At 43.1% G+C, this 144,179-nt stretch overlaps 1 protein-coding gene across 2 annotated transcripts; it reads left to right on the top strand.

Annotated features, from left to right (window-relative positions):
- The first annotated feature begins 37,324 nt into the window (after window positions 1–37,324).
- Window positions 37,325–130,036, top strand: CAB39 (calcium binding protein 39). 2 transcript variants are annotated; one of them, XM_065930370.1, is made up of 9 exons: window positions 37,325–37,677; window positions 76,253–76,408; window positions 101,026–101,190; window positions 105,191–105,309; window positions 111,182–111,350; window positions 118,956–119,015; window positions 122,728–122,793; window positions 126,252–126,395; window positions 127,444–130,036. In XM_065930370.1, the coding sequence occupies exons 2-9, from the start codon at window positions 76,295–76,297 to the stop codon at window positions 127,630–127,632; spliced, it is 1,026 nt and encodes a 341-aa protein (XP_065786442.1). In that variant the 5' UTR covers window positions 37,325–37,677; window positions 76,253–76,294; the 3' UTR covers window positions 127,633–130,036. The 2 variants fall into 2 exon arrangements, with proteins under 2 accessions (XP_065786442.1, XP_065786443.1); XM_065930371.1 differs by lacking the exon at window positions 76,253–76,408.
- The last annotated feature ends 14,143 nt before the right edge of the window (window positions 130,037–144,179 follow it).

Raw genomic sequence — 144,179 nt, 5'->3', positions numbered from 1 at the left:
CTGGGTAGAAAGAAGGGGAAACTAGACATGGGTAGGGGCCTAGAGCACATGTCTCAGTAGAGCTCAGTACAGGGAAGGTGGGTGACACATCAGACCCCTGGTGATGTCAGGGCTGTTGCCAAGAGCCTGGCCCAAGACCATGCCCACCAGCAGCACCACCAGGGCTGGCAGGAGAGTCCAGAATTGGTAGAGGTGGGGCCTAGGGCTATGGATCTAGAAGGGGTGAGTTTTGCTTCTCTAACCATGTACCCTCCTGTCTCATTCACACACATGGGGCCCCTGTGCCCCAGCATCCTGCAACTTCCATTTTTACCCCTCACCCTGGGGTCTCCGCCACACTGTGAGCATCATACCCATGGCAGCCAGGCCGGGGATAGTTGGAGATGGGGGCAGGGGTTGGCCACTGCTTCATGTCGCTACTTCTTGGAGGTTTTCTTCCCCTTCCAGTCTGCCAAAGAGGGAATGCGAAGCTGGGGAGTGGGGCTTGTGCACCAGTTATAATATTATTTCTAGGGAATCACAGACGATTTGCCATCTGCTAAAGTCTTCGGTGAACAGGCCATTCTAAGTGCCGTCATTTCCCGAGGCCAGGACGTACAAACACAGTGCTGTGCTGGGAAGGGGGTGCAGGAAGGCAGGTGGAGGGAGGAACCCCAAGGTAACATTTCAGTAAATTCTGCTGCCAGGCATGTGGGATGCTTAGCAGATCCAGGGGGACACGGCAGAGCTCCGACGACTGCCCAGAATGACTCTTATTGTAATGAGCTCAGGCCGAGTGACTTGTGACGGGGCTCGCAATCATCACACCTTCTCTGGAAGCCTTCCTGGGCCCTCCAGCCTGTGCTTGGTTCTCCAGAAGTTTCCAGCACAGCTGCAGACAAGGAGACCTCACACCCACAGGTGGCATTTGCAAATGAGAGTCATGTGAAAGCTGGAGTGGGTGACCCAGGAGAAAAGATGGGAAGAAGACACGGACACAGGGCACCAGGCAGGGCATTCTGGGGAGAGAGACTGCCGGTCCACCTGGGCCGCCGTGATAAGCATCGCAGACGAGGGGGCTTCCGCAACCAACATTTATCTTCTCACAGTCCTGAAGGGAGACGTTCGAGATGGAGTTGGCAGGGCTGGTTCCTTCCAAGGCCTCTCTCCTTGGCTTGTAGGTGGTGTCTTCTCCACGTGTCCTCATGTGGTCGTCTCTCTGTGTGTGTCCTGACTGCCTCTTCTTACAAGGACACTGGTCACACTGGATTGGGCTTCCTAGGTGACCTGGTGGTAAAGAACCCACCTGCCATCGCAAGAGATGCGGGTTTGATCCCTGTGTTAGGAAGATGCCCTGGAGTAGCAAACGGCAACCCACTCCAGACAGAGAAGCCTGGTGAGCTACGGTCCATGGGGTCCTAAAGCCTTGGACATGAGTGAGCGACAAAGCAAATCCACACACATTGGATTTGGGCCCAGCATTTGAACTGAATCACCTCTCTAAAGACTTTCTCTCTCAACATCACATTCTGAGGTACTGGGGGGGTGAGGGCTTCCACAGATGAACTGGGGTTGGGGTGGAGATGTAATATAAGAGGAAGCACATGGTGATGTCTGATGTGGGGGGTGGCCTTGTACAGGGCAAGGGGTAGAGGACACCAAAGAGGCTGCCCAGCTCCCCAGCGCCGCCTCTGCCGGCATCCCCAGTCTGGGCCGTCTCTTTCTCACCTCCCTACCCCACCTTCTTGCTACTCCTCACCCGCTCACACCCGGCTCCAAGGCCTTCTAAGGCAAGATTAGCTTCTCAGACAACTTCTAAGGCTTGATGACAGCACCCCGCTCTTTGCCCGACAGTGAGTAATGGAGGGAATTTCAGGCAAGGTCAGAGAGGAGACTGGCACAGGGGAGGTGTGTGTGGCGGGGAGCAGGGAGGCTTCTCGTCCCTCCTCCCCCAGCACCCCCGGAAGTTGTCTGCCCCAGGCCTCTGCCCCCGCCCGCGCTGGGGCCGGCCGGGCCCCTGGCTCTGGTTTGCAGGCGGGCCGTGCTGACCTGTCGCTGGCCCCACTCAGGCCCGCAGATCTGGACGGACGGAGCACGGGGACGCCAAAGAGGAAGTGGTGTCAAGACAGAGAGGGGAAGGTGGGGGGCAGGGGCTCCCCCTTCTCTCTCATCAGGTTCTTCAGGGCTTGGGGTTCTCCCGTGGGGGCCGCCACATCCCTGCCGGGGGCTGCCCACCCCCACCCCCTCCCGACTGCCCAGCCTGGCCCCGGCTACCCTGCTCTGCTTGCTGTGACCTGGGCAAAGCACGAGTGCTCCGGGCACATGTTCCTGCTCTCTGAAACCTGAGGAGGCGGCCAGGGCGGTAAGGGGGGAGTCGCACACCATCCGGACCCAGCTGGTCAGGCTAATTTTAGGTTTTTCCCAGCTTGACCGTGGCCCCCTCGTCTCCATTCGCCCAGAGAATGCGCACTGATCAGATGGTGCCTTCACTCACGGGGCCCGCAGCCCCCAAGAACGCACCTCCTTTTGTCTCACTTCAAGCCCTGGTTTACCTCCTCTGGCCCCACCCCTTCGAATAAATCTGCCCTGACCCACTACCTCCTCTCCCATCCCTCGGGGCAACTGCAGTGTGAAGGCACAGTTGGGGCCGTGTGTCCCCAGAGCTGGCACAGTGCGGGGAGGGGGGGCGTGGCCAAAATAAGCACTGGGTCAGTATGGGTGGAAGGAATGAATGAACACTTTATTCCCCAGGGTATCACGTGCTATGTGGAGGTTAGGTCTAAAGTTAGCAAATAAGGTCAAAAGAGCTCAGATTCTAAATCGCCCTTGAAGCGCCATCAGGAAGACATAAATCTCTCAATAAGCCCAGTGCAATGTATTTCCTCCATAAGACCTGCCCCCCACCTCTCCCTGCAGCTCCAACCTAAGGAGAGGATCTCGGTCCACTCCCCCTAACCCAACCCTAGCCCTTTGCCCAAGACTTGAAGCCGACAGGTGCTTGCTCAGGGATTCCTGAGGTTCACACAACCTGGTCCCTAAAAGAAGCCACATCTAGAAGTCTTCAAAGTAAGAGGCTCTCCGACCTCTCTCAGCCTCCTCCAGGGTCTGCTCCTCTGTTGCCATGGCAGCCAGGGCAGGGTCTGGCAAATCCTCAGAAAGACCAGCAGGCTGAGGATGGAGCCGGTAAGAGGCAGAGAGCAGAAATCAGAGGCCTGCGGGAACAGCCCAAGTTTTGAAGAACCCTGAAGTGTGAGCGAAACACTCCTGAACTCCAGGCATGAAAAGGGAAGTGCCCTAGGCTAGATCCTAAAACTACCAGCCATTCCTCTCATTTCATTTCCCCCTATAATTCAATGAGTTTTCTCTACCTTTTCATTTGACAATTTCCAAACATAGAGAAAAATGGAAGGAACAGGACAACGAACACTCATGAACCCTCCCATCTAGGTTCAACAATTGCTACTATTTCCCCCTGTTTTCTATCAGTCTATCTGTCTTTGAAACATTTGGGAGTGAGTTTACACCTAGTGGTACATCAGCCCAAAATGTTTTAGCTGCATCTCCGAAGACTGGTCCATTCTCCTATATAACCACAAAACCTGGGTATTTGGATTAAAAAAAAAAAAAAACCAACCTGTAACTAATATTTTTTTTCTAAATAAAGAAGCTTTGCATGACTAGAAAAATAAAGGAAGGCCAGGAATTACAGAGTAAAATCATACCGAACCAAGCCTAGGTTTGTTCTAAAAGACTTCTAAATTGGGTTCTCATCACAAAAAAATAAGTGAGCTTTTCAGTTCTGCCAAACATCTACCCAGGAAGTATCTAGGTATATATTTAACATCAAGTCTCCAAATCATGTATTTCCCAAAATAATGTTTTGTGAAACTAAAACTGTTCCATAAATGTATATTTATCACATTTTTGTTGTTGCTGTTGTTTAGTAGCTAAGTTGTGTCTGCCTCTTTTGTGACCCTATGGGCTATAGCCTGCCAGACTCTTCTGTCCATGGGATTCCCAGGCAAGAATATTGGAATGAATTGTCATTTCCTTCTCCAGGGGATCTTCCCAACCCAAGGATTGAACCCATATCTCCTACACTGGCAGGCAGATTCTATACCACTCAACCACCAAAGAAGCTTATTACATACTAGGTGCTTAATAAACCCAAGGGCAAACTGCCCTGGGGCAGTAGAAGTTTTTCAAAGCCCAACAGGTGGGCTGCACAGGGCTGACTCAGCCTGAATCTGCCCTGACTCAGCCTTGCAAGAATGATCTTCACTTAACCAAAGATTCTTCCAGCCCTCAAGGTGTTCATACCTATAACGGAATATTACTCAGTCATTAAAAAGAATGAAAGTACTGTTTGCAACCATATGGATGAACCTAGAGATTGTCATACTGAGTGAAATAAGTCAGACAGAGGAGAAATATCATATGATATCCCTTATATGTGAAATCTACAAAGAAATGATACAAATGAAATTATTTGCAAAACAGAAATAGACTCACAGACTTTGAGAATGAGTTTATGGTTGCCAGGAGGAAGGATGGGGGAAGGGATAATTGGGGAGTCTGAGATGGACAAGTACACACCGCTATATTTAAAATGGATTACCAACAAGGACCTACTGTATAGCCCAGGAAACTCTTCTGAATGTTATATGGCAGCCTGAATGGGAAGGGAGTTTGGGGGAGAATGGATACATGTATGTGTATGGCTGAGCCCTTTTGCGGTCCACCTGAAACTGTCACAACATTATTAATCAGCTATATGTGCTAAGTTGCTTCAGTCACGTCCAACTCTTTGTGACACTATGGACTGTAACCCGCCAGGCTCCTCTGTCCATGAGATTCTTGAGGCAGGAATACTGGAGTGGATTGCCATGCCCTTCTCCAGGGGATCTTCCCAACCCAGGGATCAAACCCATGTCTCTTGTGTCTCCTGCACTGGCAGGCGGGTTCTTCACTGCTAGTGCCACATGGAAAGACCCATTAATCAGCTATATCCCAATACAAAATAAAAAGTTAAAAAAAAAAAAGATTCCTCTGGTCCCATCAGTCAGCAGCTCTGCATGCTCTGAGACCTCCTTAACCATCCAAGTCATCCGTTATCTCATATAAATCTTAAACTGTTTGTGGCCTGCATCACAATTTAGCCCTTAATTTGCCCTCTATTTTCTCTCATGGACTGGTCTTATTTCCCCAACTAGAGGCACAGCCCCTCCTCTTCCTGCAGCAGCTCGGAGCTCCCAGGAGGAATTTGCAACAGGCTCCAGGCAGGGGATGAATCACAGTATCCCTGACTCCTGGCACGCCAAGTCCCAACACGATCTCATTTAATCTTCACAAAACCCTGTGATGGCAGTCCTAGTTTGATCCCTAATTTACAGATGGGGAATTGAGGCTCAGAGAGATCAGCAGAAGTCACACAACTAGTAAGTAGCAGGGACAGGAACTGAACTGGTTGCTCGGAAACCAAGACCCAGATTTTTAACCGCTGGGTACCAGAGATGGGATGTAGGGCAAAGGGGCTGTCAGGGTTCCCATGCAGACTAGGGTGGAGAGGGTGAGGAGAGGATGATTGAGGCTGCAGGGATGGGACTGCTGAGCTGGCGCTACTGTGGTTCTATTTCCAGGGTGAGCTTTGCAGCCTTCTACAGAAGGAGGCCCATGGACACAAGAGGGACACAATTGTCTCTTCCTTCCTAACCCTGGGGTGTCACACAACAGGTGCTCCCTAAATACTCTGTAACCCCAGGCAGGTATGAAGAAATGTGACTTATTTCTCCTTTATCACCACCCTCCCCCCAACCACCACTTCCTGAGCAAATGTCCAGACGGCAGAGTGCAAGGGGAGCCGTGACCTCCATTGGTGTCCCCTTGACAACTGCAAGTCACCCCCTCCGCTGGTCCCGTTGTGTCCTGACATCCTGCCATCGTCTCCTGGGGAACGGTTTCTCCACAACCAGAGACAGGGAGAGACCCCACATTCTTCTGAAATATGTAGGACAGCTGTGCGGGTGACAAGGGAGGCCAGAAATGGAGCCGGGATGGTGGGACTGGAGACACGAGAATAAAGGGCTGCCCCCAGCCCTTTATTCATCGTTTGACTCATTCATTATCCAGAAAATATGAAACAGAAAACAAAGGGCGGATCTCAGTTCTTTTCCTCAAGCAGCCAAACAAAACTTTTCAATTAATTTATTTGGGGGGGAGCAAGAACTTTGTATGTGATGAATGGATGAGTTGAAAAGTGTGCAATGGGTTTGAAAAATATTGGTGAGACTTTGAACCTCCACCTTCATCTGTGCTCTGTCTGCCTGGAGAAATATTAAGATTTGTTACCAAAGTTAAATTTAAAAAAAAATCTAGGTGCTATTCAATTTCCACAGAGAAAAGAAAATAGCCTTGCAAGTTAGATTATTGCCTTGATAAAGAATTCTAAGTTATTTAATAAAGTCCCACACTCTACCCTCTGAGCCTCTAAGTTAGTTTTTTAGCAAAATGTGTTTTCCCTATCTCATGTGGAAGCAAGGGAGGAGCCAGCTCAGGAAACAGAGAGGAGCTTAGCAGAGGGCAGACGTCAGGGGAGCAAAGCAATCCAGTGTGCACCCCAATCTGTGCGAGCCAGTTGGAGGGTAGAGGGGATCCTTCCTCTCCTGCCCCCACCTTCCCCCACTCCTACTCCCTGCTCAATCTCTGGGGAGAGGCTGCTGGTACCTGCCTGGGATGCGGCCGTCTCCATGCCAACCTGAGGGGGCATCTTGATTAGCCCAGGTCCTCTCCACATTTGAGCTTGGCCAGAGCCACTTTCAGACTGTTGTGTTGGAGAAGCCTCTTGAGAGTCCCTTGGACTGCAAGGAGATCAAACCAGTCAGTGCCAAAGGAAATCAACCCTGAATATTCATTGGAAGGACTGATGCTGAAGCTGAAGCTCCAACACTTTGGCCAGCTGATGCGAAGAGTTGACTCACTGGAAAAGACCCTGATGCTGGGAAAGATTGAAGGTGAGAGGAAAAGGGGATGACAGAAGATGAGATGGATGGATGGCATCACCGACTCAATGGACATGAGTTTGAACAAGCTCCAGGAAGATGGTGAAGGACAGGGAAGCCTGGTGTGCTGCAGTCCATGGGGTCACAAAGAGTTGGACATGACTTAGTGACTGAACAAGAGCCACCCCTGAATCCTGAGGTCATGGGCTGGACTTTGAAGGAGCTGTGGGTCTAGATGGGGCACTTTCTAGAGGGGCCATCACAACAGGGGAGTTACAGTGTAAGCGAACTGCTAACTCAGAACCAAGTACAGGCAGCAGGCTGACCTCAAAGGGGCCTCTTGCCCTAGTTGGAGCTGGGTGGGCCAACTCCGTGGTCTGACACGCCTGCGAGGGCTGCAGGCCACAGAATGGTTTCTGAGAATGTAACAGAGACAGCGTTCAGTGTCAATACCCTGTGCCCTTGTTCTGCAGAGCTGGCCTGGGGACAGCGGGCACGTTTGCACAGGGTCAAGGAGCCTCCCTGAACCAGAGTAACCCGGACCCTGGCCACAGGCTCGATTGACCTTCAGCGTTGTACAGAGCATCTCTGATGAACTGTGTGTGTGCTCAGTTGTGTCTGACTCTTTGTGACCCTTTGGAATATAGCCCGCTGGGATCCTCTCTGTCCATGGTGCCCTGAGGTGGTCCCCAGTGAGAAACTGGTGGCAGCAAGGGCCTGAGATGGGGAATTCACCATCAAGAGAGGGGGTGACCGATTCAGGACCCAGTTTCAACAGGAAGGCTTAGCATGTGGGGCTCAGCCTGTGGACTGGGACTAACCTCCAGAGACGCAAGCTGAGCACGAGGCTGTAAAGTGAACATCTGTACCTCAGAAGCTGAGGGCGGGGTGCCTCTGCCGTCTGGGCTAAAAGCGGAGCGAGGGCACTGTCCCAAATGAGAACAAGGAAGCCTTCTTCTGCAGGAAACGCTTCCCCAGCAGCATCTCTATGTGGCAGGAGCAGGGCAGCCCAGCCAAAATGAGAAGTCAGGCTGAAGTTGTCATCGTTCATTCACTGTCTCCCTGACATTCCTGGGGATGTGGAAGTGAATCCCAAGTCCCAGGAGTGCCCAGCTTAGAGGCTAACCTGGGGATGCTGTAGCTGGGAGGTGACATAGCAGTTTGGAGTTAGTGCCCCATGCAAAGACGAAGCCTCCCCAGCTGGCTAGGGGAGAGTTGCACAAGTGTGCAGAGGGGTGGGGGCTGCAGGAGAGAGAGAGACAGAGACAAAGAGACAGAGAGATGGAGAGGTAGAGAGAGGCTGGATCTGACGGGTTATGTTGCGTGCAGTGGTGGAGGGCATGCCCACAAAACCAACACGTGTCTCTGCCTGAAGATGCCAGACAGGCAAAGCTTCCTGGCAGAGAGGTGATACCTAAGGTGAGCACTGAGGATGAGTTAAGAATGAGGTGGAGAAGAAAGGAGTAGAAGGGATTTTCAAGCTGCATGTGTAAAAGCTCAAGAGATGTGAGCCATCATGATGTGTACCGGCATTCCAGGGAGTCTGCCGTGACTAGACAGGAAGTCAGGCTTGAACAAACAGCAGAAGCTGAGACCTCAGGGTGCACACCCCCAGGAACTTGGACTGGGTGGTCCGCCATCTTCATGGAGGAGCAATCCATAAATGACTGAAAAAAATGTTTAAGCCTTAGAGGCAGTATCAGGACTGACGATATATATCAGAGCATCGGCAGCATAGAAGTGATGGGGAGTTCTAAGATGAATGAGAAATGACAGAGGAGGAGAGGAAAGAGCACCATGCTGAACATAGAACTCCAAGGTACAAGACTAGGGTCTTAACCCCCTCAATCAAAGAGTCTTGGAGGGAGTGGTTGACTGAGCTGAAGGAACACCAGGTGAGAAACTATCTTGGAAGCCAAAGTGAGAAGTCTGAAAAATGAGAGTATGATCACCATGTCACATCAAAGCAGCTCCTGAAGATAAGGACTGAATTGACTCCAGTGGGCTGGATAATCGGGAAGTCTCTGGAGACTTCTGTAAGTAGTTACAGTAGACTGGTCGGGACAGGACCAGAGTCAGGAATGGGAAGCGATTGAGTGGCGAAGGATAGAATTACCCAATGATGATGGCTCTTTTACCAAGTTCAGGGCCAAAGGAAAGGAAAGAGGAAGTGCAAGGGGAGAGTACTAGGTCAAAGGGAGGTGTGTGCATGTGGGCGGGGGGTGAGTGTTGAGGGAAGCTTGAGCATATTTCCAGGTGAAAGGCAAGGAGGGAAAAGTTAAAATAGCAGAGAGAGATAGGAGTAGATGGAGCAAGTGCTAGATGTGCCACAGGGAATAGAACCGGGTGTGTTTGTGGGGTAGGGAGGACTTCTTCAACCTTGGAGACAGTAGAATGAGTGAGTGAGTGCTCAATCGCTTCAGTTGTGTCCAACTCTTTGTGGCCCCATAGACTGTAGCTCACCAGGCTCCTCTGTCCATGAGATTCTCCAGGCAAGAATACTGAAGTGGGTTGCCATGCCCTCCTCCGGGGGTCTTCCCAACCCAGGGAACCTGTGTCTAGGATTGAACCTGTGTCTAGGTACACCTCCTGCATTACAGGAGGAGAGAGAAGAAGGGGGGTGTCTACATGAAACACGAGGAAAAGCAGGATGCCAGAAGTTGCAGCAGTACTTAGCCCACGTGAACACTAGAAAGAAATCTGAATGAGGGCGTACATGTGGATCCTGACCCTTTCCAAATAGAGTCCAGAATAACTTTCCAATTCCAAAGGAGCAGCACTCTTTCACAGTCACCCCAGGAATAAGGAAGAATCAGTTTGGTTCAGAAAAGGAGCAGTTTGTACGAGATATTTCAGACACAGAGTGTGAATAGTTCTGGGGGTAAGAGGTTCCAGGATTTGGATGTGGTATGGTGCTGAAATGGAGCAGAGAGGTAAGAGTCATTGAGATTGCGGAAGTGGAAGAAATGTGAGGCTAAACTCTTGGATAGATGTATCAGGTAGGAATGACATTCAGTGAAAACAAGAGAAACATGCCTACAGTGGCTTAAATGAGTAAAGGGTATGCATAATAAGTCCACAAGTAGACAGCTGTTGGTGATGGTTTAATAGCCTTTAGATGACAGGGTGTCTGCTATCATTCACTGTCTCCTGGTTCACAGATGACTGCTCCTGTTTCAACCACCTCATCTGCAGTCAAAAAAGGAAGAAGAAAAGGTGGTATCAGCTGTTTGTTTCCCCTGTTATCAGGAAAGCAAAACCTTTTTCAAGAAACTATTCCCTCACTCCCAGCAGAGTCCCACATAGGTCTCTTTGAGAGAGCTGAGTCACACAGCCTTCCCTAACTGCAGGGGAACTGAGAGAACTGGGAATGAGACCCATGACAGATTTAAATGCTGAGCCTGGGCACACTGCTGCATGCAATTAAATTCCAGGAAGATGTAGGGACTGGATATTGGTTAGACAAAGATGAGATCTGCCTCAATGGGTCCCCTGTGTGGTGGATGCAATCTTGTCCTTCCCCGGATGGCTGGGATCATAGTCAGGTTCAGATGAGGACAGGATTGAGAGGGGAATAATGGAATGGTGGTCAGAGGCCAGAAATCCAGGGTCCTTGGGCTCCAGACCTCAGTTTACTTTGTGGTCAAAAGGGAGCTCTTTGCAGAGTTTTGAGCAGGTGTGTAACAGGTAGACCTACACTCAGGGAGACGGAGACACAGTGAGGCAAGAGAGGACCACAGCACCAGTGGGGTGGGACTGGTGGCTGCCCAGACTCTCACACCCCCTTTAGGCTGCTGGGTACCCTAGAAACATGAAGTGGGCAATCCAGGCTTCTGCATTACATAACACTCTATTCACAAGAGGAATGAGCAGCCCCAGAGCATACAATGAAAGCGTGGCTTAGATGAGATGGGCCTCCATGGGCCTCGGTGCTCCCCACTCCCACGCCTCTTCCCCAGTCACTGTGGTCCTCACCATGGCCTCTCATTTGATGCCAGTCCTCTTGCTCTGCAACCCTCAGTCTCCTCTCATCCAGGGATGCTGGATAAGAGCTTCCCAGGACCCCATCTCCCACCCTCCTCCCCATGGTCCTCTGTTCCCAAGAGTAGCACAGACAGGGAAACACAGAGGGGCAGACCGTGGCCTAGACGCTGTCCAGGTGCCCACTAACTGACTGTGAAGGGCCAAGAGAAAAGGTAAAGCTGACTCCTCATTTCAAGCCTGAGTGACCCATCCTGCAGCCCTTGGCAGTTCAGGGGACCCAGTGTGCATGTCTCAGATTAGCCAGATAGTAAGTAGATGAGCCCCTCAACAACACCCCTCTGTCCCTCCGCCCTTTGTCCATTTCATCAAATGAATCCTACCTCCTCTAATCACAGGGCCTTTGCACAGGTTGTCAGTATGTCTGAATGCTCCCTTCCCCACATTCTTCTCCATGTTAACTCCCACTCTTCCTCTGGACCCTGACCTAAGTGTCACTTTCCTAAGGATGCCTTTCCTGGCCCTTGGCCTGCTCAGGTGTCTCCCTGCTCTCCCTTATAAGAACTGTGATTCTGTCTTAGTTAAGGCAATTACCGCCAGCTACTGGGGGGGTTCCCAAGTGGCACTAGTGGTAAAGAACCTGCCAGCCAACGCAGGAGACATAAGAGATGCAGGTTTGATCCCTGAGTTAGAAGATCTGCTGGAGGAGGGCACTGCAACCCACTCCAATATTCTTGCCTGGAGAATCCCACGGACAGAGGAGCCTAGCAGGCTACAGTGCGTGGGGTCGCAAAAAGTCAGACACGACTAAAGTGACCTAGCATAGCACAGCACACCAGCTACTGAGTCGAACTGAGGTCTCAGTGAGCAAGCACAATAGGAGTTTAGTTCCCCTAAATGTAAAATTCAGTGTGGTTTGCACAGCAGTCCTTCATTCTGTAGCTGTAGCATCTACACAATCCTGAAAACAGAACAAAGAGAGTTGAAAGAGAGGCATCAGTTCTTAAAGTCCCTGGAGGGGACACACATCACATCCACTCGTGATCCTTGGCCAGAATTCACCTCTTGGCCCCAACTGAAACTGCAAGGCAGGTTGGGGAGGGGGGGGGGTGGTTGTTGGGAAATGCAGAGGAGGAGCACACACAATACTCTGGGAGCACTATCTCAGCTGCCGGTCTTCCTGAGAACCTTTTATCACAGTTGTCATTTTACAGTAATTTATAAGCTTCTTTGATGACAAGTGTCTCTCTCATTAGACTTCGAACCCCAAGAGGGCAGGAACTGTGTGTGCGCTGGCTTATCACTCATCTTCAGAGTACTATGAAGTTGATGCTCACTATGTATTTATTAGATCACCCAACAAACGGGCAGTGGGCTCAGCAGTTGGGGAGTTCATCTCCGGAGACACAGGACATCAATTCAGAAGGAAAAAAAACTTTGAAGTCTAAGGGGTGATGCTGAGTTCAGGATCAGCAGGGGGTCAGCACATTTTGCTGGGGAAGAGTGAGAAGATCTGATCAGGAGAGGCGTGGGTGGATTTGCCCTGCAGCTTCTAGCTTCCTAAATCAGCTTTTATTCATCCACTTGCAAAGGCTTTGGGTCCCCCCTCCCCTGCTGCCTCAGGGCAAGTGGAGAAGGGGGAAGGTAAGCAGAACCATCACCAACACCCACTCCTTCCCCTCCCTCCATCCCCCTGCCAAAAATAATGTAGGGGCAGCACAATGGGCAGTCTATAATTAGGCAGGGCCAAGAGGGGTTGCTGTCTCTGAAGGGTACTTGCTTTCCCTCTGTTAGTAAGTGGTTAACTAGTAACCAAATGGGGAAGCTCTTTTTTCCAGGACAGATGGCTTAGGAACTGCTTCTTGAAAACAGGCAGGCGAGGAAAAGGAAACCACGGGGGAGAAAAAGCCTTCCAACCTCTGGAGAGGCAGGGACTCTGGCACAATCTAAACCCAGCTCTGCCTCTGATGAGCTTTGTGGTTCTAGCCACATCACACAGCCTCTCTGAGCTTCAGCTTCCTCTGCAAAATTCACCATTGAGTCTAAGATGCACTTTTTTTTTCCTTCTCATTTTAACATCTCTGAAATTAGGCTACAATTTGCAATCAATGTCAGGTTATAATACAGTTGATAGGGTTTTTGTCTTGTTCTCTCCTTCATGTTACATCGAGTAGGGGGATTCCCTGGTGACCCAGGTGGTAAAGAGTCTGCCTGCAATGCGGGAAACCGGGGTTCGATCCCTGGGTGGGGGAAGATCCCCTGGAGAAGGAAATGGCAGCTCACTCCAGTAATCTTGCCTGGAGAATCCCATGGACAGAGCGGCCTGGCGGGCTACATTACAGTCCATGGGGTCGAAAAGAGTTGGACACGACTGAGCAGCTTCACCTACACTGAGTAGCATTAGATCTGATGAAATACTGCCTGTCCCTTTTTGTGTTAGGATCAGCAATCACTCTGGCACAGGACCTGCACGTTGTAGTTTGAAAAACTGTGGCTATTTTAATAAATTGCTTCAAGATATTAAAAACAGTCTTGGCACTTCCCCGGTGGTCCAGTAGTTAAGAATCTGCTGTCCAATGCAGGGGACTTAGGTTCAATCCCTGGTCTTGGAACTAAGATCCCACGTGTACAATTGTCATTGCAGGCCTTAGGAGGTACCCTTGCAAAGCTTCTTGTGGGAAGTGCTCTGATTTGTAGGTGGGACTGGAATACGGGGGCTTTCCTCGTGGCTCAGCAGTAAAGAACCCCCCTGCCAATTCAGGAGACATCAGTTCGATCCCTGGGTGAGGAATATCCCATGGAGAAGGGAATGGGAAAGAGCCCACTGATTGGAAAAGACCCTGATGCTGGGAAAGACTGAGGCACATAGAGAAGGGGGCAGCAGAGGATGAGATGGTTAGATAGTATCACTGACTCAATGGACATGAATTTGAGCAAACTCCCGGGAGATAGTGGAGGACAGAGGAGACTGGCATGCTGCAGCCCAAGGGGTCACAAAGAATTTGACACAACTTAGCAACTGAACAACAACAGCAACTAGAATACAAACTAGAACATGAGTGGGAGTGGGCGGGGGTAGAAAACAGATAGGGATTAACAGGAGGAAAAATTAAAGGTGAAGTAATCAGCGATCATCTTGTTGGAACTTTACAATGGCAATGGAAATGTGAGCCATGCTGGTTCCAAGCCTAGGAAAGACAAATGAGCTCAAATGAAGTGATCAAGCCTCACGGATGACTCAGCAAGGAGCAAAGAAGAACATCCAGGACAAATCTCCCTTAGCCTCAGAGAACCAGAGGCTAATCTCTGCCAGACCCGGAGGAGTTGAGAAGTCTGATTATTGTAAAGTTGAAAGGTGAAAATGTGACCTTTTCGTTCCTTTATTCTTTTTAATCAGAAGATAGAGACTGTTATTTGGCGAAAAGCTCCCTATTAATTTTTAAAGACATAAAGGAACACTTAGATGCTTGGGAGTAGATCTAGAAAGAATGTCTACATTTACCCCTGATTTAGAACCCAGTTCCTTCCCCCCTCCCCACACCCCACCCCCAAGTGGTTTGTTCAATTTGGATTGTATGGTTTTGTTAAATTTTTGTTAGTCTGTGAACATCTGGACATTTCTACTTGAATTTAATACTTGATTGTATAGTGTACTTTTGGAAATGCTTTTTATGAAAGGACTTCATTACTTAATGGAGCAGGGTAATGTTTAAAGTAAAATCAGGGTTTGATCTGTATCGATCCGGAGAAGTTCCACAGGATGTCAAATGTTTATGGTTTTACAAGTCCCAATTGTAAGAAATCAGGGAAAGATATTAAAACATCAAGATAAATAATGGTACAAAGAAATTTGTGTAAGGAGTGACTCAGGACATTCATTATTATAGGAGAAGAGAATTACTAATGAATTACTGTAATGGTAGAATTGCTAATTGCTATGTTACCTTTCAGAGAAGGCAATGGCACCCCACTCCAGTACTCTTGCCTGGAGAATCCCATGGACGGAGGAGCCTGGTAGGCTGCAGTCCATGGGGTCGCGAAGAGTTGGACATGACTGAGAGACTTCACTTTCACTTTTCACTTTTATGCATTGGAGAAGGAAATGGCAACCCACTCCAGTGTTTTTGCCTGGAGAATCCCAGGGATGGGGTCGCACAGGGTCGGACACGACTGAAGTGACTTAGCAGTAGCATGTTACCTTTATGGCTGAATAGAGCAAATATAAAAATTCTCAGTTTCGCTTATAACTTAGCATGTAATTGTGTGAGTGCCCAGTTCTGCTCAAAAAAAGTATAAAGTTGTAGAACAGATTTATGTTTAGAAAATATAGATTACACAAAAATGCAGAATTGAGTTTTTGATCATAAGATAGCTTGGCAAAAAGCATTATGGCAATTGAAATATGAGTGGTGCTTATAAATACTTTCTATGATGTAATTTATCCTTTAACTTGACCAACATGACATTTGAGATAATTTTTGTTAAAACAGTCAGTGATGAAACTTATATTTGAAATGGTGAGATAGAAATTGGGCTGTTTTCACATAATTTTCATTAGACACATTCCATAGTGTTTATTTGCTTGATAATTTTAATATAAGCATGCAATGATTATTGGTGAACTTGAAGGGATTTTATATTTTTTTAGTGGTATCTCCAACCCATAACCTGGCCTGCCCTCTTTGGCAGGTGGTTTGTGGAATAATCATCATAAAAGAGGCCTGGACCATCAACACTTGGGATCAACTCAGATCTACAAATAGATTACAAACACTTTCAATGATGATGTTACATTGTTGATACCTTATATATTTTGAAAATAATTTTTATCTCTTTTCATTTGAAACTTGTGTACTGTATGGTGGGTCTCTAGCCCTGGTCTGGTTTCCAGAAATTTACTTGTATGATCCTGGGAGTGGCTAGTAGGGTGTTCTGTGGAATTGGTATGGCTGGACGCACTGGGATTTGCAGAAGGCACAGCAGAGGCACACAGATCCTCAGCCTGGAAGAAACCAAGTTTCAGTCTGATGAATTTGCCCTGGACCATCTCCAGCACACTTTATGTACTTTATGTACTATTCCTCAGACACTGTGGCAATACAAATGACATCTTCTGTAGCCACCTAAAATAACTGGAGATATTGCAGCTCCTTCTGGGGGGCCCTGCTGGCAAGTGGAGGCCAGGTGCCAAGACCATCAGCAGCATCCTAGCTGCCCCAGCTGGGCCTGTGCCCTGGGGTGCCGTCACCCAGACCGTGCCTGGACTGGAGGGAGTCTTCTTTACCTTTCTAGGTCTGAACAATCCTTTCTGGAAGCAGTAGGACTAAACCACACTAGCTGGCGATTTCCCTGGGCTCTCTTCCACTGTAGCAGAATCTTGGGGCGGTTGGATCACAGCCCAGGCTACTGCTTCAATGAGGGCTTGGTGCCTGCCTTCCAGTCTCTGGAAGGCTCTGACCCCTGGATTCTTCTGGCAGAGGTCATCGGTTACCTTTCATTATGAGATCAGAGAAGAAAATGGCAACTCGCTCCATAGTTCTTGCCTAGAAAATCTCATGAACAGAGGAGCCTCGTAGGCTCCAGTCCATGGGGCCACAAAGAGTCAGACATGACTGAATGACTGAGCCCATGCCTATACTGAGACTTGTCCTACCTGCTAAACTCAACCCATTTTGGGGGGGGGGGGGCGTGGATGGGTAGGGAATTACCTGGATAGAAACAACAGGTTGATAGAACTCTACATCTTCTTGCCTTTCTGACCAGCCCAGCATGCGCTGCCTGGGGTAGGTCAGTGGGCTTCCTATGTAAGTGTTATAAGCCACCTCCTGCTATACCTCTCTGACATTTATACACAGTCATGTTCACACTCACCTAAACTCCCGCACCTGTATGCACTACACACACACACCAGCCACATGGATCCAAGGGAACCATGGAACTTTCCTCAGCTTAATAGATGCTCTTTTCCAGCTATCCCCTCTCAGCCCCCAAGAATGATGTCATTCACCAGGAATCAAGACCCAACTCTCCACCCTAAAACCCAGAACAGCCAGGATCCAGCTCCCCTTCACAGGGAACTATGATCTTTGTCATGACAAATTACAGGGTGTCAAAAAGCCTCCTGAACTCTGGTCCACATGGCACCGTGGACCACATGGCCCAGTATGGACACACAGCACAGGTGAGTCCCTACACTGGGGTGCCCCACGGCCTCTGAGACCATACCCACAAGCTGCGCAGCTGCTTGTGTAAGCCACGCTGAAGCCCCATAGCGCCTGGCCCCACCCAGGAGCAACTGGAATAGAATACAAGTGGTTAATTGAAGGACACCGTTGGTCTCAGATTCACCTGGGTACTTGGACATGGAGCTCCATTCAGTTCTTGCATCCAGCACTCTCCTAGGTGGGTGTCCTCCAACCAGATGATACCATAAACAGTTTAAACAGCAGTCCCCAACGTTTTTGGCACCAGGGACCAGTTTTGTGGAAGGTAATTTTTCCACAGACCGGGGTGGGGGATGGTTTCAGGATGATTCAAGTGCATTACATTTACTGTGCACTTTATTTCTATTATTATTGCATCAGTTCCACCTCAGGTCATCATGCATTAGGTCCTGGAGGTTGGAGATCCCTGGTTTCAAGGGTATATTCATCTTTTGAAGGTCAGGTCTTCCAACTAGGACAGTCTGGAAGAAACTTATCATGCTGCTGCTGCTGCTGCTAAGTCGCTTCAGTTGTGTCTGACACTGTGTGACCCCGTAGATGGCAGCCCACCAGGCTCCCCCATCCCTGGAATTCTCCAGGCAAGAACACTGGAGTGGGGTGCCATTTCCTTCTCCAGTGCATGAAAGTGAAAAGTGAAAGTAAGGTCACTCTGTCGTGTCCGACTCTCCGTGACCCCATGGACTATAGCCCACCAGACTCCTCTGTCCATGAGTAGTTAATAAATCCTTGACCACTCCTAGCAAGGACTTGATGTCTTTGTAAAAATTAAAAACTGGGAACTCTAGCTAAAACAGGACAACCCAGAGTCAGGGCTGGGGCCACCAAGACAGGGGACATCAGTCTGGAAGGGAAATTAGGATCTAACTTGGTTGCATATGCATACAAACCCCACATAAGTACTTTTAGCCATCAAATTCCTACCTCTCTTTTTTTTTCCTCACCAGGACCTCACATGGTATGATGGCCCTAATCAGGGCAGTCACAATAAAAGAATCACTTCCAATCATTTTCAATTCATAAAGTCAATTTGGAGGAGCCCGTCCATTCATAAAACTGGGCATTCTCTGGAGAGGGTGTGGAGTAAAGGGAACCCTATTACACTGTTGGTGGGAATGCAAACTAGTACAGCCACTCTGGAGAACAGTGTGGAAATTCCTTAAAAAACTGGAAATAGAACTGCCATATGACCCAGCAATACCACTCCTGGACATACACACCGAGGAAACCAGATCTGAAAGAGAAACTTGCACCCCAATGTTCATCGCAGCACTGTTTGTAATAGCCAGGACATGGAAACAGCCTAGATGCCCATCAGCAGATGAATGGATAAGGAAGCTATGGTACATATACACAATGGAATATTACTCAGCCATTAAAAAGAATTCATTTGAATCAGTTCTAATGAGATAGATGAAACTGGAGCCCATTATACAGAGTGAAGGAAGCCAGAAAGATAAAGACCAATACAGTATACTAATGCATATATATGGAATTTAAAAAGATGGTAACGATAATCCAATATGCAAAACAGAAAAAGAGACACAGATGTACAGAACAGACTTTTGGACTCAGTGGAAGAAGGCGAGGGTGGGATATTCAAAGAGAATAGCATTGAAACAAGTATACTATCAAGCGTGAAACAGCTTGATCCACCAGCCCAGGTTGGATGCATGAGACAAATGCTCAGGGCTGGTGCACTGGGAAGACCCAGAGGGATGGGATGGGGAGGGAGGCGGGAGGGGGGATCGGGATGGGGAACACATGTAAATCCACGGCTGATTCATGTCAATGTATATATTCACTATAATATTGTAAAGTAAATAGCCTCCAACTAATAAAAATAAATGAGAAAAAAAAAAACTGGGCATTCTGAGGATGAACAATTCAGAGGTGCACCTGTGAGCGAGCAGAGAAGACCTTCTGCATATGCTTGGACCAGACCCGGTACTTGGTGATACTCTGAGGCCTGAGCCACACCATGTGGATTCTGAGGACTCACATATGTGGTCCTCCAAGGTTCAAGGTCAGGAGCGAAGCCCTACATGAAAGGTGTTCTGATGTACAGTTATTTCCTGGACCTGGTCTTTAACACCACGTGTGGGCCAGTGTCCCCTCCCCCAATATGATTCAAAATATTTAAGGTTGAGTTGACCAGGTTTCTACATTCAAGTAGCCAAATCCTTATACACCAGAAATAATACTTCTCTGGTTACCATGTCTATCAAAAAACCCATTTTTCCATTGCATCTTGTCAACAGATCTCCTCAAAATAAAAGAAATATTCTCTGGACCCCAAAGTTAGCAAAGGCTCCTCCCAAAATCATAGACCTGATTTTTCCTGCCCTCATCCAAGCCCATCCTAACTCAGCCCACCCATGTCTGCCTGGCTTGGGAGCTTCCCAAACACGTACACAGGGCAGCCATGTTGCTAGGAAACTTTTGCTTTTGTGTCTGTTTTTCAAAGAATCTAATTCTGTGAGAAGTCAACTCCCAGGACACAGATAGCATTAAAAACGGCTTTAAGGCTTGACGAGATGAACTCAACAGAAACTTACATTGTGGGCCCCAAAGGCTAACCACTGTGGCTTGAAATAGCTCAAAGAGACAAGAAAACTCAGTCCTGGCCACTTGACTTTCAACGATTGGTGTTTTCAAATAGCTAGCCTAGGCAACCACACAGCTAAATCCTTATCAAATGAGCCTGAATAACAGGAGCCAGCTGAGGCCACCCTAATTCAAGGAAGATCCTCCATTCTAAATAAGTCATAGTTGAGCACTCCTAGGGGGCTTCCCAGGTAGCTCAGGGGTAAAGAATCTGCCTGCCAATGCAGGAGACGCAGGTTCAATCTCTGGATCGGGAAGATCCCTTCCTGGAGAAGGAAATGGCAATCCATTCCAGTCTTCTTGCCTGGAAAATCCCATGGCTAGAGGAGCCTGGCAGGCTACAATCCAGGGAGTTGCAGAGTTGGACACAACTGAGCTCACGTGCACGCACACGCGCACACACACACGTGCTCCTAGAGCCCCCAGCATGATCAGACACCAGCAATGGGCCAGTGTTGCATTCAGCAGTCCCTGGACAAGGTCCTTACCATTCTGTGGGGACTTCCAGGGTGCAGAGGACAGGAGAGGCTTGCTCTGCCATTATGACTCCTCCAGCATGTTCCCTGGGGAAGAGCCAGAAGACAGGTATGTACTGCTGCCAGGACGCCAACCCAGAAACATCCAGATGTCAGATTTCTGGCAGAACATGCTCAGGTCAAAGCAAGGCCCCAAAGACCCTGAAGTCTCCTTTATTTCGGATGCCAGAGGCCCCTGAAAACTGGACTCTATAATAGCTTTGGCCTCTTGGTTGCTGATGTTCTATATGAGGTCACCAAGACAACTCACGGGAACTTCTAGACCAGAGCCCCAGGTCCAGCCATCACAGCCTTAGTGGTCAAGGTTGGATTCTAATCCCCTAACTAACCAAGTGGCCTCAGTTTGCACCCCATTCTGGAAGCACAGTTCAAAGCCCCACTGAGTGCCCATCCACCCCTCTGTGACCTGATTTCATTAAAACATTAGGAGAGCCAGAGCCCAGAGAGATCCCACCATTGCTATACACAAAGATGATCTTTCAGCCAGAATCCATTCTGCTTTGTAGATAGACTTTATTTTTGGGGGCTCCAAAATCACTGCAGATGGTGATTGCAGCCATGAAATTAAAAGACGCTTACTCCTTGGAAGGAAAGTTATGACCAACCTAGATAGCATATTAAAAAGCAGAGACATTACTTTGCCAACAAAGGTCAGTCTAGTCAAGGCTATGGTTTTTCCAGTAGTCATATATGGATGTGAGAGTTGAACTATAAAGAAAGCTGAGCTCCGAAGAATTGACGCTTTTGAACGGTGGTGTTGGAGAAGACTCTTGAGAGTCCCTTGGACTGCAAGGAGATCCAAGCAGTCCATCCTAAAGGAGATCAGTCCTGGGTGTTCATTGGAAGGACTGATGCTGAAGCCGAAACTCCAATACTTTGGCCACCTCATGGGAAGAGTTGACTCACTGGAAAAGACCTTGATGCTGGGAGGGATTGAGGGCAGGAGGAGAAGGGGACGACAGAGGATGAGATGGCTGGATGGCATCACCGACTTGATGGACATGAGTTTGGGTAAACTCTGGGCATTGGTGATGGACAGGGAGGCCTGGCATGCTGCGATTCATGGGGTCGCAAAGAGTTGGACAAGACTGATTGAGTGACTGAACTGAACTGAAGTAGTTCTAGTTATTAAACATGCTTAATATGACTTCTGGCTACCTGTCATAGAATCAGCATGACACATTGCCTCATCCTGCCTCTAATGAGCTTTACAGCTTTGTCAACTATTTATTTTTGGCTCTGCTGGGTCTTCACTGCTGCGCAGGCTTTGACTAGTTGTGGTGAGCAGGGGCTACTCACTAGTTGCTGGGAACATGCTTCTCATTGCTATGGCTTCTCGTGGAGCACGGGCTCTAGGGCGTGTGGGCTTCAGTGGTTGCGGTTCCTAGGCTCTAGAGCAAGGTTCAGTAGTTGTGGTGCATAGGCCCAGTTGCTTCACGGCACGTGGGATCTTCCCGAACCACGGATCAAACCGGCACTCAATGGGTCTTTGAAATGTGCTTCCAGAATTGGGGTGCAAACTGAGGCCACTTGGTTAGTCAGTGGGTTAGAATCCAGCCTTGACCACTAAGCCTGTGATGGCTGGACCCGGGGCTCTGGTCTAGTAGGTCCTGTGAGTTGTCTTGGTGATCTCATACAGACCTCATCGTTTCAAACAATGTCTCCTACATCGGCAGGCAGATTCTTTGAAGCCCTGTCAAACTTTACCACCCAGGACACACTTTGTACGGTAAGAACAGATCCTCAAGCTTCATAAAGTGTCTCCTCAGTCCCAGGCACTGTGCTAGGCCTGGGGGCAGCACAGAGACACCCAAGGGCCCTGAGAATTCTCAGGGGCTCCCTGGCTATCCTTGGCCCCTGCACCCGGCCTCAGATACGCTTGCTTCAAATGGGAGAAATCATATCTGATATATTAAAAACAACAGAAAACCTACCACCGATGTCTAGATCCCTCAAGCTGCAAGAGAGACAACTTCAGGATGGAGTTCAGCCTTCTCAATCATGCCCTTTGAAATCTTGAAGGCCATTTTCTGATTCCTGTGCAGTTGCAGAGGTAGTGAATTCTGTCACCTGCTGCCATCAGAGAGCCCTGAGAATGCACACTCATCCCAGTGCAGCCTTCCCTGCCTGCCCTGCTCCCCACCCAGAAGAAGGATGAGATGGGGTCGTGCATACATGCATGCTCAGTCATTCAGTCGTGTGTGACTCTCTGCTATTTTGTAGACTGTAGCCCACCATGCTCCTCTGTTCATGGGATTTTTCAGGCAAGAACACTGGAGTGGGTTACCATTTCCTACTCCATGGGACCTTCAAACCCAGGGATCGAACCCATCTCCTGCATTAGCAGGCCAATTCTTTCTTTTTTATTTTTTTATCTTTTAATTGAATGATAATTGCTTTACAGAATTTTGTGGTTTTCTGTCATACATCAACAAGAATCAAACATAAGTACACCTATGTCCCCTCCCTCCCGGACCTCCCTCCCATTTCCCTTCCCATTCCACCCTTTGCCTGTCGCACAGCCCCTGTTTGAGTTCCCTGAGTCATAGAGCAAATTCCCATTGGCGATCTGTTTTACGTATGCTATTGTAAATTTCTAAGTACTCTCTTCATACACCTCCCCTTCTGCCTCCTCTCCTCCCACTGTGTCCATAGGTCTGTTCTCTATGTCTATTTCTCAGTTGCTGCCCTCAAAATAAATTCGTCAGTGACATCTCTTCAGATTCCGTATGTATGTATCAGTACACAATATTTATATTTCTTTCTGACTTACTTCACTCTGTATAATAGGCTCTAGCTTCATTCACCTCACTAGAACAGATTCAAAAATGCATTCTTTTTTCATGGCTGAGTAGTATTCCATTGCATATATGTACCACAGCTTCTTTATCCATTCATCTGTTGATGAATATCTAGGTTGCTTCCATGTTCTAGCTATTGTAAACAGTGCTTCAGTGAACATTGGGGTACATGTGTCTTTCAGTTTTGATTTCCTCAGGGTATATGCCTATGAGTGGGATTTCTAGGTCATACGGTGGTCTTATTCCTAGCTTTTTCAGGAGTCTGCATACCATCTTCCATAGTGGCTGTATCAATTTATATTCCCACCAGCAATGCAAGAGGGTTCCCTTTTCTCCTCACCCTCTTCAGCATTTATTGTTTGTAGACTTTTTGATGATGGCCATTCTGACCGGTGTAAGGTGGTATCTCATTGTAGTTTTGATTTGCATTTCTCTAATAATGAGTGATGTTGAGCATCTTCTCATGTGTTTGTTAGCCATCTGTATGTCTTCTTTGGAGAAATGTCTCTTCAGGTCCTTTTCCCACTTTTTGATTGGGTTGTTTGCTTTTCTGGTATTGAGTTGTATGAGCGGCTTGTACGTTTTGGAAATTAATTCTTTATCCGTTTTTTCCTTTGCTATTATTTTCTCCCATTCTGAGGATTGTCTTTTCACCCTGTTTGTAGCTTCCTTTGCTGTGCAAAAGCTTTTAGGTTTAATCAGGTCCCACTTGTTTATTTTTGTTTTTACTTCCATTTCTCTAGGAGGTGGGTCATAGAAGATCTTGCTTTGATTTATGCCATCGAGTGTTCTGCCTATGTTCTCCTCTAAGAGTTTAATAGTTTCTGGTCTTATACTTAGGTCTTTAATCCATTTTGAGTTTATCGTTGTGTATGGCGTTAGGTAGTGATCTAATTTCATTCTGCACGTAGCTCTCCAGTTTTCCCCGCACCATCTATTGAAGAGGCTGTCTTTGCCCCATTGTTTATTCCGGCAGGCAGATTCTTTACCACTGAGCCACCTGGGAACCCTCACAGGGTTGGTCAGAGACCTGTAGACCTCTTACTTTCTGACCAGTCTTTCCCTGGACTTTCCCTCTTGGGGCCTCCCTGCCCCCAGTTTTCAGGGAACGTTGCCCCCGGCATTTCTGACTTCCGGACTCACTCTTCCCTTCACGCTGGTCACTCCGACATCCCCAGTGAGCGGCACTTCCTGTGGCGCATTTCGGCCTCAGCCTGCACTCCGCCCCACGCCTGCTCGGCTCAGACCCCAGCTGCCTTGACACCCATCTCCTCTTTCCTTCGAAGGCAGTCCTGGGTGTGTTTCCCCCCGGTTCAGCTCAGAAGCATCTCAGACTGGTTCCTTACTATCCCGCTCGGCACAGGACGTGGGCATGCCCTTGCACAACTCCACCACCACCTGAGGGACCCAGCGCCGCGCTGTTGCTCTCTGTTTACACACGGCCTGAGTTGTCCAGGGGTGGTTGTCCACGGGGCCAAGTCACGGAAGGGGTAAAGAGAGGCTCAGGGCACAGATGGTTGTCATCCCAGGGGGACAGTCAGGGGCTGCCATCAAAGAGAGGTCCTCTCTGGAGCTATGACAAAATTCACCTGAGAATCAAGGAGATGATTTATTCAGGCTACTGTACCAAGGAGAACATTCATTAATGAGAAAAATCTCAAAGAAAAGGAAGGGAACCTGGGGTTTTATAGAGGCAGGTAAACAAGGGAGTCAGCTTGGAGTCTTGTGGGAGGAAGGATGGAGTTGAGACTTCCCTTGGAAACTCTGAGAGCAGCATGGTCCTTCGTGGTTAGCTGGTTTGTCATTTCTGAGGCACAGAGCGTAGGAGGAGTTTCTTAACCATCGCTGCTGAAGTGGCACAGGGCACAGATAAAGATCGATATTGTCAGTCCTGCCTCCCCTTTCAAGATGACTATCACTTATCACTGAACAACTCAGAGGCAAGCATAAACCTCCTGAGTGGCATGAGGCAGGGCCTGAGAAGGTATCTCTCTAGGATTCAGGCTGGTGGTGTTCTTATATAACTGGTGGCTCATCTGAGGTGGTGGGGCAGAGGTCAGTTGTTTTATGGTCCTGGAGATCAGATATCTTCAAAGAGGGATGCCTAAAACAGAGAAATAATACTTTAAAAGTTGTGTTAAAGAGCCAGGAGTTGAACCTTGAGAATTAACCAGTGGCTCCACAGAGTCAACCTTAGTTCCTTAAAAGTGTCAAGTCATTTCTGACTAAATGAACATCTTTCTCAATTATGGCATCCCAGGCAAAGCCTTGGGTTTATAACCAGTGTTTCCAATTATGCCTTGTTAATAAGGAAGACAGATTCTTATTGAAGTATGAAAATAATTATACTGCCATGAAATTAAGAATACTCACCAGAGTTTCTCAATTTTGGAACCATCGAGGAGGGAGAATATGGTATTTACACATGGTTTGTTTCTGGTTAGTGAAGTATAGTCTACTGAATTGTTAAACTTATACATCACTTTGGGGCTTCATAGGTGGCACTAGGGGTAAAGAACCTTCTGTCAATGCAGGAAGACGTAAGAGATGTGGGTTCGATCCCTGGGTTAGGAAGAGCCCCTAGAGAAGGAAATGGTGACCACTCCAGATTCTTGCCTGGAGAATCCCATGGACAGAGGAGCCTGACATGTTAATCATAGTCCATAAGGTTGCAAACAGCTGGACACGACTGAGGTGACTTGGCACACACATGCATGGCTTTAGAGAAAAGAGGATGGAGTTCCTTATATACCCAGAAATCAGAACGTTGAAACAACATCAACAATATTCTAAACAAAACCCACCATCACGCCTCACCCATTCATTCAGTCCTAGGTAACTAACTCATGTTCCACTGGATTTTGGTTTTGTTGTGTTGGTGGTTGTTGTTCAGTCGCCAAGTCACGTCCAGCTCTTTGTGACCCCATGGACTGCAGCACACCAGACTTCCCTGTCCCTCACCATCTCCCAGAGTTTGCCCAAGTTCATGTCCACAGAGTCAGTGATGCCATTCAACCATCTCATCCTCTGAATTCATTTGTGTCTCAGTTAAAAATCTAGAAATCCTGAATCATCCCACTAGTATGGTCTCAGAGTTGTCTAAATAAGGCCATCAGAAGACTGTACCCCAAGATGTCTAGCCCAGTCCTTTTCTGCAGGTCTTTAAGACAGCCCTTCTTTGTCGAAGACAAGCACTGTAGTCTGTAGCTGATTGCAAGTTCTTTCAGGGGAAGCATAAGAGAAATCCCCAAACTATCTTTAGATGACAAAACAAGATGGCTGTGGTTAACCTATTACTGACACACTTCAAAAGTGAAAGATCTGCTGGAATTTCCTAACAGGAATAGTACAGCTGACAAGGAAATTTAGTGATTTCTACGGCATGCAAACCAAAAAGACAAAGTCAATCCAGAAAACATTGTAGACAAGATATCTGTTAACATAATGAGCAACTCTATTTTCAAAGAAGAGTGAATATTATATCTAATTTATAAAAATGGAGTAACATAACCTTCAAAGGAAAAAATCTTCAGATATAACATATAGTAATCCTCACATGACAATATTCTGTGAATTTACTGAACACATAGCTATAATACACTAGAAATATATAAAGAATATCCAATAGACTCGGTAAATCTGGAATTGGTCCTAAACATCTGCATGTTAATATAACTCCATAGTTAAGTGATATGAGTTTCCAGCTGAAAACCACTACTCAAGTAGATGCTAGATTCAAATTAAAGCTATGACCAAGTTACCATTTTAAGAAATAGCCGGAATTATGACTAACAACACCTACTGTGGCAGTCAACACTCTGCTCTGTGTCCATGGAGTCTACATTTGTGGATTCCAACAACTGAAAATAGAAAATATTCTGGGAAAAAAATTCCAGAAAGTTCCATAAAGCAGAACTTGAACCCAATTGTTCAAATAGCATTTAGTTTGTGTTTGCATAACATTTACAATGTATGAGACAAAGTAATCTAAGGAATACGGTAGGAGGCACATAGTTTATATGCAAATACTTTGCCATTTTATGTGAAAGACGAGCATCCACAGATTTGTTATCTGTAGGAGATCCTAAAACCAGGTCCCTGTGAATACAGTCATCTCTGGGATGACTCTAAGCAGCACTGGGAAACAACAGGGCCAGTGAGAGCATTGACAGTGCTCTAGGAATTTTCCCTAGAGCATATAGTTCCTGAAATCCAAATTTAATTACATTCTACCATATGATTTACCTGGGGACATGCTAAGGACATCTCTTCTGATTTAACAACTCTTCCCATGCAATTCATCAACAGTAACCATCAAATAAACTCATTATTTCTGCCATTTCTCTTTTTACAATGAAAGATCAAATCATTTGTGTTTTCTCCTTTGGGAAATCTTAAAGACAGTCTAAGATGCAAAAGGAATCATTTAGGGTCAATTTGGGGAAAGGCAAAATATCAAAAGTTGTCAGGAAATTTGAACACCCGAATAAGGTAGGGCCATGAGTTCCTGAGAAAGAATGCTTGGCTACTCACTTGAAGTGACAAGAAAGGATTTTAAAAATAAACATAGGCAGTAACGTGATTGTAAAGAATCTTAGCTCTTTCCAAAGTAAAAAAACTTTGTTCTCTTAAATAACCAAGGACATAATAAAGTCAGCAGAAGCCATAGAAGGTTATTCTGGCAAAACAGAATCTGTTACCTTGGCAAACTACACAGAAGGTAAAGAATAACCTTTTACAACCTCATATTCATGTCCGATAACTGCTCTAACAAATTTAGGAGCTTGGAACAACATAGATATATTATCTTATAGTTCTAGAGATCGGAAGTCCAAAACCCAGTCTCACTGGGTTGAAGTTAAGGTGTCAGCAAAGCTACTTCCTTCTGGAGGCATTGAGAGAGCATCCATTTCCTTTTCCAGAAGCTACAGTCTCTTTTCATTCCTGACTCAGGGCCCCTTCCTCCATCTTCAAAGCCAGCAGCGAACTAGCTTTCTATCTCTTTCAGCTTCTGTTGTCGTGTCACCTTTTTCTTATTCTGAACTCCTTCCTCCCTCCTATAAAGACACTTTTGATTACATTGAGCCCACCAGATATCCAGAATAATCTCTCCATCACAAGTCCTGAACTCAAATATTCACAGGTTCCAGAGACTGGGCCATGGCCATGTTTAAGGGGTCATTAGTCTACCAAACCTCTCACTAAGGGAGACCAATCATTTTCTCATCTTAACAGAGAGAAAACCAAATTTTAACTTTATGTCAGTGTATCTGATACTAAACCTCTTTTTGAAAATCTTATAAGTAAATCCATCAAAACTTAGCCAGCTTTGATAAATAAAATTTCATTTTCTAGAACCTTCTATTACTTTCTATATTCATCAGGTTGTGACCTACTCTTTCCTCTTTCTCATTCTGGAACAACCAGTTCTTTTACCTTAGGACAAAACCACTCTTTTTTTTTTACTTAACAAAAGACATCCTGCATATCTCAGCTCCCAGAAACATTCTCCTGATTTCACAGAAGCAGGATCTTCATGGATCTCCATCCTCTTCTTTCTTTGCTCTTACAAAGACAGAAACTTCTTTCTCTTTTGCTCCCATGAAGCTTCCTCCATCCTTAGGGACCTCCAGACATCTGTGATGCCCTTCTCTTCCTTGTATCTTCAAATTGTTTAACCATTTCTTCCCACAAGCATTTAAACACGTCCAAGTCTCTGTTGTCTTCCAGAGCTCATCTTGACCAGGCCTTCCTCTCTACTTTCCTGTCTTGAAAGTACAAATGCTGCTTGTATTTTCCCTTTCCAGAGCTGCCATTCACAACTTCAACACACTGTCATACGATCACCTCCTCACCCATCACTCCACTGGTATGGCTCTCTCCAAGGTCACCCAAATCCTCCTGTTGCCCCAGCCAACCACAACTTCCAAACTTGTATCACTTGGTCTGACTGTAGCACTAGACTGCTGACTAATCTCTTCTGGCAGTCCCAGAGCCGGTTGGAAAAGAATTTCCAGAGACAGAGTATTTCAGAAAGGAGTGAGTTTATTAAGAACAAACAGCAGAGACGAGGTGGGAGCAGTGGGCACAGCGAGCTCATCTCCTGATAGACCAGGGAGAGCTGGCGGGATGGATGGGTTAGGACAGTGGGCCAGCTCAAGGGAGAGCTGACACTTTAGTAGCCAATGTTTATAGCCTCGAGGCAAAGAAAATTCCTGCAGGAAGGACAGCATAAGGTGACTGGTTAGGGCGCTATAGAGTAAGTATTTGGGTGGGCGTTTTTTGCCTAATTTGGAGTCAGGAAGCTCGCCAGTAATGATCAGGAAGGCTTTTGGCAATGGTCAGCTCTGGAGGTGAGCTTGGTTCTGGGTTCCACGTCTGTGGCCTTAGTACAAGGCCTCGCAACTGTGACCTTGGTGTGGAACTCCACATATTCTTTCTCTGGAAGTGTGTCTGCAGGATATATGCTTTCCTGTCATGTGATGGTTCCCAGATGGTGTCTGTCTAACTAGATAGCTCTATTACCCAATCAGTTGCCAGGTGTTCATCCTGTATTCTTGATTTTCTCCTACCATCTATATTCTTCAACTCACCAATTACTGCCTTCTAGCTACTTTTTTTCTAACTGATTCACTTTTCTCCATGCTGCCTAGACCAGGCCCCATTATCTCTTGCCAGAATGAGAATAACCTGGCCTTTTCCCCACCCACAGTACCAGCAGGCTCAGAGTGATGTCTGTAAACCTAAAGAACGATGTGAATTGGTCACTCCACAGCTTCAAGTTCCAATACTCCTTCTACCCAACCTACCCCCTTTGCCTTCACGCTGAAACCCCGTCTCCTGAACACAGATGATGTGGGTCTTCATTACTGGGACTTTGCTTATCCTCCAGTCTTACCTGGTACCAATTTCCCTCCACAAGTCCTGAACAACATGAGGGACCTTGAGGATATTCAGGTATTCTACTAAGTGAAATAAGTCAGACAGAGAAAGTCAGACAGAGAAAGACAAATGCTGTATGTTCTCATTTATATACACAGAATCTAAAAAAGATGAACTCACAGAAATAGATAGTAGAATGATGGCTGCTAGGGGCTGCAGCTAGGGAAAATGAAGAGATGTTCATACTATGTCTAAAGTAAATATAATATGTATAATGTGCATATACTATACATATGTCACATGTATAATGCACATAGAGATGTACATATCTAATGTACAGCATGGTGACTATAATTAGCAGTACTCTATTATAATGGAAGTTATTAAGAGAGTAGATCTTAAATGTTATCACTGCACAGTTCAGTTCAGTCACTAAGTCGTGTCCAACTCTTTGCAACCCCATGGGCTGCAGCACGCCAGGCTTCCCTGTCCATCACCAACTCCTGGAGTTTGCTCAAACTCATGTCCATCAAGTCAGTGGTGCCATCCAACCATCTCATCCTCTGTCATCCCCTTCTCCTCCTGCCTTCAATCTTTCCCAGCATCAGGGTCTTTTCCAACGAATCCACACAAAATCATATGAGGATTATGTGAGGGGATGAAGATTTGAACTAAACTTATTATGGTAATCCTTCTGCAATGCATATATGGACCTAATCATCATACTGCACACCAAAAACTTATGTTGCAAGTCAATAATATTTCAGTAAAGCTGGGGAAAAAAGAAATAGCAAATTAAAAAAAATTAAATTCCCCTCCCCAAGCACTAAGCTTTATATAGTGAATTACTGGCATGTACTTCCCCAAATTCATTGCTCTTTCCTGTGTTGGGAGCTATTCACATGATCTTCCTTGAGCATTCACCACCATTTTCAGCTGGCTAAATCTTATTCATGCCTCACTCTCTCTAATTGCTGTTTCTTTGTGTGCCTTTCCTGGACTGCAGGCTGGCTGAAAGCAGGGACCATGCATTGGCCCAGTGTCTCCTTCCTACTGTTTGTACCCAGTAATTATGTGTTCTCAATATGTATGTGTTGAATAAACAAAGTTTCAATGAGCTTCAGAGCAGGTTTGGTGGGTATGAGGGTGTGGGAAGGGTGAATGGGTGGGAGGAGCAGTTCAACAGGAGAGTTACAGAGTTCAAGCTTCAAAGGTAGACGCTTGGTAACTGCTGAGACCAGGGTGGGGCTAACCAAGAGGTTGCTGAGTGGGGTGGAAGTGAAGGTCACTGGGGCAGAGAACACGAGGGAATCATGACCTAATATGTTGGATGAGTGGCACTTATGTTGCCCTGGAGAAGTCAGGCACAGGGTGGGGCGGGCAGGGAAGCTGTGAGTCAGGCTTCAAAGTCCTTCACGAGTGGTGTGATTAAGGCAGGGAGGTGCCTTTATCCCACGGCCCAGCTTCAGCAGAGGAGAGGAGGGGAAATGAAAATGATGGAGGCATTACACAGGACCAACAGACTCCAGCAGAATGTGACCTTGCCGTATGACCCTGAGGTCTGTGGACATGGCTTGAGAGAGTGAGGGGGCCTCTGCTGAGACGGCCTCAACACGAAGAAGTCGAAGAATTTCCCAGAAAGAGATCATGCTTCATATATTATAATTATAGAATATATCATAAAATGCATATGTAATATATCAAAAGAAAAGGCTTGAAGTTCAGTAGAAGGATTGAGAAGGAATCTCCCCAAGTGCAAACTCAAGTGGTCAGATGGTCAACTGGTCAGATGCGACTGCTCCTTTCACTCTGGCTTCAGAATTTGTTATAAACCCCTTCTCCAGAAATTTTTGCCATCTTGCTGCTACAATGCTTGGCTGTAGTGGACTTATCCCACTTTAAGAGATTAATATGGAATCCTGCGCTGACCCTTAAATCAAAGGAATCAAAACCTTGCACGTGGGGTTATCCGCCCCCATGCATTCTTTTATTCTGTGGGAAATTGGGTCCCAATTTGTTTTTGTGGTATGTCAGCACAATAAAGGCCACCCTTTGGGGGACTAGAGTTAAAAAGAATTCTCTTCTTTAAAAAAAAAAAAAGCCGTGGGGGTAAAGACCTCATTGAACAAAGTTTCAAAATTAGATAAAACTTGCATTCTGCTCACTGCAGAGGGCCAGGCGCCTCCCATCCATGGCAACTGGAGAGAAGCAGAGACAGCTCCGGGCATCTGCTTGCTCAGGGCTTTTCATCAGCTGATTTCTCCCTGAGCCTAGACAGCTATAGTTTTTCTAATAGTTTCTGATATGTTTGAGATCAGTTGCCCTTGGTTGGAATGAACTTTACTTTTAGTGTGCTATTATTTTACTTGTATTCCATACTTTTTATTTAGGTTTTACATGGGTGCACGCTAAATCACTTCAGTTGTGTGTGACTCTCTGTGAATCTCTGAACTATGTAGCCCACTAGGCTCTCCTGTCCATGGGGCTCTCCAGGCAGGAACATTGAAGTGGGTATCAAACCCTAGTCTCTAATGTTTCCTGCATTGGCAGGCAGGTTCTTTACCACTAGCACCATCTGGGAAGCCACACACACACACACACACACACACACACACACACACACACACACACACACACACACTAGCAAGATTAGTCTGGTTTTCTTTGTGTGTGTTGCATTTACTAAGGTTTTGGTATCAAGACCATAACCAGAATAAGAAGAATCTTCCCCCACTCCAGGCACAACTGTTAGAAATGCAGAATCCCAGGCCCCACTCTAGACCAATGGAATCAATATCTCATTTCAACAAGACCCTCTGGTAACACACGTGGACGTGAGTGTGAGAAGCTGCCCCAGGCCTTGTCATTGACCAGAAACTGCTTCTTCCGTGGGGGCTTCCCAGGTGGCGAAGTGGTAAAGAATCTGCCTGCCAATGCAAGAGACCCAAGAGACACGGGTTCGATCCCTGGGTTGGGAAGATGCCCTGGAGGAGGAAATGGCAATCCATTCTAGTAGTCTTGCCTGGAGAATCCCATAGACAGAGGAGCCTGGCGGGCTACCGCCCAAAGGGTCGCCAAGAGCCGGACACGACTGAGCAACTGAGGACAGCCTGGCTTCTTCTGTACACTCAGTGTGAGCAGTCTGGCTCTCCGCTTTTCCAGCTCACCTGGCCTGCTGTGCTGACCACACCAGCCTTTCACTTATCACTCCTTAGGTCCTGCCACCACCTTCTCAGGGCCTCTGTCCTCGCATTGCCCCCACCTCTTCCCCCATTTCCTCCTTCCCTCCTATCCAGCTTGGAGGCAGCAGTTAGGCATTATTATTACTTCCTTGCACACACCCTTCCCTTTCTTGTCCCTTCTTCTCCTCACGGAGTCACGCAGCAAAAAAAAACAAAAACAAAAACAGAAAGTGAAAGTCAGTCAGTCGTGTCTGACTCTTTTGCGACCCCGTGGACTGTACAGTCCATGGAATTCTCCAGGCCAGAATACTGGAGTGGGTAGCCTTTCTTTTTCGAGGGGATCTTTCCATCCTTCCCAGGGATTGAACTCAGGTCTCCTGCATTGCAGGGGGATTCTTTACCTGCTGAGCCACAAGGGAAGCCCAGAATAACCCTGGTTGAATTCAGGTTCCCACCATCCTGTACTTGGACCTTTCTAGGAAATTGTGGCCCCCGAAAAACAGAATGATCCTATTGACCAGCCATTCTGTATACGGTCCCTTCTCCCCTCAAATGTCCAACTCCTCCTCCCCCTGCCTGCTCTGAGCTGATGACCTCGCTTCCTGTTGCCCTGAGAAAACAGAAACCCTCAAGGGAATGTCCAAGCATTCTGGCTCCTCTTCTCCCGGGCTGCCTACCCTCTGTTACTGTGAGTGAACTCTTGCTTTGCTGGTCTCCAAGGTCCGCCCGCTCCCCCCAGCTCCAACTGTGTGCTGTAACCTTCTCTTCTTGCTCACTCCAGGACAACTCTCCAGGAAATGCTGCCCCACCCCAGTCATCATCAAATTTTCCCTCGTTACTGAATCATTCCTATCATCACATAGCTGTCTCTAACAGTTCCTATTGTCAAAACAAAACAAAACGAAATAAAACAAATGAACAAAAAAATTTGTCTCGACTCCACATTCCCTTCTGGCTACCACCTCATTTTTCTGCCCTCCTTTAGAGCAAAGCTTCTTGAAAAAATTGTCTGCACCCGTGGGCTCTCGTCCTAGAGCCCAATTCTTTCTAGAGATCTTTCCAGGTCTCCTTCTTTCTAGAGAATGAGGCTTTCCCACCAACCTCTGCGGAAGCAGCTCTTCCCAAGGCCACTAGTTGCCCCTATGGCCCTGACACCAATGGCCAATCACCAGGACTAACTGTACTTGGCCGGCTAGCTACATTCGGAGGCATTCCTCCTCTATCCCAGCATGCAAAGCTCTCCTGGGCCTGGGCCTCCTCCTGCCATGCTGGCTCCTTTCAGCATCCTTTGCTGGTTCTTGACCTCCCAATGTTGGGGCCTCAACTCACCCTTGGCCTTGTCTTTTATTAGCACTCTCTGCTTAAATGATCTCATCGAACATTGAGATTTTACTTACTCTGTTAGTCACTCTGTCTTGTCCGACTCTTTGTGACCCCATGGACTGTAGCCCACCAGGCTCCTCTGTCCATGGACTTCTCCAGGCAAGAATACTGGAGTGGGTTGCCATTTCCTTCTCCATACTTACTCTGAGGACTCCCCAAATTCTATCTCCAGCCCAGACCTCTCCCCCAAACCCCCGACTTCTACATCGAACTTCCTGCTTGGGTGTCTAATTGACAGCTCAAACTCACTATGTTTTTGTTTTTTAGTCGCTCAGTCGTGTCTGACTTTTTGCAACCCCGTGGACTGCAGCACACCAGGCTCCCCTGTCCTTCACTACCTCCCGGAGTTTGCTCAAACTCATGTCCACTGAGTCGATGATGCCATCCAACCATCTCATCCTCAGTCGTCCCTTTCTCCTCCTGCCCTCAGTCTTTCCCAGCATCAGGGTCTTTCCCAATGAGTCGACTCTTTGCATCAGGTGGCCAAAGTATTGGAGCTTCAGCATGAGTCTTTCCAATGATTATTCAGGGTTGATTACCTTTAGGATTGACTGGTTTGATCTCCTTGCTGACCAAGAGACTCTCAATAGACTTCTTCAGCACCACAGTTCGAAAGCATCAATTTTTGGCACTTAGCCTTCTTTATGGTCTAAATGTATTTCTAAGTTACTCACCTTCATATCTGTTTCGGTTTAAGTCTTGTCCATTTCATCAAATTGTATCTTCCAGTTGCTTGAGAAAACAAAAAACAAACAAAACTTAGAAATCAGCAAAATCACGTCAGCTCCACCTTTTAAATGTGTCTAGAACAGGACCACTTCATTAGTCTTCCACTGGGCTAAGTCTATCTTCTTGTCACTGCAAAAGCTTTCCAACTGGCCTCTTGGGTGAAACTCTCAGGGCTTTCAGGCTAGTCTTCACACCACAACCAGAGTAATTCTTTTGAAATGTCAGACCATGTCCTCTCTCTACTCAAAACACTCCAAACAGCTCCCGTTCTCATTTAGTGTAAATACCAAAGTCCTCACTTTGGCCTATATGGCATCCTCCTCTTCTCAACTCTCCCCTCTTCGTTCAGGGCTCTTGCCTCGGTGGGCTCCAAGGCATCTCCCTCCTCAGGGCGTTAGTTTTTGCTGTTCCTTCTGCCATTCCATATACACAGCTCATAGCAGTCTCTTTCTTCAAATAGCTACCCTGGGCTTCCCAGGGGGCATCATGGTAAAGAATCTGCCTGCCAATGCAAGAGATGCAAGAGACCTGGGTTCTGATCCCTCGATTGGGAAGAGCCCCTGGAGTAGGAAATGGCAACCCACTTCAGTATTCTTGCCTGGAAAATTCCACGGACAGATGGAATTTCATGGACTACAGTCCATGGAGGTTGCAAAGAGTCAGACACAACTGAGCAGGCACGCATGCACCCTTTGTGGGAGCACTGTAAATAACAATACCCTGCACTCTCTCCCTTCCTTAGCCTGTGTGATTTTCTCCACAGCACTGAAAGCCATCTGAAGTAATATATTCAATAAATCAATCAACCACATGCAAACTTACAGGACACCCTATAACCTCTGTGGGTGATGGGTGGTTTAGTCACTAAGTCGTGTCCAAATCTTTGCCACCCCATGGACTGCAGTCTGCCAGGCTCCTCTGTCCATGGGATTTTCCAGGCAAGAATACTGGAGTGGGCTGCCTTTTCCTTCTACAAGGGATCTTCCCGACCCAGGGATCCAACCCGGGTCTCCTGCACTGCAGGCCGATTCTCTACCAACTGAGCTATCAGGGAGATTCGGAAGTCATATATATGTCAATTTATTTATTGTCTGTCTTCAGTCGCTCACTCGTGTCTGACTCTTTGCGACTGCAGCACGCCAGGCCTCCCTATCCATCACTAACTCCCGGAGTTTACTCAAACTCATGTCCACTGAGTCGGTGATGCCATCCAACCATCTCATCCTTTGTCCTCCCCTTCTCCTCCCACCTTCAATCTTTTGGAGCAGGGAATGTTTTGTTCACTGCCCCACCACCTAGCATAGTGTCTGCCACACAGTAGATGCCCAAAAATTCCTGCTCGATTACAAATTAAAAGAAAAGCAACAGAAAGGAATGAAGATACACACGTATGGCAACAGATACAGAGTCTGTTGTCGGAGCTTTGCAATGCATTATCCCGTTCATCCTCATTAGCCAATTATATATTATACTTTTGTGTGACTCTGTGAAGGAACGGAGGAATAAGGACAGGAAATAGCCCATAAGGACTAAACGGTGGAGTGGAGACTGAAATCCAGGCTGTTGCATCACTTTCTACGCTCTTTCTCGGAGGATGCTAAAAATGAGGGTTCTCTCTCCCTCGGAAGTATAAAGGAGTCTACACAAGTCGGCGCCCGACCTTTTAGCAGAAATAAAGCTGTTAAGAGTTCGGGAAGTGGTCGGAGAAAGTGGACGTAGGATTCCTCCAGGAAGAAGTGGTTGCACAGAAGAGATGGAGCTGAGCGCCAACGTTTAAGTGGCAGGTGAAGGGGGAGGAACCCTGGTTCTTGGCTTCCGCTTTTGTCTGCGTCCCTTCCCGCTTCGGCTCTGCGAGGACTCCTACGCGCCCCCGCCCTGAGTCCGCCCGTCCGCCTGGGGGCGCCCGAGGCCAAAGGCGTGGGGCGTGGGGCAGGGGGCGGGGCGTTACGGCGCCGCCCGACGTCGTGCCCTCCGCGGCTGCGCAGTTCGCACGTCAAAGCCGGGCTCGGGCCGGGAACGGGGGTTTCGGGGAGCGGCGCGGCCTGGGGAGCGTCTGAAGCTCCAGGAGCCGGGGGAAGGCGAAGGCAGCAGCGGGCCTCACCGCAAAGTCGCAGCTCGAACGAGTGAACGAAAGCAGCAGCAGCAGCAGCAGTGCGGCGGCCGCCGCGGGAGCATCTGGGCCGCCGTCCTCCCGCGCAGCCGCCGCCGCCGCCGCAGGATCCTGTCGCCGGGAGCAGGAGCGGGCGGAAGACAACGGAGGGGCCGAGCGCCCGAGCCGCGCCGCGGGGACCGAGCGAGCAGCCCGAGGCGGCGGCGGCCGCCGAAGACGGGGACGGCGACGACGCGGAGGCGGAGAGGGAGCCGCCCGGCCCAGCCCCGTGAGTGACCCGCCGGCCCGACCCCGCTCGCGGCGCGGACGCCAAGCCTGGCTTCCGCCTCCCTACGGCCCCGGCCCCGGCCCCGAGGCTGCCTCCATTTTCTCCGGTTGGCAGTGGCTGGTGCCCCCCCCCCCCCAACTCCGGCCCAGGAATCGGCGGGAGCGGCCTGGCCTGCCCGCTCTCCGCCCGGCCCGGGCCCCTCGCGGGAGCCTTCCCAATTCCCCGTCCCTCCTCCCAATCTCGTCCTATCCGGCGCGGCGCCCAGGGGCCTGCGGCCCGGGGCTCCGGGGGCCCCGTGTGCCCCTATCCGCCCTACGCCGTTCTCTGGCAGGGCTGTCGGCGCCCGGGGTTGGGGGGGAGGACGTCCGGGGCCCGGGCTGAGCCAACTGTCACTCCCACCGCACCAGGGCTCGGGGCCGCCGCGCTCCTCGCCCCCTGGTAAACTTCCCTGTGACTCGGAGGCGGGCGAGCATCTCTGCGATCTTCCTCTTGGGAACACCGCCTAACCGATTTCTGGTGCGGCCGGAGCGTTTCCCCGGGTTCGGTTGGACCAACCTGCGCGCTGACTCTGCTTGCAGGCGCCACCCCCGCCCTCCGGTCGGTCGGCGCCGGAGGGACTCTAAAGGTGAACCTGGGCCCCGGGCCCCCCGCCCCCCTTCCCACCCTACCCCCCGCCACCCTCAGGGGGGACCTTAGGCGCTCTTGGTGCTGGAGATAAGGCACGATACCGGGAAGGAGGCGATAAGTCCTGTGAAAGACCAACAAAATGCTAAGAAAGGTACCCGGGAAAGACCAGGACCGATCGATCACACCCTTCCGCCTAGTAGAAATCTGGAAGACTTCCTGGGCGAGGCGGTACACAGCCGATCTTGAAGGCCCTGTGGGGATTTGGGAGAGAGGAGGGTTTGCAGAAGAGAACAGTGTGTGGAGGGGCAGCAAAGCTAGAGAGGGACAAAGGTAAAAATGTACAGTCTAGGAATAGTAGATAATGCAATTGGTAGCGTAAGGCCACGATGAGGAGTGGCGTGGTGGGGGTGGGTCGCCACAGTCGTTTGGGGTCCACATCTTGGAATACTGTAGAGGAGCTGTTTGAGTGGCATTCTAAGGAAAACTTAAGAGCTCATTTCTGAGTTCTTCATGGGCCTAGAAATGGAAGCTGGGGAATATTAAAGGCGTTCCTGTGAAAGAAAGGAGAGAAGGAGGCCCAGTAAAGAGTTGACATTCTGTGCCTTGAATATAATGCACTTTGAGATAGATTTTGACAGCTTTCTGGATGTTCAGATAAATCCATGTCCAGGCTAGGTCAAAGTACCTTTTGCAAAAAAACTTCATTAGATATCAGACTTTTAAGTAGTAATGGAAAGGTGTGTATAAAATGAGATGTTTCTGTTGGTACGGTTCGCTAAAATGCATCAGAACTACTCGCACTGTGTATTAGATGCCTACATTTTGGGACTGCTGAGCTGAACATAACTCAGTTCTTTGAGATGGTGTTTGTGAAAGGCAATATAAATGGATATTTTAAAAAATCAGATTGTTACTAATAAAAAGTTGGACATAGAAACTTCTTGTAGAAAGGTAAACATTTCTTTATTAGTTTTTTAGTTATGAAAATATTTATAGGAGAACTAGAAGTGAAAGTCTTTGGCTTTATTTTGTTCCCTTTTTACAGATAACTAGCAAATAAAGCCCTTGTATTTGAAGTCTAAAAAGTCTGTGGAAGCAGCTTACAACCGGTGTTGGTTTTGTGAACACTTATTTGTTGTTTGCTTATATGACAAGTGAATGTCAATTTTTTCAGTTAAAAAGACAGACTTGTAAAATGCAGGAAGTATTGTAAAACTTTAAAAAATTATCTTCTGTAATCTTATCGCTTAGATTTTGTTCTTGTTAACATTTTTGCATATTTCCTTTTTATTTTTTCTATTTTTTCTTTACACAATGAAATAAACTATATAAATACAGATATATATATGTATGGTTTTTATTAGGCTTTTCCTTTTTGTCACCGAATATCTTCATATAAAAATATTTTTACCCAGATGTAAGGGAAATCTTCTTAAGTGTATTATTTTTTTTCTGTCAGGATTGACTTATTTACCTCAGATAAAATGCAGTGGTCAGGCTTAGTAATTATTGCTGAGGCAGAACTTTTTGTAAAGCCTTCTTGTTTGAAGACTGTTAACTTTTCTGTAAGATTTGGATCCTGTTGCTTATTGAATAAAGAAAGGTTTTATCATTTCGAATGTGTGCTGTCATCAGGTACAGAAGAGATCACATATTTCTGCTTTATGAGTGGATGTAATTTTAAAAAGGCACTATAAAAAGAGTAGTTTCATAGCTGGTTTAATATCTCCCATACACTGTGATGTACCTCCCCCACCCACCACATCCCACCTCCCCCTACCCCTGAAAATGTCTTTATACTAAGCCCATTCATCTAACCTTTTGATCATGACATCACAAAGATTCAGGCTATGTATTTGATTTTTCTGTTGGTATTTCTTTGTGAAATACAGAATTTGTCGTGAAATAATTTGCTGCTGTTAAAACTTTCATGGCAGATCACTGTAGTTCATTCTCAGGTTCTTATTTAAGCCCGTTTTCTCTTGTGCTTTACAGTCAGTGAGGTCTCTATTTCTGTTTCTCACGGCATTTAAAGTGGGATACTGAGTTAGAGTGTGTAAGTTTTCATAAGGTTAATATAAAACAATAGCTGAGAAAGCCCAGTTTAACTATGGGGCTTGGTTTTATAATATGGTTTCACTTGTTTTATGTATGTATTTATTTTTTGGCCACACTCTATGGCATGTGGGATCTTAGTTCCCAGGCCAGGGATCGAACTTGTGTCCCCTGGCAGAGTCTTAATCACTGGACTGTCACGGAAGTCCGAATGTGATTTTATTTGAATCTTTTATGTTGTAAATGTGTATACCACACGGCATCCTTTATTACTTTTGAATATTTATTAAAGTGTTTTTCTTTGGATAAACTTCTTTAGGTTATGTGTGTGTGTGTTAGTTGCTCAGTCATGCCCAACTCTTTGTGACCCCCATAGACTGCTGCCTACCAGTCTCCTCTGTCCATGGGATTCTCCAGGCAAGAATACTGGAGTGGGTTGCCATTTCCTTCTCCATCTTTTTGTTATAGGTTTCCGCAGTAACTGCCATACTATGCCAGGAGCCTTTTTTCCAGGAGAAGTTGATCCAATTCACAGTTGTACCATCTGCCATAAAAATATAGACACAAACCCAAATCCCCTCACTTTGGCAGGGAAAACTAAAATCCAGTATAGGGCAGGACTTCCTGTCAGGTAGTATCTTCTGGCTACCTTTCCAATGATCTTTTAAAAATCAGTTTCCCTCCTTTCCATGGCTCCTTTTACTTAGAACTTTGATTATATGGGTGTTGTTGGGTATTAATAGAAATAGGAATCCTGTAGGTGGATTAGTATAGATAATGGCAAAATGTTGGTAAAACTTTATGTGATGAAATTATGGAAAAGATCAAATCTTTGAACCTCTGGATTAGATTGCTCGTGATTTCTTTTGTTACTATTGAGGTTATAAAGATCTTGTATTTGTGTGAATGCATATCAAACCAAGTAGCCTAAATATTGCATAACAATTTAGTCATTGGTCTATATTTTTTATTGAAAAGAAGACTGGTTTTGGAGCCATCCTTAATTTAAAAAGGAATTGAGCTGTGTGAGTTCTTATTTTATGTGTCTTACCACTCAGATGACCATCCAGCTGGACCCTAATCACTACCTTTATCAGTCCGTAGTATGAGGGCAGAGCAAAGTGAGGCAAATGTCTGTACCACCGGTATTTATAGAGTAGATCCTTCTGGAAGTAAACGCTAAATGTTGTTTCTGTTTCTTGGGCCTCCCAAAGATTCTGAAAAGTTACTGTAAGACTGGGCAGCAGATGATAGATTCTGGTGATGAAGACAGCTTATTGCAGTCAGCATTTTTGGGAGGAGGGGGTGTGTGTGCGTACATATGTGCGTGTGTGTTGTCCTTCAATGTACCGTTTCTACTCTGTTGCGCTTCCTGGCCCTACTGTGCTTTTTAATTTTCTCTTGAGATCGGGATGAGGGGATGGCAGAATTGTGGTTTTTAGCAACTGTGATGTCAGGTTGGCAGAGGAAGGAAGAGCGGCATACAGAGAATTGCAGGAAATCAGTCAGGTGTGAAGTAGCTCCAAAGGGGAGAGGTCCAGCCTGCCCTGGTCATTTATGTTGGGCAGCGGCTGGCACATACCTGTTTTCATAACCCTTCATACACTGTGTCTAATTTGAGATTTCGATGCTCCGAATACAGCGTTTAAGTTGTAGGTTTGTGTGTGCTTCTGTGTATGTACATGTGCATTTTCCTGTGTGCAGTTACGAAGGCAGAAAAATCCGGTTAACCAATATTTAGTGGCAGTCTGGTTTTATACGATAATTATTCTTTAGGAGCATTATCCAGTAGATATATTTTTGATGACCAGGGAAGTATGATAATGTTAAAGCAGCATCCCAACACTTTGATTATTTTGATAAAATATTTGTCTGAGAAACAAAATACACATTTTGTAGCTTGATCTTAATCAAGTTGCTACTTTATTACTTTGTTTAATGATCTGTAGCTTGTTCTTTTACAGGGTACTGTTAACATGTTAGTCACTGTTCTCTCCCTCCACAGTAGATTATTTGTCAGCTGTATTTAGGCACAAGGAGGAAATAGCGTGAACAGATTTTCATTTACATCTCTACAGTTTAAGACCCTCTCTGGGATTTATAGGATTCTGAGAGCCGGTGTCACTAGTGGTTAAAAGCACCGATGCAGCCAGACTCCTGCATTGTTGAACCCTCACCCCCTCCTGTGGGCTGTGTAACTAGGTGAATTCCTTCACTTCTCTGTAGCTTAGAGTCCTTGGATAGGTATAGACCCGCAGGTCCTCAACCTCCAGGTCATGGACCAGTACTTCCTGTCAGATCAGGAGTGGCATTAGATTAGAAATAAAGTGCACAATAAATGTAATGTGTTTGAATCATCTCGAAACCAGCCCCCTGCTTCCCAGTCCCTGGAAAAATTGTCTTCCCCGAAACCAGTCCTGGTGCCAAAAAGGTTGGGACTGCTGCTGCTATAGAGCATCCGAGAAGACTGTAGGGGATTAAATGAGTTACTGTGTCTAGAGTGTTTAGAACAGGGCCCGGCACACACCAAGTTTTGAGCAAGTGTTTGAACCCAGATCCGTCTCACTTCAAAAAGTGGGCACCCGGAAACAGCATGACTCTCTCATGTGAAATAGTTTTGTTTCCCTCCTTAGGGTCTTGGCTTCTTTCTGACTGTTTTTGATTTAGTACTTTAGAATGAAGGTTTGTATGTGTACCCTAACGTGGTGATGGTGCTGATGCTGGACTGTTTCTAGTAGAAGAAACGTGAGAGCTTTGGGAACCCTGTGGTCGGAATGGTTCTTTCCACACCGTGGCTGGAGCAGCAGGTGGCTGCCTTGGAGCTGTAACTGGCAGAGCTTTCTCAAAGTAGAGTCACTTGCTCAGGGTTGTGCTGCTTATTAGTTGCAGGGCTGGTGTAGAACCTGATTCTCTCCTCTTTATCCAGTTTGCTTGAAAGTTAGTTTTATACTTTATGTAGTAGTCTATTTGAAATTTTTCACCAACATCTGCAAAGATTGTATTCATATGTTAAATGCTTTATGCACATAGTCCTTTTTTTTTTAAGGAGTTTAATATACTATTGTTTGTAATTATGATGTAGCTAGCAAGTTTTTTTTGTTAGGCGGAGCTAATTGTAAGAATATGAAGTTGAAATAGAATCAAGTAGTATTATATATTATATTCATTATAGACGGAAGCGAAAGTGAGGGCATGTCCAAGGGCACACAGACATTGCACAGTTGAGCAGGGATTTGAACCCCGATCTGCCTGATGCTAAGTGTGTGCTCGCCAAAACACGGCGTTTGCTGTTGTTAGGTCGCTAGGTCCTGTCCGCCTCTTTGCAACCCTCTTGTGGTCTGTAGCCTGCCAGGCTCCTCTGTCCATGAGACACACGATGACTCTCTCCTATGAAATAGTTTTATTTCCTTTCTTAGGGTCTTAGTTTCTTGCTGACTTATTTGGTTCAATAACTTTAGAATGAAAGTTTGTAAATAGACCCTAATGGGGGCATTAATCGGTTTCTAGGCAGCAACCACATATTGTAACAGAATGAGATGTTGTATTCTAAATGCTTTAGTTACATAGAGTCATAATTTGATGAGTGGTTTATAGGTTTATTTGGCCGGTAAGTAGTGTTTGTTTTCCATGTTAGTCTTACAGAGGAGATGAGAGACCTTGTGTTATAGTGGGCAGTGCAGAAGCCTGGTAGATTGAAAGGTTTCTGGGCTGGGTCCTGACTTGTTCGCTAATCTTGTCACTCTGGGTGAGTCTTTCCACCTCTCTAGGCTTCAGTTATCCCAGTATTATACTCAGGGGACCAGACTGAAAAGCCCTTTCAGTCTCTTTTGCTCTTTTTTTCAGTGATCCTATGTGTAAGCTTTCTGTAGGCTTTTTCCCCCTCTCCTGGACACCTCTCCTTTTACTTGTGGTCTTAAAGTCAACTTTCTTTACGTGAGCTCTGAGGCCATGCTCTTAACTTTTTTTTCTGCTGGTTGTGTCTGATGCTTCATATTATTTCACTACTACTGTATTGCTTCAGGTAATAGTATATCAAAATCTATTTTTCCCCCCAAATTTTCTTTTTTTATACTTATGAATAAATGATTGGGAACTAATATTTGTTACTAAGCTTAGTAAGTTAATGATAAACAAATCTTCAAGCCTCGTAACTAGTTTCATTTGTCAGCTTTTAAGCAGTATATGTTGTAAAGTTCTGTGAGCTGTTTTGGGGAAAGGGAAAATATTAACTGAAGGCAGTGTGAGTGGAAAAGAAAGGGCCCATAATGTAGAAACCAATTGGAAGATGTGAAGAACATGCCTAAGATATTAATAGTGTTCTTTGGTTGTATTGGTACTAATCCTCCACCTGTGAAGGGGTGGTAGGCTGGCCTAGATAGGATTGTTTCCAGCCCAGAGTTCTGTTACTGATAAGAGATGAGAGCAGTATTCACCATCCCTGAACATTTATAGCTCCTCAGACATCTGATGAATGTGTTTGTTCCGCAGGCAGTTTTTATTGCCTGTTATACTGGTCCTGTTCTGTATGCCAGTCTCAGAGTTTCCAGGTAAATAGCTCTTCCCCTCTTTGATGGCATGTTAAGAGCTAGTTTATGACTGTGGATTCTCCAACAGGGAGACAGCAACTCAGGTCACAGAAATGATCCTTGCAGATCACTTGTGTGCATGCTTGCCAAGTCACTTCAGTTGTATTGGACTCTTTGCAACCCTATGGACTGTAGCCCACCAGGCTCCTTTGTCCATGGGATTCTCCAGGCAAGAATACTGGAGTGGGTTGCCGTACTCTCCTCTAGAGGATCTTCCCATCCCAGGGACCAAACCCATGTCTCTTACATCCCCTGCACTGGCAGGCAGATTCTTTCCCACTAGTGCCACCTGGGAAGCCCTACAGATTGTTTGGCTGTTTCTTTGCAGTATGGTTTTTTTCTCTATTCTGTATGTGTTTGTGTGTGTGTGTGTGTGTGACACATTCCTCCTGAGTATGTAGGTTTTTGTATCAATAGATTTCCTATGTAAATTTTGTACAATAGATTGTAATATAGTTGAGTTGCTGGTTTTCTTTTAACCTTTTTGCATATCTCTTTTTCCCTCTTCCCCCATATCCTGTTTTCAGAGTATGATACATTGTTTCTGTAAGTATTTATTAAATGATTCAGTTGTATAGTATTCTGGTAAAACTACTCAACAGAGATGAAATACTTAACCAAAGCACAGTTTTCTGTATTTTATTTCTCTCTGCTATCTTTATACTTATTTGATTGAGGTTTCTTGCTGTAAAGCTGAAGCTTATTAGGGTCTCCTTTGTCCTGATAAGTTCACATAAAGCAGTATTTCCTTAATTGTGTTTTGCAGAACACTAGTCTTAGGAGAGATTGCTAGTTGGTGGGAGAGGTTCCAGAGAAATTTTAAGTTTAGGAAAGCACTGGATTAAAAACAGTTAATCAGTTTTTATTTTTTGATGATGGTTGTGTTACTGTGTTTCTGCAGAGCTTTTCAGAGTTTTAATAATGTGCATTATGACTGTCCAGGAGGGACTGCAATGTGCAGTATTTCACCATTTGTCAAGTGCACTTGGTCACAGAAACATCTTCTTTCCCCAGGAAATGACCACAGACACCTTGAAGGGAGGGGTCTATTAGAACATGATTTGGAAAACTCTCTTATTTTCATACTTATTAGTATGAATTCAAAACATTTGCTTTTTAATTGTAATGATTACTTACAAGTTGGAATTCAACTAAGATTGAATAATTTATTTTCAATTATGTTTGAAAGAATGAATATCTTAGATGAGTGACTTTTCAAGCCTTTTTTTTTTTTTTAACTTCAGCCCATAGTGAGAAATTACATTTTTGATCAATGACCCAGCACATATATTAACACACTGTCAAAACTGAAAAAGAAGTTTCATGAAATAATACTTAGGCCTTCCTATGTACAATGAGTGCATTCTGATACTTTTTATTCTGTTTTTAAATGTATGTTCAGTTCAGTTCAGTCACTCAGTCATGCCCGACCCTTTGCGACTCCATGAATTGCAGCATGCCAGGCCTCCCTGTCTATCATCAACTCTTGGAGTCTACCCAAACCCGTGTCCATTGAGTCGGTGATGCCATCCAGCCATCTCATCCTCTGTCGTCCCCTTCTCCTGCCCCCAATCCCTCCCAACATCAGGGTCTTTTCCAATGAGTCAGCTCTTCACATGAGGTGGCCAAAGTACTGGAGTTTCAGCTTCAGCATCAGTCCCTCCAATGAACACCCAGGACTGATCTCCTTTAGGATGGACTGGTTTGATCTCTTTGTAGTCCAAGGGACTCTCAAAGAGTCTTCTCCAACACCATTGTTCAAAAGCATCAATTTTTCGGCGCTCAGCTTTCCTCACAGTCCAACTCTCACATCCATACATGACCACTGGAAAAACCATAACCTTGACCAGATGGACCTTTGTTGGCAGAGTAATGTCTCTGCTTTTTAATATGCTGTCTAGGTTGGTCATAACTTTCCTTCCAAGGAGTAAGCAAGCGTCTTTTTAACTTCATGGCTGTTATTAGGTCCTAAAATAATTCCCTATTCAGTTTGAGAAACACTTTGAGATTACATGAATTTATAAACTCTTTAAGATGTTAGGGTGAGAAGATACTGTCAAGATTGTTTTGTGAGTGGGAAAACTAGAGCTTAGCCTGCAAGAGGAAAGGCTCTGGCCTTAGAATTCCTGGATTCAGATTCTGGTTGTTTGCTTGGGCAGGGTGTTCAGTGCCCATTCTGCCTCAGCTCTCTCATCAGTAAAATAACGAGAGTAGAACCTATGCATGCAGTAGTCCTGAGGACTCGGTAAGAAATACTTTGCATAACATGTCTGATAGACTCTTAAGTGCCCCAAACCTCATAGCTTTTATGATTACTGAAGTTCAAAAACTCCTTCCGCTGCACTGTACATACTTTCGAAACTATTTTAGGACTTTGAAAGTGTTAAAGTGGCCTTCAAGTGAACCTGAACTCTTTTTTGATACGTAGCTGGATATGTCATTTGTTCTGATGTTGCTGCCGCTGCTGCTAAGTCGCTTCAGCCGTGTCCGACTCTGTGCGACCCCATAGACGCCAGCCCACCAGGCTCTGCTGACCCTGGGACTCTCCAGGCACGAACACTGGAGTGGGTTGCCATTTCCTTCTGCAATGCATGAAAATGAAAAGGGAAAGTGAAGTCGCTCAGTCGTGTCCGACTCTTGGTGACCCCATGGACTGCAGCCCACCAGGCTCCTCCGTCCATGGGGTTTTCCAGGCACGAGTACTGGAATGGGGGGCCACTGCCCTCTCCGCTTCCGATGTTGGCCCTCTGGAATACTAAGCTTTAGAAGAGCCGCAGAGTGGAAGTTGCTTAGTTGTGCCCCAGCTCTCGGCCACCCGATGGACTGTAGCCCACCAGGCTCCTCTGTCCATGGGATTTTCCAGGCAAGAAAACTGGAGTGGGTAGCCATTCCCTTCTCCAGGGATCTTCCTGACCCAAGGATTGAACCAGGATCTCCTGCATCGCAGGTGGATTCTTTACCATCTGAGCCACCAGGGAAGCTATTCAGTTCAGTTCAGTTCAGTTCAGTTCAGTCCCTCAGTCATGACTCTTTGCGACCCCATGAATCGCAGCACACCTATTAGGACCCAGTTAAAGTTGATTTGCCTCATAATTGCTTCATGCCATATTCTTGTATTTTTTAAACTATTTGTAACAATATCTTAAGTTTAGAATAATCTTTCTTTATAGCATGTAGTTAAATACAAATAAGTACATACCTATATCAGTGATTAATTTAGTATTCTTACAGTTGTAGTTCACTGAAAGAAGGACAAGGTAAAGTTTGCTGTTTCCTGTTATATCTCTTTTTCTGCAGTTTTTTAAATCCCCCTCTCAATATTTTATAATGCTATTGGGGGTTTAATTTTTGTGTCCTAACCTAAGAAAAGGAATATTTAGAGGGTGTTAACAATGGCAGAGGCCAAATCAGTTTTTAGACTACTCTCCATCATTCTGAACTTAGCTGGCTACTGCAGACATTTTTGTCACTTACTGAGGCATTTTCATTGTCTATCCCTGATTATATTTTCTCTTTTTGTTTCTTTAATTGCCCATTTGTCCTCAGTTTGACCAGAAGTTGCTGAAATGAGAGTTTCTAATGAACATTATTGAGGCAGACCAATTCAGTATTAAAGAGGCATCTGTGCTTACGTAAGCAAAAGGAGTGAGGTGAAAAGAATAAATATACTAACATGGCACATGTGTGTTACCTGCTGGTATAAAGTTTAAGACCTCTTTATATATCTGCCTCATTTAATCCTGTAATCTATTTTCATTCCCTTGTTTTCAGTTGAGAAAGAGAAGCTCCGTAATTGACCTGAAGTCACACCCCTAAGAGGGGCCCTGGATGTGAAACCCTGGTCGCAGCGGGCACGCTCATGTCCCACCGTGCTGTTGTTTTCACCACAAGCTGTTGGAATGTCGGCTCATCCCAGAACATAGGGAATTTCTGTTACAGAAACAAATGACGTCAAGGTTTTTTGGTCAGCACATGTGATATCCTAGGATGCTGAGAGGACTTTCACATTGCCGAGTAACTGTTGGTGGTCTTTGAGGAGCTGTGAAGAGAGGGATCTGTGTAGGGAGAGGAGGGAAGCTCATGTACTGTACTTCCAAAAAAGGAAAAGGCGGAATCCACCACTCATAGGCACTGAACTCAGTGTTGATTGCTGGACAGGTTCCAGAAGGGGGGCGGCCTTAGCAAGGTGCTGATTTCCAGAGGCTACTGTCCATGTATTAACTCTTTCTTTTCCTCCTAGGATTCTGTTAAGTTCTTGGATAATGAGCATGTAGCCAAAGTACGGATCTGTAATGGTTCATAGTTTCATTCATATTTGAGATTGACTGAAAAAATGTTCAATCATACAATTTAAGTTGAAATATCTTTTAGGACTTAGAAATCATTTTGATGTCTTTACAAAATCATCTTACTTATATTATGTTCATTGTATTAGAATATAGCTTCATAGTAATATGCTTTTCCTAAGCTGCATCTGGCAAGTCAGTCTCAGAAACAGTAGCCCTGTGCCTTGCCTTCTCAAATAGGCGAGAAGGAACTAGATCTTGTCCCATCTTCCTGTATGTGCACACAGCAAAGTAAATATTAGTACTTCCTAGTTTTATGCTGTTAAAATCATTCATCCCTGTTCCCTGAGATTGGTTGTAACCATTTGTTTATTCAAGAGTTAGTTGTCTTGCTCCTGAAGACGGTCTAGTGAGTGACTGGAAGTGGGTTGATGGGAAGAGGACTGGACAATAGGAGCATGCACTCTGCCCTCTCGAAAGCTAAAAGCTTACCGAGAGGGAGCTGAGGGTGACAAATGTTAGCTTTTTTCTTGTTTATCTTATGAAAGTTCTCACACTACTGAGTGTCCTTATCCTAGGATATCATAGGTGTTAGAAAGGGCACAACTATCTTTTGCAGATGCTTTTTAAGAAGAGGAAGGAATAAGGAATAGGGAAGAGGAACAAGACATAGCAGTACATCCAGAAGGAAGTGACCAGAGAGAGTCAGTAGCTCTAAATTTGTATGTCATGTGCAACTTTGAAAGAGCTGATGATGAAAGCGGAACTGGTTGCTCTTGGGGATTGTTTTGAGCTGGAGCACTTGAATAGTGTGTTAATATGAAGTATAGTAAATGTATGTTAAAGGCCATGTCCTCCCCACCAAAAAAGGGAGGGGAGCTTCAGACCTCTATAATAGAGAAATGATAAGTTCTTTTAAAAATCTTGAAATACTTATCAATGATCTATCTTGATAATTTTAGATCTAGAAAAATACCAGAAGATGTAAAATTCATTTTTAAAAGGTAGCGTGAACTCTTAAAAACATAATAAAATAGAAGAATGACAACCTGATAAGACATCACAAAAGAAGAAAACTGTTTCAATTTCACATATCAAAATAACCATGAAAATTCTCAATAAAGCACCAGCAAATTTAATTAAGTAGGAAATTCTCTTAATTAAAGAAGACAAAGGACATGTAACACTTGGTATTTACTGTGTGCCCTTGTTCTAATATATTATCTCAGTTCACAGTCCTCAAAACTACCAATGACATTTTTCACCGAACTAGAAAACAATTTCACAAATCACATGGAAGCACAAAAGACCTCAAATAGCCAAATCGGTCTTGAGAAAGAAGAATGGAGCTGAAGGAATCAACCTTCCTGACTTCAGGTTATACTACAAAGCTGTAGTCATCAAGACAGTATGGCACTGGGACAAAAACAGAAATATAGACCAATGGAACAAGATAGAAAGCCCAGAAATAAACCTATGCACCTATGGGTACCTTATTTTTGACAAAGGAGGCAAGAATATACATTGGAGCAAAGACAGCCTCTTCAATAAATGGTGCTGGGAAAACTGGACAAGTAAGAGAATGAAATTAGAACACTTCCTAGCACCATACACAATGATAAACTCAAAATGGAATAAAGACCTAAATGTAAGACCAGAAACTATTAAACTCTTAGAGGAGAACATAGGCAGAACACTCAGTGACATAAGTCAAAGCAGGATCCTCTATGACCCACCTCCTAGAGTAATGGAAATAAAAATAAAAATAAACAAGTGGGACCTGATTTAACTTAAAAGCTTTTGCACAGCAAAGGAAGCTATAAGCAAGGTGAAAAGACAACCCTCAGAATGGGAGAAAATAATAGCAAATGAAAAAATGATAAAAGATTAATTTCCAAAATATACAGGCAGCTCATACAACTCAATACCAGAACAACAAACAACCCAATCAAAAAGTGGGGAAAAGACCTAAACAGACATTTCTCCAAAGAAGACATACAGATGGCTAACAAACACATGAAAAGATGTTCAACATCGCTCATTAGTAGAGAAATGCAAATCAAAACTACAATGAGATAACACCTCATACCAGTCAGAATGGCCGTCATCAAAAAGTCTACAAACAATAAATGCTGGAGAGGGTGTGGAGAAAAGGGAATGCTCTCGCACTGTTGGTGGGAATGTAAATTGATACAGCCACTATGGAAGACGGTATGGAGAGTCCTTAAAAAACTAGGAATAAAACTACCATATGACCCAGCAATTCCACTCCTAGGCATATACCCTGAGAAAACCAAAACTGAAAAAGACACATGTATCCCATTGTTCTTTGCAGCACTGTTTACAATAGCTAGAACAGGGAAGCAACCTAGATGTCCACAGATGAATGGATAAAGAAGTTGTGGTACATATACACAATGGAATATTACTCAGCCATAAAAAGGAACACATTTGAGTCAGTTCTAATGAGGTGGATGAACCTAGAGCCTATTATACAAAATGAAGTAAGTCAGAAAGAGAAAGATAAATATCATAGTCTAACACATACATACGGAATCTAGAAAAATGGTACTGAAGAATTTATTTACAGGGCAGCAGTGGAGAAACAGACATAGAGAATAGACTTATGGAGAGAGGGGAGGAAAGGGTGAGATATATGGAAAGAGTAACATGGAAACTACCAAAAAAAAAAAAAAGACAAAGGACATGTAACACTTGGTATTTACTATATGCCCTTGTTCTAATATATTGTCTCAGTTCACAATCCTCAGAACAACTCAGAAAGGAGGTTGTCAAAAAGGAGGTTGTTATTATTACCCTCGTTTTACGAGTGACAGAATTTAGGCCAAGAAGTTAAAATAATCTGCCCCTGGACAAATTGCCAGTGAGTCGCAGAGCCTGGTTTTTGAACCCTTGCAGTCTGGTACCAGCATACATTGAGCATGTTGTATCATGTTAATATAGCCAAGATAACAATGTTAATTCAACAGTTCTTGTTGCTTATGAACTCTTTAAAAGCTGGTAGGAGATAAAAGAATATCTTAAATCAACAGCAAGCAACCTACTAATTGGAAAACACTAGTAGAATTCCCCTTGAAATCAGAAAATGAAACAAGCCTGCCCTACAACTTTAGCATTATCCTGGCCAATGCAAGATACATCAAATAAAAAGTACAACTGTTTGAAAAAATGGTGCAGCTATATTTGGAGATGTTGCAGTGTTAAACCTAGGAAAACCAACAGAATCAATTGAAAGACTAAGAGTTCAATAAGGTAGCTGTATACCACATAAAAACACTTAAAAGTTGGTAGCATTTTTCTTGTTAGCAATATCCAGTTCTAAAAATACTGGGAGGACAATCTCATCATAGCAACCAAAAATCAAATTCGTAAGTTGAGGGGATTGCTAAGAAATGTTTGGGATCTCTGAAATAAACTCGTATAAATTTAACTGAATGAAAAAAAGACTTAAAGATGGAGAGTTACCATGTTCTTGAATGTGAATACTGAATGTTATGAAGAAAGAAAATCTCCCAAATTAAATTAGTGTATCTTGGCCAGAGAGTATAGCCAGATTTTTAAGAAGTCACCTTAGGGAGTTTAGTGAAAGATATAAATAAATGTACCTGCTACATAAGTGAAATCATACATCACTGGGAAGGAAGAAGGATTATTTAGCAAAAGAGTTTTAGATAATTGGTTATCTGTTCTTTGGGAAAATCAATTTTGATAACTAAGCTACCCTTTTATGAAAATAAACCTGATGGGAGAATGAATTTAAAAACATAAATTAGGAAGGACATTTATATGAGTATTTATCAGACCTTTGAATGAGAAGCAGGCTTATTTCCATTGCTATCAAGTGATCGAAAGGGGAAAAAAAAAAAACTAAGGTTAAATATGTGAAAAAACGTTGCATGATATAGAAGGTTAATCTTTACTTCAGTATAGTAAAAGCTCATGCATACTGATAACTGCCATTTATTAGTAAGCCCTCCCTATGTTTTAAATGCAACCCTGCGTGTTTTATTCATGTTAAAGCATTTGTAAATAAACAAGACTCAGAAGGTAAATGTTTTGCCCAAGAGTTTTTGTGTATACTTCTACTAAATGGTGGAACTTGGATTTGAACTTGGGTCTGATAAGAGCTTATGCTGTCAACTCTTAAAAGATGTTGTTTTTCAAACAGGTTGCTAGGCCTTGCTGTCAGTGGAGAGTGCTTTACCCTTGCTAGATCAGGGTAAATGTTGTCTGGTCATAGGGGAGGCAATTTAGTAGGGGTAACCAAGTATCCTGGTTTGCCAGGAGAAGTCCAGGTTTATGACTGTTGTCCTCACATAATTATTCATTGTGTCACCATTTATTCCCCGCAGCTTCCTGATTTAGATAATAAATTATGTCATCTAACATTCAGCAGCTACAAAACTAGCTGTTCTTTGACCACTACCCCCCTGTTTTTGACGCTTAAGGAGCAAGGTTGTCTCTCGAATCCCAAGGTGTCTCCTCCTAACGTAGCTTGATTGTGGAGTCATGGCAGCTGTCTAATCCTTCTTGTTTAACTGAAAGGGTTTTCTGTACGTTGGAACCAAAAGACTTTTTTGTCTGGGAACTATGATGTTCTAACTCTAAAATGTTCTGCTTTTCCTCAAGTCAGACACTTGAAAGGAGAGGTTCTAAATGTAAACATCTTATTTTTGCCCACATTCCCTCTTTCACTCCTTGTCCACTCACATATGCAGCTTCTCAGGAACTGTTGAAAGAAGTTGTGATGTTCCAGTTTTTAAATGGTTGTTGTTTGACGCCATGCAGCTCTGAAAGAGACTTAAAAAAAAAATTTTTTTTAGTTACAGTTGATTTACAGTGTAGTGTTAGTTTCTGATGTACAGTTAAGTGATTCCTTTTTCAGATTCTTTTCCCATATAGGTTATTACAGAATGTTGAGTAGAGTTTCTTGTGCTAAACAGTAGGTTTGTTTTGATTATCTGTTTTATATATAGAAGTGTGTATATATGAATCCCAAACTCCTAATTTATCCCCCTCCACCTTTCCTCTTTAGCAACGGTAAATTTGTTTTCTATGTCTGTGAGTCTGTTTCTGTTTCGTAAATAAGTTTATTTGTGTCATATTTTAGATTCCACATGGAAGTGATGTCATGATATTTGTCTTTCTCTTTCTGACTTACTTCACTTAGTATAATAATATCTGTAAAGCCTCATAGATAATAGGGGCTTGAAAAATATGTTGAATAAACTTTTGGAAGTATTTTTTAATTTATCTTTACTCAATGACTGGGACTGGACAGGAGTTGCATGCTGGAGTCAGGGCTTTTTGAGAGATAAAGGAGCTGTGACAACCATCTCTCACTTTAGAGAGGAGGCCTGGGCCACGGGTTATTCACAGAAATTATTTGACTCTAAAGAAAAATGATTAGTTCAGTGCAGTTGCTCAGTCATGTCCAACTCTCTGCGACCCCATGGACTGCAGCACGCCAGGCTTCCCTGTCCATCACCAACTCCCAGAGCTTGCTCAAACTCAATGTCCATCAAGTTGATGTTGCCATCCAAACATCCCATCCTCTGTCATCTCCTTCTCCTCCTGCCTTCAATCTTTCCCAGCATCAGGGTCTTGTCCAATGAGTAAGTTCTTTGTGTCAGATGGCCAAACTCTTGGAGTTTCAGCTTCAGCATTAGTCCTTCCCATGAATACTCAGGACTGATATTCTGAAAATCAAGAAAAATGATGGAAGCACTTTATTTCATTGTACACTGTGCATGTTAATTGCTTTGATAACAGTTTTCCTGTTTGACTTAATCTAGTCATCTCTCCCCAGATGGGATGTTCTCTCGACAGTGTTACCTGTTTCTACCTGAGCAAGAAAACTGACACACTAGACCTTGCTGTTTTTAACAAATTTATCATGGTGGTAAGGTTAAAAGCCACACCCTTATGTTAAAACTAGCTAGTTATTTTTTTTCTTGTTCCTTGCCTTCCATTTTAGGGAAATGAAAAAAAAAAAAAGTGTATTTCCTTCTCTTTTCTCCTTTCTGTCCCATTCTCTTGCTCACTCCAAAGAGTTAGATAAGCAAAAGAAAAATAAGGAAAGACAAAGTGATTCTTGGGGCAACCTTAGGACACAAATAAATGCATGTCTTTTACACTAGCTGGTTGGGGACCGCACATTTGGCTTTGAGTTTAGAAGCCAGAGCATAGAAGAAAAGATCAGTTGCAAGGCTGTGTTCATGAGATAAAAGGTAAACCGGCCGCTTAGGAGAAGTGTAATTTTTCCAGGAATTGAGACCCTGCGGATGCTTTCTTAATGCAGGCGCTGGGTCCTTGGGACGCTTCTCTCTGTTCTCTACAGTGTCTGTGAAAGCGCCCTGTTCGAGTTTAAGGCATCTTAGTACAAAACATAGGAGTAATGTTAGACTGGAGTGCAGTTTAATTAAACCACCACTTTTCTGATGCTCTCTAGCTATGGAAATGACCCTCTACAGTCACTCATGCCATTGAACTTTTCATGCAAATCGAGTGCCAGGGAGTCCAAGGTTATAGTTTTCTGCTTTAACAATGAGCTGAGGGGACCAACAGCACTAATCATCTGCCTTGGCAAATTGCAGACCTTAACCAGGACTTGATTTCAAATCTACTTGTTTAAGTTGACTTGAAAGCCAAGTGATTGTTTTCCTCAGAAAATAGTTATGTGTCCACCATACAGATATGTTTAATGAACATTGTTTTATGTCATGAATTAGTAGTTTTTTTAAAATTTGTCAAATTTCTGACACAGAAGCCCAACATTAAAAAAAAAAAAAACAACAACGATTAAGAGTGAGGTATTTGGGTTAGAGAGGAGATGGACCCTCACCTGCTCTAGACCGTAGGGCAAGGTTTAAAAGCCACTCTCAGATTTATGGTGAACGGCATTTTGGTTTGGAAAAACTTCAAAGCCTGGATCACCAGACTTCCACTTTTATGGAACAAACTCACCCAGTGTGCCACCTACCCCTAGAATACCTGTAAAAAGCCTGATTTTAACTTAACTCATTCACTTCCTGTTTAAACCACTATGATTCTGATAGGTTGACAATATGGTTACAATAACCCAGACATTTGGGAAATCAAGTTAAAAACCATGAAGGTAGATTTTTGAGGCCTTGTAATCATATTCACTTTAGTTGGTAGCATTGTTCTGCTGAGAGTCCCATGTTCAAAATTGTTGTAGAGGGAAGTAAGTTTTTAGTGTAAGTACATGTATCCATTGTAGCTTTTCCTGAATGTTTGAGGCTTCTACCTAAAATTCAACTTTCATACTTCCTTGGATATAAACTGTCTCTGTTGTACGTTTTCAGTACAGCTTTCTGATTAAAAAGCAAGTTTTCCATTGTGACTATACTGTGATATCAATACTCACCTGAAAAGAACCACTTCATAAAGTGTGGAATGTTCTTTGAGCAATAAAAGGAACCATGTGGTTATTCTGTAAATAGCACTTAAGTTTACAGTGAGTTCTGTAAACACACTGCCTTCTGCCTTCCTTTTCATTCGACACTTATTACCCCCCTAGAACTTGATGAAATTACAAAAAGTAATTTTTGTTTCCTTACTGGAGCTCAGATTGTTTCATGAAGCTCTCTGATCAATTGTAATACATTTTCTTTTATCCAAATTTATTGTGTCTACAAAATGCAGCTCAAGAAGCATCTCCTCTGTTGAGGTGTGAGACCTTCAGCACACAACACCCTATCTGTCCTCTGAGCTTGCCTCTCGTCTCCTCTGTTACTTGGGTTTTGCCATGCAGGGGCTGGTGGCATGAATTAGTCTTCCATAGAGTGCACTCTTCCTGTGTGTGCCTCGTCTCCCTAGCTGTATTCTAAGTCCTGAAAGAACTCCTAGTGAGTGTGTACCACCAGATGTGGCATGACCACATCTTTTGGTCCACGAGTTTTGGCTGTAGGATTGGGAACTTTTTCCCTCCAAAAACACAAGCAAGAATTTTTATATATGGTCATGCCAGTCAGTTGAGAAATGAATTCAGTCATTTCCTAAGAAATAAAGTGTTTTCAGCCTCATTATTTCACCTAGAGTTTTTCTTTCAATCTGGGATCAAACCTCCATATACCAGTTAGTGTGTTGATTTGGAAGGGTAGAAGAATTCTCAGAGAAATTACCTTTGGGTAATATGTTCTAAATGATCCTCTAAAGGGCCATGCAATTCTGTGACTAAATATTTTTGCTGGAAAAAGTCTTATTTACACTGAATACCACCATACGGTGGCCTTCGAGCCGTTTAAAAAGGAAACAAACTGAATCTCCAACTATGGTGCTTCAGCTCAGGCTGGTTTTGTGGCATGTTTGTGCTTTTTTGGGCATTTAGCCAGAACAGAAATAGCCGTGCTGGACCTTGAAAGAGAGTGATTTTCCAGGTTTACATCTGATCTTCTAGAAATAATTTTTAAGGTTATAAACTTTAAAAAGGATTTTTTTCCCCCAAATACAGTCCTTCATTGGAATAACTAAAAGGGGGGGGGGAAATCATTTCAACACTCTCAGGTGTAACATTTTAGAACCATAGTATTTGCTTACTTTTCCTATCTAAATTCTTGGCCAAAAAAAAATAATTTTCTATAAGGATTTTCTTTTTCATATTTGAATCTTGTTTCAAATTTTCCTCACTTATTTACTGTTTGAGTTTTGAAATACATATTCTTTCTAAGGAATTAACATCTTTTTAAAAGAATAGGATTGGCTGTTTCCTTTTCTTATTTACCAAGCATGGGCCAGACCGCTATGTTTGCTCATGATCATATGGACAATGCTTCCACAGCCTTGTGGCAAAGTGAGTAGTAAATCTAACCAGAGGAAAAATGGATTTATAATTTTATCCTTGAAGATTGATGGCTTCATACTTTTAAACATGGACACTGATTAACCTTTCATATTACTAAGTTCAGTGCTGGCTTGTCAAGAAATAGTTGAAGTTCGTGTATTCTGAAACTAATTCTTAAACTGATAATGTAACTTAATTCCTTAGAATATCTGTGAATTAATCAGTATTGTTTTACTGTTCAGTCGCTAAGTTGTGTCCCACTCTTTGAGACCCCATGATGAATTCAGCCTGTGAATACAATAGTTTCCATTAATAAGTGAACTACTAAGGTTTATTATAAATCTGTTTTACAAACTGCAGGTCCCATTCTATCAGTTGGTTATGAAATCAACTTAGTGGGCTATGACTAGCATTTTCAAAGAGAAGGAAGGGAGCAGGGGACTAGGATAGAATAAAATAGGATGGAGGTCACTGCAGTGTACACCGTGAGGGTAAGCGCTCTTCAGTGATACTGTGTGTGTGTGTGTGAGAGAGAGAGAGAGATGAAGTGAAGTGAAAGTCGCTCAGTTGTGTCCGACTCTTTATGACCCCATGGCCTAGACAGTCCATGGAATTCTCCAGGACAGAATACTGGAGTGGGTAGCCTTTCCCTTCTCCACCCAGGAGAAATTTTGCCGACCCAGGAATCGAACCGGGGTCTCCTGCATTGCAGGTGGATTCTCTACCAGCTGAGCTATCAAGGAAGCCCCATGTATGTGATACTTAGTTTTTATGTATGAGCACATGTTGTTGTGCAGTCGCTAAGTTGTGTCCGGCTCTTTGTGACCACACAGACTACAGCATGTCAGGCTCGCCTATCCTTCACTCTCTTGGAGTTTGCTCAGATTCATGTCCTTTGAGTTTTGGTGATGCTGTCTAACCATTTCATCCTCTGCCATCTCCTTCTCTTTTTGCCTTCAATCTTTCCCAGCAGCACGGTCTTTTCCAGTGAGTCAGCTCTTCGTATCAGATGGCCAGATTTTTGGAGCTTCAGCATCAGTCCTTCCAATGAATAATTCAGGGTTGATTTCTTTGTCTGAGGGACTGTTGAGTCTTCTTCAGCATCACAGTTCAAAAGCATCAATTCTTCAGTGCTCAGCCTTCGGCTATGGGCTTCCCTGGTGGCTCAGACAGTAAAGAATCTGCCTGCAATGCAGAAAACCCGGGTTGAGTCCCTGGGTTGGGAAGATCCGTTGGTGGAGGAAACGGCAACCCACTCTAGTATTCTTGCCTGGAGAATTCCATGGACAGAGGAGCCTGGCAGTCCACAGTCATGGTGTTGCAAAGAGTTGGACACAAGTGAGCGACTAACAGTTTCACTTTCAGTCTTTTTTATGGTCTACCTCTCACGTCCATACATGACTACTGGAAAAACCATGGCTTTGACTAGATGGACCTTTGTCAGCAAAGTGATGTCTCTGGTTTTTAATATACTGTCTAGGTTTGTCACAGCTTTCCTTCCAAGGAGCAAGCATCGTTTATTTTCATGGCTGTGGTCACCATCCACAGTTATTTTGGAGCCCAGGAATATAAAATCTGTCACTGCTTCCATTTTTTTCCCCTTCTGTTTGCCATGAAGTGATGGGCCTGGATGCCATGATCTTAGTGTCTTGATATCAGAGAAGTTTGTAAGCTATCACTACTAGGGGTCATGCACTTAGGTGGCCTGGTTCCGTGTGGTGTTTAAATGATGTACACACAATACAGACTGCTGGCCAGCTTTAATTGGGAAGTTCCAGTATTGGTGCTTTTAGGAGGGAATAAAGGAAGAACTGTGCTGGTCAGGTTTGTAGTTGACGGGAATTCAGTAAGGAAAGCTAGTACTACTCTGGATAACAAACTCAGGAAAAATCTTGAAATGTCAGAAGTATATTGGATCTAAATCAGAAGCAATTTGATAGGAATAATTATTCAGCCCAGCAGGAATGTCCCAAAAGGCAAGCAGTAAACAAGAGAGGAGGATGTGGTTCACTGCAGAACAGACAGGTCAGTTAAGTCGCTCAGTGGAGAGGACTGCCGTGTAAGGTATGAAAACTGTGAGTGGAGTTTAAGACTGCACTATGAAATCTGTGGATAGGTGGTCTTGCCTGGTTAGATCACACGTGGAGCATAGGGTCTGGTTTGAAATTCCACACTTTTTTTAAAAAGGGATAAGACAAGCTGGAGTTATTCTCCTGGAGAATAACTGAGGGGAGTCTTCTGATTGAGTCAACTCCCCCAAGTTTTATCTTCTTTGTAACAAAAGCACAACTGGATACTTCTGACAGGAATTTTGTTACCAACAATGCTAAAGGTAATGCAGACTGAAAGTGAATATTATGGCCCTTTTTTTTTTTTTTTTGATTGGGCTAATAAGTGGCTTTATTAGAGAGAGCCAAGATTACAGAGGATTTAAGAGTTGGCATTGGGGTCTTTCTTCTCACCAAAGGTGGGTTTGACATTGATTAAGCGCCGGTTGTACAGCATACGCCTCTTGGCTCAGTCTTTTTTTTCTCGTTTGGCCACCTTGGAAGTCTGACCACTTACTTTCCCAGCATGGGCCAGGGAACAGTTCACAGGCTAGTATGGTGATGATAATTTATATATTGTTAATAATATGTCCGATTAGACTTTTCAAAGTACTTTGAGTTCCTCTTTCTACATGACGTCTGAAAATGTTCTCAAGTTACGGAACTATACTTTTGAAAATATATCATATTTAAATGTTTATTTAACGTCATCTTTATTTAACATGGGCTTCCCAGGTGGCTCTGTGGTAAAGAATCTGCCTGCCAAGCAGGAGACCTGGGTTGGGGAGATAACCTGGAGAAGGGACCGACTAGCCACTCCAGTATTCTTGCCTGGAAAATCCCATCGATGGAGGAGCCTGGCAGGCTACAATCCATGGGGTCGCAAAGAGTTGGAAGCAACTCAGCAGCTTCACCTACACAAGTATCCTTTAAATCAGGAAGAAAAAGACTTCAAACCCAGTGTAATAATAAGCATTAGAGGTGTACAGTTTTGCTAAGGAAGTCCAGATGAATAATAGATATGAAAATGTGTTTATTGTCATCAGTGATCAGGAATTCAAATCAAAGGAGTCAAATTGATGTTTAGGTGGGTCAAGAAAATAGTGTTTTTATTCTGATAGATTGGCAAAAATCACAAGGATTAGTAGGGCTGGTGTTGGTTGGCTGGTGAGGAAATCACTGCCTTCATGCACTGTTGATGACAGTGTAAACTGGCATAAGCTTTTGGTACAGGTTATAATCTTTGTGTTTTGACCCCCCAGGCACTCAGAATCTCCTTGGCTTCTTTTATTCTGGTATCTGGTATACAGAACATTGTGTGGTCTTTCTGTGGCCAGAACAGCCCTTTACTTGATCATTCTTTATAGAAAATTGCTTCCTAAGGTGGGAAGGTCAGGAGTCATTTCTTTTGTTTTTATAAAGCTGAACTGACGCATATGCAGTGACCCTCCTGAGTGAGATAGATCTGGCTAGCAGAGAGAAAGACAGGAGTTTCTTTACTCTCACTCATTTTATATGACTTGCAGGAAAGAAATAAAGCTGGGCACTCAGGTTGGGCACAGAAGAGAAATACAGTAACACATTAGAAATGAGACCCAAAGCCTATGACCTAGTACTTTTGCTGAAATAGTTACAAAACAGCCTGTCCTTTGGAGAAATGCTGCAGTGACCCCTGCTGACTCAGAAGAGAGCTGTGTTGGTCTAACAGTTTCAGCTATGAAGAAAGTATATGTTTACTTTTATAATGAATTTAGAAGACATTGTTAAAGGTATATTTTGTGTGGAATTATTGATATAAAATATTATAAGCTTTGCGAAGCTGTGCTCATACAGAAATTTGAAAATATAAGAACGTGGATCAAACATGTAAATGCGGTCTCATTCATGGCCCTTATTTTAGTGAGCAAACTACCTTTCATTTAACAACAAAAGATGTCTGAAAACTGTTATCAGGCCAGTATTCAACTGAAGCAAAAAGCAGATATATAAAGAGCAAACTTTTCTGCAGAAGAAAGATTCAACTTAGGTGTGTATGCATGTGTGTGTATTTTTAATGTAATTTAAAGTTACAAGAAAGAAGTCATAGAGCTCTGAAACATGATACGGTCTTAGCTCTTGAGAATTATTTAGCTAATTACAGTTTGGCTAAATACTTCCAACCATATGTTTAAGTGAATTCTAGAACTGTTTAAGTGATTGTTCATCCATGCCCCACCTTATTCCAGAGAGGATTTAAGGCAGCTTGAAGTATTCTATTGTACTTAATTATCATAATTTTAGTCTTGAAAATCCATAATGACTACATGGTACACTGAGATTACCACAGTAAAACTTGACACTAGTCATATGGTTCTCTCAAAAAGTGTTTGAGGTTTAACTGTGAGGTTCCTGTTTGTAAAATTATACACGGATTTTTTTTTTTTTTTGGTGGTACTTTAAAAAATCCTTGTAAAATTACTCTTCTCTGAAAATTGTTTTGTTTGAAGCAGAGCTCTCTCCTATAAGAAGATGTCTCTTGATTTGTTGTTCAAATAATGAACGTTATCATTAGAACATATTTCATAAACATTCATAATTTGACACTCATATTTAGTGTGAGTAAAAGAAATGTTCAAGGAGTAACAAAAAGCCTATCTTAGAACACAAAAGTGAAATTATTTCTGAATAGCACATTTACTAAGTCTGTTTCATTAAGTTCTTGATCTGTAATTCATTCATAACAAAAGCTGTGAATTTGAAATAGGAATTTTTTCTAGAAATTTAAACTTTTGGAAATACTATTAAAGATTTATTTATCTATAATGATTATTTGCTACTTTTGATTACCCCCCCCCAAAAAAATTGAATTAATGGTTCATATGACATATGCACTTGGGGTCATGGAGAATGTTCCACCAAGAATAGTCTACCTTAACCTACACCTCTAAATTCTGAAAATGTGAAAGAGATTGAAAGTCCCCAACAATCTCTCTTTTAAAAAATATTAACTGTATGCCTAACAGAGTTTTGTTTTAGTTAGTCTGAACGTAATCAACTCATCACTTCGACATTATGTCATGATGTGTATTCTCTAAATCCAAGGTCTGTGAACACTTTCTATCTGTGAAACTACCCCTTCCTGCTTTTCCCAGTTCCTGTGGTAAATACTTCCTGTACTTCCACAAGTGGGAGAAGCTCATGGTCACTCAAACCTATAGCCATATTTGGAACTAGACTTGATTAGAACTAAAAAGTAGTTCCCTATGCAATGAGTTCTTGATATTTAATAGAAAAGAAGCTTGGGTTGTCAATGATGAGCAATAAAAATCCTTTCTAAAGCATATGGAACAGAGGTATGGGCCAATTTTTGTTTTTTGATATTTTGGTGGATTTTTTTGAGGGAGGGAGGGGACAGTCAAAGGTATTTTTTTCATATTTAACTCATGATAGTTTTAGAAATTGCTTTTTGTTTATTTGATCAGAATTTTAAAATCAGTATTTTTTTAAAAGGCATTATTAGTGAGCATTTATTTCTGGTTACTTTTTCATGATTAAGTCATACTTTTATGTTGTACATTTTTGTAATAGTTGATCTGTGTATAACATGACAGGACAAATAAATACAAGAGAATTTGAAGATAAGAGACTTACCTTGAATTCTGATGGACATATTCACCATGGGATCTCAGGGCTGATCTTTTATATGAGCCTAAAGATGTACTCGTTGGAAAAGACCCTCATACTGGGAAAGATTGAAGACAGAGGGAGAAAAGCCCAGCAGACGATGAGATGTTTGGATAGCAAGCATCACTGACGCAAGGGACATCAGTTTGAGCAAACTCCAGGAGATCCTGAAGGACAGGGAAATCTTGACATGCCGCAGTCCACAGGGTCGCAAAGAGTTGGGCACTGCGGTGACTGAGCAGCCACAGCGATGTACAGGATGTATTGCCATAGGAATTGGGAAAATGGGAAGGGATAGTTTCATGCATAGAAGGTGTTCATAGACCTTGAATTTAGAGAATACACATCACAATATAATGTCCAAGGGGTCAGTTGGTTAAGTTCATTCTAATTTAACATTAATTAAAAAAATCAATGCAAAAGAGTTGTGAAGATCCCAAACAGGATGTTTCTACAAATCATGCCTCAGTCTTGGGAACCGAGGTCTACCTTTTCAGTATTCCATCTTGGTTAATTACATGTATACATTACACTTTGGTCAGAACTGTGCCATGTTGCTCTTCATGGCACAAACAACATACAAGTGGCAGCACATACAGATTAGAAAAGTTTGCGAACACGTGTGGGTCCGACTTTTTACATAGCAACATCTAGATTATAAGTGCTTTTCCTGGATTTCGTGCTCACCCTCCAAGAACCTCCACAACCAGTCAGGTGGTGACCCCCAGCCCTGTTCTATTTTCAGAACTGTTTTTTTTGTTTCTAGTCAAAACGTGTATCTGGAGTCTTTTGCAAAGCAGCATGCCAAATGTCATGAGCATGCAACAACCTGGCTAGTATTCAGTTCTGCCACATTCAGTTTTGGGGCTTCCTGACTTGTTGAGGGTGATACATATGTTAATTTTAAAAGCACACTATAATCAACATTTTGAAAGCTCAGGCGTGTGAGGAGGAAGGTTACTTTTACTGTGGGGGTCTTTGTGGAGGAGCTGTTATTTAAAAGTGGAGTTAGAGATGGGCAGGATTTGGGACAAGTGGAGAAGGGGGAGCATTCCCAAAGAGGGGCCACTCATACTGGCATTGCTGCAGTTGTCTGTGAATTTCAGGGAGAGGCACTGTAAGTCAGCTGTTGAAGGAATTGCCTGAGCACCTATTTCTTTGGTAGACATTTTTTTCTTTTTATGTGCCATCAACAGGTACGTTTATTTATTGAATTGTAGTGGACAGAATGACAACACGTCTACATTGGAACTGTTAAGTAAGAGCTGTGAGTCCAGAGAGGAGAAAGGGCTGTTTTTTTGGCAGAAACATGGTTTAAGGTGGATCATTTTGCATTTGCACGTAAATTTAACTTTGACAATTTAGGCAAATAAAGGGGAAAAAACAAAAGCAAGCACAATAGACATATCAATTATAGGAAACATAAAAATTCTTCAGAATAAAAAATTTTCCCAATTTCTAATTTTTAAAAATTACGGAAATGTTCAGGTATATACAGATACTCTAGTATAGTGAAGTTCTAGCCCCAACAACAGTTGTTAATATTTTTCTAGCCTTGTTTCATCTATTCCCTCCACCTTACTCTTAAGGAAGAGTGTACTATAGTATTTTAAATCAAATCCCAAATCACCATATTTCAGTACATGTGTCTAATTGATAAGAAGATTTTTACACACTATATTATAATCCATAACAAAATTAGCAATAATTTGTTAATTATCCTACTTAGTATATAATTTTCCTGATTTGCCCATATATCTTTTGTATAGTTGGTTTATTTGAATCAGGCGCCAGAGAAGATCCATGCATTTGACTGTGTCTAGTGAGTTTCTTTTATTAAACATTTGCCACTGCCTTTCCTGTCCCCCATCTGCTAATGCCTTTTGATATGCTGCAGAAACCCAAGTTTGTCTTGTTGAGCGGCCCTTGTTCTGGGATTGACTTGGTACTTCCTTATGTTGTTTAACTTGTTCCTTCACCCCCTGTGTTTCCTGTAGACTGATAGTTCTAGGAACTTGATTAGATTCAGTTGAATTTTTAAGTGAGGGAAAGGAGGTCAAAATTTTTATAGATAGAGCTTTTACTTCCTGTACATCGTACCGTGAGTCACATTGATGTTTGATTTTCCTAGTCACATTAATGTCTGATTTTCTTATTTTAAAAACACTGATAGATCAGTGTTCCAAGTTACCAGCTCCAGTGTATCTGCTATGAAGTTCTCCATCATCCTTTCACCTATAATTTTAATGGCCATTGATAATTGTTGCCTGTATCCCATATCATATCAGAATTGCACAATGTTAATTTTCTATTTTCCTTTCTACATTTATTAACCATGTGAGTCTTCCGTAAAGAAGATTCTTTCACTTTCAACTATTTGGTTACCCTCAAATGCAGGCTATACAGAAAAGAGGATAAAAGTACCATTCTCTTTCTTTTATTTACCAATTTTGGGGGTGTTGAGTTGTTCTCACAGACTTTGATGTGACCAGTGAATTTTCTATTTTGGTATTATAATCTTCATGAGTTTTAATGTTTTATATTAACTATAGTATAGTTTGCTTATACTACTGTCAAATATATAATTTATATATTATATATGCAAACTTTAACTTTCATGTCAGTTCATTGCAGTAATTTTTCATTTTTATGCCCAAATTGTGTTATCTTAGGCTTGTGGGAGGACTTCTCAGCTGGCGCAGTGGTAAAGAATCTGCCTGCCAGTGCAGGAGATGCAAGAGATGCAGGTTCAGTCTTTAGGCTGGGAAGATCACCTGGAATAGGAAATGGCAACCCACTCCAGTATTCTTGTTTGGAAAACCCCATGGAGAGAGGAACCCGGCAGGCTACAGTCCATGCAGTTACAGAGTCAGACACAACTGAGTGCATGCACACGCGCGCACACACATGCACACACATGCCTGTGGGAGTCTTTCACATTGGCTCCTGTGTCTTTTTTGGCATGACTTCATCCATCTTTGCTTTCTCAGGTAACATGTCCCATTCTTTTCTTATGTATTTTCCAGCTCCTTCACGGGGCCCTGGTTTCTTTACCTGGGAATGATCTTATACTAATTTTTAAAATAGCACTTCTATAATCAGGAAAAAACAGTATCACATGTACATTATAAATATTTGTCCTTAAGAAAAACTTAATATACAATACACATTCTCAGTGCCCATTGTTAACCTTTGCTTTTTTTCTCTTAGTCAACATGTGTTTGCATATATAGAACACACAGGTTTATTTTATATACATATATGTGTATATGTACATATGGTGCATATACATATGTGTATGCACCTTTCTATCTAAAGTGTTTTCAGTTAAAAGGGATTGTGGGCATTTTTTTCAGGTCAGTAGAAATCTTCAGAACGTTGATTTTTTTTTTAAATTGTGTTTATTTATGACTGTGCTGGGTCTTTATTGCTTTTCTCTAGTTGTGGCTCGCAGCGGGGCCCCTCTAGTTGCGGTGCATGGGCGTCTCATTATGGTGGCTTCTCTTGTTGCAGAGCACGGGCTTCAGGGCGCGTGGGCCTCAGTAGTTGTGGCACAAGGGCTCAGTCGCGCAGCTCAGGTGCTCTGCAGCATGTGGGATCCTCCCAGATCAAGGATCTAACCTGTGTCTCCTATATCGGCAGGTGGATTCTTTACCACTGAGCCCCCAAGCCCCAGAGCAGTGATTTTTCAATGACTTCACAGTGTTCAGTTACATTTCCTGGGACTTTTTCTCTTTTTCAACTGTCTTGTCTTAAGTAATGATTCATCTGCCATCTTGGTACATAAATCTTAGAGAAACAGGTTTACCAAAGAAGCATTTTTAAGTCTACTGATACACAATGGACGTATTCATTATCATACAAAAGACACTAGATACACTGGTAGATGGTGCATTCAAAGTTGGAGTCCTTAGAAGTCTTATCTCTTGCACTTTACTAAGTATTAATAGCTTCATGGTGTTTGAACAGATTATTCAATATTTTTGTGCCTTAGTTTACTCATCTTATTTAGAACAGGAAAAAAAAATAACTTCTGTTAGGAGCAAAGAATCAAAAAGTGTTTCTGCTCTTTCCTTGAGAATCAAAAGAAATAGTTTGGTCCTTCTACATATTTTCTACAGGTATGTTCCAGGGTTCAGGTATAAAACAGTGAATGAGTGGAATCAGCAGAGCACTTTTTCTGGGACTTATTTTATCTGCTCCTGCTGCTCTCGTCTCTTATTAATATAGCTCAGGTAATGGTGACATGTACTGAAAGAGCAATGAAGCAGGGTAAGGAGATAAGATGAGGGGAGAGGTCCTCTGCTGCAAGCCTTGGTCAGGAAGGCCCTGTGGGTAAAATGAGGGAGAGAGCCATGGTGATCTGCACTAAGAGCTCTCCATGAGCAATATGGAAAATGCTCTTGGGCCTGGCCAGGAGTGTCAAGCCAGACATTGTGGCTGAAGCCTAGAGGGTAAGAGATGAGGACAGAGAAGAGTAAATCACAAGGAGCCTTGCAGGCTGCAGTCAGGAGTGTGGATTTTATTTTCAGTGAATTGAGGATTAAACAGAGAAGTGGCAGGGCTTTGTGAACTGTGAAGTATTGTACTATAGGAGAGATCCTATATTATTTTAAATATTGCTACTGTTACCACCATGATAACCACCTGGTTTACTCTCTAAGCTGTAAAAAATGTCAGTTTGATTCCTGCATAGTATCCAGTGTTGCACATCATTGGCCCCTGAAAGTCTGATCAAGATATTAGTTTGACTAAAAAGTTCATTTGGGTTTCCCTGTCGCTGTTATTAAAAAACCCTAATAACCTTATTGGCCAATGCAGTATATTAATTGCAAAGAACACTTCACAAGTCTTCTTGTGTGCTCTTGAACAATTAATTTTGGTTTTACATCTGATGATGAGCTATGTGTATGGCAGCTTTTTTAATTAACCAGAGGTTCAGCTGCTTCTTTAAGCTACTCATGGCTTATTTTAATGAAGCTGCTGAGTCATTGCATCTTATTTGCAGCTTAGAAGAGCATATAACCTATCCTTCCAAAAACGAAATCAGAACTTTTAGATGCAGTTTTAAAAAGGAGAAAGTCACTCATTTTGCCTTGCTGTATAGTCTGTGTGGATGCCTTTTTTTAAAACCCATTTTGGCTCTGGAAATTGTAGCCATGAATCAAATGTTAGAAGGAAAAAACCTTGCAGAGCTCTGTTTTTCTACTATTTATTCAAATTTTACCACAGGCGGATGCTCTTCTAAGAACTTGTCGTTTAGTCACTCAGTCGTGTCCTGCTCTTTGCAACCTATGGACTGAAGCATGCCAGGCTTCCTGTCCTTCACCATCTCCCAGAGTTTGCTCAAACTCATGTCCATTAAGTCAGTGACGCTATCCAACCATCTAGTCCTCTGTTACCCCCTTCTCCTCTTACCTTCAATTGTTCCCAGCATCAGTCTTTTCCAGTGAGTCAGTTCTTCACATCAGGTGGCCAGAGTATTAGAGCTTCAGCTTCATCAACATCAGTCCTTCCAATGAATATTCAGGGTTGGTTTCCTTTAGGATTAACTGGTTTGATCTTGTAGTCCAAGGGACTTCCGAGAGTCTTCTCTGGCACCACATTGTGAAAGCATCAGTTCTTTAGCGCTCAACCTTCTTTATGATTCAACTCTCACACCCATACATGACTGCTGAAAAAACCATAGCTTTGACTATACAGACCTTTGTCAGCAAAGTGATGACTTTGCTTTCTAATATGCTGTCTAGGTTTGTCATAGCTTCTCTTCCAAGGAGCAAGCATCTTTGAATTTCATGGCAGGAGTCACACCCTCCACAGTGATTTTGGAGTCCACGAAAATAAAGTCTGTCACTGTTTCCACTGTTTCCCCATCTATTTGCCATGAAGTGATGGGACTGGATGCCGTGATCTTAGTTTTTTAAATATTGAGTTTTAAGCCAACCTTTTCACTCTCCTCTTTCACCTTCATCAAGAGGCTCTTTAGTTCCTCTTTGCTCTCTGCCATTAGGTTGGTGTCATCTGCGTATCTTAGGTTATTGATTTTTCTCCTGGCAGTCTTGATTCCAGATTGTGATTCATCCAGCCCAGCATTTCTCATGATGTACTCTGCATAGAAGTTAAATAAGCAGGGTGTCAGTATACAGCCTTGACATACTCCTTTCCCAGTGTTCAACCAGTCCTTTGTTCCACACCTGGTTCTAATTGTTGCTTCTTGACCTGCGTACAGGTTTCTCAGGAGGCAGGTAAGGTGGTCTGGTGTTCCCATGTCATTGAGAATTTTCCCGTTTGTTGTGATCCATATAGTCAAAGACTTTAGCGTAGTCAGTGGAGCAGAAATAGGTGTTTTTCTAGACTTTTCTTTTTGTATGATCCAATGGATGTTGGCAGTTTGATCCCTGTGCCTTTTCTAAATCCAGCTTAAACATCTGGAAGTTGTTGGTTCACATGCTATTGAAGCCTAGCTTGGAGAATTTTGAGCATTACTTTGCTAGCGTGTAAAATGAGTGCAATTGTGTGGTAGTTTGAACATTCTTTGCCATTGCCTTTCTTTGGGATTGGAATGAAAACACCTTTTCCAGTCCTGTGGCCACTGCTGAATTTTCCAAATTTGCTGGCATATCGAGTGCAGCACTTTTTAACAGCATAGTTTTTTTAAAGCTAGATGTTTTAACTCTCAATGGTAGACATAGGTGCAGACTTCATTTATTCTGACTCCCAGTCTAGCTCCTTTCTCCCTACCTCACGGATATAGAAGCTGACTGAGGGCTATGCTTTTGTGAACAGTGGCACAAAAAGCAATCCCCTCCTCTTTTTTAATCCCCTCTTTTTTTTTAATCCCCTCTTTAAAGTGATTTCAGTGGGTCAGTAAGTGTCCCAGTCATCCTGACAACCAAATTTTCCAGGACATCTCCTAGGGGTGATATTGGCCCCTTTGACAACTACAACCCTTCATGGAGAATAGTGAGAGTCTCCATTTGGTATCTGTAGGGGTAGAGAGATTTAGAAAATTGAATTTACTAAAGTTATGAACTTTAATAACTTCCTGATTATATGAAAGAGTTAACAAATGGAAAGAGTCTGCTCTGACAACCAAAGTTTTGTGATTGGGTGAACAATGGATCCATTCACTGTGAAGGGGAATTTAGAAGAATAAGAAGAACTTGGGGGTGAGATTTGAGTTGCCTGGAGGGCATAGCGAGCAGCAGTTAGAAATGTAGACTGATTGGTTGGAGCTGGAGATAGATTTCAGGTTGTTGAAAACGGTGGGTAGATGAGATCACTCAGAGAATATAGGGTAAGAAGACAGCCAAGATAGAACCTTGAAGGACGTCAACATTGGAATAAATATGAGTCATTGAATTAAAGGCGGAAAGAAAGGGCATTTGGAAAGACAGGAAAACGTGTGAAAGCTAAGAGGTATGAAATGCTAAATGTTCATGCAAATTCCTATCTTGCAGATTTAGCATGTTATTTTATAAATATTAATTTTAGTATAAAGGCATGCTAAATTATTCCCCACCTCTGTCCTCCCAGTTTTCATGTTAAATTTCCCCTCTGAGTTGTCTTTGGGATTTGGGCATGTCCCACGAATTAACCATCAGGGACAAACTTACCCTCAGTTTGAGAGACGCAGGGATGGGTCTCCATAGCCTTCTGTAATGCTGACAGTGGCTGGCTTTCTCCCAGTGGCATTAGTAATTTTGACTTAGCCCAGGGAATCCTATTGAGATTTATTATGAACCAGTTTTTTTTTTTTTTTTTTTTTTCTGAAGGGACAGGGAAAAGAGTATTTAAAAACGAAATGAATTTTTTCAACTACAGTGTATATTTTTGTCCATTTCTTTCATGAACTCTGGTTATATCTAAAACATAACTTAGGCAAAACATAGTTTAAGAAAAACTTTGAGCATGTGCAATAGTTGAAAAACAGTGAAAACACATAACTCCATCTAGATTTTAAAGTTTTTTTACCATATTTGCAAGTGTGGTACTCTGACTTAGAGGTAGTTGCATGTTGAGGGAACCAAAAGGACCTCAGTGTGGCTTGACCCCTGTAATTAGAGGCTAGAGGGCTGTGTGAGCTGGAGATGGGTAAAGCCATGGTAGACAGTTTGGATTTTACCAAAAAGGCAATGAAAAGTTATTGAAGGGGCTTACTCAGGGAACTCTTGCTGTTACTGTTCCCTAGAATTCTCTCAAATCCTTATGGTAAAGGAAGAAAGGGGGAAGTGAGAGCCAGGCAGGTGAGGGACATCTTATAACCATCTTGAAGTGAAGTGAAGTAAATGTCGCTCAGTTGTGTCTGACTCTCTGTGATCCCATGGCCTATACAGTCCAGGAATTCTCCAGGCCAGAATACTGGAGTGGGTAGCCATTCCCTTCTCCAGGGGATCTTCCCAACCTAGGGATCGAATCCGGGTCTTCTGCGTTGCAGGCAGATTCTTTACCAGCTGAGCCACGAGGGAAGCCCTTTAACCCTTCATTGCTACTGCAATACTTCCAGCTTGGGCATCTCCATACTCTTGGAGACATGTGCCTGGGTGTTTCACATCCTTCACGGACACAGAAGCCTGTGAATAGTTTGGCTTGATGGTATACCAGTCCCCTTTGAAAACACCGTCTCCATTCCTGGGAGGAAGCAGAGTGGGCTGGAGAGTTGATTCTGAGTGCTGCATTTGCTATCCTTTGGGAATTGTTGGAAGGTCATGAGTTGTTCTGTGCAGGGATTAACCTCTGTTGCTTCTAAGGACTGGGCTTCCCTGGTGGCTTAGATGGTAAAGAATCTATCTGCCTGCAGTGTGGGAGACCTGGGTTCGATCCCTGGGTTGGAAAGATCCGCTGGAGAAGGAACTAACAACCCACTCCAGTATTTCTGCCTTGAGAATCCCGTGGACAGAGGAGCCTGGAGGGCTAAAGTCCACAGGGTTGCAGAGTCAGACATGACTGAGCGAACAGCACATACACATACACCGCAGACACACAAGCAAACCAAAGCCTCGTGCTCAGCTCAAACTCAGTTTGTATTTGGTTCCAAGTCTTCAGGTGGATTTCAGTTCGTTTTTCATTGCTAAAATGAATTAAAGTGATCCATGAAATCTAGTTTAGTCATCTGTATTTCTTTTAGCTGTGTGTGTGTACACGCACATGTGTGTACTATTAAATGTTTTAGAAACATTAGTTTTCTTACATTCAGATCATGGTCAAAGTTTGCTAGTTCTGTTGGTTCTCTCTGACCTGGTGGATTAGTAAGATTAGTAAATTGGCAGCCTTATTTTTCTGTCATTCAGCCTTCCATGGAAATGTTCTATTAATAGTACTTTTTATGTATTAAAGATAGTTTTATATATCCATTGATTTCCTTAAATTTAGTTTTATGTTTACCAGACTTATACATGTCAAATTGAAGGAGGCAGATAGTTATAGAAAGAGTCTGTAAGAAAAATAACAATCCCCCACACTTCTCCTGATCTCTAGAGGTCCAGCCTGTTTTGATAAAATTGTTTTGGAATCTTTCTCCACATCTTTAATGAACATACTAATACTTACATGACACATCCATGATTTCACCATGTTATTTATAACGTTGCCTCAATAGCTGCTTTTGTTTTCTTTATTCATCGTAAAGTCAGTAACACAATAAATATTACTTAGTAACTCTATGCATGTTAGGCTAACGTGTTTATTAAGGATTTTTATTTCTCAAAGTATTTCTCTTAGCCCTTTAGCAGTGTTCTAGGCACATGTATTGTCTGCCTGCTCAGTCATGACTTAGAAGACATTCACGAATTTTAAATTTCTCTACATTTTCAATTAATTGTTTAAAAAGTTGGATCACAAGTGACATACAGTAGTATAAGGATAATTAAACTTAATACAAAGCAAATTTAGCCTTAAGAAATAAATTCTAATGCAGAAGTTTTAAGGGGTACTATTCCCTTGTTTTTGATCCCCCAAATCTTGGTTGTATTAAATAAGAATTGGTGAATTTGAGGGTGTAAATGAAAGAAAAGGATTTTTATTATTGCATTTAGGCTTTAAAATAAGAACTATGTAACTCTTGTTACTGACTGTATTCCTCTAAGTATGATTTATTAGTTTATATGTTCAGCAGAATCTTAGCTGCCTGGTGTATTAATTAAGTGATTGTGGCATGCTTCCCCTTTCCCTCACAAAAGCAATTTGTATATGTGTTCTCTTCGGCAACTGTGTTTTTTCTTCTGTGATCAGTATTTCATGTGTAGTAGCTGGAAAGTCACTTCTTCCACCACTGAGCCAGAGCTGAAAATAATCTCTGTTGCATAGCACCCTAATATTTCCTGCAAAATAACCATTAAACATTCCCAGCCTTTACCCAGCATAGACTTGTTTTATCGCTGCTATTGTTTGTGGAATACAAATAGGAAGATTATATATTCATAGGATTTATTGTGAGTGTGAATTCACTGTTTAGAGAGGGGCAGTCTGCATTGCTCTCTGCTGCTGCTGCTGCTAAGTCACTTCAGTCTTGTCCGACTCTGTGCGACGCCATAGATGGCAGCCCACCAGGCTCCCATCCCTGGGATTCTCCAGGCAAGAATACTGGAGTGGGTTGCCATTTCCTTCTCCAATGCATGAAAGTGAAAAGTGAAAGTGAAGTCGCTCAGTCGGTGTCCGACTCTTAGTGACCCCATGGACTGCAGCCCACCAGGCTCCCCCATCCATGGGATTTTCCAGGCAGGAGTCCTGGAGTGGGGTGCCATTGCCTTCTCTGCGTTGCCCTCTACCCTTCTTCAAAATAAATAAAAGAAAAAAGTAATGGAAAGGAATGATCCAGAATTTGGGTCCCATCTTGCCAGGTAAACAAAGAGAAAATGTAACAGCCACCTGGGAGTAACTCACCTGTAGTTGATCCAAACTTCTTGTTGTAGAAAAGATATTTAGAAGTAGATTTATGCATCTTTGAATTTTGAGAACCTATGGTTGAGGGCATTTCCCTTTGATTAATGAAGATGTTTTAATGTGATCAAAAGAAGATTGACAAGCTGACAGAGGTGAACTATGTGGGTGATTGATTCTGGTACAGAGATTGATCAAAACAGATCATATCAAACGATGTCAAGAAATAACATACCTGTTCATGATTTGTCGGCTTCTTGTTGGAATTCATTTACATGTTCTTTCCCCCTAAGTGTTTATTTGTAAACAGACATGCAGCTCTCTGTATCTCAAACTTAGAGAAGAAACATTCCAACACTTTCTTCTAGTGAAGTCTTAGGTGAAGGTCAAAGGAAGTGTTATGATGCTATGCGGCAGAGAGATTTTATGTTGATGGGAAAAACTAGAGTAGGGTTGGGGTGTCTGAGACCCACCTCTACCCAGGCAGTGGGTGCCGGGGGCAGTTAACTATAGGAGTATGGAACTCCCAGGTTGAAAGTCACTGATCTAAGTGATCTTTAAGGTTCTTCTCTAAAGTGTTAATCTTTTGGTATCTTATATGAGGTTGTTTAGCGAGGGTGGGTGTAACTTCCTTTAGTTTATTTAGTGAGAGAAATTGTAACTTCTGTTCCCAAGTAACTTCCATCGTTTATCTTGTTTATTCATGGTGACTTCTTTGAATAGTTGATAGCCCCCTTTTGCCTGATATAATTGAAACGTTGTCTTCTGCTTCCCACAAAAAATCAAGAACTTCCAGAATCACTGTCCCCAGAATTTATCGAGTGAGTTCCTTCATAGAGAATAGCCATATCCAGGCAGAAAAAGTACACCTTGAAACCATCACTTAAAGAATTTGCAAATCTGATGGAGAGATGTGCCCAAGGCTTTCTCCAAGGTTCCCTCCAACCCTGAGCCCTCAGGCCTGACTAAGGAGGAGGAGGGGTGTGCCTGTGGGACGCTTAGCAGCAAGCAGCATGAACCTGGAAAACGCATCTGGGGAGACCTAGAGGGTGGGCCTGTTGCCAGTGTTTTTTGGCTAAGCCCATTACTAACTTTTTACTTCAGTTTCCTCAACTGTAAGATAGAGGTGTCTGTTAATTGGGGGTATAGTGTGGGGATGAAGGACAGTTTGGATGGATCAACCTGAGCCCGAGCTAGTTTTGCCCTTTAGTACCTTGAGCCAGTTTCTTTAAGTCATTCAACTTTACCTGTAAATGGAAGTAATATGATGTCCTTGGAGAATTGTTTGAAAAGATCCCGTAGATGATGGATTCCGTTGCTTAGTAGGGGCCCTGGCAGCACTAGCACGCCACCAGCATCAGCGCCATCGTGTGCCTCTTCAGATGGGGGTTAGGAGAGCAGGGGATTAAAAAGGTGCTTTGAAAAGTACAAAGTGTTCTATAATTCTGCAGTCATCTCTCACATATTTGGATTTCCTAGGACTGATTTTGAAACTGCTGTGAAATAGCTGGCTCGAGCCCTGGTTTTCCTCCCAGACTAGGACTTAGAGAGCGTGTCTTCCGCCCGCCTCCCGTTTGCTCACCGGCCGTCGTGCTGTGTCCGCAGGTAGAGCAGGCGGAGCGCAGTGAGGCGCCCGGCGCTGCCGCCATGCCGTTCCCGTTCGGGAAGTCTCACAAGTCCCCTGCGGACATCGTGAAGAACCTGAAGGAGAGCATGGCCGTGCTGGAGAAGCAGGACATTTCCGACAAGAAGGCAGAGAAGGTATGTTTGGCTGTATTTTCTATTTTTCATCTCTGGATTAGGAGTGAATGTAAAACAAGTTATGAGGTGATTTCTAAAAAGCAATAAATTCGGTTTGTGTTACTTTAGGGTTTTTAAAATAGAGTCCGACTAAATAATGCTTGCTGGTGCTATTTAAATTCCACATGTTTTCCTCTGTTCTGCCATCTAACACATATCTAAGTTTTTCATTTGAGGTTTCTCATTTTCAAGTTTTTCACGGTTTTCTCAAGTTTTTCATTTGAGGTTTCCAATTTTATTTTAACTTTGGAGGTTTTTGTTGTTGATGTGGTTTATCTGATTTCTGAAATCAATGTTTCCACCAGTAGTCTGCCATGGGAGTTACCTCTCCTGATTTTGTGTTTCGTGTATCCCCGACAAGTATCTTCTACCCAGTCATCTCAGTCCAAAATGACTTTCATCCCAGTTTGTACCCCCCCACCACCCCGCCAAGAAGCATCATTATTCAAGAAATAGCATGAACTTCTACTGCTTCCTGAGAGGTTTAGGAATTGATCCCGACTTTCATTCCTACTTGACAAAAATTCTCAAGACCTTATGGACCGTAGCAGTAGCCTCCTTAGGGCTTTTTCTGAAATATCTCCCCTCCTTTAACCCTTCAGTTCAGCCTTCTCGCATAGTACATGAGACCCTTTGTGACCTGGCCTGTACAGCTCTTGGTGAATTTTAACCCCTTTCTTCCTTATTCTGTGTGCTCTACCAGTCTCAGCTTCTTTCTGTTTATGGAAAGCAGTTGATAGCAAATAGTCTTGGTCATGTTTCACTGCCCCCGCACTGGTTTCCCTTAGCCCTCATGCATTTGCCAGAACTAACCTCTTCATCTGGTTTTCCCAAATGGCTTTCCAGAATACTCCCTCTCCTGACCTTATTTTACCTCCTAAAACATATATCCACCATTTGGCTGCCTCCTTTGGAAATAGCCGGACTGCTGCTATCTTCAGCATGGTTTTATTTGTGTCATATTTTTGTCTTCCTTACTGGACTCTGAGCTCTTTGACCCATGTGTCATTTCTGGCCCGCCTTTGCCCTCCGTGGTACTTGTCTCCCCATGGCCTGAACACCTGATGATTCATTGGATGAGTGCCTTGAGTGGAACATTTTCCATCCTATCTTTTATTTTAGGGAGTTGTTTTCTGTTTTGAGTTGAAAGTTAAATTGCATCATTTCTACCATCTTTTTGAGATTCTGTGGTTTACCTGTATTCTTATAAAGAAAAGAATATCACAGTCATGGGATTAAGATTTGTAATTATAGGCTATTTAGTCATTATAGGCTATCCTGTCATTGGAAGTAGTGTACAATTAGTAAAGTTTGGTATCATTCAGCTTTTCTTTAGATCTTCCATAGAAAGTCTGTAGACAATTTCTTGTATACCTTAGTAAGATATGTAGATAACTATTAATAATATGATAAACTTCTTTTAAAGATGGCTATTATGTTATTTTGGTTGGAGTATATAAAGAAAATCTGGCCTCATACAGATGCATAATTGGGAAAGAGGAGTATTTTAATAGCCTTTCAGATTTTTTAAGTTTCTGATACCACACCAGTATTCACCAGTTGATAGTTTCTTGGTTGTAATAGACTCAGAGTGTATAAATGAACTTCTCATACTCTCTACTTTGAAGAGGCCCTTTATCCATACATAACTTTGTTACAGGCATTGGTCATTTAGAAAGCATTGGATCATTGACTTATATCTTCCAAATGTTTACACATTATTCAGTATCAAAAATTCACACTTTAAAATTACACTACTGTGATCTCAGAAAAGTAAAACTTTTGGAAAGTGGTCAAACCTCCTTATGTTGTATTCAAATTTCAAAATTGGCAACAAATACTATTTGTTGGTTGTTTTTGTTAAGGTGACAGGTTCACTTTGTTTATTTTTGAAAAAATATCTGCCAAGGATACAAGCCTGAATAATTTTTCAGTTTTTCTTTCAAGGAAAAGTGATGTTGCTTGAAGAAAACTGCTTGTTCAGCTAATAGCTGAACATTATCATACAAATACTTTTCTTTAAGACGAGCAGCCATACTTCTGGAAGGGGTAGGAGGTGCTTCGTGTCTGCTTCATGTTCACTTCAGTTCAGTCACTCAGTCGTGTTCGACTCCTTGCGACCCCATGAACTGCAGCATGCCAGGCTTCCTTGTCCCTCACCAACTCCCAGAGACTACCCAAACTCATGTCCATTGAGTTGGTGATGCCATCCAACCATCTCATCCTCTGTCATCCCCTTCTCCTCCTGCCCTCAATCCCTCCCAGAATCAGGGTCTTTTCAAACACATCAGGTGGCCAAGTATTGGAGTTTCGGCTTCAACATCAGTCGTTCAGATGAACACCCAGGACTGATCTCCTTTAGGATGGACTGGTTGGATCTCCTTGCAGTCCAAGGGACTCTTAAGAGTCTTCTCCTATACCAGAGTTCAGAAGCGTCAATTCTTCAGCGCTCAGCTTTCTTTATAGTCCAACTCTCACATCCATACATGACTACTGGAAAAACCACAGCTTTGACTAGATGGACCTTTGTTGGCAAAGTAATGTCTCAGTGTTTTAATATGCTGTCTAGGTTGGTCATAACTTTCCTTCCAAGGAGTAAGCGTCTTTTAATTTCATGGCTGCAGTCACCATCTGCAGTGATTTTGGAGCCCAAAGTCAGCCACTCTTTCCACTGTTTCCCCATCTATTTGCCGTGAAGTGATGGAACCGGATGCCATGATCTTAGTTTTCTGAATGTTGAGCTTTAAGCCAGTTACATCAAATGTTCCCGCTTGTGCATACTCAGAGGTCAAAATTTAATGAATTATTTTTCTGCTTCCTCATGCTACTCTTAAGTGAAACAGTTTTTTAAACTGAGTGCACGAGGATGAAAAAACTACAATGATAGCTGTCGTAACTCGGGCAAGAGATCAGCACCATCAATGCAAATGGCAGCAGTGGAAAAAGGCAAATTATGTATTTACACTGATATGAAAACTGTTTTGACTTCATTGACCCCTTGGAAGGGTCTCAGGGAACCTTTTTCAGTAACACAGAGGTTGAGAATTCCTGCTCTAAACCTAAGCAAGAATAGACCTCTTGCTATTAGGATAAACAAAGCGAAGAGAATTAGTTGAATTTTTGAAAAATAAGTTTTGTTTCAAAGAAAGGGGACAACTCTGAAGACCAGTTGATACAAATTACTTATTCTGGAATAGATTAGGAATAGAGAGGAAAACTCTGAACTTTGTAATTTCACTTTCTTGTCAAGATTCAAGAGACAATGCTAATACAAGTGCTGTCTCCTGACTCTTGACAAGAAAGGGAACTGAGACCTGAAAACAATGGAAAGATAAAATATTACCACTAAATTAAACACCCTGAAACGTTTTTCGTACTTAAAACTGAAAACTTGAAGGTTAGGATGCTTTGTATGATTTGTTATCTAGCATTGTACTGAAAATTCTAGGCAATGCATAAAGAAATGGCTTAGAAATTAAAAATACATTTATTTCAAATAAAGAAGGGAAATTACAGTGTTGACATATTTGTATCATCTTTACAAAACACAGGGGAATCAATGTGAAAATGAGAGTTCACTAGGGCACCTAAATGCAAAATTCAGAGCTTCCCTAAATATTAGTCAAAATGATCTAGAAATTATAATTTTTTTAAAAGTATTTTATTTGTAGTAACAACAAATAAATAGGGGATCTGGGAATACTTTTCTCAAGAGGTGTGCAGAACCTGTCCATGTCATTGGGCAGAATATAATTAAGATGTCTTATCAAATCGATTTTTAAGCTTAAAGCAGTTCTGTTCAGATCACAGGAGGATCTTTTTGTACCTTGACAAAAAATGATTATGAAGTTCTGGAAGAATAAATAGCTGTAAAGTTGTCCTGGAATTTAAGGAATATGAATTCTACTTTGTTTTGAAGCAAAGCACACATTTCATACCTCCACTCTCAGTCTTCCCCATCATGGTTAATGAGACACCATTCTTCTAGTTGTGCAGGCCAAAAGACTTGAGTCATCCATGACTCCTTTCATACTTCCCAAATCTAATTCATGAGCAAATTCATCCACTTTATTGCAGCAGGGAGTGTTAAAAAGCCAGAATCTAATGATCTCTACACCCCATTTTTCTGGTTCCCACTCCTGTCTAAGCTATTGTTATCTTTGCTCTGCATTGCTGCAGTGTTCTTCTAACTGATCCCCCACAACCATAATGATTCTTTAAAAACATACGTCAAATAATATTTCCCTTAGAGTAAAAGTCAAAATCCTTACACTAGCAGAACTAAATTCTACAGGTCAAATCCTGCCTAGGCCTGTTTTTGTAAGGTTCATGAGATAAGAATGGTTTTTATATTTCTAAAGGATTGGTTTTAAAAGCAAAGAAGAATATGCAGCAGAGACTTTATGTGACTTGTAAAGCTTAAAATATTTCCCGTTTGGTGTTTTTACCTAAAAATAAATGCCCATCCTTGCCCTGGTCAGTCAGGCCCATCCCTTCTCCTAGTACTCCCCCCAAAGTTGGCTTGCTTTTCCTCATGCATTCCAGTCCACCCCTGCCTCGAGGCTTGTGCATTGGGCTGTTCCCTTTGCCTGGAATGTTCTTCCCCCAACTCTCTGCTTGGTTTGCCCCCTTGTTGCCTTCAAGCCTTTGCTCAAATATTGCTTTCACCTAACCCCCTATTTAAAGTGCGGCCTAGTCCCCGGTATTCCTGTTTACCCGATCTTGCTATTTTCTGTATATCACTTAGCATCTTTAATATACTTAATGATTTTTTAAAATTAGTTCTTCCCTCTCCTAGAACATAAACCTTCCAAAGATAGCTCCATAATTATTTTTTATTTATTGAAAATGGAATTCAGAGTTAACATGAAACGCTGTCAGCTTGTATCTCTTCTAAACTCTTAGTGTCTACTGAATAGGATAAAACATGTATTACTGAGGATGTTGTAATAATTTGTATGTTGAGTTTATGACCAATAAGAGAGTATCCCAACCAGGTATCTTCTGAATTTTATGATGGTGACCAAGTATCACATTCCTTATAGTACTACCACCTACACAAATAGATAAATGACCCTTCTCAAGAGGTCTACCCTGTTGGTCCTAGTATCTTCCATATTGTTTTGTGTTTATTAATTATCTTCCTGTGTAGTTCAAGAGGCTCAGTGGACACTTTTCATGATTGGATGAATAATTATACCCAGTGGATCTAATTAATGGATAACCAAGCACCTAGGCAGGGTTTTGGTGACCTGTTGCAGGATACTGTCCCCAACTCTAAACTTTTGATAAGCTTTATTATCACTGAGGAAGGGCTTAATTAACAGAGCTTATGAATGACAGAAATTGGAGAAGGATAGAAGACTCTGTAGGTGACTAAATCAGGCACCAAAGAACGGTTAATTAGCTGGGAGAAGGTGGGCAGGAGGAAGGATATGATTGTAACTGATAAAGTGCAGCAAATATACAAGTATCGCTCTGTATCAGGGTCTGAAAAAGCAGATGGGATACCAAAGGAGAAAATAAAATATAATCACTAAAAGTATTTGATTAAACCAAAAGAAGGCAGAAAAAGAGGAAAGAATGGCATTAAAGAATGGGTAGAACAAATGGAAAACAAAAAGCAAGATACTAGACTCAAATGTACTGTTATCAATAATCACATTTAATATAAATGTCTGAATACTCCAGTTAAAAGGCAGTGCTTGTCAGGTTGGATATGAAGGTCCTAACTGGATACATTTAGAGATTATCATATTAAGGGAAGTATGTCAGAAAGAGAAAGACAAATACCATATGACGTCACTTCTATGTGGAGTTTTTAAAAAATGATATAAATGAACTTATTTACAAAATAGGGATAGACTCACAGATGTAGAAAACAAACTTGTGGTCTCCAGAGAGTAAAGCAGGGATAAATTGGGAGTTTGGGATTAGCATACACATCACTATATATAAAATAGATAAACAGCAAAGACTGCTGTGCAGCACAGGAAACTGTGTTTGGTATCTTATAATAACCTAAGGTGGAAAAGAATCTGAAAAAGAATGTCACACATATGATTAAAATCACTTTGCTGTACTCCTGAAACTAGCATGCCATTGTAAATTACCTATACCTCAGTTTTTAAAAATGGTTAAAAAGAGGAAAAGTCCTAAGTGTCTGTGCCTACGAGAAATGCACTTTGAAGACAAGTAAAAGGATGGAGAAAGATATACCAGGTTAACACTTGTCAAAAGAAAACTGAAATAGCGTTATTAATAACAGTCAAAAATAGAATTCAGAGAAAAGAATAGTATCAGGGATAGTTATTTCATGATAAAAATAGGGGTCAGTTAATCCAGGGGACATTACAACCTTAAATGTTTATGCAGCTAGTAACAGCTTTAAAACAAAGCAAAAACTGATCAAACTATGAGGTGAAACAGTTAAATCCACAATTAAAATTGGAGATTTTGATACTCCAGTCTCAGTGATTGATAAAAGAAGTCTGTGAGGCACACCAGTAGATCAGTGGGACAGAATAGAGAATCCAGAAACCTACACGTGTATGGAAGTTTTTTTTGCCAAAGATGAAAATGCAGTTCAGTGGAGCAAGGATAGTAGTTTTAATAATTGGTGCTGGAACAACCTGATAGCCACATGTGCAAAAAATACATTGGACCCATGTCTCATGTCATATGCAAAAGTTAATTCAAAACAGATCAGACAACTGAATGTAAGACCTAAAATTTTAAAGCACCTGGGAAGCAGGAGAAGCATCTTCATAACCTTGGGATAGGCAAAGAATTCTTAGATGTGATACCAGAAGCATACTGTATAAAAGAAAAAAATAATAAATTGGAATTCATCAGCACTGGAATCTTCAAGTCTTCTAGAGACACTGTTAAAAGAATGAAAAGACAAACCACAGACTGAGAAAATCTTTGCAAAGCATACATTTGATGGAAGATTGCATCAAGAATACTTAAAGAACTCTCAAAACTTTGTAAGAAAACAATTTTAAAAAAATGGATTCCGTATATACTTCACCAAAGATGATATACAGATTTCAGATAAACACTTGCAAAGATGTTCATCATAGGAAATTGCAAAGTAAAGCTATGATGAAATAACCACTACACACCTATCACAATGGCAGGTATTGAAAATACTTGCTATATCAAATGTTAATGGTTATGGCGAGCAATTAAAACTGCTGGTAGGAATGTAAGATAATATAGCTACTTTGGATAACAGTTTGTCGGTTTCTGGAAAAGCTGAACTTATATCTAGCCATTTCACTCCCATGTATTTACCCAAGAGAGCAAGAAACATATGTCCATACAAAGACTTATACGTAAATGTTCATAGCAACTTTATTTGGAAGAGTCCAAAACAGGAAGTAGCCCAGGTGTGTGAATAAACCAGTTGTGACACATCCATAGAATGGAATACTAGTCAGCAATAAAAAGGAACCAACTCTTGCTGTATACAGCAGCCTGAATGAATCTCAAAATAATGTGTTGAGTGAAGGAAGCCAGGCTATAAAGAATACATAATGTATGATTTTGTTTATATTACAGAACTGTGAATAGCCACAGTGACAGAAGGTAGATGAGTGGTGGGCGGGTTAGAGTGGAGTTGGTGGAATTAGGGGGATTATAGCAGGATCATGGTAGTCATCGATATGTTCGCTTGTCTTAGAGGTGTGTACCTAAGTCCAGAGTTATCAGCTTGTACACTTGAAATATGTGTGTTTTGTTGTATGTTAACTGTAACTCAATTACAGTTGACAGGGAAAAGGACTCTCCATGTAGCAGCTGAGGTATAGGTGACTTAGAACCATAGATGTTTACCCTAAGAAGGGATAGACCATGTAATAAAGCATCCAGAGAGACTATTGAAAGCCTAGGTTGCAATAGTAGAGAAACAGCAGCCTCAGAGTGACCATCTTCTGCTCTGTGTAGACAAGTCCATACTGAGTTTGTGGAGAAGCTCGAGTGTTGAGAGGGGAGTGACCAGGTTAGCACTGAAATTCAGAGTCCTGCCATGAGAAACAGTTGAAGGAACTGAAGATGTAGAGAGAGAATCAAACTTGAATCCTAGTGCTCTTGGTAAAATGTTTTTAGGGGATCATTTTATGTTAGAGAAGCTTCCAGACTGACAGAAGATAGACTTAAGACCCGTGAGTGGAGATAAAACAGGGAGTCCAGTTTCATCTTGATATTTGGGAAAATAAGTGGAAGTTAGCTTCCACGGGAGAGAGCAAGTTTCCTGTCTCAGGGTTTGTGTTGTGGGTTCGGTGATCACTTAGGTCTTGTAGAAGGAATTAGAGCTTTGTATGATTGACACATCCTTACATTGATACAATACTGTTACTTTGCAAGGTGCCTTTGTAGAAAATAGCCCTCCATCTTATTTTGAGGTAAAATGGTATCCTCCATCTTATTTCGAGGTAGAATAGTTACTATTCTCATGACCCACGTGAAGAAAGCTTGTTTCCAAGAACGTTGATTATAGTAGAATCAGAGGTGGTATTCACTCCTAACTGCTAAAGCTGTGGTAAAATTTTGTCTTTATCTCCTTTGTTCTTGATATCCATGGGCATTTTCTCATTCATTTCTTGTGATCTTATAAACAAAATGATAAATATAACATTTGAGTGTTTCTTTCTTTCTTTATAGTATGTTGATATTTTTCCTTATTCTGTATGGTACACAGTTGCCATATTAAGAATTGTCTGTAATAGAAATAGATTAGTCCCTTAGGAACTGGGTCATACCTTTTAAAGAGAATTTGAAAACTACTTTCCTTATACCTTTAGAAAAAAGTGGTTTATCTTACCATCTTTATTTTTAGGTAGCTGGAGCATGGGAGTCAGATGGAATGGAATTCGTTCTCTCATTGCTCACAGCCACATAGATCTGGTATACATAATGACTGTTTACACACTCTGCCACTGCATGCTATATAAAGAAGGTATAGCTGCCTTGCTCAGCTTACACTTGGTGCTCTTCATCCCTGTGAATGCATGTGTTCATGGGATTGAATAGCTATATTCACTCATTTCATGAGAGGACTAAGTTTGCTGGCATATTTAAGAGGGGGGAAGGGAGTAGTCTTTTCATAGCATAGCCATTTAACAGTGACTCATGGTTACTAAACTTGTTTAGAGTAATCTTTGACACCAGAAGGTTATTAATAGGCTTTTCTTAGCCCATGATCTTTCAGTTTAGTATACTCAGGTATTTTCTTTAGTAGAGAGGCACATATATGTATAAGGATTTTTTTTTTTAATTTAGAAATTAATATGGTAATAAAATTGGTCTTATTTTTGAGTATTTAGTGCCAGCAGTGTTCCTTAGTTTACTTTTAGATTCCATCTCACATTGTTTATCTTAATTTACTTTAAGAACTTCCTTTTTTAAATGAGATCATCTAATAAATCACTTTTTGAGAATGAATTGATATTTGAGGCAATAAATATAGGCTGTAAATATTTAGAGGACTCTTGTTTAAAATTATTCTTTTGCATAAGAGTGGGTATAAAGAAACTCAAAAAACATATAATACAAAATAATAAGTGATATGAGCCCCCTCCTCCTCAAAAACAATCTGGGTTTTTTGAGGAATTTCTCAATAATAACAATTAGTTTCATGTAAATTAGAATAAGCTTGATTGTATAAACCAGTAAACAGAAGAATGGAAAATTCTGCTTAATAGATCACTTCAAAATTTTTTATAAAAAGGTGACTTTATAAATAATGATTCCCATCTGATTATGTTACCTTCTGTGGAGTTCCATACTCACAGTAATTGTCAGGACAGGGGCTTTTTTTGTTGTTGACTTTCAAAAGATGACAATAAAAGTAATTACTGTCATCGCTTCCATTGTCACCTTTGCAAAAGATCCCCAACTTGATTGAATCCATAGACATTTTAGTGCCCTTCCATATAGGGCAGACAGATGGGCACTTGGATTCAAATTTTGTCTTTGTTCTTAAGGAATTTATAATCTAGTAGAAGGACTTCCCTGGTAGCCCAGATGGTAAAGAGTCTATCTGCAATGCCGGAGACCTGAGTTCGATCCCTGGGTCAGGAAGAGCCCCTGGAGGAGGGAATGGCACCCACTGTAGTATTCTTGCCTGGAGAATTCCATGAACAGAGGAGCCTGGTGGGCTACAGTCCACAGGGTCACAAAGAGTCAAGACACAACTGAGTGACTAACACACTCACAGAGGAGATAGACATGTCAAATACTATAATACAGTATAGAGATACTTGGGGGTATGAGTGAAATTCTGTGGGAACCCAGAGAATAAAGCAGTTACTACCTCTGTCAGAGATAGGTATGGAGGTAGCGTGTAGTGACATTTGAACTGGTTTAAAGGTGTTTGGCAAGTTGAGAGTGAAAGGGAATGAAATGTGAAACATCTTAAAGTATGGCATGTCCAGAAAACAGTCGATAAGTTTAGGGTGATTTTGTAGGAGTGGTTAGAGGAGAATGTGGTAGATTGAAAAGGGCCTTATGTACAACCTAAAGATAGACTGAAGGAGCTAAAGAAATCTATTGTTTTTCTGCTTTGTTTTAAATCTTTAAATAATTTTTAATTCACAGAAAGTTGCAAAAAAGTATACAGGAAGATCCCATGTACCTTATACTCAGTTTCCCCCAGTGGTACCATTTTACGTAACTATATACAAAATCAAGACAAGGAAATTGACATCGGTACAGTCCACAGGCCTCATTCACCTTTTCCCAGTTTTACAATTTTGTGAGTGTATGTGTCTCTGCAGTTTCATCACATGTGTAACCACTACCACAACCAAGATACAGAGCTTCTCCATCACCACAGGCCCCCTCTTGCCATTCCATAAAGCCATCTCCTCTCCCCTGTCCATAACCCTTGCTGGCAATCACTGATCTGTTCTTGCAACCTATAATTTTGTTATTTCAAGAATGCCTTACAGATAGACTCATATAGTATGTAACCTTTTGAGACTGGCTTTTTTCTCCTCACCCAGCTTAATTTCCCATGAGATCTGTGCAAGTGGTTATTAGTATCACTAATTCGTTTTGATTGCTGAGTGGTATTTTGTTCCGTGAATACACCATAGTGTGTATATAGGGTGAATGTTTAAGTGGAATGTTTACAGCTGGGGCTATTACAAATAAAGCTACTGTGAATATTTTCATAAACGGATTTTGTGTGAACATAACTTTTCTCCCCTCTAGAATAGATGTCCAAGAGTACAGCTCCTGGCTCATATGGTAAGAGCAGGTTTAATTTTAGAAGAAACCACCAGCCTCTTTCCCACTACGTTCCACCAGTAATGTTTCACAGTCATAGATGGGATGAGATGGGAAGTGTTGGACTGCTGGACTTAATGGCAGAATATTAAACTTGGTGAGGACTCGGATGACAAGGAAGTCTTAAGATTAAAGAGGAGAGGTAAGATGTGAGACTAAATTTGAGGGAGAATTGAAAGGATTTGATGGGTATCCAGAAGGGGATACAGAGGATGAGATGGTTGGATGGCATCACCAACTCAATGGACATGAGTCTGAGCAAAGTTGGGGAGATAGTGAAGGACAGGGAAGCCTGGTGTGCTGAGTTCCATGGAGTTGCAAAGAATTGAACACAACTGAGCAACTGAACGACAACAACAATGTAATTAACTATAGATTCACATGACCTTTGGGCTATCCTTCTACACACCAAGTGTTTTTCAGAGCGTGAGTCATTAAACCATGTCCCAGGTTTGCCCAGTCCTGGTTTTGTAAATAAAGTTTTATTGAAACTCAGCCATACCCATTCGTTGACACATGGTCTATGGCTGCTTTCCTGGTGCAATGGCAGAGTTGAACAGTTGTGACAGAGACCATGTGACCCACAGAGAGACAGCGACATCCTTATCGAAAGAAACTTGATAAGATACTTTTGATGAGGTAGATTACAACAAGGTGCTTATTTTAGTTAGAAATTGGAGGTAGGGGTGAGGTGCAGGAAAAGTGTGTTTGTTTTGCTTTTTTTTTTTTTAAAGGTTTTTATTTAACCATTAAAAAATTGAAGTATAGTTAATTTACAATGGTTATTTCAGGTGTATACAAAGTGATTCAGTTACATATACATATGTGTGTGTGTGTACATATATTCATATATATTTTGTCAGATTCTTTTCCTTTATAGGTTATTACAAGATTTTGAATATAGTTACCTGTGGTATACAGTAGATCCTTGTTGTTCATATTATATATAGCGGTGTATATATGTTCTTCCCAACTCCTGCTAATTTATCCCTCCCCGCTCCTTTCCCATTTGGTAACCATAAGTTTGTGTTCTATGTCTGTAAGTCTATTTCTGTTTTGTAAATAAGTTCATTTATATTATTTTTTCCTATTCCCCATTGAAGTGATATCATGTATTTGTCTGTCCTTGTCTGACTTATTTTACTTAAGGTGATCATCTGTAGGCCTATCCATGTTGCTGCAGATGGCATCATTTCATTCTTTTTTTTATGGCTGAGTAATATTAATATTTTTGTTTTGCTTGTAAACTTAAATGTTCCACAGATATGCAAAGGGTACTCTGAAGAAGCAAGTTGGCCATGTTTTCCAGTGCTATTTCTACCTTAATCCACTTTTTCAGTTTCACCCTATCCTTATTTATCTATTGGGTCTCTATACAAAATCTTTATTTTGAGAAATGATGGCAGCAGGATTAGGAAGTATGTTATCAGTGCCCCCAAAAACATTTAAAAACACGGGTTTGATGACCTCTGACATCTCTTTCAGCATTTAAGATATTGTGATTCCATACTAAGCTATCCCTGCAAGTTTAACATAATCAATTCAGAATTCATCTTCTCTGTTCCAGAATTGGTCTCCCTTCCTGACTGCCTAGCTTAAGAAATGTTGTCTTTCTGGCTCAAAACCTTAGAGCATCAGATTCTTTGTCTTTACTTCAGTATCTGCCAAAGTTCTATTCATTTGAAATCATTTGGTGATGAGAGAAGAGGCTGAAATTTGCAACCTCTCACTCTTTGCCTGTTTGTAAACACTCTGTAGGTAATGTGGGAGTGTGGGTGTTTGGGTACTTGTGTGTATGCAAGAGATCTGTGCTTCCTTCATTAAGCCTAATAGTTTTATTAATTGATTTCTATATCTATATGAAATACTATATTCTAGTATGTGTTCATTCCAAAAATTAAGGAAGTTCAGCAGAGCATAAAAGGAAAACTAAAGCTCATCCTCAGTCCGCTTCTGCATGCAGTGAGGTACTATTAATGTAGTGGGACAGCCTCTTGGATTTTCATTCACATTCTTAGTCTCTCTCTCTTTCTGGGGCAGTTAAGTTACTCAGACCGAGGTCATGTTATTTTAGGTCCTGGTTTGTTTGTTAATTTTAAATCTTTGCATGTCAGTATAGATCTACTTAATTGTTTTCAAAGCTTGCCATAATCTTCCATTTTATAGGCACATCATTATATAACTAGTTCCGTTCAGGGTTTTGGTTTGGTTTTTTTTTTTTTTTTTCCTGCCTCTTGCAGCACATGGGAGATCTAAGTTCCCCAATAGGGAAGTACAGGATCCTAACCCCTGGGCCCCCAGGGAATTCCCAGAGATAACTTTTACTTCTGATCTTTCACTGTAGTAAATGACCCTGCTTGTACTTAAATTTCTGTGTAATTATCTGTTTCCCCAGGGTAAATTCCTTAGATGTATAATGGGTGACTCAGAGGAATTGCGCCTTTTAAAGCTTTTTGGTTTTTTGGTATATTTTACTAAATTGCCCTCCAATAAAGTTGTACCAATTTATTTTTCCTCTACCAATATATCTTCCAGAAGTCTTTGTTTCTGCTAAGAGAGGGAGAATATTTCATTATTTTCAATTCAGTCCAGTCGCTCAGTCATATCTGACTCTTTAGACTCCATGGACTGCAGCACACCAGGCCCTATCCATCACCAACTCCTGGAGTTTACTCAGACTCATGTCCATTGAGTCAGTGATGCCATCCAACCGTCTCATCCTCTGTTATCCCCTCCTCCTGCCCTCAACCTTTCCCAGCATCACGTTCTTTTCAAATAAGTCAGTTCTTTGCAGTTTATCATTTTAAGCTACTATTACTTTATTAGCTTACATTGTAAAGTAGTATATCTTCTGTAAGATATCTGTTTGTCAAGAACATCTTCTTGTCTTTGAACTTCTGAATTAGCCATGCCTGCGCTTCAGCATCTTCCTCTTGCTGTGCCTAAGTGTGCTATGCATTGGCAAGTCAGGCTTAGCAAGTAACTTCTATCTGTTAAAACTTGGGGCAAGGAGGAGAGCATACCCACTCTCATACCCCACCAGTTGAACCCTGTACCTCCATCTGTGAGTAGACACCTTGTCACCTTTCACCTCCTGCCATGAGGCCACTTTGGAGTCTTCTGAGTAGTTGGGCTTTGTTGGGACCAGAAGAGGTGTGGCTGGTGAGGACTGTGAGTACTGCAGGGACATGGTCTGCACGCACTCGCGGGAGAGTGAGGAATGCGTTTGATGGGAAAATGTTTCTTGCATCACAGCTTTGTATCTGAGTGATTGCCACTGATGATGATAAAATGGTACAGGGATGGGTACTGTGGGAACATGGGGTTCAGCGAAAGAGATTTAATATGACCGCTGAAGTTTTGGAAGTCTTGAAATAGGCCACCAATGTTAGGCTTGCTAATTGCTTTTTTTCTACCTCTTTGTATTTTTTAATGAGAAAGCAGGCAGCAGGGAAGTCTCATAGCCTTAGTTCTAACTGGGGAGGTTATTATGGGCACAGCTCTTAAAACTTTGAAGTATTTACTTGTCTCCTCACCCTGGTATGTTAAGAAGTATGGTCCCGATACTGTTACTAGTGAGGTGAATAGTTGGTATGAACTTTAGAGTATTGGTTGCTACTTAAGTAGATCCTGTACCTTACATTGTTTGATGTAAAAATATTTTTTAAGATACTGATTAGAAATAAAGTTGTCTCCAACTGGTTATTTGTGGAAGTCAATGAGGCTTTATGGCATGGGATTATATGCCTGCCCCCAATCCACCCTACCCAGGCCTTGCCTCTGAGAAGCTCTGCCCAGGCTTAGACCTTTTCCTCTGTGACTCTGCACAACAGAGGTGTCCCAGAACTCCCACTATATGGCCGCCTAGTAGAATCACACAGGGTAAACCACTTCTCTGAAGCTGCAAGAAAACAACCAGGAACTTAAAGTTCTGTCTCTCTGACCTAGACAAGTCAGCTGCGAGTGAGTGAGGAACGATCCACATTTTCCAGTCAAGTGAGTGGGCTTATCATGGGAGTAGGGGTGGAGGGCAGTTCTCTCACATGTTTTTCTTCATGACCAGGTATTTATAAAGCAGTTGGCCACTGTTAGTAGTCTGTACCCATGAAGCATACTAATACTCTGAGGCTCACTGGCCACATAAGCGTAGCATCTGTGTCTCAACACCACATTTTACTGACAGAATGTCCCAGACTGTTAGTTCAGTGTCAACAAAATCATGGAAGTCAGACTGTGTGTCAGTCCCTGTCTCATTCACGTTGGAGGGAGGGAGTAAGCAGGCCCTTTCTGAAGCCCTTGAGTGTTAGGGGAATGAGAGGTGCGGAGGAGGGTGGAGCAGGACAAGGCGGTGGGGAGACAAGGTGGCACCTGCCGCAGCAGGAGGAGAACGGCGGGAGCCAGGACAGGCTCTGGAGGGCAGAGGCGGAGTGCGGGCATCCAGGCCACTTGGGCAGAGACAGAGCCTCCAGGACAAGAGGGCGAGAGGAGAACTGGGAGGACCTTTATTTGGGATTTGACATCTTAAGAGAGGGAATGGTTCCCAGCAGGCATCGGCCCGGAGCCTTGCGTGAGGCCACACGACTGACAGAGTTGCAAGGGCGGAGGGGCCTTGAGGTAAGGCCAGCCTTGTTTGTGCAGGGGCCTTTTCTCTGGCACCCATACTAAGAACTAAGTGGGAGGGCTGCCTCTAACCTGTGAAGTAAAAGCAAAATAACCAGATTGTTCAGATTTTAAAACTGACAAAATGAGTACTGCAAAAGAGTACCCTTCCCCAAATGTTAACGTTATATTGTAAACTGTCCCTTAATTTGCGTTTGGCTGATATTCCTCATGAGTCAATGTAGGTGATGCCTTTTTTGGCAAGAAAAAAACAAAAGTGATGCCGTGCCCTTTGCAGTGTGCCCTTTCAGGAGGCACATGAGGTCAGGAGCCTCAGTGCTGTTCACAGGTGATCACATGGTTAAAGGGTATCTCCATGTAAAAGGACTTTTGGTTACTAGTAAGTCTCAGGGAAGTGAGCATCTTGGTTTAAAAGTCCCCCAAGTGATTCTGTGTATCTCCAGGGTTGAGACAAAGAAAGGCAGAAATATATCAGGGTGGATTGAGGAGGTTGAAGATGTTTTCAGGTCTTGTCTCAGTATGGGGGCGCTGAAGCTAGCTACTCAGATATGGACCAGAGAAAGAGAGCTAAGGTCTCTGGGGGAAAGTGGAACAGTTTTGGCATATTTGCTGCTGGGAGTGGCCAGTTGTGAAATCCATCCAGTTTGAAGGAATGTTTCTGGCTGAGTGAAGGCAGTTGAACAGCATGAATTTTCGTGAACCAGGTGTACACAGATTCCATCACCTTCTCTACCCTGCAGCTAAAGCAGAGAAAGTTTTCAGTAAAGAACATCCAGCGTTGTTTAGGGAAGCAAGAGAACTGGAACTGTGAGCACGGGCAGCCCTGAAACTTGCAGGCTTAGCAAGACAGGTATAACATGACCGTTAAGGAGCCCAGGGGATGAAATGTCATGGTGATCTCAGCAGCTTGACAAGGGTACAGTTGTGAGGAGCTGTAAGTGTGAATAGCTTACTTAGTAGGTGTGAGAGGACAAGCTGGGAAGTGGCAGATAAGGCGGATGTGGTCAGAGAGGCAGAGAACATGTGGGCAGAATGCAGGCTGGCCAGACAACGGGCGCTGGGCAGGGTCCCTAATGTGAACGCTGATGAAGGGAACCAAGTGAAATGTAAACGAGAACAGCTAAGTTAATTTATTCTGTATGTGGCATCTTCATTAAGTAAATTCTTACTGCATCGCCTTTTCTGGTGAAACACTTCATAAGCTTTTGAAATCATGTTTAGTGTAATATATGCTCATTTTTATTTCTTTTTGAAGCTTTTTTTAAAAAATCAACTTTATCTATGTAATGGGGAACAGAAATTACACAAATGGTTGAAATATGCATAAAATTAGAAGTCATTAATTGAGATATGATTGATTATTCTCATGTATCAGGGCTGTTAATAAACAATAAAGTTGATGAATTTTAGGGAATTCCTGGTGGTCCAGTGGTCAGGACCCCGTGCTTTCACTGCTGAGGGCACGGATTTGATTGCTGGTTGGGAGTGAGGCCAAAAAAATAAAACTTTAAAAGTTGATGATTTTTAGTTTTCCTTTTATATCATGCTGCTGATTATCCTATGTAGATGGTGACTAACCATGGAAGTACTCAGGTTTGGAAGTCTCTTGTCCCCAGTGCCATTCTCTACTTCGGAGTAGTTTGAGTCAACCGTTTATCTGTTAAGCCATATTCTGGTCTTCAACTTTTTATTTGGCAGTTTTTCAAGGTGTGATTGGTAGACCTATTTACATATGTTGAGGTATATACTTAGTTATTTGTTAGAAATCTTAAAAATGGGGGGGGGTGTCGTGTGGGGAGGAGTGAAAGAGCGAAACAGAAGCAGAAGTCAGAAAAGGCAGTTGTTACAAATATAGTGAATACTTGGTTCTATTTCTCCCATTTCCTTTGTTATTTTGCTCTTTAAAAAATTAAAATGTGAATTGTAAACCGTTCAGACATATCTGAAATACAGCAGGTGCGAAGCAGAGGGTTCTTCCCTTCTCCCTAGGCAGCCAGTGCTCAGTCTGGTGTGTGTTCTCCCAGACTGCTTCCTTGGAGGAAACAGGGAGCCGGGTCCCTTGCTCACCACTGTCTCTCTGCCAGGTAGGTTCCCTTCACTTTTCTTGGTGAGATGCTACAAAGTGTCCTTCCTTCAGGTCCCTGTATCTACGCTTCTTTTTAAGAGGAATTCCTTGATTTTTATGGTGTGAGAACAGCACATTTCCCTACCTCCAGTGTCCGTCCGCATTTTATATCCAGCAATCATGTGCGCTCATGTTCAGACACTAGTCAGGTGTGTATGGAGCCTCTGCAAGAGTGGGGCTTCTGATGGGGCAGGAGGAAGCTGACATGAACTGGAAATCACAGGGGAGAGCAGAGTTGCATGCATCTGTGCTGCTGCTGCTGCTAAGTCACTTCAGTCGTGTCCGACTCTGTGCGACCCCATAGACGGCAGCCCACCAGGCTCCGCCATCCCTAGGATTCTCCAGGCAAGAATACTGGAGTGGGTTGCCATTTCCTTCTCCAATGCATGAAAGTGAAAAATGAAAGTGAAGTCGCTCAGTCGTGTCCGACCCTTGCAGACCCCATGGACTGTAGTCTACCAGGCTCCTCTGTCCGTGGACTTTTCCAGGCAAGAGTACTGGAGTGGGGTGCCATTGCCTTCTCCAGCATGCATCTGTGAGAGACACTGAAAAAGCGGCAGGAGGATGGAGGACGGAACTGACTCAGAAAGACTTCTCTGAGGAGCTGACCAGAGCCACGCAGTGAAGGGGGAGTGGGAGTTGGCTAGCAGGTGGGGCACCATGTGAGTGCAAAGAACATTGTGGACTCAGGAAACTACGTGCACAGGGACCCTGAAAGGGGCCCAGTGTGACCAGAGCTTTGGTGTGTGGGTGGTGGAGGGACTGTAGTGCAGGGTCAGGGCAGAGGGCACACGTCCACCATGCAGGGTTTTAGGGGCCACATCCAAAGGGAATTTTCTGCACCGTAAGAGCAATAGGTAATTGAAATATTTTAAACACAAAGATTTAAGCATTTTAAGAGCTAGTCAGAAATTGTCATCCTTTTGTATTGTGAAAAGATCGTTCTGGTTGTGATGTGGAGAACAGACTGTAGGGAATTCAAGTCAGTAGGCTACTTAGTAGTCCAGACAGGAGTTATGGGGACTCCAGCTTGAATGGTGTTGTGGGGTCTAAATGGATGGATTTTAGAGATTTTGTGATAAATGAGATGTTGAGGCAGGGCGCTGAAGAGGAAAGAGTCAAGGATGAATCTTAAATTTCTCATATGTTATAAGAACATCATTAGTGGCATCTCATTCCCTGAAATAGGGAACAAGGGAAGAACACCAGGCTTTGGGGCAAGACCGTGAGTTCTGTTCTAGATGGGTTAGATCTGAGGTACTTGAGACATCCAGGTAGAGACACTTCGAGTAGTAGACACTGTGAGTAAACTGCTTAACACGCTAGGAAGAGAACTAAATTAGAGATAGGAATCTGAGGCATCACATTTAGGTGTTAATTAAAGTTGTGGGTGTGGATGAGGTCACTTTCGGAGAGATGATAGAATAAGAGGACCTTGTACTCTGCTTGGAGATAGTCCCAGTATTTAAATGACCCACTCAAGAAGGGTGAGCCAAAAGGGAGACCGGAAGACAAGAAAAGAGGGCGTTGGTAAGTCACAGAGCACAGGGAGGCGAAGTTTTAAAGAAGGGTTGTAATCAACAGCTTCAGATACTGCCAAGAGCTCACATGTGATGAAGACTAGAAATTGTATTTAATGGCAGGCGGGTCCTTGGTGGCTGTCTAAATGCTGTGAAGTACTAGCTATAGAAGCCACGTGGAATTGGGCTGAAGAGTGAATAGGAAAGAGATAAGAGATGTGGACTGTAACAGACACAAGGAGACGTTTTGAGAGATTTAATTATGGGTGGGCAGTAGCTGGGGGGCGGGGGCTTATGGGGTCAAAGGAGAGCTTCTTTAATTTTGTTAATGGGAATCTAGATCATATTTAAAGCTGAGTTTGGGAGAGTCAAGTGAGAGGGGAGTTGACTATATGAGCTGATAAGATAACAGACAGGATGGATGAGATCCTGAGAAGGGAGGAGGTGAGCGGAATTCAGAAGCCAGGAAGGTTAGTATAGGTAGATGAGTATAATGGTTAGCAGAGGAGAGAATTGGATGTTGGTTTCTCCCCCTTGTGATTAGGTGATAGTGTCTTCTGCTGAAAGGGAAGAAGCGGGTTTTATGTGTGAATCCAAGGGCATTTCATCATAGGAGCATCTGTTTTCTTGCTTCTCTCTACTGTCTTTTAAAAACAGCTTTTGTTCAGATATAACTTGCATATCACACAGTTCACCCATCTAAAGTATACAGTTTAGTAGTTCTTATTCACAGGTAATATGCAACCACAAACAACCACAGTCAATTTTTGAGATTTCATTACCTCAAAAAGAAACCCCATACCTTTAACTATTCACTCCCCCTTCCCCCAACTTAGTGAATACTTCATTTTTGCTATCGGAAAGCAGAGAGTACAGTCTGAATTCAGATTTAAATCATATCATGGTTTCAAAGCAGAGTGTAAACTGAGACATATGAAGGGATATTAAGAGCCTCAAAACTTTGATCTAGTCAGAGAAGCAGAGAAGGCTAAGCTCTACTCCTTAGAGTCAGTCAGTAAATTCAGCAGATAATATACTCAGAAAATCTACTAAGTGTCAAATTATTCCCTGTCAAAGAGAATCATCTTAAGAATAAAGATTAATGAAGTGAAATTGAAAAGGCAACACATAATTAGATTATAAGAGAACACTTACTGTTGAGAAATGATTTTTATCTTCTGGCCCAGAAAAAGTACATTCTAGTTACTTAAAATTTATATATGGGATAATGACGAACTGGTGTCAGAAATCTAAGACATTACTAGCAGGATACAGTAGTAACAGCAGACTGGAAAATGTAAAGATTTAGTTAATGTTGATACTGAATAAGGATTCATAATGGGATTATTAGGAAGATACAGCATTTAGAAAATAAAGCAGTATAGTAGTCAGTAAAAATCAGCATAGAGTTAAGTAAAGAGATATTGACAAATTAACTTTATTTCCTTATATCCAGGAAATGTGGAGGAAAAGTGTATTCTTATTTTATCAAAGTATTTAACAAAAAGCCTTTTGAATATGATTTGGAAATAAATATAGATGTTAAGTGGCTGAGCAGCCATGCCCAGAGATGATTAGTAGATCATTACTGAAAGGAGCGTGATAATTCAAAGGCATACTGTTAGTTTCTATTCATTTACATCCGTTTCAGCATTTTGGTTAACGATAAGGCCATGGGAGGCACGCCTACCTATCAGATTTTCAGGTGGTACAAAGATGAGAGCAAGAGCTGACATTTTGGATGTCCTTCACAGTCTGGAACAGTGTTGACTGATGGGCTGATAATGAGATTAAATTAAATAGTGAGAAGAGTTAAAGCTATCATTGCAGTGTTATTCAAAGAACAGGCTTTGAATGAATAATTGCAAAAATCCTTAAAGGAGCCCTGAGCTACATTAGATTTGCCACATTTGCAGGGAAGTGGTGGTCTGGTGTCTTCTCCATCATCCCATCAGGATGGAGTTGGAGCATTAGTCCTGCCTTTCTGGGAAGGATAGTTAAAGAAGTTGAGAGGAGGTTTTTCTGGAGATTCTCTATTTAGGAGAGAGAGGCAAACTGTTCTCAGTGAGTAGTCTTCATGTGGAAGAAAAGTTCGGGTACTGCCATATCTGCCTTGCAGACCCAGGACCAGCAGACACTATAGTGAGGCAGTGTTTGTCTCAACTGTAAAATTTTCTAGCAGCTTTCTGTTTCTAAAGTCTGCTATTACTGTATTTCTAGATGCTGGAAATACTTAAGGTGAAGCAATTACTGTATTTCTAGATGCTGGAAATACTTAAGGTGAAGCAATGTAATCATTTGATAAGAAGATTAGAAGGTTGTAAAAGGGAGTACCATGGACATAGATGATTCTTTAGGTACCATGAAGTGCTGATGCCCTCTGATCTGTGCTAAGTAATCTCCCTGAAGTGTATTTCTGGTCATAAATATTTGTTTATTTAGCTTTTTTATAGCCTTTATGTTTTTCACATAATTTGAATATTCTACTTTGTTGGCTTATTAGCTATGACTGTTTTGGTTTTCTTCACTGTGTGTGTGTTTTTTGGGTGTCTTTTTTAGGACTTACAGTGTATGCTTTTTTAACTTGTGGTTTTTCTTCAAGAAATACTATGCTGCTTCATGTGCCTCTTCTTGCTATTGTTACTGCATATTCTTGTTCTATATATACATCATAATCCCAGAATACAATTGTGTTGTTGTTGTGTTAGTCGCTCAGTCATGTCCAACTGTTTGTGACCCCATGAACTATAGCCCACCAGACTCCTCTGTCCATGGAATTCTCCAGGCAAGAATACTGGAGTGGGTAGCCATTCCCTTTTTAGGGGAACTTGCTAACCCAGGGATCGGACCCGGGTCTCCTGCATTGCAGGGAGATTCTTTACTGTCTGAGCCACCAGGGGAGGCCCTTATATATGTCATAAACCCAGAATACAATTGTTTATACTTTAAACAAATACTTTAAGCATCATTTTTTTAAGTTATCTTTTAAAGACTTTTTTAATAATGGAAAAATCTTTTAAATTTATCCACATCTCTATTTCCAGTGCTCTTCATTCTTTTCTGTATACACAGATTCTCATTTTGAATCTCCAAAACTTCCTATAATGCAGGACTGCTGGTGACAAAATCTGTCAGCTTTTCTGTCTTAAAAACTCATTTCACAATGACAGTTTAGTAACTTTAATGATGTTCCTCAACTGTCTTTTGACTTGCATCATTTTTTGTCAAATCTGTTGTCAGTTTTTGATTCTTTGTCCATAATGTTTTCCCCCCTCTGGTTGCTTTTAAGATTTTTTCTTCACTGAATTTAAGCAATCTGATTGTTTTCTCTGTTTCTTGTGCTTAGGATTTTTTTTTTTTTAACTTCTTGGCTCCGTGGGATTATAGTTTTTATCAAATTGGGAAAAGTTTCAGCCATTGTATGTTCACATGTTTTGTCTGTCCCTCCCCCTTCTTTGGGGACTATAGCTGCACATGTATTGTGTAGACCAAAAAGTTCATTTGGGTGTTCCTGTAACTTCTTACAGAAAAATCTGAACACACTTTTGGCCAACCCAATGTTAGACTGCCCGCAGTCACCCTGTAGCTGACTGATGTGCTTTTTCCCTCCCTCTCTTTGTGTTTCATTTTGGATAGCTTTTATTGCTCTGTCTTCCTATTTACTAACCATTTCTTCCTCAGTATCTAATCTGCTATTAATCCCATCTAGTGTAATTTTTATTTCAGAAATTGTAGTTTTTAAGTGTTTGATTTTGGTCTTTTTTTTTTAATGCCTTCTGTATCTTTACTTAGCGTGCTCATTTTTTTCCTGAATATACTGTCTGTAGTTCTAGTAACTTTTAGTGTCCTTGTGTAATTTCTACCATCTGGGTCACTTTCCAGAGCTGTTACTCTTGACTGTTTTTTCTCCCCATTATTGGTTGTATTTTCCAGTTTTGATTCTTTGCAGGCTGGCTTTTGAGTTTTGTTGGAGAGCAGAGTTTAGTCCCAGACTAATTGTTTATAACAGCAGAGACAAAACCCTTGGGGAGCTCTGCTTGATGCCTGTGACATGAGGTTTTTCCATCACGTTGATGGGAGCCTTGCATGAGCTCCGTGACTGTTCCCTGGCCGTGAGTGCTTTCCTCACAGGCATGTGTTTACCAGCGCTCAGCCGGAGAAGCAGGCAAGCCTTTTGCAGGTCTCTAACTCTTCAGTGGAGCTGTCCTCTCTGTTCTTTGCCTGGAAAAGGGACCAAGACTCCTTGTCCTCCACAGATTCCCAGCTCTGTCTGCTCACATGTCCTCCCTGTGTGGTGGTCTAGCAGTGAGCTAGGGCAGTCATGAGGGTCACTTCATTTGTTTCCCTTCTCTCAGGAATCGCTCTCCTGTGCTGCCTGAAGTTCAGTGTTTAAAATTAATTACGTGATAGATTTTCTCCCATTTTTTTATCTTTTTCATGGGGATAAGTAAATCTGACTCTTGTTTTGATCTTGGCCAAAGTAGAAGCTTTTTAGCGACTTGTAATATATTGCTGACATTTTAGCTTTGCATTCAGAGCCTCTTTCAGCGTCATTTCTTCTACCACTCCCTCTCCTGTTGCTCCCTCCACAACTGTTCTCTGCCTGTCCCTCATCCCCAGCTCGTGCCTTGCCTTCCCCTCAGCCTGCTTCTCCCCAGCCGGTTCTTGCTTGCCAGTGTCTTTGCGTTCTCAGGATCCGCTCTGCCTCTTCCGTGTGGTGTCCCTCCCATTTGAGCAGAACTGAGCCCACTCTCCCTGCTGTCTTTGTATTCTCACAGCCTTGTTCTCGGTGTTGAGGTGTACAGGCTGTGAACTGCTGGCCTTCCCTGTTGAGCACACACGTCAGTCCCCACGTGTGCACACATGTGCAGTTTTTACTGCTGAGGGCAGGGGTGGGGTGCCCACCTTTGTGTCCCTTCTGTGGGTGTGTAATAAATAGAGAAGGTACTGAGCAAATGTAGGTGTGTTATTTATGTTTATTAAAATGAATTGTTCTTCTCCTCTTCCCCCACAATCAGGCTACAGAAGAAGTTTCCAAGAACCTGGTTGCCATGAAGGAAATTCTGTATGGCACAAACGAGAAGGAGCCGCAGACAGAGGCAGTGGCGCAGCTCGCTCAGGAGCTGTATAACAGTGGGCTCCTCAGCACCCTGGTAGCTGATTTGCAGCTCATTGACTTTGAGGTAAGAAATCAGTTTTTTATTTTTCAAAAACACTAACTATTCATAGTCCTTTTCCTATGCTCTCTCTTCTGAAATGTGTGAAGATTCTTGTTCGGCTCTTGGCTCGGGGGTACTGACCAGTAAGCATGTCCGGGCTGCCTGCCTAATTAGCGGGGCTAGGTCAGGAACTCAAGTGTATTGCAGACTTTAGGCCATGTCTTTCCCCCTTCTTTGACGACATTGTATATGAAGTTTCTTAGGTATTTGTTATACCCTTTCATTCAGGTATATTTATTAAATAGATGCTGTTTTACATAATTCACTGGTCCTTGGCTCTCAATAAATAATCTAAAGAAGCCCATAGAATGTTAGAATTTTTGAGGTAGATAAGATCTTGCGTGCATGCTAAGTTGCTTCAGTTGTGTCTGACTCTGCTACCCTGTGGACCGTGCGCCTCCAGGCTCCTCTGTCCATGGGGCTCTCTAGACAAGAATACTGGAATGGGTTGCTCTGTGCTCCTCCAAGGATCTTCCCTACCCAGGGATCGAATCTGGGTCTCTTAAATATCTCCTGCATTGGCAGGTGGGTTCTTCATCGCTAGTGCCACCCAGGAATCCCTGGATAAGATCTTAGAGAACATCTAGTTTTTTTGTTTATTTGTTTCTTTAACCTGCTGAAAACTCATTACAGTAGAGATTATGTATGTTTTGTTTGCATGGCAGTGCTTTTAAATATTTAAATTAGGATACCATTAAAACAGCAGGAGATTTTATACACAATTTGGAATTTCTGGCTTCCCTTGAAAAATCTGGCAGCATGGGGCCTGTAGCCCTGCATGGCCCCTCAGCCTGTGACATGGGCATCCATACTCCGGTATGCCTTAGACGGTGCAGCTTGCTTTTCTACTGCAGGCCCGCTGCACTCGTTTATATTTCCTGCTCATCCCTGGTCAGCACTTGATGTTGTTGCCCAAGTCTATACAGCCAAATCAGGCCATGCTGGATATTTAGTGTATTTATTAGTGAGAAGAATGGCCCTTGATAACAGTCTTGAGAAAACTCGTCTGAGAAGCACATAATGAAGGGCTCTGGCATGGTCATGAGCAGTCCCCTCTCTGATGCTCTGTTATGGGTGTGCTTTGTTTAAACCCCAGTATTTATCATCCTGAGGGGTTGGATGTCTGTGCCCGTTCAGTTCAGTCGCTCAGCCGTGTCCAACTCTTTGTGACCCTGTGGACTGCAGGACGCCAGGCCTCCCTGTCCGTCACCAACTCCCGGAGTTTACTCACACTCACGTCCATTGAGTCGGTGATGCCATCCAGCTATCTCATCCTCTGTTGTCCCCTTCTCCTCTCGCCTTCAATCTTTCCCAGCATCAGGGTCTTTTCAAATGAGTCAGTTCTTCAAATCAGGTGGCCAAAGTATTGAAGCTTCAGCTACAGCATTAGTCCTTCCAATGAATAGTCAGAATTGATTTCCTTTAGGATGAACGGGTTGGATCTGTTTGCAGCTCAAGGGACTCTCAAGAGTCTTTTGCAACACCACAGTTCAAAAGCATCAATTCTTCAGCGCTCAGCTTTCTTTTTAGTCCAACTCTCACATCCATACATGACTACTGGAAAAACGATAGCTTTCACTAGATGGACCTTTGTCTGTTCAGGTACTTGGAAAATCAGGGGAGAAAATGACAGACATCTATAACCAGTTTCAGGCTTCCCAGGTGGCACTAGTGGTAAAGAACCTGTCTGCCAATGCAGGAGACATAAGAGGAGTGGGTTTGATCCCTGTGTCAGAAGATCCCCTGGAGGAGGGCATGGCAACCTATTCCAGTATTCTTGCCTGGAGAATCCCAAGGACAGAGGAGCCTGGTGGGCTACAGTCCATAGGGTTGCAAAGAGTCAGACATGACTGAAGTGACTTAGCATGCACATACAGCCACATTCAGTTTTGGAGAAGGTTGAAGAAAGTGTGGTTCTTAGGTTACTTGAGTGTATTATCAGTAGATAGTTAAAAGAGAACAAAATTTATTTCTATCTTTTAGAACAGACAGAGGAACTTCCCTGGTGGTTCAGTGGTTAAGGCTTTGCCTTCCAATGCAGGGCCTGTGGGTTCAATCCCTGGTTAGGGAGCTAAGATCTCTCATATGCCCGGTGGCCAAAAAACCAAAACATAAAACAGAAGCAATAATGTAACAAACCCAAAGTTTCTTTAATGGACCACATCAAAAAACTCTTTACCAAAAAGAAAGAACAGAATTATGATATTTTCATTTATGTAGCTGATTTCATATATTTTTCATAGAGTGTCAAATTCCAGCAACAATTTTTATTTCCACTGCAAAGGTGGGGATGTGTTGGGACCACAGTTCCTCCTCCTTTGTCTGCCCAACCTACTCCCCAGCCTGGACCCTGATCTTAATATTCATTTGGGACTTTAGAGACATAAATTTAAAAGAAATGTTTGCCCTTGAGACTGGTTTTTGAGATTGCCGTTACTACCCCTAACGTAGCACAGACCCCAGGGTGATCTCCATGCTGGAAAGCTTTGTTTCCCTCACTCCCCTGCAGACTTGTCAGCCTTGTAACAAGTGGCTATTCTGAAACTCACTTCATCATTTGTTACTTCCTTGTGCAGCTTTCTTATCAAGACAGTTCCACTATATGAAGTGAACAACCACCTATTTTGTTTAGCAAAGTACAGTGGTGGAACTCTGAACTATTGAGTCATGTGATACTTAGTACCTTAACTGTTAATCGATATAAAATTTTTCCCAAGTAGACTTTGTTTAATAGGAGGAGATGGGGAATTCCCTGGTGGTCCAGTAGTTAGGACTCTGCACTTTCACTATGAAGAGCCCAGGTTCAGTCCCTGGTCAGGGAGGTAAGATCCTGCAAGCCACAGCTGTGCTGCACGCCCCCCCCCAAAAAAAAAATAGGAGGCTATGTCTACATGCCATTAAAGCTCAACTTCTTACAGAATTCTTTCATTTTTATTATAATAGCAGAATACAATTTCTCCTCCTTCCATCACTGTTAAAAGGAAGCTGCATGTATTGTTTATAATACGAGCATCCTATTTGAAGCTGCTTGCTCCCTTTGGATGGGAATCAGATCCCTGAACAATGTAAGCATATAGCAAGGTTTTGTTTTTCATACCTGAGTCAGCATCATTCTGAGAATTAGAAATCACTGAAATTATGTGTAGTTGAGATTTCACTTTGTCAGCACATTATTCATGTCAAAAATATTTCTCTGCTAGAACTTGGAAATATAAAGGAAAAAATAAAATTCAGTGTCTATGAATGTTTTAAAGTCAGATACTCAGTCCTGATTATAAATACACAGCCCCATGATTTGAGTTTATTTGGGAGGGTGGATGGGCATTGGGTATTTAATCAATATGTTGATTTGAGTTTATCTGGCAATGTGGATGGGCATTTGGGTATTTAGTCAGTAACTTGATTTGAGTTTATTTGGGAGCGTGAGCAGTCTTTGGGTCTTTAGTCAGTACCTTGATTTGAATTCCGTTTGGGAGCGTGGAAGGCATTGGGTGTTTAGTCAGTACCTTGATTTGAGTTTATTTGGGATCGTGAACAGTCATTGGGTCTTTAGTCAGTACCTTGATTTGAGTTCTGTTTGGCACCGTGGAGGGCATTGGGTATTTAGTCAGTACTATGATTTGAATTTATCTGGGAGCATGGACAGGCATTGAGTATTTAGTCAGTATCTTGATTTGAATTCATCTGGGAGTGTGGATGGGCATTGGGTTTTTAGTCAGTACCTTGATTTGAGTTTATCTGGGAATGTGGACAGGCATTGGGTGTTTAGTCAGTACCTTGATTTGAGTTTATCTGGGAGCATGGACAGGCGTTGGGTATTTAGTCTGTAGCTTGATTTAAGTTTATCTGGGAGTGGGGACAGGCATTGGGTGTTCAGTCAGTACCTTGATTTGCATTTATCTGGGAGTGTGGATGGGCATTGGGTATTTAGTCAGGCATTTTGCTATTTTTGTCTCCCTAATAGGGCAAGAAAGACGTGGCTCAAATTTTCAACAATATTCTCAGAAGACAAATTGGTACAAGAACTCCTACTGTTGAATACATCTGCACCCAGCAGAATATTTTGTTCATGTTGTTGAAAGGGTATGTATAATATAATAAAGTTGATATTTTTTACTTGAAAAATAAAAAGGGAAAGATGATTGTGGGCAAAAGCAGGATGGTGAATGTGGGAAAGCATTTTCTCTGTAGTTCCATCAACTCCTTTTCCGGTAGTTCTTGATTACATTTCCCCCCTTAAAATTCAACCAGTGAGCTAAACAGAATTTGAAGATGCCCAGGGGATTTTAAAGTTAGTGACTTATGAGCCTTAAAATCTCAAACCTCAAGAAAAAAATAAGTCCTCTGTGGTCTTTTTTTCTGTTCTCTAAGATGTAAAAACCTTAATTGTATGAAATAGCAGCTAAATAAGTTACCGTATACTTAAAGACCTCTTCTTTGGACGTACACGCATACTGTATGACAGTAAAGGCTGCCCAGTAAATGGAGCATGGATGCTGTAGCACTTAGCCTTGTTCAGTCGGCAACAACAAAGTACGTGTTTATGATGTACTTCCCTTTGCTCTTCACCTGTGTGTGTCCACCCACTAACCCACTTAGTTTGGTAATCCACAGTGCATCTTCCTGGCATTACTGCTGAACTGAGTAGTCATTTATCTTTGAATAGATGTCAGTTTCCAAAAATAAAAAAACAAAAAAAGCCTTAAAATTGAAACTTTTTTTTTAAATCCTCCTCTCCCTCATCACTGATTGGCAAGGTAGCCTCCTGTTGTTTCACACCAGGGTTGTTTGCCAGCTCTGGGTACGTGTGCACTGGCAGGGTTCTGTTAAATTGGTGGGCAAGCGTTTTATTGGCATGACGGTTGGCGTGAATCAGCTTGCTCTCCTACCTCAGCCTTATAGCTTGCCTCACTCTGATTCATATCTCTGTGGTTTAACACTTCCTCCAAGTTCAGACTTGTTTAGACAGAGCATGCGTCAGTACCTGTGTTGGATGCTAGCATTCCATTTCCTTCTTTCTAGTTCTAACTACCTATGTTGCTTCTTCAGATGATGCTGTATGGAATTTTTGGCATCCAGTATTTTGTTGTATCAATCCAGAGCTGCCTGTATGAACATGTAGTGAGTAGTCTGAAATTTTGGTGTTCTTGGAGCAGCTTCCAGATGCCTCTGTGTATTTTTAAAGCCAATATTCCTTTTTCTGTAGAAAGCAGTGGTTATTAAAATCTGTGAATTAGTTAGCTCTGCCTGGATTTACTGTCAAGTGACCAGGGGTGTGATAGGAACATTGCTGAATGTCATGTAACACTTTTGAGGCACTATTTAAAGAAAGGTTTAAAGATCTCAACTGAGCTGGCCAGAGCAGAAACCTCATCTCAGGGAGGTGAAGAGAAGCAGCATGGAGAAGCCACTGGTGTTGGGACTCCACTCCACCCCTTTTAGTTTTTATTGTGGAAAATATACATAAACTGGGGGATAATATGCAAGCCCTTTCCTAGCCATGACCAAGCTTCAGCGATTATTAACATCTTGTTGATATTTAACAAATTATTAACATTCCTGTTTGGTCTATTTCTTGCCTCCTGTTTTTCCTCCTCACTTACAACATCACTTCCGTATCATAATCATAATATCACTTAAAAACCTAAGCATAATATAATACCCAGTCAGTGTTTAGATTTCCTTGATTTCCACCAAAAATATCATTTTTCAGGTTGTTTGAATCAGTCTTCAAGCATAGTCCACAAACTTAATTTGGTTGATATGACTCTTAACTCGCTTTTAATCTATAATAGTTCCTGCCCTCTTCTTTTAATACTATTATTTGTTGAAGCAACTGGGCCATGTGTTTTGTAGAAAAATCTCATGTTTTGTATTTGCATGCTGTGGTTTCACAAATAACCATGTTCCTCTATCCTCTGTTCATTTGCATTTGGTTAGATTCAGCCTCAGTTGAGGGAGTGGGAACAGGAGTTCTTCATGGATGGGACTGTGTGCTTCTGTTGGGCAGTGCTGGTTGTCCTCCTCCTGGTGATGTTAGATTGATCAGTGGATACAGATGATGTCAGCCTGCCCATTGTAAAGTTCTGCATCAACCCTGTACCTAATGGTTTTACTATCCACTTAGGATCATTCATTTCAGTTCCGTCGCTCAGTTGTGTCCGACTCTTTGTGACCCCATGAACCACAGCACACCAGGCCTCCCTGTCCATCACCAACTCCTGGAGTTTACCCAGACTCATTTCCATTGAGTCAGTGATGCCATCCAACCATCTCATCTTCTGTCATCCCCTTCTCCTCCTGCCCTCAATCTTTCCCAGCATTAGGGTCTTTTCAAGTGAGTCAGCTCTTCGCATCAGGTGGCCAAAGTGTTGGAGTTTTAGCTTCAACATCAGTCCTTCCAATCAACATCAAGGACTGACTTCCTTTAGGATGGACTGGTTGGATCTCCTTACAGTCCAAGGAACTCTCAAGAGTCTTCTCCAACACCACAGTTCAAAAGCATGAATTCTTTGGCAGTCAGCTTTCTTTACAGTCGAGCTGTCACATCCATACATGACTACTGGAAAAACCATAGCCTAGACTAGACAGACCTTTGTTGGCAAAATAATGTCTCTGCTTTTTAATATGCTGTCTAGGTTGGTCATAACTTTCCTTCTAAAGAGTAAGCGTCTTTTAATTTCATGGCCGCATTCACCATCTGCAGTGATTTTGGAGCCTAAAAAAATAAAGTCAGCCACTGTTTCCACAATTTCTCCATCTATTTGCCATGAAGTGATGGGACCGGATGCCATGATCTTAGTTTTCTGAATGTTGAGCTTTAAGCCAACTTTTTCACTCTCTGCCATAAGGGTGGTGTCATCTGCATATCTGAGGTTATTGATATTTCTCCCAGCAGTCTTGATTCCAGCTGGTGCGTCATCCAACCCAGCATTTCTCATGATGTACTCTGTTGTCTAGGTTCAAAATGGTGATTTCCTAATTTTCTTATTCCTTCTCCATATATCAAGTGTTTCATGACTTCTGTAGGAAAGACAGAATAGATGCTTGACTCCTTTCTACATTATCATTTTTTAGTATAATCGGTTGATGGCCACTTTCTTAAGTGAGCAATGAGTATGTTATTGTTTTAAGCATCATTATGCATTTAAGCATCAAACCTGAAGTTTAATCAGATCTTAAAATACGTTTGATGTGTCTCAAACCTTTTCAGTCATTATGACCATGTTTTTATGTCCAGATTGCCCCATCTTGGACTGTTGGGCACTGTTTCAAATTGGCTCCTGTGCCCTCTTAGCAAGACCCCCTTAGTCTTTGATAGCTTCCTTGCTGTCTTGCACAAGACGTCCAATGCTCATTTTATATGGGTTTCTTCCTCAGACCTAGAAACAGGCATTTCTTCCAGGGCCCTGTGATTTTTCTGTTTTTCAGAAACTCCATGGAGGTCCAGTGGTTAGAACTCAGCACTTACTGCTGAGGGCCCAGGTTCAGTCCCTGGTCAGGGAACTAAGATCCTGAAAACCATGCAGCACAGCCAAAAAGGGGGGAAAAAAAAGAAATTTTTCTGCAGTTGTTGATTAATTAGTTCAGACTGTTTCAACACAGCGTGATTATCCACTCAGGCTACAGGCATTCTGATGTTAGACATTTTGAGGAGTGACGCTGCCGGTATCAGTATGCTTTTGGGAAAAACCGTGTTACTTGTGTTAGCCTGCATCCGGGGGCAGTCATTCTTTCGCTGGCGATTTAAATGTTAATGTGCTCTCCTGCCTGGCGCTAACAGGTTGTACCGCGTAACTGTTTGCCGTGTACTCAGTGGTTTATGGTTTAATCATTTAAGGCCAGCTTGACAAACTGCCGTCAAAACCTGCCCGACTTGTCGTACCAAATTGTCTTACCCCTGTCTTTCTAGTCTCCTGCCTGTTTCGGAGCAGCAGAGAGGAAACTCTGTGGTCAGCCATTTTGTGAGCAGACATTTCAGTCCCCTCAGAGCCTGTCACCATTCTAGCTGCCATGCCGCCAGTGACACAGAGGAATGTGGTTTTGGTGGCGTTGAGGGTGTGTGATGAACATATGTACAATAGGAGGATAGTCCTACCTGATAACGCTCCCAGAGGGCTTCAGGGGGTAAAATGTGGCTTTAGTCAATAAGACAAGACTTGGTAACAGAGATGGACTTAGGATTGAGGTTCCAGATAGTTTCAGATTTGCATAGACAGAAAAAATAGTAAGAACAGGGACAGGAATGAACGCAGTGACTGACAACAGTAAGGAGAGAATCGGAAGGTTTTATGGCGTAGTGGGAGATGGTGTTGTACCGGAGGCGTTGCTATGATGTGGGGAAGCCTGGATGTGTGTCTATTTAATTAGCAAGAAGAATCGTTTTAAGCTCCTAAACTGGAACGGGCTACTGATACACTTATGTGTCAGATAGATTTGTTAGGACAGAGTTTGAACAAAGACACTTGCTTAGGGACACTCAGGTGACCAGGCATGACTTCATGCAGCACTGGATACAAGAAAATGAAACTGAAGTATTGCAGAGGAGCATTAGAAAGGAGTGATGACGTTGAAGATGGGAAGATTGGAAGTAGACAAAGAGGGGAATGTTCAGAACGGTGCTATTCAATACCCTTCTTACTAACAGCATGTACTTATTTATTTTAAATTTAAATGACATTTAAAATTCAGTCCCTCAGTCATAGTAGCCAAATGTCAAGTGTTCAGTTGACGGCAAAGATAGAGAACATTTCCGTTATCAAAGTTCTGTAAGATCTGTTTTAGACCAGGATATCTGAAGCAAAATAGTGATACTGTATTAGACACATCAAGTTTATGGAATTGTCCAAAAGCAACAGAAAATACCTTACTACAGTTCAGGGTGGGTCCGGGCTGGGGCAGTTTAGGAACCATGGTGGGAACTGTGAGATCTTAGGGGTCAGAGCAATAGAAGAAAGACTTCAACCAGGCAAGAAATAAGAACAGAGGAGGTAGAAAGGAGAACTGGGAGCCTTGCTTTCATTTTTTAAAGAAAGAGATGCAAAGGTCTGCATTGTCCAGAATTTGTGTTAGAAGATCATTTGTTTTAGCCCAGAGGTCTTTGGATTCAATGGCAGGAAACTAAAGGCGACTGTGAGTGGGGAAGGAGATTCAGCCTGAGTGTGCAAGTGTGAGAGGAAGTGGAGTGACAGGGTGACGTGTGCGTGCAGATGGCAGACAGAGTCCAGTTCGAGAGGTTTGGTGCACATCAGAATGGAGAAGGCTGCTATGTTGAGAGGAGAAGGAGGTTCTCTTTCTGATGGTGGGGAAGGAAGAGGCGAGCAGCCTTGAGATGGAGTAGAGGAAGTCTGTGTGGAGAGCCGAGGAGGGGTACATGGAGCCCCTGTGTCCCCTGTGTCCACTTGGGAGCCCTCAACGCGCTCGGTGACATCCTCAAGACCAGGCTTTCAGCTCTAGCGTTTATGTGTTGCCAACAGTCTTGGGAGTGCTATTTGAGTATTAAATTGAAACAGTGACGTGTAAGTGCTGTATAATTTGACAGACCCATTTAGATCCTGTGAATTTAGGAAACTTATGTTTCCTATTGTTTTTTGATTCAGTGTTTGGTTTTTCTGAAGTGTTGAGAGCACCTCAGGTGAATTAAACCCTCTTTGGCGGTGTGACCCTGAATACCTCCCTTCAAGTCTTTTAACTGAAGGAATGAGCTTTTACCCTTATACTCACTGTCAAGGCTGTTACTTTTCTTTATGGTGAAGCGGTCACCACCCACTGACACATGTGTGCCCTCTAGACTGAGCACATATCCTCCACTGAGAGAGATGCATCTTGTAACCTTTTCTGTCACTTAGTTAGAACATGTGTGAAACTTCCTGGTCTAAAAATCAGAACTGTTGGGAGTTTTAAAAGAACAGTGATGGGTGGGAAAAGCAGTCATGATTGTCTTTTCTTTTTACAGGTATGAATCTCCAGAAATAGCCCTAAATTGTGGAATAATGTTAAGAGAATGCATCAGACATGAACCACTTGCAAAAATCATTTTGTGGTCGGAACAGTTTTATGATTTCTTCAGATATGTCGAAATGTCAACATTTGACATAGCTTCAGATGCATTTGCCACATTCAAGGTAACAAAAACTATAGAATTCTAAATATATGTACAAGTGAGATTAACAGGTGTGCTGTTCTTTGCTAAACTTTCTGTACCCTCCAAATCTACACACGGCTGCCCTCTAGTGGGAAAACAGAAGATGTATTTTATATGTGTGTTTGTGACTCAGGTATGTGCAGTAGAGTCACAGCTTTAATAGGTTGGAAAAGTTAAGACTCTGAAGTCTGTCTAAAAGGCATAAGTCCTGTATGGTCAAAGGTACACTTTTCTGTTAAATTCCCCATCAAATACAGTATATAGATAGACAGTATATGTGAAAATCAGATTTGTCTCCTGTGTTGGAACATAGTGCAGCAGTTTCTTTGGTTAAGCATCAGACAGAGTAGTTGGCTTCTGTTCAGGGCCATATCAGTTTGGAATACACATACCTTTAAATACTAGAACCACCTTCGGGACAGATCACCCTGTTGTGAACAGGCCCAAGGGCACAGTGAGCTGCTCTCTCCCATCTCATGCTCAGGCCCGAGCTGCTTATTAAACTCAGGGTGGAGAAGGTGCAGAATCTCCAGCAGCGTCCCTCCCTCCCCTGCCTGCCTTAGCCCTTTATGTGTGTTTGTATAAATTAAAGACACGTGATATGGCATCAGTGTACGGCATACACATTTGTTTTGAATTGCAAGGTTCTGTGCTGTTTAAAGTATGTGAATAAAGCAGTGATGTTTATTAGCGCTTTTTACAGTAAGAGCAAGCCTTTATGGGCTCTTGTTGTTCAGTCACCAAGTCATGCCCCAGTCTTTGTGACCCAATGAACTGCAGTCCACTAGGCTTCCCGCCCTTCTCTGTCTCCCAGGTTTGCGCAGACTCATGTCTCTTGAGTCAGTGATGCCGTCTAACTGTCTCATCCTCTGTGTGATATGTTAACATTCCCTTACATACAATGTCTGACCTCATAAGTGAGTATTTAGAACTGCAATTTCAATATATTCAGAATTTAATAGTCTAACATAGACTACTGTGCTTACAAACCATAAACACTTGTTACAGTGAGAAGCGGCCACTATTATTGTGAAGGTTCAGTTTTATGTGTAAAGACCCATTTAGACAATGAGCACGTGCCTTGGTCTTTGAATAAAATGTGTTCCTCCAATAGAATGAACACCCTTAAAATAGGGTGAAAGCCTGGAAGCCTGGGGTTTCACATTGAATGAGAATAATGTGAAAGGTGCCTAGGGATTATTAAAGATGTCAGAAACCTTAGGTACGACCTCAGTTATTTATATGTTAATGTACAAAGCAAGGGCTTCCCAGTTGGTTTACTGGTAAAGAATCCACCTGCCAATGCAGGAGATGCCTGTTCGATCCCTGGGTCGGGAAGATCCCCTGGAGGAAGAAATGGCACTCCAGTACTCTTGCCTGTAAAATCCCATGGACAGAGGAGCCTGGCAGGCTACAGTCCATGGGGTTGCAAAAAGTCGGACACAGTTGAGCAACTGAGCACACACACATATGCAAAGCAAAATGAAATGACTTTGAGATTATAACGTGGAGTGGCAAACATGACATCTTAGCTATCACTGCACTGGTGGGTTGGGACTCATGTTTGGGACATAATGATGGAAGGGGACACCCGTTGAGAAGCAGCAGACCTGTTAGGAGGGAGGTGCAGCCGCACCAGGTGTCAGGAAGGGATGCTCCTGCGTGGGAAGCAGACCGGAAGCCCGAGCGCAGGACCCTGGGAGGAGGAGGGCGGGGGCAGAGGAGAGGAGCAGCAGTGGTCTGGGAGAGTTCAGCTGGACCGCCTGACCAAGAGGACACGAGGGACGTGCTCCTAGCACAGATGGCACAGCTGAGGTGAGTGACCTGCTCACTCTGCAAGAAACGTGAGTCCCAGTCTCTGACGGTCTGATTGGCCTTGCTGATAATCCCATCTCAGTTAGGATTACCTCTTTGAATGAAATTGTCACCAAGAAGAAAAATGGTGATGGAATCACTGTGGGTAAAGCACCCCTGCTGGGTCCTGGCCAGAGACGGAGAGACTGAGCAGAGTCAGGCAAGTGTTCTCTGCCTGAAGAAGGGACACTTGAGAGACCTGCTAGGATTCTCAGGGTGAGCTCTAGAGGAGAGGGCTCTAGAGCAGTGAGGATGGGCTTGGCTCCTGTGTCTCAGCACCTCCTGATAGAAGGGGAGAGCCTAAAAAAAAAAAAAAAAAAGAAGGGGAGAGCCTGCCAAGAAGCAAGAGGAAGTAGGGCCCAGAACGAAGATGTTTCAGGAGAGGCACAGGCCTGTCAAACAGACTGAAGCTCCCTCCCCACCCTTCCTTAAGTCTGGTCAGGGCAGGGCTGGTCTGACCTCCATGCCAGAGGTGCTGATAAGGGAAGGAGGTTGCTCCTCTTCGGTTTGCTGGTGGCCTCTTGGCAGAGGACACTTTTATAATGGAAAAAATAGATCCTTGGTTCATGCTCTCCTTTGAGAATGACCAGAGCTACCTTCCCAGAAAATGCACTTCACACACAAAAATTTTCAAACAAATGCAGCTCATCCATAACCCTGGACGAAGAGGAACAGGTGCTGAGTCTTAAAAGGAAATTAAAACTACCTGCTCGAAATATGTCTACAGTTCAGAGCTCGAATGAATGGGATACTGAGACAGTAAATCGGTGGCCAATTATTTGTTCGTGATTTTTTTAAAAGAGGAATTAAGGAGACGAGGAGGGGTATCAGAAGGCCAACAAATATATTTCCCATTTTCCAGAGTAAAAGAAGGTAGACTCCCCAGAGAGGCTGGTGGAGCTTGGAGCTTGATATTATACCTGTGTAAGGTTCTAGAAAATATTACTGCTAAAGAGATGATTTCTGAGCATTTTGGAAAGGAAACCATGTACCCACAGCCAGCATGGATTCACTAAGAGTAAGTTCAGTCATACTAATCTCATAGACACGTATAGATCAGGGGGTGAAGGACTTGGCTGCCTGGGGTCAGCTCCCTGCTCTGAGACTGATTATTCCTGTCTTTCCATCTGTCAGAATGTAGGTGACAATACGAGTATGTCCAGGTTATTGGTTCCTCAATAGTCTATGTGCAGAGAACAGTAGCTATTAGAATTATTCCTTTATATATTAGATGTTGAAAGTCTGTTAAAACAGACCTGTAAAACAATGAAAAACTAGGAGCTGGATGGAGTTTCAGGTTAGCAATTCATAATTAATTGAACACCATATCCATAAGGTGCCAGAAAATGGATTGCCACCATCCTGGAGAGAAATTTTTAGTGGATTTGTCTTCACTTAGCACAGCCGAAGATTGTTATTAAAGACTCAGATAAAAGGTGGCAACAAATGTATGCCGCAAAGGAATAGAAAGCAGATAGATCCAGAAATAAGGCTTCATAAAAATCCAGAGATGCCAGAATATATAACAGGTTGAAGTTAAGTACAGATAAACTGAGGTCTTCAACACAACTTTGTAAAGCAATTATCCTCCAATTAAAAAAATTTTGAAGTATTAAAAAACCCACAAAAGCTGAGGTCTTCCACCTGAGGACCCAGCTTTGTAAATATGAGATGTGAGAATAAGGCATGATAACAGGAGGTTATACTAAATGTAGTCAATACACAGTGAAATAATGACTAAAATGTAGGTAACTTCATATCATATTCAAACTACCTTGTGAAGGAGGTATTGTTATTATCTTCTTTACACATGAGGAAATGGGAACCTAGAAAAATGTTGGATGAAGTTGGACAATAAATGGGGAAGCCAGAATTTGAACCCAGGCAATCTGAGTGGAGAGCTGACCCTGAGTAAACAAAATTCTGTGTAAGTCCAGTAAAATTAAACAGTATGTTGATGCTGCCCCAGAGCTACCTGTGGCTAACAAAACGTGTGACCTAAGGAGCTGCTGCTGGTCTCGCCCCGCTATAAGCTTGTAAGGTAGCAATAGCACACGTGGTCCAGGCACTGTGCTTGAAGACGCACAGAGACAATAGATGACTTTCAGAAGACAGTAGATGGTGAGGGGGACTCAGAACCTGTCCCTGGAGGTGTGGTTAAAGGAACAAGACACACTTAACCTGGAGAGGAGAAGACTCGGTAGGGACTTGCCACGAGAGCGCTGCTTGTATTTAAAGTGGATCCTCAAGGAAATGCATTCCACCTAGTTTTGTGACTCTTGACAGATTTCTGGGGTTAGGTTAGGTTTTAACTCTAGCACAGGAGGATCTTTCTAACTTTTGGAGCTCCAAAGGTAAACCACACAGTTGGAAGAATTGAATCTCTTGTCTTCGGACATAGACAGTCGTCAAGTACAACATTGGGCCAGACGGCTTGTCGAGGCTCTGTGAAAATGAGCCCCCTGGGTTAGCAGCATTTCTTCAGGGATTCCAGGGCCATCTTTGTCACATGACCTTTGGGAGCCAAAATTCACATAACTTGTAGGAGTGTTTTTAATTCAGTCCACCCTGAAAGTTGGCTGCTCCATCTGCTGGACTTGGGAGATGACCTCTGACCTGTCTCTGGATCATGCCAGGGCTTGGCCATATGGGAATTTAGATAGGTTGGGAAGTCAGACCTCATGTTCTTTTGTGTCCCCTGCTGGCTGAGCCGGCTACTCTGCTGATCTGGACTACGTGCACCCTGTCATCTCTGCCAGTCGCTCACCAGATTTCGACTACATGACTGCTTCCCTTTGTTTTCTAAAGTCTATCGGTCTCTGTGCCCGCCCTGCCTCATCTCCACACACAGCCCACAGCCTGGTTTGAGCTTGCCAAGCTCTTGGCTCTAGTCCCGAGGGTAGGGTTTTTTCCCGTTGTTCAGGAGAGAGACGCTCTGCCCAAGTCCCCACCTCCTCTTTTCCCAGCTTAGTATCAGCCTTTTTCCTCTGTGCCGGCTCTCAAGAATTACACCTTCCCTCCTAATGTTTTACTGTCTGCTCCAGGCCCTGGCCTGGCTTTTATTAGGAAGGACGTCCCTCCCCCGATGCACTGGCGTCAGGCTCCTGCTTGAGCGGTCTCAGCAACCCCTTTCCAGTCTCTCTCCTCCCCCAAGGCCCCGGAGATGTGATCCCTAGGTTGGCAGTGGTTTCCTGAGCCTCCTGGTCTGTCTGAACCGAATGATAACAGGTAGAATCTCTGATGAGGGGGTACTGGACGTTCCCCCTTGCTGTGTGTGGCCCAACTGCGAGCCTCTTGCTCCTACTGGAAATACAGCTCTCAGGATAAACAGTCACCTTGCTCAGACCAAAAAGAAAAACGCTTATACAGCATGTTCAGAATCTTTGCTATTCAGAAAAACACTGTCTGCCTCCCTGTACCTGAGAATCCAACCCCAGTGGAGAGCCGTTGCCTCTGAGATGCCTCCTTTCTCTTTGGTCAGATCGTGACAGAGCGGTGAGCACTTGGTTCCTAGCCCTGTACTGGCTCCTCCAGAAAGACTTCACCACACAGTAGATGAGACCCTCAGTCTTACATGGATCCAGACACAGCAGTCTTTAAATTTGCTTATTCGTTGTTCATTCCGCAAGTCTCTTGACTGCTTGCTCATATTGGGTGCTGTTCTTTAGGTTCTGGGGATCAGCAGTGATCTTTTTCATTTGTTTGTTTTCAGGAGTTTTTTGTTTTGTTTTTTTTTTTTGGCCGTGCTGCGAGGCTTGCAAGATCTTACCTCCTTGACCAGGGCTCAAACCAGGGCCCCCTGCAGTGGAAACATGAAGTCCTAACCACTTGACCACCAGGGAACTCTGGTTTAGCAGTGATCTGCCCAGACAAGCCCCTGCCCCTGAGGTCCTAACTCAGGGGAGAGCTGTCATAGACCACATGTTACAGACATAGCACTTTACATTGACAGTAGCATGTTAGAGGCAGGACACTATTTAACAAGCGTTTTTGATATATTGCCTTAAAGTTCTTACGTTCCTCTCTCCTTCACATATGACTCTATGGGACAATATGTTAAGATAATATAAATTCTTCTAGCCGCACCATCTCCTCCTTCCCCATATTTCTTCCCAGATTCTTGAAGTTACTCACTCCAGGTTTTCTCTTTTTGCCTGGTTAATCCCAAAGGGACACTTGGGGAAAATTGGGTAGGCCTTCCATAGGCATAGGATGGATACCCTATCCAGCAGTTTGAACACCTGTAAATCTTTGGGGTGGGGTTAGAAGCCTAAAAACGTTCTTCAAAGATTGATTAATGTGATGTGTTCCCAAACATGTTTCTGAATCCTGTTGGTTCATTCATTTATTTATTAAATATTAAGCTCTTACTATGTGCTGGTTACTGCATAGGTGCTGGGAATTCAGAGATCAGTAGAAATAGACATGACCTTGTGTTTATAGAATTTATTGCCTACCCTGAGAGAAATGTTAAGAACATAATCCCACAGATGTCAGGTCATAATTGTGACCATGCTTTGGTGCTGGTGACCAGTCAGGAAGGGTTCCCCAGGGAGGCGGTGTGTGTGTGTCAAGGTCTGAAGATAGGAAGTAACTGGGCCAGGGGCAAGCCCTGTGCAGAGAAGGACTTTCAGTGCAGGATGCTAGTGAGCAGACATCAGGAAAACTCCCTCCAAAACCCTCTGAAACCTGAGGGGTTCGTTTCCATGAGGGAATCAAACCTGCAGCCCTTTCCTCCTTTGTTGACCATGGAACATTCCTTAGGTCATTTCTCAGGACATACTTCAGGAAACACTAGTCATTGTAACCTAAACAGAGAAAACAAGTGAAGGAAAGTTGGTTCAGAGAAAGGGGATTATTGACACTGACCTCTCAGGTCAGCAGCTCTAAAGGAATTGTGCTCCTGAGTTCACTGAAGACGAATGGGCTGTTCTGCCGTCCCGTTTCCATTCTCTTCCCACCTGGTGCGTCCACGACTAGTTCATTGCTGACTTCTAGGTCCTTGAAAGTAGGGACCACCTCTTTTTGTCTTTGTAGCCCCAGCACCTAGAACTTTATCTGGCACATAGGAGATGTTTTCTGAATGAATGACCCTTGAGTGATTTCCAGGGACATTCATGGGGTCAGGTATAAGCTCTATTTCACAGAGATGCAGAATTGGACTCTACTATTCATAACTTTTGGTTTTATATGTTTGCAGCATGAGTCTGCTTACTTTGGAGCTAATGATTTTATGATGGGGCTTTTAAAAGAGATCCTACCTCCGAAAAAATATAGCATTCAAGATGAAATTGAATGTTGAGGAGAAAACGAAACTGCCAGTACTTTTTCTAATAAAAGACATTTCTTCTTTCTCTACCAGGAGCAGTATGCTGTTGGGCTTTTTATCACAACTATTTACTTTTATTTCATTTCAGTTCTTGATTCCCTTTCTTTGAGTTTTTATGTCCATTGCCTTATAAGTTTGCTTTTTAATTTTTCCATCTAAGAGCTGTTAGACCTGTGACAATCATAATCATTACTCTAACAATTTCAAATTATTGATGATTTTATTTATTTTATTTATTTATAGAATCAACATTTTCAATACAATTCATGCTCAAATATTTTTAAGTGTAGTAATTTTTGACAACAGTTTTTATCAAGTCAAATGGCATGGAATTTTAAGATTCTCTTTTCTAAAAGAACTTGAATGCCAAACAAGTGTAAAAAGTATGTTTTCTTTTTCTAGGATTTACTTACAAGACATAAATTGCTCAGTGCGGAATTTTTGGAACAACATTATGATAGAGTAAGTATGTGAAACTCTGTTTTAAAATAACACACTGTAAGTTTTGTTACCAGAAATGAAAGCTTTTAATTAGATTTTGTACCAGAAGATTTATTTTGGAAATATGTTTTTAATTGGTGCTGTAATCACTTCTCTATGAAAACCGAGGTAGAGAGCGTCACTTGGTCAGAAGCAGAATTTTCTTTCTGATGACAAACTGCCCTTTGCATCTTTTCTTGCTTTAGAAGAGGAAAATAAAGCACTTTGCTGCTGAATGATAATACACAGTTAAGATAAAGAGAAAATTACTATGTGGCTTCTTCTCTTCCCCATACTTCCCGTCCATTGCTCACATCCCAGCTGCCTACAGAGACAGGGACTCCACAGCAGTGGGTGAGCAGAGCCCCAGCCTAGAGGACACAGCCGGTGGACGAGCAGTGTTCCCACTCTGCTGCTGGCTCCTGTGGCCGAGGCCGAGGCCCTCAATTCTGGAGGCTCAGGAGTCAGTCCTGATTTGTAAAGTAGGACGTTGGTTAGTTCAGCCATAAGGCCCGCTCCAGCTGGAGTTGATGTTAGACTTCCTGGTGATAGAACCCACAGAGGTTTGTGAGCAGGTCTGGGCGCTCTGATGACCTGGTTGCCCTTGATCATTATGACAGCAGGGTCACTCCTTCTCTCCCACATGTGTCGTCTCTGCTCCCCACGATGCCCACGAGCACTTCCTTGTGCTGCACTAGTTTAATTTCAGTGCTGTCCCAAACTGTGTAGGTGCTCCTGGAGAAGTTACCGTGATTACAAGCCATTTAAAATTTCTATCTCTCCTCTAAAATTTGGCTTAGTTTTTCATTCTTCCACTACTTATTTGAATTTTTAAAATCCTAAGTTTTGTTAATACTTCATTATTCACTATTCAACTAGCTTTTCTTTTCAGGGGGGTGGGAGGGCAGTTTGGCTCCGTCTCAGCTTGTGGGATCCTAGTTCCCCAACCAGGGATTGAATCTGTGCCCTCGATGTAAAAAGTGTGGAGTCCCGGCCACTGGACCACCAGGAAATTCCCTGTGCTGTGCAGCTAAGTTAGAAGATTCTTGGAGGCAGAGCTTATGCTTTCTAGTTCTTCCATGTTCCTTTTCCCGTCTTACCCTCCCACTAGGAGTAACATCATAACACAGTGCAGAGTCCACAGTAATTCCCTCAGAAGTAGCATCATCGATGGCTTAAGCATCAATGGTCATTTATTTTTTCCCATGTACACTGGGATGTAGGGGTGTTTTTTCCATGTGTTTGCTAGTTTTAGTCGGAAGCACAGTCATTTTGTCAGTGCCTTTTGCAGTAGTTAGAAGCGTGGGCTTCAGCGCCACACTGTGGAGTTTAGCTCCCAGTCCCAGCTTCACCGTGTGCTTTCCTGACCCTCTGTACCTGTAGGATCCTCAGCTCTACGAGAAGGCTCATAACAGCACCTTCTTACTACTGCTAGGTTGCTGTGAGGATTAGGTAAGAATGTGTCGGGTTGCAAGGCACGGTGCCTGGAACACAGTAAGCATTTAATAAGCATTAACAAATTGTTTTTATTAAAACATGATCGCAAAAGTTTTTATAATTAAGCATACAAGTGTCTTAATTTAAAGCCTGCCAATGATATTTCCAAGAAATTTACTATAGGCAATGATGTCACTTTAATTTTGCAATAAAATATTTTCCTATGTGTTATTAATGGGTGACATTGGTTATCAGGATTTTAGAAAGCGTATGTGCAGCAGCTAACTGAAATAGATATGTAAATATATGTATGTATGTAGGTATACAGTGCAGTCAGATCTGAGAGAGGAGAAGGAAAGGGGAGATACGAGCAGTTTAAATTAAGCCAAATGTGGAGTTATCACACAAAGACACGTGCTCTAAAGTCTGTGCACTTTGGTTCTGAGCTTTCTAATAATCAAAACATAGAGGGAAACAAAACCATTAAAAGATCACAGTGTCTGTGAAGCTTGTTCAAAAGAAACAGCCTTTTCTAGCACTGGGACGTGAAGCACATTTCTCCCATTGGAGGTCTTAGGAGTTGAGTTGCAGCGTCATGGAGTTGACGCCATCCCTGAGGGTGACTCTGCAGTGAAGAAGCGGCTGAACTGAAGTGCGGCTCACGGAGAGCAAGTCTCTGAGGAACCCAGACAATGCCAGTCATTTGTCTGTCCTAGTCCTTTACTGCTGACCCAGGGCTGAGATCTAACCAAACAGTTCTCCTTGAGAATAATCTCCTACAACCAAGCTTACCCTAAAAATTATGCGGCAGAAAATCTTAACTTGCATGTTCTGTCAAGAACTTGAGGTGTTCCTGTGTTACTGATCAAAGGCGGATCTGACTGTTTCAATCATGGCTTGATGATCGTTAGAGGAAAAGGTAGGGGTAACAGCCACCTCTGAAGAGAGAAGTCTAACTCCCTTGCATACTATATAGAGGGTGATCCTGCCTCTGCCCAGAGATAAAAGAATGGATGCAGGGGCGGTTCTGGGTTAGTGCTAAAACCTCTTCTGTAAGGGGCCAGCCAGAGAGCAAATATTTGAGGCTTCGTGGCTGCTCAGTCTTGGTCAACTTTCCTGTCAGTTCTCCCGCAGAGGCAGCCATAAACAGTTCATAAACGAATTTATTTACAATACGCAAATGAACATGGCTGTATTCCAGTAAAACTTGTATAAAAACAGACAGTGGGTTGGATATAGCCCATGCGCTAGAGTTTGTCAACCCCAGCTCTAAACCTCAGATGAATGACTGATGAGGACCCATCATAAAGCAAAGGCAGAAGTAGTCTGAGTGTGGACAGAATACGCAGCAGGCATCCTCAACCACCCAGCACAGCCAGGGACAAGTCTCAGTAATGTACTGACACCCAGCAGCATCACACTAGTAATGCAACCTTTTGCAACTTTAGAAGCCTGTCCATAGTTCAGACAAATAAAAAGCTAACTGGCCCACTCAGCTAGCTTTTGAGAAGGGAGGCCCTGCCGCCTGTGTGTCCCCCACCTCCTTACTGTCCTCTGCTTCTGCTCCTTACCCTTCCAGGGACACGGTTTTTGTCAGCAAGCCCCAGTTTGTAAATCTAGTGGACCCTCGTCAGCTCTTCAGTCTGTATCATTTTGCGTTTTCCAGGTCTTCAGTCTTGTTGTGTTCTTCTGTTTTTATCCCCAGAGTGTCTCTTCTCCACAAAAATCTCTTTCATTATTCAAGTTGAGCTCAAGTCCTACCGTTTGTGGGACACGTACCTAACAGTGCTGAATTTCTCTCTCTTCTATTCTTAATTATTTTCTTGCTTTGAAAGAACAGATAGCTTTTCTCTTTGTGGTTGTGCTTTGGACTAGTTGAATTGTAAATATATATATGAATTGTAAATATATATATATATTCATATATATATATGAATTTTCTAATTCAACACCAGGAAGTGAGAACAGTGGGGTGGGGAGGTGGGGAAGGGAGTAAGTTGTGTGTATCTGAAGTTTGGGTGACAGAAGAGATATAAGCTCTGTACACACTTCTCTGGAGCTTGGAGAGGGCCAGCCCAGGAGCCTTTTTCATGGCAGTAACCAGCGGATATCACTCTAGGGTGAGTGTGAAACGGACGGGAGGAGCAGGGCTTGGGCAGAGATTGGCCTCTGTGCTGTTAGAAGTGTGTGCTCAAGCTTTTCAGTGTTATCTTCTGCTCTTAAAAAAACCTCTGATGTGTGTTTTCTTGTCTTTTAGTTCTTCAGTGAATATGAGAAGTTACTTCATTCAGAAAACTATGTGACAAAAAGACAGTCACTCAAGGTATGACAGACCATCTGAGTCGTTCATTTCTCTCCACCCCTTGTTTGAAACGTGTATGGGTCCCAGACCTTTACAGGAAACAGGCATGTGTCCCTGGCCGAGATTTTTGTGGAAAGGAGCAGGGCTCAGCAGTGGGTCACCTGGGGCACCCGCTCCAGCTCACCTCCTTGTGTGTTAGAGATACCAAAATAGAACATGCAGAATTTTGAAGAGAATCTGATCTCCAAGTGATGAAGTTCTTTAGGTTTTGGAGCCTTATTTTTAAAACTTAGAATTGTTAGCACTGAGGTGAAGGCACCGCAGGTGTTGTGCTCCCAGGATTCTGCCCAGAGGGCCCCAGGCTTGCTGTGTGAGGGGAGGGGCGGCTGCCAGCGGTGACATGGGGAACCAGGCGGCTTTGGCTGCTTTATGTCAAAATAGGATGTGGACAGTTCCATTTGAAACTTAAATAAAGACTTAAAACTCTAGAACAGGGGTTGGCAAGCCCATGAGCCACATCCAGCCCACTGCCTATTTTTGTAAATAAAATTCTGTTGGAACGCAGATGTACTTGTTCATTTATGTATTGTCTGTGGCTGTTTTGGCTACAATAGCAGATTTGAGTGGTTGCCTCAGACACTTTATGGGTAGCAAAGACGTTAGTATTTCCTGTCTTGCTCTTTACAGAGCGTTAGTTAACCCTTTCTCTAGAAAATTCTTAACTGCAGTTAATAAATGTATACCCATGTATACCCTTCCTTCTGTCAGGAAGTGGTCCTGACAGGAGTTACAGATGGATCACAAAGGATTTGTAGGCAGAAATTTGCAATTCCATTTGTGTTTTTTGCCAGGTCCACTTCAAATTCTTCTCTGCCCAGAGCGCTTCCCCACAGAGATATCTGAATTTATTTTAATCAAGACACTCCATTCCGCCTGCTGCTGTTCCCATGGGGATATCACTCTTCTACACTTTGTCTTTCTGTGGAAATTGACTAAAGAACATTAGGAACATTCCCAAAAGATACCTTTCCCCTGACTAGCTAGTTCCCTCGTTTTCCTTAAGGCCATAAGGAATATGTCACTGCTACAGCGCTCCGTCAGGTGGAGCCTGGCCTCCCAGGCATCCTTTGGTCCAGTGTCGGGGCCCTTAGCCTGGTCTCCATTTGCAGGCATGCTGACTGGGCAGTCGCCGGGGGTTGTGAGAGCTGATAGGGACAATCCTTCATGTTCGGTGGACGTAGTACATCGTTCCTCCCTGTGCGTCGGTGTAACCTAGTGCAGGCTCCCCTGAGAGCCTTACGGAGAGGCCACCCTCTGCCAGGAACCTCCATATCCAAGGGCCTCTTCCCCCGTTGGATGCACTCAGTATTTTCTGAGGCTAAGGAGGCTAGAGAGGTTTGTCTTGGATACTAGCTTCCAGGACTGATATCTCCTGGGTAGCAGGGCGGGGCGGGGGGAGGGGTGGTTCTTAATTGGCAAATCAGAAGACTTGGACCAAATGCAGAATTCTTGGGCTGCTTAGATAGGAGAAAGACTTTCAACACCTTCTCACACTTCAGAATTACCAACATGAAAGGAAGGTGATGACTGCCACTTGTGAGACCTTAGTAATGGATATGAAGCCAGTGTTTCATGCCTGCAGTTTCTCCTGAACACATGGAGAAATTTTGAGGACCAGTGGTACTCTAAACATGTATTTTAATTTGTACTCCGTTTTTTGCAGCCACATTGGCATTTATTTATCCCTGTATTTATTTAAATTTGAATTCCCTGTACCAGATTTTCAGGGGGGTTTTTTGCCATGCTGTGTGGCTTGTGGAATCTTAGTACCGCGACCAGCAATTGAACCCTGGCCCTCAGCAGTGAGAGTGCAGAGTCCTAACCACTGGACTGCCAGGGTTTTATTTTTAATAAAACTGGCCTGACATTTTTAAATTTTTACATCCAAAGAAATTTTTTAAATTACTGGTTACCCTCCCCTAGATAATCAAGCTGAAATGAGCCATTTTCAGTATCTCTGGTTTGTGTGACAGAAAATGAACACTGGGTAAATCTGTACACACTTAATGCTAACTTCTGAGCCTCTGAAAGAGTAAATACTGGGTTTCTTACTTTGAAAGTTGTAGATTTTGTGATTCGGATCGGTGTGAAACCTGTCTGAGCTTTTGAATTCTTCCTCTAAATTCTTTATAAATCCTACACAGATCTGTTGTCCTGCACATCAGGTTGTTTTTGATTTCCTGTGATATGTTATTTATCTAGAGATCAGTTATCTGGAAACGTCAGGTATGTAGACATAGTCAGGAACCCAAAAAGGAATTAACAAAAGCAAGTAAACCATGGCAAAGTAGCTCTATCCATGTGTTTTTCTTCCCTTGGACCTCATTCCATGTCTCTTACTAGACTCAGGTCCACTGTGCTTTGCATGTATTCATGCTGTTATTTCTCACTGCACTGTCATAAGATACAGATAGCATCATCCACTCCCTTGTACAGATGATGAAACTGAAGCACAGAGAAGTTAAATAATGCGCTCAAGGAGATAGAGCTCACAAGGAGCAACACGGCAGGATCTGAACCCAGGCCGGCTGGTGCCGGGAGCCGGGCTGGGCGCCACTCTGGGGTGCCTCTGGGCCCCTGTCCCCCATGCGGTCATACATCTGCACACTAGTCCTTGACTGGAAGTTGGCACAGTGACAACATGAAGAGGTGACCGCTAGTTGCAGAAAAAGAAATCTAGAACAAGCAGGTTTGATTTTAAAATTAAGAGCTGATGTGGTATAATCAACTCCATAGAACTCAGTAAGCACAGACTTAACTGCAGCGACAGATTTTTTTTTTTTTTTAGCTTAATTAACGTCATTAGTGATATTATGGTGTCACTAAGAGAAGTTTAGAGTATCTTCAGGATACCTTGCTTAAGAAGGACCAGAAAAGTACTTGTTTTTATAAAGCTTTCTGAATCAGATAAGATAGAATGATGTTTGGCGTGTATAGGGGTAACTATATGGAAAGCTATCTACATGAAACCCTTTGTCCCATAAAGTTCAGATACATAAAAAATAGTAAAATTATTTTTAAATTTAGCTAAGGTTTATACTTATCCAGTAACTTATCTTCTGACCGCTTTCTTTGGTAGTTTCTTTTTACTGAGGTAACACAAATGCATATTTAAAGAATAGGTTCTGATAAGTCTCAGATTCTGAGCCAGATGTGACTTGAATGTGGTCATCTTCGGGGAGCAGTGTCAGACCCACCATAGGTTTAAACCCCAGAAGGAAAAGGAGGTGTCCAAGTAGCAAATAGGAAGTGCTCATTAGCTTTCAGGTCATAATTCAATTCATCCATCTTTTGAGTGCCTATTAATATTCCATGCTTAATAATATGATTATTTAATGAACTGTTTTTAAAACTTTGGTTTTACTTCAAATCTTAAATGATAATGGTGGAATAATGGGATAAACTGTTTATCTTCTCAGCTTCTCGGTGAACTCCTACTAGACAGACACAACTTCACGATTATGACAAAATACATCAGTAAACCTGAGAACCTCAAATTAATGATGAACCTTCTACGAGACAAAAGCCGTAACATCCAGTTTGAGGCCTTCCACGTTTTTAAGGTAGAGTACTAAAACCATAAACACTCGGTGTTCATCCCATTTTATTTGCAAGTTACTTGTTTTATTAGCTTCATTTTGGTAATCTGAGTGACACAGTTCCGTTCAGTCCATTTTCACAGTTGTGTGGTACAACATTTAAACAAAAATGGACTCAGAAACAGGGCATTTGTATTTGGGAATAAGAAAAGTTGATTTGCAGAGGAGTGTCACTTATCTTTGGCATCAGTTCAGTTCAGTTACTCAGTTGTGTCTGACTCTTTGCGACCCCATGGACTGCAGCACACCAGGCTTCCCTGTCCATCACCAACTCCCGGAGCTTGCTCAAACTCATGTCCATCGAGTCAGTGATGCCATCCAACCATCTCATCCTTTGTCGTTCCCTTCTCCTCCTGCCTTCAGTCTTTGCCAGCATCAGGGTCTTGTCCAGTGAGTCAGTTCTCCACATCAGCTCGTCTTTGGCAAGGAAGATTACTAATCCCGAAGTAAAGGGTAATGCATTTCTTAATGGTTTCCATGGATATTTTTGTTCTTAAAATCCATTCTGACCTGTGCCCAGAACTAACTTCTGCCCATTTTATTCTAAAATCAAAGTCTGTATTTAATACCAACTACAGAGATTCAGGCTTCCCTGGTGGACAGTAAAGTGTCTGCCTACAATGCGGGAGACCTGGGTTCGATCCCTGGGTTGGGAAGATCCCCTGGAGAAGGAAATGGCAACCCACTCCAGTACTCTTGCCTGGAAAATTCCATGGACAGAGGAGCCTTGTAAGCTACAGTCCATGGGGGTCGCAAAGAGTTGGACACGACTGTGTGACTTCAGAGTTTCAGAGCATGAGTAAACATGTCAGTCCTTTTCGTGCTTAAACATGCACTGCTTCCCTCCTTTTTTAATTGTAAAAATAAGGTCTTCCAAAGCAGACACCCCTGAATGAGCAGTCCTGACTTCAGCCCGGGCCCCAGGGGAGCCGTGGGCGTGGCCGCATGCGCTCTGCTGTCTGCAGTCTCCATGCGCCCTGTCCTGCAGCTGACGTTGATTCTCCCCGTGCAGGTGTTCGTAGCCAACCCCAACAAGACGCAGCCCATCCTCGACATCCTCCTCAAGAACCAAGCCAAGCTCATAGAGTTCCTCAGCAAGTTCCAGAATGACAGGACCGAGGATGAGCAGTTCAATGATGAGAAGACGTATTTAGTCAAACAGATCAGGGATTTGAAGAGACCAGCTCAGCAAGAAGCCTGATTTCCAATAAACATCGAAAAAATAAAATCCAAGTTCAGCGTCTGCTGTTAGCTATTCAGCATCAGGCACTGTTATCGATTCATGAGGAACATTACTGCTAATCTGCTGTTAAGTGAACGGTTTTCATTTTACCTTTTTTGATTTTTTGTTTGTTTGTTTGTTTTTTTAGTCCAAGTTGGAGAACGTAGCTGCTGCTTTCTTGCACACTAGAGCACACATGGACTTTTTCTTGATCTTTGTGTCATTTCAGAACTTAAAGACTTCGTTTGCTGTAGAAGTTCTGAACTTGGCTAGGTTCCTGAAGGCAAATGCATAGATGATAGTGTGTGTTAGGGGAAGAGGGCATTGATCTGATCAGAGTAAACCTGCCTGTTTGCCTTTATCTTTGTTAAAGATCTGAGCACGGATTCTGGGTAAGATTGTATGCCTTCACTCTTGGAAGATCGTGCAGAGCTTTATTTGAAATCCTAGGGGAACTGTATCCGAGATGGGAGCCCCTTGAGTGGATAAAGTTGACACACGAATAAATTGATACTGAAACTTAGCAACTTCTCAAAAGTGTGAAGCTTCATAAGGTCATAAGGAAAATGTATATATGCTTTTCACAGCTTTCTAGAATTTTTTGACATTTGATTTTCTTGAGACTTGTAAACCTGGATACGTTGAAGGGTATTTGTTAATTTTACTTTTTGAAGGTATTTTAAAACAGTAGAGCTAGCAACGACACCTCGCATTTCATTTCAACAGTGCTTACAGGTTTCTTTTGTATATAATTCTTAGAATGCTCATTTCTTTTAAATGATTTAATTTGTACAGCAGAGGAATGTTATTGTATTAGTATGTAACTATTACCTAATATTGAGTTTTTGCAAAAAATGAATGCTCATATGTAATTGAAATACTTCAGATCACCTGAAAATGCTGATTTAACATTTAAGTATCACAGCATTAAAAGAAAACGAAGTAAACCAGTCCTTTGTATTCAGTTATCTAATGGGGTGCCATCAATAGACTACAATACAGACCTGGAACTCAGCTACACCTTTTCCTGCATAATATTGGCCTTATTCATGTAAAATGAGTCAAGAGTTCTCCAGATCTATGAATGATACCAATTATGCTAAATTAACGCTGATTCTTTGTGTGTGGGGAGACCTCCTTAGAGCACCTTTTCTTTCTTAGAGTAAGTAATCCAGTACAATAGTTGTGAAACTGAATAATTAAAACTTTGGCTTCTCTTAGGAAAAGAAGAGTTCCTAGTCATAGGTGTCCTCCGGGGAAATTTATTTTTCTTAACGTCCTGTTCCTTGATGCTGCAAATTATCAGTATTTATAAAGTAACTGATCTTGCCCCACTTTTTGTTACTGTGGCCACGGCAGAACAGCGTCTCCTAGAATCTTTCTGTGTGAAGTTATCAGAATGGCGTCTGTTCATCTTAGTGACATGAAGACCACAGCTAACAACTTACAAGTCAGAGTTTGCCGGCTCGAATTCAGCATGGCTGTAGCTGATTAAGAAATTTATATAATTATTCTTTGCTAGCCTCTCTTACTAATTGAATTACTTAGCAGCCAGTAAAATGAGACTCCCAGTTGATGTTGCAACAGGCTTTAAAATCTCCTTCCAGGAGCACCATTTGGGAAAAGAGCCCCAGAAAATACAAATGTATTTTATTCTGTTTATTTGAAATAGTGGTCTTACATTTATAATTGGTTTTCCTGAGCCTGTCTTTACCAAAGTCTATGTAAAATATTCCAGGTTTTTTCTGTTGGAACTAAAGAAAGCAATCCAAACTCCTTGAAATGAAACTATCCAAGACATTTAGGAAGGCAGAGTTGGCTGTGATGCATCGTTCTGATTCGCGTGGTCCAGTGCTGGGTGTCTGGATTCGGGGTGCAAGCATTCATTATACCACATGGAAGAAAGGTTTCCTTGCCAAGCTGGTTCTTAGAACTCGAAACAGCAGCTTCCACTTTGGTGATGCTGTTGCAGCACTAGAGCCTTTGTGTGGAAGACAGTGAGGGGTGCAGCGTGTCAAAGAAAACACGGATGTGTTACTCTCGCATTAGAATCTGGGGATAGTTAAGACTTCTGGTTTTTTGTTGTTTTTAAACAAAAATGTGAAAACACTCAAAGTTAAAAAATTGCATTTGAAATTCTGATCATTTAATATATTCATGTTACCAAAACTATTATACTGGAAGTGGTTTCTTTTTGTGTTATAATTTTACATAAGTCAGTTACTCAATGTGATTTTTAACCCTTAAAAAAAAAGGTGGAGATGTATACAGTTGTTAACAATGCCTTGGAAGCATTTCCTTTCTCTTGAGGAAAAGTAAATTTCTTATCAGAATATCTGGCTGGCCCTGTAATTTAAATTAAAATAAAATTTTGGAGAAACAACATTGTCGGTTGTTTACATGATATCTTTAGATAACTGCGTTTGTGTCACTGTTAACAACCCGGTCAGGAGACACACTAGCACAAACTCTGTCACACAAACTGTAGCTGAGAACAGTTAATACACAAACCTCTAAGTCTTTTTTCCCCATTTGAGGTTCTATTTTTGGTGTCCACAATGTGGCTTTTCCCTTGGGCCATGTATAGCTCCCTGGCCCTGCCTTTCATAGTTAAGTATTAAGCCTTTTACTCGCCTCACTTCTCAGACCGTAGATCCTCTCTCTGGTTCTGTGACCCTTCATTATCAATATACTAAGATGAAACTGAGCACTCGGCAGGACTGCTTAGAAGTAGCCGGAGTGAAATCACAAAGAAGCTGCAAGCACCCTGGAAGCACAGGGTTCAGTGGCCCCCTCAGGAGGTCGGTCCTCCGGGCCACCTGCTGCCACGTGGCGCGCGGCCCTGTCCTCGAGGTTTCCCGTAACCCTCATCAGGAGATGGGGCCTCCAGTCTCCCACACGCACTCTTCCCAAAAACGCCTCTCTGAAATCTGAATAATGATGTTCTGCTCGTTACAATCTCCTGTAGAAGGTAGTTGAGCCCCACAGGTCTATCTTGCTTCTGCAAAGATGATGATGGGACCAGGCGACACTGCCCGTCCTCCAGAGGGTGAGCAGGGAGCCGACAGCAGGGGCATCCACACCGAGGCCTGGACTCGGGCCTCCTCCCGTAGCCCCCGCCCCCACGTCCACAGCTGAAGTCACCAGGCTGCCTTCCTCGAGGGAGGATCGAGCAAACTGGCTGCAAAGGCTCACACAACGCTTGCTGGTTCTTGGAAGCCGGAGCCGTCGGAGGCATGAGTCACCACCGTGCACACCTCTCAGAGGCCCCAAGGCCGGTACCAATCACTCCTGTGTCCCCACACTTCCCGTGACCCTCCTCCCAGCAGAGAAGTGAGACTCCCCGCCACAGCCTCCACGCTCTCCCTGCTGGTCCTGGAACCGAGCCTCAGATAGGGCACCCTGGAGCCACCTACATGTGCCCCTTTGCCTCCTGATGAGCAGCGACATCACTAACGGGGTGTCCTGGGCTTGAGTCCCAATAAAAGCTATGGTTTTCCCAGTAGTCATGTACACATGTGAGGTTAGACCATAAAGAAGGCGGAGCACTGAAGAATTGATGCCTTCGAACTGTGGTGCTGGAGAAGACTCTTGAGAGTCCCTTGGACTGTAAGGAGATCAAACCAGTCAATCCTAAAGGAAGTAAGTCCTGAATCTTCATCGGAAGGACTGATGCTGAAGCTCCAGTACTTTGGCCACCTGATGTGAATGGCTGACTCATTGGGAAAGACCCTGATGTTTGGAAAGACTGAAGACAGGAGAAGTGGATGACAGAGGATGAGATGGTTGGATAGCATCACCAACTCAACAGACATGAATTGAGCAAACTCCAGGATATAGCAAAGGACAGAGGAGCCTGGCATGCTGCAGTCCACGGGGTCACAGAGTCTGACACAACTTAGCAATGGAACAACAACAAAAAAGAAAAAAAGACTGGCATTTGAACCCTGGTCCCAAGTTGTGCTGCCAAGGAAACCCCACCTAAGACATGCTCGCTGTGTTCCTTCTAACCCGGGGGCAGGAGCTGCCAGGCCTGCAGACAGCTGGGTGCGGGGCCTTCCTCAAAGGAGGCCTGGGACAGCAGAGCAGCACTGCCTGCTCTCTGGAGCTCCCTTCATGATTTCCTCTCCTGCACAGAGAGACTGTAGCTGGCACAGTGAGGCCAGTCAGGACGAGAGCTGCTGCTGCTGCCGCTGGACAGGGTGCACCCACAGCTCCAAATGTTCTTCACGGCATCACAGCTCCTAGCACAACTGGAAAACTCCCAATTCCACCTTGTGCTCTCTTCTGCTCTCTTCTAAAAAATGTTTTCTTAGAAAGTTTAGTATTAATATAACCTTACAAAATGATTGCATAAGTGGGAATTGGGGCTGAGTTAGGAAGCGTCCAGGTCTCAATTAGAATTGGGATGGGGCTTAGTTGGGAAGGGGCTAGGGTAGCGTCAACTCTGGGCTCACAGTTGCTGGCAGCCTGAAAGGTGCTCTTGCCTATCCGGCCTCCAGCTTTTCCTGCACGCGGCACTTTAAAGGTCCACCAGGTGGCACTAGAGCTCTTGTTCTCAGCAACTGTTCTCAGGTGGCGCTAGTGGAAAAGAACCCACCTGCCAACGCAGGTTCAATTCTTGGGTCAGGAAGTTTCCCTGGAGGAAGATGTGGCAACCCACTCGAGTATTCTTGCCTGGAGAATCCCCGTGGACGGAGGAGCCTGGTCAGCTACAATCCATAGGGCCGCAGAGAGTCGGACACGACTGAACTGACAGCACACACAAGCCTAGGGAATGGGGCATCCAGAGAGCAAATACAGCCTTACAAATGTGCAGGGACCCAGAGACCCTGTGGCCGTTATGAGCCAGGTGGTCCCTGGCTTCCTGAGTGCTGTTCTGAGCAAAAAGGATGAGGTAGCCAAGAGAGGGTATTAAAAGAAAAAAAGAGGGTGGAACAGATTGTGATAAAAATGCAAAGTGTATTAAAGATAGTAAACTGTGAAAGGTACAATTTACATGGTGGGTATATGGTTGTGGTTTTTAAGAAGTTTTACTTTTTAGAAGCACTTTTACAGAAGAAAAAATGCAAAGATAGGACAGAGAGTTTCATTATATTCCACATCTGGTTTCTCCTATTATTAACAAATTAGTATGGGACATTTGTCACAATTAATGAACAGGTACTTATGTATGGTTATTAACTAAAGTCCATAGGTGGCTCAGTGGGTAAAGAGTCCACCTGCCAATGCAGGAGACGCAAGTTAGATCCCTGGGTTGGGAAGAGACCCTGGAGGAGGGCATGGCAACCTACTCCAGTATTCTTACCTGGGAAATCCCATGGACAGAGGAGCCTAGCTGGCTACAGTCCATAGCGTCGCAAAGAATTGGACACGACGTGAGCAACTGAGCACACACATCAAGCAGATATCCTTCATTTTCCCCCTAATGTCCTTTTTTCTATGCCAGGATCCCATCCAGGATCCAACGTAACATTTAATCATCAAGTCTCCAGAGGCTCCTCTTGGCTGTGAGGTGTCTCAGACTTTCTTTGTTTTTGACAGTTTTGAGGAGTACTCGTTCGGCATTTCATAGGCTCTCTGATAGGTGGCATTTGTCTGATGTTTTCCTCATGATTCGAGTGAGATTGTGGGTTCAGGGGAAGAAGACGAAACAAGTAAAATGCCATCCTCATCCCATCTATCAAGAACACACACTATTACCAGGACCTATTCCTGCTGATAAAGGTGAAAAAGGAGAGTGAAAAAGCTGACTTAAAACTCAACATTCAAAAAACTAAGATCATGGCATTCGGTCCCATCACTGTATGGCAGATAGATTGGGAAACAACAGAAACAGTGAAAAGCTTTCTTTTCTTGGGCTCCAAAATCACTGCAGACGGTTACTGCAGCTTTGCAATTAAAAGACACTTGCTTCTTGGGAAAAAAAAGCTATGACAAACATAGCTTAATAAAAAACAGAGACATCACATTGCTGACAAAGGTCTGTATAGTCAAAGCTATGGTTTTTCCAGTAGCCAGGCATGGATGTGAGAGTTGGACCCTAAAGAAAGCTGAGCACCAAAGAATCGATGCTTTCAAACTGTGGTGTTGGAGAAGATTCTTGAGAGTCCCTTGGACTGCAAGGAGATCAAACCCACTGGAAAAGACCCTGATGATGGGAAAGATAGCAGGCAGGAGGAGAAAGGGACAACAGAGGATGAGATGGTTGGCTGGTATCACCAACTCAATGGATGTGAGTTTGAGCAAGCTCTGGGAGATGGTGAAGGACAGGGAAGCCTGATGTGCTGCAGTCCATGGGGTCGCAAAGAGTTGGACAGGACTGAGCAACTGAACAGCGACAACGTTCCTGTTGATGTTGATCTCCCAACTGAAGAAGTGTTGTCAGGTTGCCCCTTTTTGTAAAGCTGTTCTTTCATCTTCCCTTTGTCAGTTCTGTCCTCTTAGGAAGGAATCACTATGAGCACCCCACATTCAAGGGGTGGGCGTTAAGCTCCATCTCCTTAAGAGCAAACATCTACATATATATCTTGGAATTTTTCTGCATGGGAACTTTGACTCTCCTCCTGCATTATATCATTTTCCCCTGTAAAATCTTTTCAGTTTTCTGCTTGAAACTTTTCATCATCAAATGGTGGAAACTAACTCATCGGAAGGAAAGTTATGACCAACCTAGATAGCATATTAAAAAGCAGAGACATTACTTTGTCAACAAAGGTCTGTCTAGTCAAGGCTATAGTTTCTCCAGTCATGTGTGGATGTGAGAGTTGGACTATAAAGAAAGCTGAGCGCTGAAGAATTGATGCTTTTGAAGTGTGGTATTGGAGAAGACTCTTGAGAGTTCCTTGGACTGCAAGGAGATCCAACCAGTCCATCCTAAAGGAGATCAGTTCTGGGTGTTCATTGGAAGGACGGATGTTGAAGTTGAAACTCCAATACTTTGGACACCTGATTCGAAGTGCTGACTCATTTGAAAAGACCCTAATGCTGGGAAAGATTGAGGGCAGGAGGAGAAGGGGACGACAGAGGATGAGATGGTTGGATGACATCACTAACTCAATCAATGGACATAGGTTTGGGCGGACTCCGGGAGTTGGTGATGGACAGGGAGGCCTGGCGTGCTGTAGTTCATGGGGTTGCAAAGAGTCGGACATGACTGAGCGACTGAACTGAACTGAAAATGGCTGAAAGTAGGGTGGGGTGAGGTGTACACCCAGCATGTGTGGCCAAATGCAGGGGGAAAGGAGCTTGGGTTTTCAGGATGTGAGGAGACAGAGCGGCATATGCAGTATCTTTGCTGCTGCACGTGGGTGTCCAACAGCAACCCCAGATGTCCCAGGTCCAAACTGGAACTCAGGCAGGCTTCCACCCTCCAGGCTTAAGACTCTGGCTGCTTAAGTCAACAATCAGCCTTGATTCCTTGTCTTGTCTCCCCCCTCCTCCCATCCACTAGACAGCAAATCCTGTTTGTTCTGCCTCAGAATGCTTTGGTTTCAAGGTCTCAAGTCAACTGTCCTTGAAACGATGATAACAAGCCTTCTAAAATTCTAAGAAAGCTTGTTTCCCTTCTTGGGAAATAGAAATTCAGTTGTATAATGACGAAACACATAATAAGTATAGATTTATTTTTGTGGTAACTAGGTAAACATTTGCTAACCATCTCCATCTAAGTCTTCCTAAAGCACCCATGTCAACAGACTCTTTCAAGATTCTTTGTTAACTGCCAACAATCCTCATTAATACTGACAGTAATTACCAAGGGCTTTACAGGGCTAACTCAATCCTCACAACACTCAGATGGATAAACCCTCTAGTATCCTGATTTTACAAAAGAGGAAACAGAGGCGCAGAGAGGTTAAGCCACTCAACCAAGGCCACACAGCAGTTGGTAGCAGAGCCAGAAGTGGATTCAGCAGGCAGCATCTCTTTTCTTCAGCCCTATCACTTCACATCCTCCTCCAAGTGCCTGCCTTCCTCCAAAGTTGTCAAGAGCAGATGACTGAGTCCCAGTGAGCGGTGGCAAAGGGGGGTCTCATAATCTCACCCATACCCACTGTTGACATTAAAAACCCATGAGGAGAGGCGATTTGTCTGGCAGCCTCCTCACAGGTTCCTGGAACCAGGAGGCAAGGCTCAGACCAGCTTCTCAAACTGCTATGACCACGCCACTGGGGGATGCTAAAGTCTTGACTAAAAACAGAGGCTCATCCAGTCTGTCTGGGACAGTGCCTGAATTCCTGCTTTTCTAACACAAGCTCCCAGGGTGCTACGGCCCCAGGACCACACCAGGAGGAGCAGGAAAGGGCCGGTGCCAGCCGCAGTTGCCAAGAACCAAGGTGTAGGTGACCCAGCTCCTGGGGTTGGCCAGGGTAAGAGCAGAGAGTAGGTCTGCCCGGGCAAGTGAGTAAGGAACAGTTCTGGCAAGCGCCGGGGTTTGAGATGGATGGTCCTCTCCAGGGTGAGGACAGGCAGGGGACCAGAAGTGGCAGGGATGTGGGTCTCGGGGTGCTCACTGAGCCGTGGTCAGCAGAGAGGCCTGTGGGGCCGGAGGACTGAATCTGGGCTGAACCCAGCACCCAGAGGGGGTCTGCACGGCCACCCAGAAAGGGCACAGCTCTGGGCTGGGCTGTAGACTCGTGCAGGGCGCCACAGGGCCCTGTGCATCCCTCCCATGGCATCGTGGTGTCGCGGTTTCTTTTTATGCATCTGCCCCCGCCCTCAGACCGGGGGTTTCTCGACATCAGCAGTGGGGGCTGTCACAGCGTTATGTCCCCAGCCCTCACTCAAGGCTCAGCTGAGAGCTCCAGCCCACCAAGATGGCACACTTCTAGGGGGGCGCCGCTCAGCTTCCGCCGGCCGCCAGGTGGTCTGTTTAATTCCAGCAGGCGGTCGTAAAGCGCCTCGCGGGGAAGGAGCGCCTTTCTTTTTAAGCACCGCGAAACATCACCAGGGCCATCTTTCACTTGACTTTGTTCTGTCCACACCACAGTAGGTAAACCCACTCCACCCAGGAGCGCAGCACCTAGCTCTAACGATGGTGAGCAGGAGGATGAGGTCCTGGAGCTTTGGGGCCTTCCTGACTCGACCCAGGCCTGGACGCCCCGCTCATATGGCTCGTGAGTAACAAGAAAACACCCTTGTTTGATCCAGCCACGCCGCAGGAGTTCCTGCCATGTTCATCCAAACACCACCCTAAGGAAAGGCGGGGTAGGAGGGGTTCAGCAAGCCTCTGAACAGTGTGGGCAGTGGGAGGGGAGGGTGGGCAAGGCGAAGGGACAGGAAGGTCCCTGTCCCCAGGGACGCCCACCAAAGGACTGCTCCCTGACTTTGAGAGGAGTGTCACAGAGACCAGTGTGACTGAAAACCCGTTCTTCCTCCTGTAGGAAGGTGGAAGGTTTTAGTCCTTTCAGGCTGCTATAACAAAACGCTGTAGAACGATTGACTTACAAACAACAGACATGTATTTCTTAAGTTCGGAAGGCTAGAAATCTGAAGTCAGGGTGCCAGCCAGGTCAGTTCTGGTGAGGGCCCTCATATAGGTTACAGATGGCCACCCTCTCCCTGTGTCCCCACGTGGCAGAAAGAGGGGGAGCAAGTTCTCTGGGGGTCTCTCTCATCAGTATTAGAGCAGGAATCCCATTGGTGAACACTCCACCCTTGGGACTAATCACCTCCCAAACCTCCCACCTCCCAACACCATCACATGGGAGCTGGGACTGACATATGACTTCTGCAGGGACATAGACATACCATCCTGCACTTGCAAAAGTCAGAGGTTTAATAACTGTCTCAGTCGAAGGATCTGTCCATTAAAATATTACTGTATTTTGAACATGTGAAAGACAAAAAGTCAAGTTTATACAGGAGTTTCAGTGAAATTGCATTTCCTGTTTCTTTCATCTTCTTATCTGTGTGTGGCGGTGGGAAGGAGTAAGACCCTTCTTTTAGACTTTCTATGATAATGAAACAGGTCTGTATTTATGAGGACCTAGGAGCATGCACCAGAGAAGGCAATGGCACCCCACTCCAGTACTCTTGCCTGGAAAATCCCATGGACGGAGGAGCCTGGTGGGCTGCAGTCCATGGGGTCGCTAAGAGTCAGACACGACTGAGTGACTTCACTTTCACTTTTCACTTTCCTGCATTGGAGAAGGAAATGGCAACCCACTCCAGTGTTCTTGCCTGGAGAATCCCAGGGACGGAGGAGCCTGGTGGGCTGCCGGGTCTATGGGGTCGCACAGAGTCGGACACGACTGAAGCGACTTAGCAGCAGCAGCAGCAGCAGGAGCATGCCCAGTATATCGTAGGCCCTCAATAAGTGCCTGCTGGGAAAAACCATCAAGTGTCACATTTTTGGCAGTGTCCTTCAGAATAATACTGCCTTACCTTGATTCATCACACTGGGTGATGGATAAAAGCAAGTTCACTTCAGTGGCATTTGCTGTGCCAGGAACTTCCCAGCACCTGCCCTGCCCAAGGCCACCGTGATTTGTAATCAACACTATAGCTGTTGGTTGTTGAGCACTGCTGGGCTGCCAGTCTTGGAGTGGAGGCTGTAGGCGCATCAGCTCATTTAATCCTCACAACAGTCCTGTGAGGTCAAGACTGAAATAATAGTAAAACTGAGTGGTTGAAAGCTTTCACTCTACAGTTCAGTACACCCAGTGGAAACTGCAAACTTGACCTCGGCTTCCAGCCTAGTTTTAGAAGGACACAGAAGACTTTATTCTGTGGTAAGAAGAAGGAAAACAAGCAAAATGAAGTAATATGTTTCTAGGAAGCTAGCAAAAAGTGGTAGACACAGGAAACCTTGATGAACTAAACTTCTGAGAGGACTGAGACTTTTGTAGATGAAAGGGAAACTGAGGCAGCTTCCATAACCTGATCCGGATAAGAGCAATCCTGCCATTGATGGAGAGACTTTGCCAAGTGAGGGAAAATCAACCAGATCCTGGAAAACAGAGCGAGTTTGTGGCACAGATTGGAGTCTGGGAAAGCACCAAACCCAAGGACAGATCACTTCGCCCAGACACTTCCTCCTCTGAGTTTTGCCAAGAAAACAGCAATAGGGAGGAGGCTGGTAAGTAGAAGGAAACAGCACAATCCCAAACATTCTTATGGTGATTGGATTCTGGCGCTCTGCCAGAGCTGAACCCAATGATGCACCAAAAATATCTGAAGTTGAAGTCAAATGCCTACCAGTTCAAAAGATAAAGTAAAATTTGGTGGGGCCAGGAGACTGCGTGTTGGGCTAACCACAGAGAACATGGTAGAATTAAAACAGCAGCCTAGTCAAAGCTCATCCTGTTCTAGGAGAAATCTGAACACCCACACACCAGGTGGGAGAAAGGGCTTACAGTCAACATGAGTGTGTATATGACAATACTATTCTGCACATTCAAGAATCTCAGTGAACACCAACTAAGATGAACACAAAGAGGTTCACGTGGTAGGGCCTCATTTATGTTGAAACCACCAAGAGAAAATCTTAAAAGCGACAAAAAGAAAACAACTCATCAGTAAAGGCAAGCAACAGCATAATGTGGCTGATTTCTCTCATCTGAAAGGATGGAAGTAGGAGCAGTGGAATGACACATTCAGAGTGCTAAAGAAAAAACTGTCAACCAGGAATTCTGTATCCAGTAAAATATCACCTCAAAAATGAAGTAAAATAAAGACATTTTCAGATACAGTCTGAGAAACTTTATTACTAACAGACCTGCCTTACAAGAAATACAGAGAAAGTCCTCTAGGGGGAAAGGAAATGACTGTAGATGTTAACTTAAATCCATGGGAAGAAGTAAAACGAAGCAGAAAGGGTAAATATGTAGGTTTATGTAACAGATAAGTGTATTTTTCTCTTAGTTCTTCTCTTAACTTCCAAAAGGCATAAGTTTGCATAAAGTCATAAGTATGACACTATAATGTGTTTATAACATAGATACATATGGATAGATAGTAGATAGATAGATAGAATGCTTTGTTATCTATGATACTAATAGGACAGGGGAGAGGGAGATGGAATCAGATTAGATTGGAACAAATTTTCTGTGTTTTACCAGAATTGAATTAGTATCAATCTGAAGTAAACTGTGGTAAAATGCATATTGTTATGCCTAATGCAATGACTATGGGAGGAAAAGAACTTTAAAGAACATTTAAAAATCAACAAAAGAATTGAAAGGATATACTAATAATTTGTATTTAACACAAAAGAAGGCAGTAATGAGGAACAGAGGGGGAAAAGGCCTACAGAAACCAAATAGCCAAATGGCAAATATAAATTCAGACATATTAATAATTATGCTAAATGTAAATGGTCTGAACATCTCAATCAAAAGGCAGATGTTGTCTGACTGGGTGTAAAACCAATATCCAGCTAGATTCTACTTACAGAAGACACACCTTAGATTCAAAGACATGAATAGACTGGAAGTAAAAGAATGGAGAAAGATAAACCATGCAAACAGTTAACATAAATTTACCACGTCACCAAGAAATTTCACCCCAAAGAATCTTTCCAAGAAAAGTAAAAACATATGCCCATAAAAAACCATAGACCTGAATGTTCATAGAAGTATCATTCACAATAATAAAAACCTTGAAACAATCCAAAAGTCCAAAGACTAATGGATATATAAACAAAATGTAATAGACTCATACAATGAAATACTACTCAGTAGTTAAGAAGTAGTGATATAAGCTACAACATGGATGAAATTGAAAAACATGAGAATGGAAAGAACCCAGACAAAAGACTACTTATATGTGATTCCATTTACATGCCATGTCCCAAATTTATGAAACAGAAGGCAGATCAGAAAGTGTTTATGGGTGAGGATGGGAGTAAGAATGAATTGCAAATGGGCATGAAGGCACATTTTAAAGTGATCGAAATGTTCTAACATTAGATTGTGAAGAGAGTTGCTCAGTTCTACAAATCTACTAAAAATAATTGAATTGAAAAAAAAAGTATACATTTAACAACCAAAAAAAGTCATATGACAGGATATTTTGCTTCTATTCATCTGCTTTAACGTTTGGAAACACTTTAAAATACAAATAAAAGTTGTATTTTTTTCTATTGCCTAAAATCCATTGAGAAATAAAGTAATAATTGATAGTGTACTTTTTCTAGTACAAAGTGATAAAATATTGTTTTAATATTGAAATAAAGAAGAATAATTTGTATTATACAAAAAAAAATTAGTGAAGGTGAAATAAAGATATTTCCAGAAAAATTAGAGCTGAGAGAATTCATAGCCTGCAAACTAGCTGTACAAGAGATGCTAGAGGAGTTCATTAGGCTGAAGAGAAATGATACCAGATGGAAAGACAGAGCTAATAGGAAGGAATGAAGAATGCCAGAAATGCAAATACATGGGTAAACATAGAAGACTATTTTCTCCTTTCCTAAATTTGTAAAAAGGCAGTTGACTTTTTTAAAGCAAAAGTGATAATATACAGTGTGGTTTATAACATATATAGAAGCATGGTATTACCCTTGAAAGACAAAAGAGGATTAATTATACTGTTACAAGTTTCTTATGTTATACAGATGTGTCTTAATTAAACATACACTATAAGAAAACATCCCTTGTGACTCAGCTGGTAAAGAATCTGCCTGCAATGCAGGAGACGTGGGTTTGATCCCTGAGTTGGGAAGATCCCCCTGGAGTAGGGAAAGGTTACCCACTCCAGTATTCTGGCCTGGAGAATTTCATGGACTGCGTAGAATACATGCTTTATTTAATCTATGAAGCAACCACTAAAAAATTCAAAAAACTGAAAATTAAGAAAGTACAGAAGCAAAATCAATAAAAGAGATAAAATAGAATACTACAACATGCCTGATTCATTCCAAAGAAGACAGAAAAAGAGAAACCAGGAACAAAGATCAGAGAGGATAACTAGAAAACAAAAAGCAAATTATTGGACTGAAACTCAACCATATCAATACTTAAATGTATTAATACACTGCACAAAATTAATAATTAATTTCCAGGCTGCAGGGAAAAGCAAGACCTAACGGCATGGTGTTTATAATAGGTGCGCTCTAAATATAAAGATGCAGATAAGCTAAAAGTGAAAGGATAAAAAAACTATATGATGCAAACACAAATTACAAGAAAGCTGATGTAACTATATGAACACCAATAAAGCAGACTTTGAGACAAGAAGTATTACCAGAGATAAAGAAGAAAATTTCTTAATAATGAATAGGTCCATTCATCAAGATGACTAACAATCCTAAAATGTGTCTGTACGTTGAACTTCCCCGGCAGTCCAGTGGTTGAGAATCCATCTGCCAATGCGGAGCACATGGATTTGAGCCCTGATCCGGGAAGATCCCACTTGTCGCAAAGCGACTAAGCCCGAAAGCCACAGCACCTGGAGCCCGCACACCTAGAACCCGTGCTGCATAAGAGAAGCCACCTCACTAAGTCAACGCACCGCAGCTAAAGAGGAGCCCCCACTTGCCCCAACTAGATAAGACTCAGAGCAGCCAAAAGTAAATAAATAAATGAAATTTAAAAATACATAAATATGTCCGTACCTAATTACAGGGTTTCAAAATACATGTGACAGAAATTGACAGAACTAAGTGGGAGATAGTTACATCCACAATTACGGGATAGGCATCTGCCCTGTGGTAAGATTGCCTCCAAGGATGGCCACCACCATCTCCTCCATCTTCCAACCACGTGCCATGTATTCTTACACAGGACGGAGCTGTTTCCTGGCTCCTTCGGTCCAGGCTGCCCTTGTGACTTGCTTTGGTCAACTGAATTTAGCAAAAGTCACATGATGCCGGTTCCAGCCCAAGTCCTTAAGGGGCGTGGATTCTCTTTCCCTCTCTTGGCCTAGACTGTGGACTACCGAGAGACCACACAGAGACAGGGAAGCCACGTGGAACAGAGCTGTTGCATCTTAGCCAACTCCCAGCACCAAGACTGCAGACGTGTGTTCCAGGTGGTGGCAAAGGCACGAGCAACAATGGCTGACCCCTCAGCAAGAACCGCCCCGTGGGCCCACAGAACAGTGCGGAACGATGAGTTGTTTTCAGCCATGACGTTTTGGGAGAGTTTGTTATGCAGCGATCCATCACTGAAACACACGTTTCTCAGGATTTGGTAGAACCAGCAGACAAAAGCCAATGAAGACGGCAGTTTTGCCCTCAAGGACAGTGTCCTGTCTGCCCACTTCCCCACCCACCCCTTCGCTGCAGCTGCCCAGCCCAAGAGAGGAGTCATGGGAAGTCCTCAGGGAGGACCAATGACTCTGAGAGATGGAAACAAGAGACAAGGAAGAGCAAGATGTCCCATTGGCTGAGATCCTGGAGCTCTTACGGCAGCTGTTCTTCCTGGGCGAGAATGAAAGATGTGTGAGCTTTGGACAAGGTGTGGGAGGGGTGATGGTGCACCAACACGTGCAGCTTTGAGGGGGCTGCAGATTTACTCCCCTGTGAAATCTCCATGGTGGTAAAAAACTAGCTTGATCAGAAAACATGGTCCCAGTCCTGCTGAGGAGGAAGCGTCCACACTCGCTAGAGTCCCCTGGACTGGGGATTTTTTTTTCCATGTGTTTAATGTTGTTCAGTAGATTTTGAATTGCCATGAGCCACAGAAAACAAGAAATGATCCAAATTCATCAAATTGTATATATTAAATGTCCATGTCCTTGTGTTGAGTGTCCTGAGTCGTGTCCGACTCTTTGCAACCCCATGGAGACTCATCTGTCCTTGGGATTCTCCAGGCAAGAATACTAGAGTGGGTTGCCATTTCCTCCATCAGGGGATCTTCCTGACCCAGGGATTGAACCCAGGTCTTCTGTGCATCTCCTGCATTGACAGGTGGATTCTTGGCCACCGAGTCACTGGTGAAGCCCCATTAAATGCCCATAACTTCTTGTATATATTTGATGTACAATTATACATTTGTATATATTTGATATGCAAGTATATATTTGATAATATTCTTCAATAAAGCTGTGAAGAAGGGTCGCGGGGAGAAGGGAAGGAGTAGAAGAAACGGAAAACTACACCTGCTCTACCCAATATCCTGGTATCGGAAATCTACCATCTTCCTGGGGATGATGACTTCAGGAAGAGACACAAATGGCTGTTAAAAGAGTAGCTGACATCTCGGAGGCAGATGAAAGACATGTGGCTCTTCAAGAAGGTACAGGCCAACTGAGCAAGGAAGGCATGATTTTCGACTTTACCTGCATTGAGATGTTTGATGAGGAAGAAGCCCTGAGGGGCAATGGCTAGGGGCTGGGGGGAGATCAGTGGCAGGAGGTTTGGGCTGTGGCAGCCTGAAGGACCGAGCACCCGGCTAAGCCCTGCACACCTCAGCAGACACACAGCCAGCCCTGAGACACACGAGCAAATGCAGCCAAGATCAGCAGGGCCACTCAGCCCGCCTCAGCATCAGCCAGCCTCCAGCAGACACTGAGACCCATAAGAGAACGAGGCAGAGGCCTGCAGATCGGTCAACCTCCAGCTGACCCCAAGACGCAGGAGT

This window comes from Muntiacus reevesi, chromosome 3, assembly GCF_963930625.1.
Source record: "Muntiacus reevesi chromosome 3, mMunRee1.1, whole genome shotgun sequence".
Classification (NCBI taxonomy): domain Eukaryota; kingdom Metazoa; phylum Chordata; class Mammalia; order Artiodactyla; family Cervidae; genus Muntiacus; species Muntiacus reevesi.
The sequence above is the reverse complement of the archived record's forward strand: the minus strand, read 5'-3'. Positions and strand labels throughout refer to the sequence as shown.

Excerpts from the sequence above, each read along its gene's own strand:
- CAB39 (XM_065930370.1), top strand. The coding sequence starts at position 76,295 with ATGCCGTTCCCGTTCGGGAAGTCTCACAAGTCCCCTGCGGACATCGTG. Across the intron at positions 76,409-101,025 it reads CCGACAAGAAGGCAGAGAAG|GCTACAGAAGAAGTTTCCAA; the intron begins GTATGTTTGGCT and ends CCCCACAATCAG. Across the intron at positions 101,191-105,190 it reads TGCAGCTCATTGACTTTGAG|GGCAAGAAAGACGTGGCTCA; the intron begins GTAAGAAATCAG and ends TCTCCCTAATAG.